Source organism: Chelmon rostratus, chromosome 4, assembly GCF_017976325.1.
Source record: "Chelmon rostratus isolate fCheRos1 chromosome 4, fCheRos1.pri, whole genome shotgun sequence".
Classification (NCBI taxonomy): Eukaryota; Metazoa; Chordata; class Actinopteri; order Chaetodontiformes; family Chaetodontidae; genus Chelmon; species Chelmon rostratus.
Window position 1 is genome coordinate 102,314 of NC_055661.1, and position 113,402 is coordinate 215,715.

The 113,402-nt window shown below is 41.3% G+C and overlaps 4 protein-coding genes across 4 annotated transcripts; 1 reads left to right on the forward strand and 3 right to left on the reverse strand.

Annotated features, from left to right (window-relative positions):
- Positions 1-8,305: 8,305 nt before the first annotated feature.
- ndufa11 (NADH:ubiquinone oxidoreductase subunit A11) lies at positions 8,306-15,871 on the reverse strand. The gene is made up of 4 exons (XM_041935534.1): positions 15,740-15,871; positions 12,517-12,609; positions 11,574-11,696; positions 8,306-8,488 (listed from the first exon to the last, which is right to left on the reverse strand). The coding sequence occupies exons 1-4, from the start codon at positions 15,816-15,818 to the stop codon at positions 8,376-8,378; spliced, it is 408 nt and encodes a 135-aa protein (XP_041791468.1). The 5' UTR covers positions 15,819-15,871; the 3' UTR covers positions 8,306-8,375.
- A 9,635-nt stretch (positions 15,872-25,506) lies between these two features.
- Positions 25,507-27,568, reverse strand: mrpl55 (mitochondrial ribosomal protein L55). Its single transcript, XM_041935927.1, has 3 exons — positions 27,433-27,568; positions 26,881-27,103; positions 25,507-26,396 (listed from the first exon to the last, which is right to left on the reverse strand). The coding sequence occupies exons 1-3, from the start codon at positions 27,474-27,476 to the stop codon at positions 26,247-26,249; spliced, it is 417 nt and encodes a 138-aa protein (XP_041791861.1). The 5' UTR covers positions 27,477-27,568; the 3' UTR covers positions 25,507-26,246.
- Positions 27,569-31,517: 3,949 nt separating this feature from the next.
- Positions 31,518-51,097, forward strand: ctns (cystinosin, lysosomal cystine transporter). The gene is made up of 11 exons (XM_041935560.1): positions 31,518-31,554; positions 33,841-33,943; positions 34,353-34,431; positions 35,905-35,995; positions 36,513-36,616; positions 38,290-38,427; positions 40,101-40,200; positions 45,736-45,855; positions 46,079-46,249; positions 46,604-46,721; positions 49,978-51,097. The coding sequence occupies exons 2-11, from the start codon at positions 33,868-33,870 to the stop codon at positions 50,124-50,126; spliced, it is 1,146 nt and encodes a 381-aa protein (XP_041791494.1). The 5' UTR covers positions 31,518-31,554; positions 33,841-33,867; the 3' UTR covers positions 50,127-51,097.
- A 446-nt stretch (positions 51,098-51,543) lies between these two features.
- On the reverse strand, positions 51,544-94,797 carry trappc8 (trafficking protein particle complex subunit 8). The gene is made up of 29 exons (XM_041935559.1): positions 94,515-94,797; positions 84,628-84,837; positions 81,581-81,670; positions 80,823-80,997; positions 80,245-80,398; positions 78,454-78,550; positions 77,829-78,091; positions 76,559-76,674; positions 76,267-76,417; positions 73,550-73,650; positions 73,295-73,400; positions 72,622-72,753; positions 71,305-71,529; positions 70,584-70,689; positions 69,633-69,827; positions 69,242-69,405; positions 69,046-69,120; positions 68,103-68,208; positions 67,719-67,876; positions 66,881-67,314; positions 61,117-61,273; positions 60,915-61,011; positions 58,503-58,571; positions 58,338-58,396; positions 57,843-58,049; positions 57,540-57,641; positions 57,012-57,151; positions 53,201-53,290; positions 51,544-52,600 (listed from the first exon to the last, which is right to left on the reverse strand). Exons 1-29 carry the CDS (start codon positions 94,669-94,671, stop codon positions 52,366-52,368), a joined length of 4,371 nt encoding a protein of 1,456 aa, XP_041791493.1. The 5' UTR covers positions 94,672-94,797; the 3' UTR covers positions 51,544-52,365.
- Positions 94,798-113,402: the final 18,605 nt, after the last annotated feature.

Here is a 113,402-nt window from a genome sequence, read left to right on the forward strand (position 1 = left end):
ACAACTGCACTGCGAGGCCAGTTCTGATGATGATGAAAGCTCCTACTATGTAATACGATACAACCTGAGAAATGACAACAGACACAATGCTACAGCCACTTGTGAACCTACCTATACTCCCTTGAGAAACTCAGTTCCTACTGGGCTCAGTCAAACAGCTGACCATTGTCGACCTGTGAGGGTAAGAGAATCGATGTACATAAGAGAAACACCTGCAAGAAATCAAAGTTTAAAAGCCTGAATGTGCGGTTATCATATTACAAATAAACATTAGGCAATGAAAGTTAATTGGGTGGTTGAATAAATGATAACATTTACACAACTAGTAATTGTGCCAGCATTCCTCTCTTGCCCTATTTTTTTTTTTTTTCCAAGATGGCGGTGCGTGCAGACGCAGCGGCTCGTAGCTCCCGTGTTTACGTTTTTGTTTGTTTGTTTTTACTAGTTTCCACTTTTACTACTCTTTTGGAAGCTCTGACACAGTACAGCAGGTCTGAACTGGGGAACTTTGGAGTATAGTTCGGACTTCACACACGCCCTAAACTGGACTTTATTCCACCGGAGCTGCTACGGACCCCAGAGCCCACCACCATCCCCCCACTGCTGCCAAGGAGACGGAGGAGGCACCGTAAACAAAAGCATGGCAAGAGAGCCGGCGTGCTTGCTAGGCTACAAGCTAACCCTCACAGACCGGCTCTCCCCAGTCTCTTCCTCACCAACGCCAGGTCTCGCACCAACAAAATCGACGAGGTCCGTCTAAGGATAGTCTCTCACCGGATGGACAGCTGTGTTACCGTTGTCACAGAGACCTGGCTGGACGACAACATCCCGGACGCAGCGGTGGAGATCGCAGGGCGCTCTCTGTTCCGGGCGGACAGGACTGCAGCTTCAGGTAAGAGCAGAGGCGGAGGCTTGGCGCTGTATGTACACAATGCCTGGTGTACAGCCACACGCACCGTCAGCACGTTCTGCTCTCCTGATTTGGAATACCTGGTGGTGAAATGCCGACCGTTCAAGCTGGTTAGAGAACTCTCGTCCATTGTTATTGTGGCCGCTTACATCCCACCGCGGGCTAATGCTAAGTTAGCATTAGAGGAGCTGTACTGCCTAATCAGCGGGCAGATGAACGACAACCCGAAGGCGGCCGTGATTGTGGCGGGGGACTTTAATCACGTTGAACTGAAGGCGGTGTTTCCCAAATTTCACAAGTACATTAAGTTTCCTACCAGAGACAGTAACATTTTAGATCAAGTTTACTGCAACATCCCTGCTGCTTACAAGGCTGTAGCAGCTCCACACCTTGGCATGTCAGACCACATCTCAGTTAAACTCATTCCTGCCTACAAGCCTCTGGCCTGCAGAACAAAGCCAACCACCAGGACAGTACAGATATGGACTGAGGAGGCCTCCTGTGCGCTTCAGGACTGCTTTGAGCTGACAGACTGGACTGTGTTCAGAGAAGAGGCAGACCTTGAGGAGTATACATCATCTGTATTGTCCTATGTTCAGTTCTGCACTGATGCTGTCCTCCAAGTCAAGACCATCACAGTGTTTCCCAACCAGAAACCATGGCTGGACAGCACAGTGCGGTCCCTGCTGAAAGCCCGGGATACTGCCTACAGAGCTGGTGACAGGCTGGCTTATAGCAGGGCTCGAGCAGAGCTGAAGAAGGGAATTAAGCAGGCCAAGCTCCAGTACAAAAACAAAATTGAAGATCACTTCAAGAACAACAACCCCCAGAACATGTGGAGAGGCATCAGGGCCATAACGGACTACAAGCCTAACACTCAGCTCGCCAGCCACGACCCCACCCTGCCTGACACCTTAAACAGCTTCTTTGCCCGCTTCGACACATCAGGCAGCAGAGAAGCTACACACCTACCCCGGCTGGAGGAGCAGAACCAGCCCCTCATCCTGCAGCAGCACCAGGTGACATCCACCCTGAGGAGGATCAACACCCGCAGAGCTGCAGGACCGGATAAGGTGTCAGGCAAGACTTTGAGGACATGCGCTGACCAGCTAGCAGGAGTGTTCCTGGACATTTTCAACCTGTCCCTGCAGCTGTCTACGGTTCCTGAGTGCCTCAAGTCCTCCACCATCATTCCGGTACCGAAGAAGACATCCATCACCTGCCTGAATGACTACCGGCCTGTTGCTCTGACCCCGGTAATCATGAAGTGCTTTGAGTGGATTATTCTCAGGTACATCAGAGACTTCATCCCCTCGGACCTAGACAGCCTTCAGTTCACCTACAGAGGGAATCGGTCCACAGAGGATGCTGTCTCCATCGCCCTGCACACAGCCATGACCCACCTGCAGCAGCCCAACACCTACGTCAGGATGCTATTTGTAGACTTTAGCTCAGCCTTTAACACCGTCATCCCAGACAAGCTGGCGCTGAAGCTACACGCAGTGGGTCTGCCTGCGTCTCTGTGACACTGGATCAGAGACTTTCTCACCAACAGGCCTCAGGTGGTGAGAATAGGGAACACAACATCATCCCCTCTGGTCCTCAGCACGGGCACGCCACAGGGTTGTGTGCTCAGCCCGGCCCTCTTCACCATGTTTACTCACGACTGTGCTGCCATACACCCCACCAACACAGTCGTGAAGTTTGCGGACGACACTACAGTAGTGGGTCTCATCTCAGATAACAACGAGACCCACTACAGAGAGGAGATACGCCAGCTCACCCAGTGGTGTTCAGCCAACAACCTGGTGCTGAACACAGGGAAGACCAAGGAGGTCATTGTGGACTTCAGGAGGTCCAGCAAGACTGATCACGCCCCCCTCCTCATGGACGGAGAAGTGGTGGAGCGTGTGGACAACATCAAGTTCCTGGGCCTCCACATCACATCTGACCTCTCCTGGTCCATGAACACCTCCCCCCTGGTGAAGAAGGCACAACAAAGGCTCTTCTTCCTCAGGAAACTGAAAGGGGCTGGACTCTCCTCTCGGTTGCTCGTCAGTTTCTACAGGGCCACAATTGAAAGCATCCTCTGCCTCAGTGTGACAGTGTGGTATGGCAGCTGCACGGCACAGGAGAGGAAACAACTGGCACGGGTGGTTAAAACTGCACAGGGCATCGTGGGCTGCCCCCTTCCTGACCTAGACTCTATGTATGAAGGCCAGGTCAGGAAGAGGGCGAGATCCATCGCCACGGACCCCAGCCATCCGGGCCACAGACTGTTTGTACCGCTTCCATCAGGAAAGCGGTACAGGAACATCTGCACCACCACTAACAGACTGAGAGACAGCTTCTTCCCCAGAGCTGTTAGAGCCATCACCCCCAGCAGCCCCTCACTGCAGTGAGAGACTGTGAGAACTGTGAACCACTGCACACCGCACTTTACACCTACACCTCCACCTCCACCTGCACCTTCTGTGTACTTAACTTTTAGGTACACAAATTCAGTTAACTAAGTTATATTCTTTTTTTTACTATATTGGCACATTCCATTTTCATTGGTATATTTTATTGTCCACTGGCATATTTTATTCTGTCGGTACATTTCACTGTGTATATTTTATTCTGCTTGTATATTTTATTCTGTTGCACATTTCACTTCCATATTTTATTGTTTAGTATATTTTATTGCCTTAGTATATTTTCATTCTGTTATATTTTAATTGCTTTTTCAAATATTTTTACTGCATGTTTATTTAATTTTATTGTAGCTATCTTAATTTTATTCTTTCTAATCTTCTTATCTTTCTTACTATCTGTTCCTAACATGGGGGTTGCAATGAAAATTTCATTGACATGTTCAATGACAATAAAGACTCTTGAATCTTGAATCTTGAATCTATTTGCAGCAACAGTGTTTTACTGTAATATTTTTTCATAATCATTAGCCGAAGTTAGGTGTCACATGATACAAAGAAAGTTTAAAACCATCATTATGATACCAATGCTGGGGCTTTTTCTCTGGGGTTGAGCCAGCTCAGGAAAGCCTGGCTATGTCAAACTTGCCTCATCGCATACACCCCAGCAGTCTCTGTTAGTTATGTGGGTGCCTCTCCTCTTGGGGTCCCCCAAAGCTCCTATGTCCAACTGTGCACTTGGACAGAATAGCTGCAGTCACCATGAGATGGATTTGGGAGAGCAATAGAGAGAAGGGGGGCAAGAGAGTGATCAGGAACAACACCTTTCACCTCCCCTCAGTCAATCTGGGCCATGCTATTTTATAGTTAGACAAAAATCCAAAATAATTATCAGACTGGAATCCTATTCCGCCCCAAAACAGCAGCACACTGTGACAGAAAACATTCTCATATTCTCACAGAATTTCAAAAAGGTTAAAAAAAAAAAGAAAAGAAAATAAGGTATCCTATGTACAGTAAGTTTAAGAAAAAAATATTGAAAGTAGAAAGTGTCTTTTGCCCAGCAGTAGGGGATTTGGATGTTTGATTTTGAGTTTGCAATCAGAGATGAACAGAGGTTATTGCAAATGATAATTATACATTTGAGTTGTACAGTCTGACAGCTGTGGGAATGAATGACCTGTGGCACTCCTTCCTGCACTGAGGGTGTCTCTGTCGGCCAATGAAGGAGCTGCTTAGCTCCTCTACAGTCTGGTGCAGTGTGTGAGAGCTGTTGTCCATGATGGCTGTGAGCTTGGCCAACAGCCTCCTCTCACCCACCTCCTCCACAGAGTCCAGTGGGCAGCCCAGGACAGAACTGGCCCTCCTGACCAGCTTGTTTAGTCTCTTCCTGTCCCGCTCTGTGCTGCCCAGGGCCTAGCAGACATCAGCGTAGAGAATAGCAGAGGCTACCACAGAGTCATAAAAGTCCTGAGCAGGGGTTTGCACACTCCGAAGGACCTCAGTCTCCTGCAGAGGTGGAGGCGACCACCAGTCTATTGTTGAGGTTAACACCCAGGTACTTGAAACTGTCCACTGTCTAAATGTCCTCCCCCTGAATGTTTACTGGTGAGTGTGGTAGTGTACTCCTCCTGAAATCAACCACCATCTCCTTTTTCTTACTGGTGTTCAAGCACAGGTGGTTGCATTCACACCAGTCCACCAAGTCCATAATGAGTGACCAGTACTCCAGCTTGTTCCCCTCTGACACACAGCCCACGATGGCGTAGTCATCAAAGAACTTCTGAAGATCTCAGCTGTCCGTGTTGTAGGTGAAGTCCCAGGTGTAGACTACCACCTCTGACTCACAGCTATGTATTTGCACGTACTGTGGACGGTCAGTGAGGTAGTCGATCGTCCAGGCAGCCAGATGTCTATCAACTCCAGCCTCCTCCAGCTTCCCCCTCGGCAGTGCCGGTCTGATGGTGTTGAAAGCGCTGGAGAAGTCAAAGAACATAACCCTAAAAGCGCAGCCGATGATCTCCAGATGGATGAGCACCCGTTGCAGCAGGTAGATGATTGCGTCCTCTACCCCGATGTTGGGCCTGTAGGCAAACTGCAGCGGGTCCAGGGTGGAGCTCACGATGGAGCGGAGGTGGCTGGGGAGGAGCCTCTCCATGTTCTTCATGAGGTGGGAGGTCAGGGCGACAGGTCTGTTGTGGGCCAGTTCCTTGGAGTGTGTTGTTTTAGGAACCGGGATCAAACAGGAGGTCTTTCAAAGGACAGGGACCTTTTCCAGGCTGAGGCACAGGTTGTAGAGGATGCAGAGGACCTCATAGAGCTGGTCCGCACAGGTCCTCAGCAGCCTGGGGCTGATGCCGTCTGGTCCTGCAGATTTCCTCTGCTTTAGTCGCCTCAGCTCTCTCCTCACCTGGCCTGATGTGATGGAGAGGGGGGAGTGAGACGGGGGCTGGGGTGTGTTGCAGAGGGAGGGAGGTGGAGGGGGGAGGGTGTAGGGAACAGTCCGTGTGGGTGTGGGGGAGTAGGTGAAGGTGTTCTGGGGAGGGGGGAAGTGCCCTCTGGGATGGAGACGGGGGGGGGGGGGGGGGGGGGGGGGTCCAAGCTCTTTTCTTCTGGTTCAGGAGGGCTTTGAGCTCAGGGGTGACCCACTGGTGGTTGTTGGAGAAGCACCGACCCTCCGAGTTGGCACAGTGCTGTCCGCACAGAAGTTGTAGTCCATGATGCAGTGCGTGAGGCCGTTGATGTCATCTCCAAAAGAGCTGCAGAGCATGCTCCAGTCTGTGGTCTGGAAACAGTCCCTCAGTCTCTCATTAGCCTCCTCAGTCCACACTTTCACAGTCCTCTTCTGTGCAGGTTCCTTTCGCACCCTGGGTGTGTATTGGGGGAGCAGATGAACAAGGTTGTGATCAGACAGCCCAAGGTGGGGGAGGGGGCAAGTGTCTTTCACATTCGCATATAGCAGGTCCAGTGTTTTATTGGTCCTTGTATGACACTTAACATATTGTGTGAATGTTGGGAGAGAGGCGGAGAGAGAAGCATGATTGAAGCCCACTGATCAGCAGCAGGGCTCAGGGGTGGTGCGTCTGAATCTGGCTGACAGCGCTGTGGAGCCGCTCACACATAATTAAAAATACTGATGGTCATGATGTATGATGGTTATACTACAACACTTAAAAAATGCATTTAGCAAAATATTGAGTCCTATTGAATATTGGGACAAATATGCAATAACTTCACTGTTAGACAATGTACCTTTTTTTAAAAATCTAAATGTAGTAAGAACAACAGGAGACCATTCATGTGTGAGGTGATTTTGGGGACACAGGTATTGAATATTTGTTCCAATATTATGCAAAAAGTTTTTGAAAAAAAAAAATGCTGTAAAAAATTGTTGAAATTGTTGTTGTTGAAAAGTGTTCCAAAAAAATTGTTGTAGTGTGACCAGCAAGAGACCAGTGATGCATGAAGTAATTTTGGTGACGCTGCACTGTGTAACAGTGAAGTTATTGAATATTTTCGTAGTATATCTTTTTCGCTTTTGTTCTTTGTAGATGGTCCCTGCACAGTTGTGTCACCCCCACCTGCACACTGAGACCAATTTAATTTGTCATTGTAATTTTCTGTGGTTTATTAAATTATTGATCCAGGAACATCAAATCTGTTAATATATTTCCGCCTTTTAGCGATTTGGTATGGCTTGAATAAGCATTTTAGGCTCTTTTGTTAAGGCAGATGTGGGACAATGGCTCTGGGCATAAATGTAGGATTTATTGGGTCATTTTATACATTTTATGTAAATGATGAAGTCAGTATCTTGCCCAGGGATACTTCAACATGTAGACTGCAGGGGCGAGGGATTGAAGGATTGACCTTTTGATAAGTGGACAACTGCTCTACTTCCTGTACAGCTGCCCACAATGCTCTGATGTCTTTATTGCTTTGACTCTATGGGACACTTGAAATAATGGGGGAGAGGTCAAAGATGGAAAGGTATCAGTCACCTCCCCAGCCACTACATCTCAAACAGAAGGCAGAGATTCTGATCACAAAACTTCAAAACAATTAAAAATTCATCATCAATTTAATGGTTGGTGATAAATTTCTGAAAATGATCATTCTGCTATCTGCCACGTCGAGAGGAGCCAGCTGAAGTTGCATGAAGGTGAGGGGGCTCTCTCACCTGAGGCTGAACAAACTCCGGCTGCTAAGCAGGAGAAAACAGAGTTAACCCTGACTGACATTGTGAGAATGCTGGTGGACAAAATAAACGAAAGGGCTGATGGCATAGAGAAGAAGGCAGACCATTTGGAGACGCTGATCAAATTAAATACTGAAAGCATCAATGCATTAAAAGAAAGCTTCTCGATCATCACAGCTGCAATATGCGCTTTGGGACGGCTGGCAAGATGGTGAACCAGAAGTACTTTTGGTTCGAGCGAGGACACGACAATTTTGAGAAATGAGATGCACCCCATGTCCCTCAGCTGGCCTGGGAACGCCACGGGTTACCCCAGAATAGCTGGAGGAAGTTTCTGGGGAGAGGGAAGTCTGGGCATCCCTGCTAAGACCGCTGCCCCCGCAACCCGGCCCCGGATAAGCAGAAGAAAATAGATGGATGGATGGAATCATTCTGCTTATTTCAGGTGTACTTTGGTGACATTTCCTTAAAAAATAGAGGAAAAACAAGTGCATACAGTACAAATATAGCAAGATAGGCTCACCAACCTGACTACCATTCGAAACACTTGATATCCACTATCTACTATGTCTGTGTCAATTTTTGTTGCATTTGAATGAAGACTTTGTGATATAGATACTGATTTTGCATATTCGGAAAACTATAGAGTGACTGACGACTGAATTGCTCTGAAAATCCTTTTCTTTGACCTCCAATAACTACAATACTGATGGAATTGTGTTATTCATTGTTGTTTTCAACAACAGGATGAAATCAAGTAAACTGACTCGAGTTTATTTTGTCATTTTCAGGAGACCTTTATTACATGACTTCTTTTTACAACATTTAGTTCCGCTTACAGACATCTTCCTCCTCATAGTTTGGGGGGTCCAGCTAACTTCCAGCCCTCCGTCTTGCCGACTTTTGTGAAGAAGGCCAGTGTGCCCAGACCCAGACACGCTGACGTACCCGTCATAGCACTGTGGGCTAGAGAGAGACAGATAGACAGAAAATGGTTTCAGTTAGCTTAGCTTAATTTTTACAATTTCTCGGCATTAAAACCGAAAATAGACAGTACATATAAAAAATAATTGGGCATTGGCTGCAAAGCAGTACTGGCACCCTGTTTCTCAGAGCAGGTTAACAGCAATGCAGTGAATACTGTGGGGAATAAGTATTCAACTTTTTTTTCATTGGGTTTCCAGACCTGTCAACCCTCCTGTTTTTCCCATGATTCTCTTGCGTTTTACCGTTCTGGTGGGAGGCATATCCATATTTGGTGTATTTACCAAATTCCCCTTGAATACAGCAGGTGCCAAAAAGGCTTAAAGTTTGTGGAAGTATCTACCAAATGGGAATACCTGTTGTTAATGAAGAGCAACATTGGTCAAAGTCATGTTCTTTGTATAATATGCCACACAGATTTTCACACAGAGGGAGAATCTGCCAGGGATAAGCTCACCCGAGAGCAGGCATGGGCAAACTACGGCCCAGGGGCCATATGCGGCCTGTTACGTTTTTTAATCCGGCCAGCCGAACTTGAAGAAATAACATTAATAAACCTTGTTAATGCTTTATTCCCCTGCAATTTGGCTTTTTTCCACTCTGAATACACTGAGCTTTGTTGAGCTGCGGCATATTACTCCACGTTTGCGCTTTACTCTTTGACTCTCAGAGAAAAGAAAAGTGGACAGAGAATGAGTTTTTAATAAGGAGTGGACAACTAAATATTTTTTTACCGAACACTGATCAACTGCTGTCTGCCTGATATTCCAAGAGACTGTGGCAAACTCTAACTTTGATGTGCCGGCTAAAAAAGGAGACCAACAACACTGTTCCAACTGAAATTAAAAGTAAGTTTCTCCGTTTTGTTATGTAAAAAATGCATTTGAAAATAATCTGTTCGATAAGCCTTACGTGTTATACATGTATGTCGCTTCTGTTAAGGGGTGCCCATATGTGGTGCGCAGGTGCACATATGTTCTCAAAATAAACAGTGCGCAAATGCATGATCAAATATAATGTGCTCCGCATACTGGCGCTGGTCGTTGTTGAGGAGGAGAGTGATGATAATGATATCCTGAAGGATAACAGAACTTTCAGTGCTTTAAAATAATAACTGTTAGTAATCAACAAACGCTGTATTTCATTCATTTAATTGTCAGTGTTTTGAGAGTAATTTCAATAAATGGCTAAATTCTGTGGGACTTCAAAGACAGATATTTTGTTGTAATGCTTTTGTTCATTTTCAAGTGAAATTAAAGCACATGTTTTCTACATATCACATATTTTATTTTCTCTTATGAGGTGGATTACCAAAACACTCCATCCATCTGCTCCTGGTCCGGCCCCCTGTCATATTTTAATACCCTTTGTGGCCCACAAGTCAAAAAGTTTACCACCCCTGCCCAAGAGGCACAGAGTGACTGTATTTAGGCCATCTTTCCCATCTATTTTCTAAATCACCCTCTCCTACTAATTGTCTCACTTGCCAGTAGCCTCTCTCAAAATCACAATCACTGCCACTCATTAAATGTAGGAACAAGTTAACCCAATTTTTGTTGCTCTGATATTTTAAAGCAAGTGGTAATTTGGGGATTTTCTGTGTGTACCTTAGCCTAAATGTAAGGGGTATGTGGGCAGTGGTAATGGCGGTGGGATATATCAAGGTGGGGCACCAGAAATGTTCCCTTATTTTCATATCCCAATGTTGACAGGTATGTACTGTATTTTATAAGACTTTACTTGTATGAAGAAACTAGTTTCTCACAGTGTTCAGGTAGGATTTAGGCCCATTCTTTTTTCCATTGTTTTCCTTCCTTGTGTTAATTGGCTAAATCCATTGTTAGCGCTATGACGCCACACCCATTTTCATCCATGTGGGAAGAATGAGCTTGACAAGACTAATGTAGTATGCAAGCGCTGCAAAGTGAAGGTGACAAGGTGACATATTTCAGAAGCACCACAAATTTGAGGACTCATGATACGCCATCATCCAGAGATGGATTTGGAACAACAACCCAGCCCAACGGCAAACCAACACACTCTGCAGCAATGTTCTAAACTTCCAACCAACTTAGAAAGGGCAAAGAAAATAGCTTTAAAGCTATTTATAGCTATTTATATTTATTTCATTTCAAAAGACCTGCATTCCTACAGCGTCATTGACAATGAAGGCTTTTAGCACATGATGCACACAAATAAGCCCAGGTATGTTATACCATCTCCTCGCATTTTTACTGAGAAAGCAGTGCCTCAGCTTTACCAAAAAACTAAAGTAAATGTTGTGAAGGCCTTGAAGAAAGCACCTAGAGTGGCACTAACGCTCTAACTAGAATCAGAATAGAATCGTGAGATTTCCTTAATCGTGCACCCCAACTGCTTGGCCTGTTAGAACACCGTTAATAAGCATCTTGCATTCAGTAACATTCTGCCTGGATGGGTCATGATTTTCAATTTTTTTAAGTCATTTAATTATTAAATAAATCGTAGAATCTAACTATCATCTCATCTTTAATCTTTAAGCTGTGTTTATTACTTAAAAACAGAATACATAAGAAGGACGAATTAAATGAGTTCTAAATGTTCTAAATCAAATTTCTAGCCTAATTAGATTGTGAAAGGCTGCAGACACAAAATCTGACGTCCTTTTGAGGCTAAGGGTGATATTATAGGGCTAATGGTAACCACAACAGTCATGTGGAATGGATAATTAACAAAAGGAAAAGAAGCCTTCTCGCTAATGAAGAAAAAGTAAAAGAAAAAACTGCACAAAGTTTTCATCATCATCCAGATTCATACATGTGCCATTTTTGTTTTATGAATTCATAGATATAACTATAGAGCTGCTGTTGGTGCTCTTACTGTACTTACTGGTAGTTTTACTAATCTGTTAACCATTAAATATATAAAAATAAAATATTTTTATTTCTATCATCAATATTAGTCTTCCTTTTCCAACAGCAACCTGCCAGTTTTTTTGAGATCAGATCAGATGACCACACCAACCAATAAACACATTTCAATCAAAAGGTTGTTACCAAGTGCCTCCTCTGCTAAGACTGACACTTACTTTTGGCTCCCAGGAAGATCCCAGAGGCACAGCCCCCAATGAAGTAATTCAGTGGGTCATTTGGAGATTCACGAGCCTGAGCACTGAGACACGTCGCCATTCCGAAGATGGCTCCCATGGTGGCTAGTACAACACAGACATTTACCCATATCAGTATTACAAAATCTGAGGCAAATTGCAGAATCCAAAGAGTAGCACATGAACACATTTAGATAAAAATGTTTCAGTCAAAATTATGCATTATGTATGATGCATCAAAGTACTGTAGCACTTTGGATTTTAAATGAAACAATGAGGTTGAAATGCAAACTTTCAGCTTTACTTTCAGGATAATGCAACAGGAAGACAATAATTCAGATACAGCGAAAGCAACCAAGACCCCAAGTGCAATGTTCAAATACAAATCTTACTCAAGAATCGCTGATCCCACCTTTAAGCTGCCAGTATTTTTAATTCACTGTAATGACCACAGTATACTGACTAATTTTGAACACAATATGCCAGAAGAAAATGGTATGTGTTGCAAATTGATGACATCACATATCTGCTACTTCGGTGGCTGTTAAGATTTTAGGCTTTCTTAAGAAGCAAAAATCCATGCACAATAGAAAAAATGTCACATGAATTGTTTCTGAAGCACAGAACTGTTAAATAGATACCGACTTATTGGGTATAATAGTGATCATAGATGTCCTTTATTTTCGGGTATGACAATGTAATCAAGTGCATTTTAAGCACCACTATAAAAATATGGTCCTTGGAACAATTAGATAAATTTGCAAGGTTGCTGATTTATCCAACATGAGAGATCTTTCACTTTATCCTTGGGATTTGAAGCAGTGGGGCTTGGGACTTAAAACCTTATGATCTGAAGTATGACACAGTAGTCCAGACAACTGTGTACTTGAACAAAATATTTGAGCAAAATATTTGAAATATTTACCCATGGTAACAGTAGTGCTGGTAGCCCTCTGTAGCGCTGCCAATGCAGAATCAGGCTGAAAAACCACTATGTGATAGGCTGAACCAACTAGGCCTGAAAATACATAAAGACACAAACAAACTCGAAATCAACAAGAAAAAGTCAGTTTTCATCAACTCTCAATGGAAAACTCTATTATTTTTCAATGGAAATAGGCAAGGCCTTCCCTGCAAAAGACATCATCTACTTGGCAGCATATGTTACTCCAAAATCTGTATCTATCATTCAGCATTAATGGTGCATTTACAAATGGGCAGGTTACCCATGCCATGTGCACTAATACCATCCCAGACGCCAGGTGGCCTCTCTCCTCTTTAACCCCGAGGACACAGCGTCCATGATTTCCAAAAAGAATTTCAAATATTTGACTCATCACACCACGGGACAAGAGAATGCAGCAGTGTTTCTGGATCTGGTTTATATACGGTTTCCTCTTTGTATGGTAGAGTTTAAACTTGCATTTGTGGATTTAGCGACTGTGTTCACAGACAATGGTTTTTGGAAGTGTTCCTGAGCACACGAGGTGATATCCAGTATAGAATCTTGTCTGTTTTCATTCCAGTGCCGTCTGAAAGCCTGAAGATGGTGGCCATCCAGTGTTGGTTTTCAGCCTTGTCCCTTGCATACATGTTACTAACCTATTGCCAATTAACCTAAATAATTTTGAGATGTTCCACAAGGTGTTTTCTATTAGCATTTCACAACTTTTGCAGTCTTTTGTTGCCTCTGTCCCAACTTTTTGGAAATGTGTTCCTGGTATCACATTCTAAATGACAATATCATTTTGATTCTCTTTCATTCTTCTATGTTTTGTACAGCAACCCAACTTTTTCAAGATTTCAAGATTTCTTTATTGCCATTGAGCATGATATGTCAATGAAATTTGCATTGCAACCCCCATGTTGGAAACAAGATAAGAAAAGAAAGATTATAAAATAAAATTAAGATACTAGAATAAAATAAACCAACATGCAGTAAAAATATTCGTAAATTGTTGTTAAACCACCAGACGATGTGTCATTGTTTAGATTCTACAGTTTTATCTATTTATTTTTAATATATGTCTTGTCACAGAGATTTGAGAGTAACGCAATTTCGATTCTGTTTGTCGTGTACATACTGCAGAATTGACAATAAAGCTGACTTTGACTAAATGCAATTAATAATATACCAGAAATGAAAATATACTAAGACAATAAAAATATACTAAACAATACAATATACCAGTGAAATTTACCAACAGCAGCTGAAATATACAAAGATGTATATAAACAATAAAATATACCAATGAAATGTACCAATATACTAAAATGTATATAGTGAATGCAAATGGATGGCCATTTAGTTAAGTGTGTGCGTACTTAAGTGTTAAATACACAGAAGGTGGAGGTGGAGGTGTCAAAGTGCTGTGTGCAGTGGTTCACAGTTCTCACAGTCTCTCACTCCAGTGAGGGGCTGCTGGGGGTGATAGCTCTAACAGCTCTGGGGAAGAAGCTGTCCCTCAGTCTGTTAGTGGTGGTGTGGATGTTCCTGTACCGCTTTCCTGATGGAAGCGGTACAAACAGTCTGTGTAGGGTTGTAAAATTACCAGCATGGTAAAAGCAAAAACAAAAAAACAACTATCAACATGTATATAGGTTACTTTGCAAATTCAAGGAGGACTTTTAAAATATGGCTTAGAATCAATTTAACAAAGAGATTCGCTATAAAATGGCATTCATAATTACATCATGTCTTAATTGGAACTAAACTGTATGATTTGGCCCATTGATTTCACTGTCCATTATCACTAAGAATGTCATGTATTTTTATTAACCACCTTTTAAAAGCATGTGTCATGCCTAGCAATGGGGTCAACCACTCCTCCTCACTATGATAAAAGTTTTAGTCGAGTAGCTCTGAGAATTTGCCTAAATCACCAAGTTAGGAGCTCTTTGAGAGGACTCTCAGAATGTTTATGAATACAGCCCTCCATATTACTAAATGATTTAATATCAGAATAGAATATGGATTTATTTAATCATCCTGAAACCTGCCTGTGTCAAAAATATGTTAGCCTAAATGATGGTACTTCCCCCGTCATATTAATACTCACATTCCTTGAGACACTGGGCGAGGAGGTGGAGTCACAGTATTTTTTGACTCATGTCTATCGATCAACCCTAAAACTAAACTCAATCAAAACAGATTTTGAAATGTATGACGCTGAAGGCCTAAATCAGCTACTGCAGGCCTTTTATCCATCAGTACCAAAATAATAGCAGCAAACCATACTCTGTCGCTAGCTACGTGTCTCTCAGGTCTGGGATATCCTGTCACTTCTCCAAATTTGACATGATTATGCTAAATAACTGTAGAGAAATGTTATCCTGCCTATATTGATTACATAGCCTGTGTGTGTGTTTTTAAGAATAACAAAATGGATTATCTGTTTCACATTATTGTAAGCGACTGTAAAAAAAATACTATAAAAGTAATTGTTATTTAAGTGTATAAAGTGTACTTTTGTTCCCTTTAATCTAGCTAAACATGCGAAACCATAACCTCCTTGGTGGAAAATAAACCATGCACAGAAATTTGTCCCCGCCCTATTTCACAGCAGGTCGAGGGAGGCGTCTCACAAGTACCACAGACTCCGACTGCCGTGCTACTACTACTTGCCAGCGCCACTGGAAGGATCCCGGCACCGTTGGAGAGTAGACCCACACGCTAAAATAGAGTTGGCAAATACCGACCAGAAACCAAATCGAGACTGAGGTGGTATTTAATAGTCTTAGTGACGACAAGAATATTTAGGTTTTGATAACAATTGCCCTTACATTAGCTCAGGCATACTGATAAAATTCAGCTGCCAAACTGTGCAATAAGGATTTAACGGTACAAGTCACACTCTGTCAGCGACAACCGTGAAGAAAAACTCAGATTCACTGTTTGTTACTTGAGGGAACACTGACTGCAAGACTCCTCCGTAGTCTAATTCGCGCAAATAAAGTAAAACAAACTAAGCTAAGCTAAGCGTTGTGTTGTAACCTAAACAGCGTAATTCATACCAGCCGTGGACTAACCTGTTAGCTAAAAAAACGTTAGCATTAGAAAAATACTACTGTAGGTTAACAGTTACTTAAATTTCTAGGACCAGCGCAACACCCTGCATCTATATGATTTTATCATGGCTGATATTTACCCAAAGCCGTGCCCAGTTTGGTTATGATCCATGTTTTTTCGACACAGTCTGTGCCCTCTGGTTTATCCCAGTACCCCATTTCGAACTTAGCAAGGACGCAAGATAACAAATGGAATTCTCGCGAGAGACGGCTTCTTCTTCTACTACTACTACTTCTTCTTCTTCTTCTGTGAGGTTTATGGCAAACCAACTTATTGTGCATTACCGCCACCAACTGGACTGGAGTGTGGACGAGGTTAGGCAGAAAAAAAGATACTGTTATTCAACTCAGTTTCTTTAATGAACTTAACAATGTAATATTGTATCTTGCCTGCTGATTTCCCCAGAATCCCTGTTAGTGTAAATCGTGGTGTTTTTCCTCCCTAAATGACTGACAAACCTTTTTCCTCTGGATATCATATTTCCTGCAGTTAAGCACTACATGTTCTGCTGTGACCTATGACCTATTCTCAGACATGGTACAATGTTCTTTCTTTCCTATGTTTAAAGCCTACCTTCCTCCCATCACCAACATGTCTTTGTGTTTGTGCCTTCCGGTTTCACTGATGTCCCAATTTTCCTGCCATGTAGACTGTGTATACATCCTGATGAATGTCAAGTTGTTCAAGTTGTTGTCCATACAGTTTTAATGAGAGTGGGGTAATTTTATGTCATCTTGAAAAGCAGATCAATTGTGTTTTTTTCACCAGTAATCTAAACCCCCTTTTACTTGCCCACCCCTCCACCTCTAGTATTGCAGCTTTTATTTTCCCACCCACATGAGCTACATTGCGGCCTCTTGCCCACAAAGCCTACAAGCATACATAAGATTTCCTTACATTTTGTTCTACCTTAGAAAATATATCATTGATCATTATTTTGAATAGCAATACACTACCTTGTGGAGTACCATTCTGTACCTCATATATACTGGAGTATTCTGCTCCTACTCTTATCTGTATTTTCTTATTGATTAAAAAATCCAAAACCCATTTATATGCCCTCCCACCAATTCCAGGCGATTTTAATTTAATGAGAAGACCTTCTTTCCAGAGCATGTCGCATGCTTTTTCAACATCAAAGAAGACAGTTATCACCACTTCCTTATTGGTCTGTGCTTCCCTGATGTCTGACTTTAAACACAGTACTGAGTCCATTGTGTTCCAACCCCAATGGAAACCACTTTGGTCTGGACTCCTCTGTGACATGGATTATAGTAATTATAGATTATAGTAATTAACTATAACTATAGAACCCTTGTCTGTCCATATCCTAACCACAATTGCTTCATGATTTGTGTTTAATTGTATAATTTTCTATCTTATTCCATTCTGTATGAATGTTGCAACTCCTCTCCCTCTACCAGATGCCCTTGTCACATCGTGGTGAGGTTTGTCTCGTCTTGGGTTTTTGTATCGTTATTTCCTGTTTTATTTTGAAAGCCTAACTCGCCTCTCGTTTCAGAGCACTTGCCCATCCTCCTGTGTCATCGGTGTGTCCGTCCTGATTACCCATTGTCTCCACCTGTTCCTGATTACCCTCCATGTGTTAAATAGTATGCATCTCCCTTGTCTTGTGCCAGTGTGTCTTAGTCCGAGAGCCGATTGACCCATGCCTGTCTTTGTCCTGTTCCCATAGCCACAGTATCTCGTCCTTGTGTACTTTAGTCCTCTTTGTGAGTGTTTTTTGTTTGTAACTTAAATAGTTCAGATTTAGTCGTTTTGCTTTTCTCTTTGCTAAGCCGTTTCGTAGTCCTCATTAAGAGTTTTTTGTTTGTTAGACTTTTCTTATTTAGCGATTGTATTCCTCTGTTTTCTTAGAGTGATTTTTATTTTTGAGTAATTTTCCAGTCAGGTTTTGTTTTCTGTAGTCTGTTGTGTTTTTCCTCCCTCAGGAGCGATTTCAGTTTGCAGAAGTTTTTCATAGTGTTTCGGTTATTTTGATATCATCCTCAGTTAGAGCATTTTCTGTTGTTTGTTTTCCTTTCTTAGATATTTTCTGCATTATGGTGAATATAGTTATCACTATATATATATATATATCTTAGACAATTTCATAGCTCTTGATTCCTTTGCTCATTGAAGAGGTCTGGGATTTCGTGCTTAATAAAAGCTGTGTTCGATCAAGTCTCTGCATCTGAGTCCTAATTGTGTGCCAGCCTGACAGCCCTGTCTCTTCTAACTGCAACATATCCCTTCATAATAAAATCCAACTGTGGTTTTAGCCATGTTTCCTGAATACAAACAACATTAGGTCTCTCTCTCAAATTATCAATATATTTAAATTCTTGTCCATTCGCAAATAAACTTCTTGCATTTACTGCAGTAAGATCAAGAGGATCCACTGATCCACTGTCTGTGATGGTTGGGCACCATCATTAAGAGTGTCTTTAACATCTTCACAACTCAGCCCCTTCACATCAAGGTACTTTTCAGCTGATTTGACAATTACTTTGATCCTTTCATTTGATACATTTGTTTGTTTGTTACATTTTTTTTACATTTGTTCAAACATTTACTTTTAGTATTGTCATGAACACCAAGAAACAAACCACTGCTGAGTGGATCTGCCATGGAGGCCTCAGTGGTTGATCCTCTGATCAGCTGCAGCACACTCCTCGTTATGGCATCAGAGTATACTACATATTCCTTTGGGGTAATTGGCAACTTGAATATATCAAGGAATTCACCATACCTCAGTAACTGTCCCTCAGCATTCACAAGTTGTTTGACTAATACACGATATTATCACAGTAGACTTTATTTTCTACACACTGCCATTTGCTGTAGCTATTCTTTTTTGTGCAATACTTTTTCAGTACTACTGTTTACTATTTTATTATTATGTATATAATCTTTTTACTGCTCGCTATTATGATATTTTATAGTTTGGTCTTTATAGTCTTATTTCAGAATTTTTCACTTATTTCACTGTGTGTAATGCTGCTGCTGCACTGCAATTTCCCATCTTGGGATAAATAAAGTATATCTATCTATCTATACAATGCCTTTCTCAACCCAATATTTATAGTACAATGATTTATTTTTATGTTGAATATTCTTGTTATTCCAGATGTGGTACGTAGTTGGCGAGAAATTACCATTTTCCAGGCCAGCAGCGCTTGTTTATGAAATGTGCCAGTTTCACAGGCAATTTTTCAATCTTATAATTGGCAAGCCTGGAGGCACAAGTTTTAGGACTCAGTATGCAGACCACAGACAACTCAGCAAGGTTTCAAAATAAAGGAAAATGTATTAACTCAAAGAGCTCAGGATAAATCACAGAATGCAAACAAGGTAATGTAATCAAAGTACAAATGAAAACGCTAAGGATAACCAGACTAGGCTCAAAAATGGCTCAACAACAAAGTATCAAACAAAAGAGGCAAAGCAGGACTAATCACAAAAGCTAGATAACAAAGTAGCAAACAAACAATTCAATACTGGATTAATCAAAAGGCTAGATAACAAAGTATCAAACAAAAGGTACAACTATGCTAATAACTAGACTTACAGGGACACAGAAGACAAGGATCATGGAACGCTAGATAGCAAGGCAAGCACAGGACAAGGCACAAGACAATCTGGCACAGGACAAAGGGAGACGCGGACTATATATACACAAGGTAATAATGAACAGGTGGAGACAATCAGACAAGGGGAAACACACCGGGAAGTCAAGGGCCTGAAACGAGAGGAGAGTTAGGTTTCACAATAAAACAGGAAGTGCAAGACAAGACATGACGCTCGTGAACAAAACACATTAACACATCTGACGAGACATGACAATAATCACACTTTAACAGGAATTTTAGACCACCAACTGAGTTAAAGGTATGTTTGAGAATAAATTGTCTTTTCTTAGATCAAATTAGTTAACCATTGTACTTTGAAAGTATTATCGAATGTTTCAAAAGTTAGTGCCTCAAGACCACCATCCCTTCTTATGTTACATAGAATATCTTTCCTCAAATAATGAGATCTGTTCTTCCAAAGAAAATTGAATAAAGTATTGTCTATTATTTTTGTATATTGCAGTAGGCATTGCAAGTGATAAGGACACATATACAGCTCAAGATATCCCCTCTGCTTTAGAGAGTAAAACTCTACCATTCAGTTTTTCATTTTTATCAGTGACAGCACATAGTAAGTATGTAACTGTATTCTTCACAGGAACCATTCACTTCAGATTGATCACATTCCTTTAGTGGTAATAACATGGATTTGGGAACCAGCGCCTCTACTTCCTCCGCAAACTGAGGAAAGCTAGAGCCCCGGCCCCCATCATGCACACCTTCTACAGAGGCACCATCGAGAGCGTTCTGACCAGCAGCATCACCGTGTGGTATGGTGCCTGCTCCACATCCTGCAGGAAGAACCTCCAGCGCATCATGAGAGCAGCTGAGAAGATCGTCGGTGCTTCTTTCCCCTCCCTCGACGACCTCTACACCTCCCGCCTCACTCGCAAAGCCCTCTGCATTGCGAGAGACCCCACCTACCCATCACACAGCCTCTTCAGCCTGCTGCCATCAAGGAGGAGACTGCAGAGCCTGCAGGCCAAGACCAGCAGACTGCGGGACAGCTTCATCCACCAGGCTGTCAGGATGCTGAACTCTCCCTGCTCAACCTGAACTATAACTCCCTGTTGCCCCCTGAATTACCGTTTCTCACCACTTTCTTGTGTTACAGAAGGAGAATGCAGTCCAGTCACATTTGAGAAGGTATTGGAGTTCACATCTGGAGCCTCAACAGTTCCTCCACTGGGATTTCCACACAGTCCACAAATTCAAAATTCAAGAGAGATTCAAGAGTCTTTGTCATTGAGCATGCAACCCCCATGTTAGGAACAGATAGTAAGAAAGATAAGAAGATTAGAAAGAATAAAATTAAAGATAACTACAATAAAATAAAATAAACAAACATGCAATAAAAATATTCGTAAAGCAATTAAAATATACCAGAATGAAAATATACTAAGGCAATAAAATATACTAAACAATAAACAATAAAATATGGAAGTGAAATGTGCAAACAGAATAAAATATACAAGCAGAATAAAATATACACAGTGAAATGTACCGACAGAATAAATTATACTAGTGGACAATAAAATATGCCAATGAAAATGAAATGTGCCAATATACTAAAATGTATGTAATTGAGTTAAGTGTGTGTGTGTACTTGAATGTTAAGTACACAGAAGGTGCAGGTGGAGGTGGAGGTGTAGGTGTAAAGTGCGGTGTGCAGTGGTTCACAGTCCTCACAGTCTCTCACTCCAGTGAGGGGCTGCTCTGGGGAAGAAGCTGTCCCTCAGTCTGTTGGTGGTGGTGCAGATGTTCCTGTACCGCTTTCCTGATGGAAGAGGTACAAACAGTCTGTGGCCCGGATGGCTGGGGTCCGTGGCGATGGATCTCGTCCTCTTCCTGACCCGGCCTTCATATATAGAGTCTAGGTCAGGAAGGGGGCAGCCCACGATGCCCTGTGCAGTTTTAACCACCCGTGCCAGTTTTTTCCTCTTCTCTGCCGTGCTGCTGCCATACCACACTGTCACACTAAGGCAGAGGATGCTTTGAATTGTGGCCCAGTAGAAGTTGACGAGCAACCGAGAGGAGAGTTCAGAATTCAGTTCCTTCGTGAGGGCAGCAGAATCTTCCCAGAAGCAAACACCTGTGTTCTTGTACTCCGCCTGCCACTGCACTCTTCCTATGAAGCCTTCAAACAATACATGATGGAGAGAATTTTGCAAACTCCAACCTTTGGACTTGCATGATGTCACTATATGTGTGTAAAACTTACTAATGGAAGACGGGTTTTCACTTGAGCTATATTTATGCTTAAATGGTATTTGATATGATGCACGTGTAACGTTCACCACAGATTAGTATGTTAATAATAATATAATGTTAACCAGTATCAGTGAGATCTAGGAACGGCTACAGAGCCTGAAAGTGGGTATCAGCAGAATAATCAAACACAACACAGCTGAGTGATTTGATTTTTTTGAATATATTGTACAAAGAATAAAACAAGACATATAAGCATAAATTCACAGACCCTGCCTACCTAAGCCGGCTTCCTAATGTGCACATTCGCACAATAAATGGGCCCCAAGAAAATAAAATGAATAAAATTAAATAATAGTGTCCCCTTTGGAGACTTCCTCAAAACAAGAAACAGTTAAGAGCAATGTTCAACGTCCAGTGTGCACTGCTCCTCTATGAGAAAGAGCGAAGATCTCTTGTGCATGTGTGTGTGTTTTCTTTGTGATGTCTATGTTCGAACTACCCGGGTAGATTTCTTCTGATGTGTTCTTATCTGTTCATGAATGGAGAAAGGATTCAATGACGCTGTCTCCTGCAGAGGAATCATGCGGCTGGCCACACCGCGTTGTCGGTTCCCCTACAGTCTGCGTCTTCTCTCTCTGCTGGCTCGCCACTGGATAAGTTCAGGTCCCGAAAAACCCGGTCTGGGCAAAAAACCAATCGGAGTTAAGGATCACTAACAGCAGCGTCTCACTCCAAACTCGACTTTTACACCATGTTTCACCCAGGAGTTCTCAGAGGCTTGTTACGCGTTCCCTAGGCAACGTCCTCACCCGAAGAGGGTGAACAGAGGCTCTCCCTGTAGCGCGTGCACCACCCAGTGGCTGGCGGGAAATTGCACTCCTCCACAAAACAAGCTTATCAACCTCATATGGGTTACACACGTCACTGGTTGAGATGTTAATTTTAGAATGTCATGCACTGTCTTTTTTAGATGCTGTAATTCTGTTCACTTTATATGCGTAACAGTTTCAGTTGATTGGAGGTCATTCAGTATTGAGTTTCTCAGTTAACTCAAATTTATTGTCTAGTTTTTTGCTCTTTTTATTTTTTTATGATTTATAATCTATATTAAATTCTTTTAAATGTTTTATTTATTTGGAAAACATAAAATGTATTTTATTTAGGTTTTACAAGATATTTATTGTGCTTATAATTCAAGGTTACTATAGTGACACTGTTGAGGTTAGTATAATGAAATAGATACCCTTTATGAGACTACTATAAGCATTTATTGCGCTTATAATTCAATGCATTTGATCAAATCACACATAACACCCAATATGTTTGCCTTATGTACATGTTGATGAATGCAAAGAGTGCATACAGACAAGGCAAACAAAAATTCAGGCTGGTTGTAGTTCTGTCAGAGCTGGAAGCTGCAGTCTGACTAGAGGAGAGATATATAGAGGTCTGAGGTGAAGGAGGATGACCAGAGGAGTCTGGACAGACACTGGAGGGACAGGAGTCAGTACAAGCAAATGTGATACCATGCACATAAACTTCAATGATTATACATTCAATACATACAATGATTGCTTAAATAAGCACATGGATACATACAGTAACTTGGGACAGGCTTTTTATTTCTTAGTTACTAGCCTTCCAGTTAGGGAAAATATAGTATATAGTAATATATAGTTTTATCATGACTTTTTAGCCTTTACTTATTTTATTTACTATATTTTTTAGCCTACCATACTTTCATAAGAGTGGAAGGCAACTTGTTTTTTTTTCTGTTGCTTTTTTAGGCATTGCCTTCATTCGAGAGAACAGTGAGGAGAGACAGTAAACGTGGAGAGGAGAGTAGGGGAATGACATGCATTGACAAATGTACAAAATCCCTATCGGGTCACCCATGCAAGTCGTTTTTTTATTTTTATTTTCCCAACCAATCAGATGTGGTCTGAACCATGCACCTGCAAAAATGTCTGGAGGAAACACAGTTATCGCCACTACATGTCCCCATAACTATTCACGACGTTAATGCATATGATAATATATGAATGAACCTGAACTAATGCGCCTGACAGAGAAACATCGGAATTCCCCCGCCTGGAAAAGTAACATAGACAACAGTGAAGACGGTGGAACACTTACATGAAACGAGGCATGGACATGAACAAAGACAACACATGGAAAAACACTCACTAATTGCATGGTACAACGGCAAGATTTCTCAGACAACGACCTGACAAAGACTGGGGGGAAGACACAGACACAAGGGAGGACAGCTAATGAGGGAGGACAGCTAATGACACACAGGTGAAACAGATCAGACAATCATAAAGGCAGGAAAACACAGGAAGTAAAGCCAACGAAGAAACAACATGAACCTTTAAAATAAAACAGGACGTGACAAAAGGACTATGACAACACAAAGGAGAATCAACATAAATCAGACGTGGCAAGATCACGACAGCCCTCATAAAAGGACAGTAGATATGTAATAAAGATGTTCTGCTTGCTCCCCAATCTTGCCCTGACAGACATTGCAGTATATTATTGATATGTTTGCACTTTGTTTTTAATTTTGTCTATATGTTGGCACCAGGTGAGCTTTTCATCAAACACTTAAACCACTTTAAACTGTTCGAGTATTTCACCATTTAATTTAATGGTGTTTAGTGAAGCATACGACTTTAGCAGCTGAAAATTTCAATTCCCATTTGTTTGCCCATTCTTCCACTTTGTCTATTGCTGCTTGCATTTTGTTTTTGAAATAATCTAGATTTTGAGAGTCCCTCTTTCCAGACCATTATATGCTTTTTTAACTTCAAAAAATACAGCAGTCACTATTTCCTTACTGGCTTGAGCTGATTCCAGACATAAGACAGAGTCCATCATCCCTCTCCCTTTAAAAAAATCCACTTTGATGGGTAAAAAATACATCTTTACTCTCTACAGAGTGTGTTAGTCTTTCTGTTACCATCCATCCATGGTCTTGCCTAACTGTGATGTTAATTTGTTTTAGCATTGGCACTATAACTGACTGCGTCATTATTGATGGGATAATACCTGTATCCCATATCGTGTTTGAAAGTCTTAAAACTGCTTCAAGTGCACTGTCTTTATATGCTTTCAGTGCACTGTTGTGACATGCAGAGTGTGGCTTGGCATTGTCTTGCTGGAATAAGTGGGTAAGTCCCTAAAAAAGTCATTGTCTGGATGACAGCATATGTTGCTGCAAAACCTGGATGTACCTTTCAGCAATTATGGTGCCTTCTCAGATAGGTTACCTATACCACACCATGCTGCACTAGTAACAATGAGGGTGTTGTTTTTCCTCTTTAGCTCAGGGGACATAACGTCCAGGATTTCCAAAAACAAATGAAATGTGGACTCATCAGACCACAGCTCACACTTTTCTACTTTGTGTCAGTTATCTCAGACTCCGCTTGGGCTCAGAGAAGTAGCTTGTATTTCTGGATGTGGTTGATATATGGTTAAGATTCTGGTTTTGCATGGTAGAGTCTTAACTTGTATTTGTAAATACAGTGATAAACTGTTAGGCAACAATGATATTCCAATGTAGTTGGTTTTTGACACAGTGCTGCTTGAGGGACTGAAGGTCACAGGCATTCAATTATGTTTTTCATTGTTACCTCTTCAGATCTTTTGATATCCCTGGATTTCTTGTAACTGTGCATACAGAAATGTTCTTAAACTGGTGGACTATTTGCCCCCGCTGTTTTTCACAAAGTGGTGAAAAACAGCGGGAACTTGCCCCATCCTTACGTATGAACAACTGGGCCATTCGAGGATGTCTCTTTTATAGCCAATCATGACACTGCTACCTGTTACCAATTAACCTGTTTACTCCTGAAATGTTTCAGATATTTAAGGTGTTGCTGTTATCAAATTCAGAATGAATGCATATTTACAAAAACAAAAAAGTAATCAGTTTGAACATTAAAGATTTTATATCAGTACTGTGTTCAATTTAATACAGGCTGAAAGGGATTTTCAAATGATTGCTTTCTGTTTTTAAGGCATCAGAACCAGAACAGGCTTATACTTCTGTTACTGGGTGTTTATGAAGTGTGTAACTAAGTGCCTTATGTTCCAACGATTACAATGGCCCACTTCTGCTACCAACATGCTTTTAGTATGTTATAAAGATTCAGTGTACAACATTTTGTAAATGTTAAGTCAATGCTCCAAGGAAGGAATTATCCAAAAAGGTTTTTGAATGGAGGATTTATTTAACATGTCACCTAAGATTAGAGAACTGAAATGCTGCTGCTTGATGCAACATTTCAGTGACAGTATGCTGCCACTGTCTTCTTTAATATCAACCAGGGCATGTGACCATCAAGCCCATCAACATTTTCCAACAGCAGAAATTGGAGAAGAAACAAGTTGGTGTGTTTTATGAAAATTCACCCCATGGACACACAGCCTTAACATTGTTATGGTCTCCAGCTTTAATACGTTATTTACAATTCAAGAAAAGTAACCCTCAAGGCAAAGTACTACTAAGTAACACCTGCTACACATGGTGTTCAGTCAGTCATCCTGCCATACAAATGTCATTAGTCTAGGTTTTCAAATCCCACAATTAAATCTTTTGGATGAATAACTTTTTTGCCATGAAAAAAATCCAAGGCAAACATATTCTATACAAATGGAAACTTGGAGAATGAGTGACAGTCAGATTTTAAGGGATGATGCCCCAGACGTGCTTTACAATCCCATATAAAGACATTATTTTTTCTTCCAGAAGTGGCTGTATTTATCAGCTCTGAAGTCATCTTCATAATGGACTGCGGCCTGTTTTTTCGTCTTCTTCACTTCTCTCTTTTTCTGTCGAGCTCGACGCTCTTCCTCAGACAGAGTGGACAGATTGACTGGCATCTTTTAAAACACACGAAGAAACACCAATAAATTTACAAAACAATAAATACAAATGAACAGACTCATGGACTCTTCTGATATACGAACAGTACATGTTATTATCTTGAATGCAGGTTATGATTTTGGTGCTTTGCATCTGTTAGATGTCAGTATATGGTTGGGTTAAGGTTGCTTAAATGAAAAAAAAAACTGGCACATTTATCTTATGATTCTCTAACACTGTGTGTATTTTGGTGTTGTTCCAGATCCCAATGAAAATCCCAAATATTTTTTTTCTATCAAAAACTGCTGTTTAAAATGCAGTTTGTCAGTCATTACACAATAAGCAAGGAGAACGGACAAAAACATTTTAAAAAATGTTGCCAATTGAATTTTCTTTTAACTCGGATTTTTCCAAATGACACGTTTGAATTTAATTTCTCATAAATTACCGAAAAGCCCTATATAGAAACAGAGCAGAGAGTGAATGAGGTGGTGCACTAACCATGAGAATCCGTCTGGGTTCTTTGTATCTGATGTTGACTGTAGATCCATCAGGCCGGACCAGGATCACGGGGTACTGCCTCTCATATCTCTGCCGACCACAGCGCACCACTGACGTCCTGTTCGAGTTGAGCTGAGGAATTTGAGTGTGGAGCAGTGAAGTCTGAACGAGCCCTGCAGTCTGTGCACGGAGTGGTGACAGCGACAGCCAACCTGATCTGGTCCTGTTCGGCCATTCATTCACACGACCACCATTTCCCACACACAGAAAATCTAATGTAAATGTCGCATGTAGCTAACGGTTACCATTGCCAAAACATGCTGAAGTGAAAAGTATGTTTCCTTTCTGAAAAAATAAAGCACATTTATCGTCGTGTATCATTTGCAAATAACTATCTAGTGTCATTTGACAATAGGAAATTAAACATTAGACTGCCTTCAGCGAAATTTAACGTGACCCTACCTCTCCATTCATTTAAAGAATGTTTGAGAACGAGTCAGAACTCTACTTAATGCAAGCATGCATTTCAAAACATTATTCTGTGAGTCTTACCATGATAACAAACTCTGTGGAGTACAAAGCTTCATTAAAAACATGTTCCCGATAAATAAATCAGTAAATCGAGACGTGACTGTTAATCATCTGCCAACAACCCGGTGGTTGTGCACTCGTTTACCCTGACAGGAAACAGGAAGCACTTAACGACAATGTCAAACACTGGAGTTCACAGAATAAATGTCTGACTGGAACAGTGTGAAGACTCGTTCCGAGCAGTCGGTTTGAGGTTTGAATTTTCATTTTTTGGGTTTTCAATTACGATTTTTGACGTGATGGGGAAAACAGCGCATGACGCACTGAATCACTGTGAATCAATTATTACCGAAAAGGTTTCACTGTTTCGAAGCATGTTATACAGTAAACATGCTACAGTGGCGACATCTACTGCCCAACCCAGAGACCACGATGAGAAAAAAAAACCCGTTCGATACATGACCTGGAGGTGTGTTTTGGTCATTGTCAATGTCATTGTTGAAAAACAAATGATGCACTAAGCACAAACCAGAGCAATACGCTGTATGTACGAATGTACATTGCACACTAAGCATGATGACTAATTAAATATGAAGTGCATTCGAGCTGCATAGCATGTTTATTTTGTGTACACAAGAAATATTTTAGCATTTAGATGTTTTTTATTCGTATGAATTCTCTTCTTATTAAGCTTGTCAATTGTAAGGTAATCAAGAACAATCACATGCAAATATTTATTGATGTTTCCAGGAGGAGAAGGGAAAGAATGTTTCGAAATTCAGGTTAGATTTTCTACCATTTCTTAGAAAATTCTTATGAAATCCATTTTAAATAATTGGAATTAAATGAATCTTTCTGTTTACAATTCTTATGCACCCCTACACTTATTAATATATACACTGATACATAATACTTTATGTTCAAATTTAAAACAACCTTGTTGTTCACTTTTTGGGTGCAAAAGGCAGACATGGATTGCATGTGCAGAAACGTGCAATTAAAAACTAATGAAATTAATTAAAGAATTCCCAATGAATTCATTAAATACATCTCTATTAAACTCAGAAACATGATAGCATGCAATTTTTTGTCTGTGTCCTTTCCTCCATGTTGTCCTTGCATATACAATGGTTTACTGTGCTGCATTGAGATGCTCCAATTGCTTGGAGAGAGGAATACGAATACATGGGTTGTCAAATTCAACAAGAAGGTCATCCTCTCCTGGAGATTTCCCATTCTGTAGGTCCCCAACGGCCTTTTTAACCTTGTTCATTGCAATGTCTGCTCCAGTTTCACTCTGTTTCTCTACTGACAGGGTTGGACATCTTACAATTGCCAAAATTTTATACCCTGACAATCAGGGTTGTCTTGTCGGGTAAAGCTCTAATTTTTCAACATTTACTCATTCATACTTTCAAATGGAAACTCCATTCACCCTTAAAATGTTTCTCATCTTTTGGACATTTTGGGAATGATTCAACTCTCAGTCCCATTTATACTAATTAGACCTTTTCCCACTTTTCCAACTCTTCATATACCGTGAGCTACGTCTTCATACTAAGTTTAGCTAGCTTACAACTTACACAGTTTTTTCACCCATCCCTATTCGTATGCTTTTCAACTCTTATCTACTCATATACTGTATATAGCTTAAGCAAGAAACTTCATTTAAACCACAAAATGTTCAACATCTTTCAGAGACTTTGGGTATTTTTCAACTTTTCAAGTCTTTCAATGCTACCAACAGGGAACCTCAGGGGAACATTGTTATTATTACCACCAAAAAACATTACTTCATGTGGTAACTATAATGTTTTAGGAATGCTGCATTGATTAAACGCACTTGCATAAAGAATTCAAATAATGCAGCACATTTTGGAATTAAGTGAAATGAATTAAGAGTGTATTTAAGCACAGATTGTAGGAAAAGTGGCAGAAAACAGCGGGAGAAAGAGAGAATGGGGCAATGGTTTTGAAGAATAAACAAAATACAGTTGGAGAAATTAGATATAAGGGGAAAAGTAGGAGGATAATATCTCATAAAGTTTAATATAATGACCAGTGATTTTTTTTGTAATTTGGGAAATGGTTTGGGTAGATTACTATTTGCCATGGGATCATATGGAAAAGAGGTTGCAATTTCGACAATATTCATAAGAAACTGCAGTAGGCATTGCAATGGCATGGGCAGAGGAGTGTTTTTTTTTTAATTTCAGTAGCAAAGTCAAAGTGTGTGGTGGTTTTAAAAATAAAGCATCACAGCAGGACCTCGGGCTATATTACAAGCCTATTGAAAGAATTCATCCATTCAAAGTTCTGGGCAGCTGACTTGAGGAGAGAATGACATGGAGGGTACATTTGGAGAAGATATTTGCAAATTGTAACAATTTGTTAATGTCATGTGAAATCTTGCATAAAGATCTACACTGTTGTCTCCAAGAATGAGAACAATGAAAAAGCTGAAATAGGAATAAGCACTCAACAATTACAGATACAACATGAAAAGTGGATATCAAATCATGTGTCAGTCTTTTGTGTGTAGCGCTTGTGGCAAGCTTGTGGGTATGTGAGAGGGTGAGGAAGTTAGACCAGAAAAGATATTTATAGAATCAGATTCCACCGCAGCACTAATGGAACTGAATAATGGAAAAAATGGGGCTAGACCAGATTTAACAACAGAAATTATGACAGGGTTAAATCGATCAAGTATCTAATTTGGGAATACTGTTGGGTTTTTTCTGAGTACCTGTGCATGCTGGAGTACAGGGGAATGAAGAAGTATAAAAGCCTTGTACACCAAAGAATGGCAAAGTTACGGCGAAAAATGGAAGTAAGGAAACAAATGCAGGTTTTATTTTTCAATACAGCTAATACGGAAACACACCTCAAATTCAAGAATGGGCTAGGCTGAGATGGTCACTGTGTACTGAATCAGTGGCTGACAACGGTATGTAAGCATCCGGATGGGAAAAGCATGTGTGGAGATGCATAAACTGTGTATCATGTTTTGATGGAACTCACCAACTATCACTCAGAGAGAAGCATCATGTAAGTAGAGCTGACAAAAATTAAAGTAGGAGGAGCGCTGGCCAGCTGCGCGGTGCTTATTAGATATGCAAATAGCATCACGCAGCGTTGTGCACGCTGCCTTCACCTGAGTGCGCCAGTAACAAAAAAACAACAACACAAAAACAAGTGAATGCCCCCTGCCTTCGAGAACCACAGCAGCAGCAGCGAGGGGTCTGAATGAGGAGGAGAAGAGTCAGTCCGTCGTCGTCGACTAAATGAGCCAATCAAGGAAACGAAGCAGCATTTGGATGCACTTTTCTCTCCTGGCAGACAGTAAGGCTAAATGCAGTATTTGTCAAAATATTTCTTTTAAGTCAGGCTCCACAAATAATTTGCACAGACACCTGAAAACTCAACATCCAACAGCAAAAGTGGCAGAGGTGAGAAGAGAGCCAGATGACTCCACCAGTCTATTGAACAATTTGTTTGTATGTTTTGTTGTTCTGTATTATTAACAATGTTCTTGTGTGGAAGTCTTTGCATTAAAAGCTGTTTTGCACTAAAAGCTGTTTTGCACAGAAATTCATTGTAGCCTGCTTTGTTTTTTAATGTTTATACATGTTCAAGTCATGGTTTAGATACATAGAATTTGTACAAAGGATAATTCACGTCACTGTCAAAGCAGAGTGATATGGCGCCACCCTGTGGAATATTTACAATTAATCCAGATCAGACTTAAAAATCTAATCCACACATGTCAAATAAGGTTATAATCAATATTTCAGAATAATTCAAACTCATTGGTGGGATATCTAAAGTCATTCCTCCCAGTGATTATTACAAGATAAAACGAGTTAAGGCCAGACTGGCTTCTTAAAAATTAATAAACATAGAAATGAGCCAAATTAGTTTTTTTAACGGCTCTTTGAAAGGGACGGCTCACCAAGATCCGGCTCCCTTCAAAGAGCCAAAAATCCCATCTCTAGTTTTTTTCATCGCACTGCATGACTGGAGTATTACAAATGACCCATGGAGGGCAGCGATACGCCTTCACTGCGTCTAGCCTGCCCCTGCAGAAGAAGAAGAAGAAGAAGAAGAAGACCTGCTTATGAGGAAGTGGTCAAAACAGCTGCTGTAAGTCTGGTTGTGTTTATTTGTTCTGTTTAAGCAGATGTAGACTTTCGTTCATTAAACCCCTTTAGTATGCTTTTCACGTTGATAACTAACACTTTAAGATGTGTGTATACCTTTCGCGTTTTCTCCGAGAACAAATTGATTAGCTGAAAGAAGAATCTTCTTGGGTTACTCAGTGCAAGTCGTTACAACACGTGACGTTAAATTGTGTCTGGTTCTCTGGAGAAGCTATAACTATAGACCACATATGACGTTATAACCCCTCTTTTGCTCTTCAGCCGCGCGACTGATCCAACGCACTGATACCATCTGCTAGTTAATAGCGTTAATAATTTCAGTTTCATTTTCAGTGTTATTTATATATCGACAAATCACAACCGAAGTTGTCTCATGACACTTTATATATAGAGCAGGTACAGACCAAACTCTTTATCTACAGAGACCCATCAGTTCCCTCATGAGCAAGCACTTGGCGACAGTGGCGAGGAAAAACTTCCTTTTAGCAGGCAGAAACCTCGAGCAGAACCAGGCTCTGGGTGGGAGGCTATTTGCTTCGACCTGTTGAGTGTTAAAGAGAGAGAGAGACAGGGACTGAGAGAGACAGACAGAGAGAGAGAGAGAGAGGTCGGGGGATGGACAGAAATGCACAGCGTTGACAGCTCTAATAGATTTGTAGTTGTATGAAGTGCATATGGCATAGTATATACATATGTGATATTTATGTATGTGATGTATTTACATATTAATAGCCAATAGTATATGAACATAATACAGCACTACCGATCTAATATTAATGGTAGTATAGCTAATAGTAGTAGAAGTTGCAGTGGATGTCTGGCAGGGCCACGGCAGGAGATGCAGCTGTATTCCATAGTCCAGGTTCAACCACTCTCCATGTGAACCTGAGAGACAAGAAATCACAGACTCTGGGGAAGAAGCCAAGTTAGTAACATGCCTTGGTAGGAAAGGGATGCATACAGATGGAGAGGGAGAGAAGAACAGAGGAGCTCTGTGTGTCATTAGAAGTCCCCCAGCAGTCTAATCCTATGGGAGCATAGGGGCTGGTCAAAGGCAAGTCTGAGCCAGGCCTGTACTGTAAACTTTATCTAAAAGAAAGGCTTTAAGATCTTACATGTAGGGAGGATGTCTGCCTCCCGGACAGAGACTGGAAGATGGTGCCATAGGAGAGGAGCTTGATTGCTAAAGGCTCTGGTTTTCGAGACTTTAGAAACCACCAGTAAGCCTGCATTGTGGGATTGCAGTGTTCTACTGGGGTAATAGGGTACTATGAGCTCTTTAAGATAAGACGGTGCTTTACCATTTACTGCTTTGTAGGTAAGGAGAAAGATTTTAAATTCTATTCTGGATTTTACAGAGAGCCAGTGCAGAGCAGCTAATATCAGCCTGATAGTAAGGAATTGCAATAATCCAGCCTGGAAGTAACAGATAGTGAGTTTTTAAGGTGTTTAGGCCCAAATACTATAACTTTTGTCTGAATTTAGTAACAAAAATTTGCAGGTCATCCAGGTCTTTATTTCCTTAAGACAGGCTTGGAGTTTAGTCAACTCCTTCTCACCCCGATGGGGTGGTATCTGTGTCATCCTCAAGCTCGAGTCCTCCACTAGAGGCCTGGGAGTTTGAGTTTTCTGCGCAGTGTCTTGGCTGTTCCTAGGACTGCGCTCTTCTGAAGTGAGACTTCAGATGTTGTTCCTGGTATTTGCTGGAGCCACTCTCCCAGTTTTCTCCCAGGAGTGCCCCCACTACCACAGGGACCACGCTAGCCTTGACCTTCCACATCCGTTCCAGCTGCTCTTTCAACCTGCTGTACAACTCTTTCAAGTTGCTGTACAATGTATTGACAGTAAATTTGTTATAAAAAGTTGTTATAGTTGTATTTGTCGCTGGGTCACTAGCTTGCAAATACCACAGTATGATGTTATTGATACATTTTCCATTTACTTGCTATGACAGCATCTCTCTTGTGGGGCAGTTTTTAGTTTTCATGGGCAATATCGCACGGCATTGGCTGGTTGGACACAGTGACAATCAAAGTTTCCTCCACCTTGGCTCACTAAGAAAACTACAGGCAATAATAGCCACGTGTGGTCAACCACATCCACTGCCTTGCTGTTGCCTTACTTTGACACAGTTGCTTGGTTTGGAGGTCATGATCAAAAGAACATTTCATCTTAAGTTGCTGTCCAATTGAATCATTTTACTTTATTAATATAAATGACATTGCCATTTCCAGTTGCAAAGAAGCTTTGTTTGCTTTCTGTCCTTTAGGTTGGCAGTGTCTATCACATTGCAGGAATGTCTGGTCTGGACTTGACAAAGAGATGGTTACCTGCTCAGTTGTTGCTCCTGTGGATCCTGACCAACATCTCTGGTGACTGACTGTTATAGCACTTGCATTGAATCCTCCAGTTTAAAAAATGTATTTCAAGGCAACTGCATTGGCACAGTTGGGGGACTGAAAGAGAGGATAAACAAACTGCATGGTCCTCCTTCAAAAAAGTTGAACATGGCTATATTTTGACATGGAACCTGTTGTTTTTTCATCTAGAAAACAACATGTTCAAGATGTACAGGTTCTGAAAATGTCGACACGTTCAGTCAACATTGAAGCAGTAATCTGTTATTATGATAAACGTAAAATTGTGAATAAACATGCTTTGTGATGATGCCAATCTATACTGCCTTTTTATGCCAAACTATCGACTCTTTTTGTCTTTAGGCATCTTGGATTTATTGTCCCTTTTTTAATTAATTTATTTTTTTCTCTGTCTGTCCTCCAGAGTCCAAAGTGTATTTGTTTGCTCCTGATGCTGTCACACTTGAGGAATACTCTAAAGCCAATATCACTATTACTTCCAGGTAACGACAGAAACAAAGTCTGCACAAGAGTTGCAGAAAACACACGCACAGCTTTGCCATGGTCTGCATTTTTTGGGGGAGTCGGGGAGACTGGTAGCTAACCCCTGGAAAATAGCTATGTGCAAATGTGAAGAATTGGCTTCTATTTATTTGCAATTCATGTAACTTGTCTGTCATAGTCACGGTGTCCTGTCTCTGCAATGTTAGCAGGAGTAATTTCATAAAAATGAGTTTTAACATGAGTAGCTCTCACTTGCCAGAACAGTCAAAGTTTTGAGTTGTACCTGCTTGCTGTAGGAACAGGAGGGAAAAGACAAAGGAAATGGGCATTTTCTTGACAGTTGTTGGTCACTGTCCTGTGTGTGTACAACATGTTTGTCTTTGCAGATTCATTTTTCGCTTCACTGACAAAAAAATTGCAAGTAATTGGATAGACAAAATAAGATGGCAGTATTGACAGTGACAGACAGCCGTTCATTGAAGGAGTGCTGATATATGTGGACGTGGAAGGCTGCACGTCTCTGGGGCATATTTGCCATTAGAAATCAATGCAGGAGGACAAGCAAGTTTACTGCCAGTGAAGTACTGCAAAAGACTGAGTAAGAAACCAGAAGAGAAAATTGAACAACTGAATGTTTGAGACAAATACAGCCCATTCATCACCAGTGAATTCATATTCATATGAGAAGAGAGTCAATAATTTCACACCAAGTTTAGAGATAGAGAGCTAGAAAATGAATTTTAGTAATGAAAGACATTGAGAAAACTTGACTAATTAAAAAGTTTGATCATCATCAGCACCTTACTGAGGCTGAGATTGTAAAGGAATACAGTGATGTTTTCTAAGGTACTGGCTGTTTGCCATGACTGTACAGTAATGCTGTACCAGTCGTACTCCCAGCAAGGAAAGTACCAGTAGTCTTAAAAGAAAGACAGAGAATAGAGTTGAAAAATCTCATCAACTAAGGGATTGTGAAAAACGGAGGAACCCACTGAATGGGTTGGTTCCCTGGTAATACTTGATAAGAAAATTGATATTTGATAGATATATGAGAGACACTTTTGTCAACCAGCATAGCCAGATGTCACAAATGCTTTGGCCAGAGCACAGTTTTTCTCCAAACTGTGTGCATCATCAGATTAAGATGGATGAGGAAGCATTGAAGATGTGTACATTCGACACACCATAGCCTCATCTACAGTGTGTGTGTTCCACAGGACAGTGCAATTACTGTTTGATGATGAGGTTCACTACAAGAAATGAACATGATGGCAGACTGAGGAAAGGGCTGGAACACAGATGTACTGAAGCTCTTGGTGTATGTGAATATGAAGGACTGAAAATCTAAAAAAGCAAATATGTTCAGGAAGAAGCAAAATCCAGATCTTGGTATCTCTTAATGCTCCTACAGTTTTTAAAAGCAGCCGTCAGGATCAGTGTTGTTCTGACTAGCATTTTGTGTCTTTCTCTAGTTCCCCTGTCAACCAGTCAGCTGTGATTCAGTTAAATGTAACGTACAGCTCCAAGTGGAACTACTCATCTGTAATCACAGTGCCTGAGCAGGTAACACATGTATCCAATTAAAAAAAAGTTGTGCTGCATATTGCAGCAGTGGAAAATCTGGGCAAGCCTGAATGTAAGCTAATGTTTATGTATCACTGAACGTTGGACCAGTTGAAATGAGTCGTAACCACACCCAGCTGTGATGTTGGGTTTACATGCTTCCAGACAATGACCCTTTCTATGTTTACCCCCTTTAACTATCCTTTGGACAAATCTTTATGCACTAAAGATGATAAAGAGAGAGAAGAGGATGAATTGGTTTGAATCTGAAATATTTTTGGAGACCTTGCTGTCATCAGACTGAAGTATTCTGTTGTGCACATTCATATACTCCTGAGCATGACTCAGATGAAAAGGAAATTTGCAAGAAACAAAAACAAAAAGCCTCATAAATATAGAGACACACTATAGATACAGTTGTTCTTAAAATTCCCCTCAGGAGGAAAGAAGCAAAAATTAATTTGTGAATAAGTTACTGACTAAAACCTCTTGGGTTTATGTTCTTGTTTTTATTTAGGTGTTGCTGCCTATGGAGACAACCTCTGTCACTTTCAGTGTGACAGCTCATGATGTTGGTCAGGTGACCACATACCTACTTAGCAACGACACAGACTTCAATAGGTGGGTAGTGGCACAGCACACACTGACATAACACTCAACTTTCTCCCTCTTTTATTAATTCTGATGTTGGTCCATTATTTCGTTAGTCTAGCATGACAATAAGAATCACTTTATTCACTAAGTACAATAAATTAACTGGGGTTTCGCTTGTTGATAGTGATGCAGTGATGTCGGACAACTTACACTGCAGTGCAGAAAAATAGTAACATATTTTGTAAGATGGCAACTGTCCTGTGAAAGACTCAAAGTCAATTGAGCAAAGATGACTTTCCCTTTCACACTTGCACTTTTTAGTCTGGTTAAATCTGACTGGTTCGTTTTCTCACTTGGTGTAATTAATTTGGGCAGGTGTTAATAGAGCAATCGGTGCGGGCCTAAACAACCACGCCAAGACTCTTGTGAGGTTGTGGTCTCTGCCTTTTTCGGAACAAACTCTGGAGCAGTTCATTTATGGCATGTGATCCAATCTTGATCAGACACAGCCACCAATTGTACTCTGCAAGTGTGAACTAAACACAACTCCCTGGTTCTGCTCAGTCATCTGAAGGCAGCACACCATCTTTGCAAAGTGTGAAGCAGTATGGTATTTTCAAGACATTTCGCCATTCTCCTGGTATAGTTTTGCCTGGTATATTGCCCAGATAATAATGAACAAATGCCTACTGTGCCGTTGCTACATGTTGAATTGCACAGCAATTTTTCTCCTACAGAAATATACTAGTCTCTCTGTGTGAGAAGAAACCAAAATAACAAACTCATCAACTACTACGGACCAGAGCAAGTTAATTTGGTGTGAAAATGCCCTCATTCTCACTCTTCCCAATACTCTGCCTTGCTTCCAGTGTTCGTTTAGAAAAGAAGTTAGCCAAGATAAGGCTAAAGTCATGTCCGCCAAAATGCATGTTGTCCTGGAAAATGTATTGTCTTTGCTCCCCCAACTGACTCTTTTTAAAAAGCGTATTTACTATATTTTTGCGGATTAGCATCACCTGTTTTTTCTTTTTGTCTTTTTCATAAATCTGTCCATCATACATTTTAGATGTCATTTTGCTTTCTGAATAAATCTTGTTAATCTCGGATCTTGATAGCTCGCAACTTCTTTGCTAGATGTGTTGCCTTGGAGTAGACACTCATGTCTTCGTTGTATATATTACAGTGACCTGTTTTCCTCCATTCTCGACCAGTTCTTTTAAACCTTATTAACACTGTTATTGTATAACAGTTATAAACATATAGTATTTGTCAGTTGATCTCCTTTTAATCTTTAGTGAAGCAAAAGTATTTCAAGCAGATGACAAGGAAAAATCTGAACAGCAACAGCAGTGTACCAAAGCTGTCTCCTGTCACTTTTGCTAAGTTGCTTGTGAAGTGTCAAGGAGAATTTGGTGACTTGCAGCCTGTTCGGACAGCTCTAATTCAGAGAGTATCTAATATTTTGAATGCCTCAACCCTGAGCACAGAAGACCCACTCCAACTCTCCAACCATTTTCTGTTCTGTAGTGAGCATTAGTGATGCTTTAGCTGCTTTCACACACAGCTAGCACCCATTGACAGACAAACTGAATTTTATGTGCCATAATAAAGATAGCATAATTTCTTAAACACACCAGCATGTCATGTCATTGCTACTGTCCAGTTTCTTTGTGTCTGTAAGCCCGTTCTCTCTCTTCTAGTTTGTCCGTGAGGATCCGCTTTATGGTCGTCCATAGCAACATCCTGTCAATAATCAATCAGGTGATTGGCTGGATTTACTTTTTGGCCTGGTCAGTCTCCTTCTATCCACAAGTATGGGAAAACTGGAAAAGGAAAAGGTAATTTTCTGTCTGTCCACTACCCTGCTCTTCATTCATCTAGGGTTTGAGATATTTCCCATGTGCAGTTTTGCTTAGGTGAACTAAATAGGATGGTGTTTCGTCCTGTTAGAATCAACATCATGTTCATTGGTTTCATATGATCTAGAGCAGGCATGTCCAAACTATTCCATAAAGGGCCGTGTGGCTGCAGGTTTTCGTTCCAACCAAGGAGGAGCACACCAGGCCAGCCAATCAACATCAAGGGATCACTGAGTTATCAGCTGAAGACTGAGCTCAGCTAATTAAGCTGGTGTGCTCCTCCTTGGTTGGAACGAAAACCTGCAGCCACACGGCCCTTTATGGAATAGTTTGGACATGCCTGATCTAGAGACACAGATATACCATATGAAACCGAATGGATTCACCCAGATATACTCTTGCTAAAACAGACTTCCAACTCAAAGCCCTATCCTTAAATTTTTCGATCTAGGAAAACATGGTGGCTGCACTGGAAATGTGAAAATGACAATGAAATTGGTAACAAGAGTCCGTTTCTGAATCATTTTGAGCCTAAAAATAGGCCACATATATGCCGAGACATGCTTTATGTTAAATCTGCAGCACCTTTCTTGTAGTCCATGAGATATGTCATCAGGTAAATGCTGTCTGTAGTTTGCTAATTGATCTGAGATTAATCCTCAGTGGATGTTTCCCAAATTATTGTCATCGTGAAAAGTAGTTCAGGCTTACAAAGTTTTGCAGTAATCATCACATTTCAGGGATGTGACAACAAAGCTCTCAAACTATTAGTTGTGATCGTTGTGTTATGTCAACAAATAGGGAGAGTTTCCCCAGATCTACCTTGTACTTGTGGTGGGAGTTTTTCTCGAGGAGGATTGACTATGGTTCACAATGATCACTACATACTTGACGAAAAAATGCTCTCAGAGTCAGTCTGCTTATGTTAGCAAAAAACTCCTCTTCAGGATGCTCAGGAAGCAGACAAAAATACTCAGTTTAAGACTCAGTTGACATCAGTCAAATAAGAAGAGCACTGGGTACCAAAAGTGAGTCTAGTTAGATTGAGAGGAGCTGACCGGAGCCATATCATGCCGTGAAAATAAGGCTTAACAGATGACACCATTCTCTAGCCCTTACCAGGAGTACCTTTTAGCTGCCTTTAAATCCTACTTTTACCGAAGCAGAGAGCAGATACTAGGTGGCTTGGCCTGGCCGTATTACCATGTTAATGTTAACATAATGATTTATTAGTATTTTGGGGGCATTTCTTTCTTTGTTTTAGAGACAGTAGATAGCTGACAGTAACAGAGGGGAGTGAGATGGAAGATGACATGCGACACAGGTCCACAGCTGGACTGGATGTTCCAGTGACATGGTCAGCAGCTTAAATCCCTTTGCTGCTAGGATGTTTTATTTTTATTTTTTTTATCAACTAAGTATATGCATGGTTCATACCTGTGTCTAGCCAGACTGGGCAGAGTTTTGTGTAATCTTCAATACAGTATAATAAACTGCAGAACTTAATTGTTTGTTCCAAATCGATTTTTAGTGACATTTCTTTCATCTTTTGCTGCATATTGTCCAATTGGGTCTCATGTGTCATGTTGACTCAGTAAAAGAAAAAATAAGAATTAAATTAGTCAAATAATACTAACAATACTTGTTTTCAGCGTTGTAGGTCTCAACTTTGACTTCCTGGCTCTCAACTTGACAGGCTTCACTGCTTACAGCGTCTTCAATATAGGGCTGTTCTGGGTGCCTTATGTGAAGGTAACTTAACAACACTTCACTGTTAATGCATAGGAAGATCAGTCTACCAGTCATGTTTAGTACAACTAGCTTGGCAAAACCTTTCAGAAGCAAAATTACTGGGGTACCACTTCAATCAGCAGTGTACGTCATCTGTCTACCTGCTCTTTCATAGAGCAGATCATTTTCCTGCTTGCTTTTAACATTCTGTGAAGGAAAACTGTCTTTGAGGTCCTGAAAAAAAGACTCTTGCATGCTACAGGACAAACTGAGCAAGTGTTAGGAACAACATGTGAATGGAATGGTAAATAGACTATTTGTATAGCGCTTTTCTAGTCTTCCGACAACTCAAAGTGCTTTAAGACACAAGCCTCGATCACCCATTCACATGTGGTAGCCACCTGCTCGTTACGAGCGTTAACACATTCACACACCGATGCACAGGGGTTCAGTATCTTGCTCAAGGATACTTAGACATGTAGACTGCCAAGGCCATCGAACCACCAACCTTCGAACGACCGCTCTACCTTCTCAGCTGCAGTTGCCCATGTACTCATGTGTCAGACCTCATTCAAACCTTGGTGAAAGGAATGAAATCTTTGAGCAGACTCCTTTCCCTGAATATGTGGCTTACATTAGCATGCCTCGCCCATGGGATTGAAGTATCTTCAATCCCATTTTGTTATTGTTAAGACCACCTTAAGCCTGATGGGATGCAGTGCATCCGAAAAGTATTCACAGCGCTTCACTTATTCCAAAATGGAATAAACTCCCTTTTCCCTCAAATTTCTAGACACAACACCCCATTATGACAAAGTAAAAAAAAGTGTTTTTGAAATGTTAGCAAATTATTAAAAAGAAAAAAATAGGAAATCACGTGTACATACATATTCACAGCCTTTACTCAATACTTTGTTGATGCACCTTTGGCAGCAATTACAGCTTTAAGTCTTTTTGAATATGATGCCACAAGCTTGGCACACCTATCTTTGGGCAGTTTCGCCCATTCCTCTTTGTAGCACCTCTCAAGCTCCATCAGGTTGGATTGGAAGCTTAGGTGCATGCCGGACTTCAGATCTCTCCAGAGATGTTCAATCGGATTCAAGTCTGGGCTCTGGCTGGGCCACTCAAGGACATTCACAGAGTTTAATGAAGCCACTCCTTTGATATCTTGGCTGTGTGCTTGGTTGGGTTGTTGTCCTGCCGAAAGATGACCCAAGAGCACTCTGGAGCAGTTTTTTAGAACTTTGCACCTGAAGGACTCTCAGACCATTAGAAACATTTTGGCAAGCTCCAGGCAGGCTGCCATTTGCTTTTTACTAAGGAGTGGCTTCAATCCAGCCACTCTATCATACAGGCCTGATTGGTGAATTGCTGCAAAGATGATTGTCCTCTGGAAGGTTCACCTCTCTTCACAGAGAAAGGCTGTAGCTCTGACAGAGTGATCAGGTTCTTGGTCTCCTCCCTGACTCGGGCCCTTCTCCCTCACTCACTCAGTTTAGACGGCCGGCCATCTCTAGGAAGAGTCCTGGTAGTTCCAAACGTCTTCCATTTATGGATGATGGAGGCCATTTTGCTCGTTGGGACCTTCAAAGCAGCACAAATTTTCTGTATCCTTCCCCAGTTTTGTGCCTTGAGACAATCCTGTCTCGGAGGTCTACAGGCAATCCATTTGACTTCATGCTTTGTTTGTGCTCTGACATGAGCTGTCAAGTGTGGGACATGATATAGACAGGTGTGTGCCTTTCCAAATCATGTCCAATCAACTGAATTTACCACAGGTGGACACCAATTAATCTGTAAAAACATCTCTTGGATGATCAATGGAAACAAGATGCACCTGAGCTCAATTTTGAGCTTAATGGCAAAGGCTGTGAATACTTATGTACATGTGAATTTTTAGTTTTTTATTTTGAATGAATTTGCAAAAATCTCAAAACGTTTTTCACATTATTTCATTATGGGGTATTGTGTGTAGCGCTGTGAATACTTTCAGGATGCACTTTGCATTCAAACATTTCTGGTTACAAACTGCTTGCAACCTACATCATGCTCTTGGTTTACCAGAACAAGAAAGCACAGCTATAGAAGAAGGCAAGCACACATAGGCATCCATCTTTTTATCTTTTTCATGCCAGATCATTAGCTAACATTGGTATCAATAGATATGATATATTTATCCTGAATGGAGACCTGAATATTCATATCAACAAAAGAGAATGACTCCAAAGCTATGGAGCTTTTGAATTTCCTTGACAGCCTCAGACTCACCCAACATGTAAATGAAGCATCATTTTCCATACTCATCAGCATGCTAACAAAGACTAGAGACTAAAAGGGTTAAAAGTCATTCCTAGATGACAGTGCTGAAGCAAAGTTCTGTAATATTATGAAATCATTTGAGTCACAAAGCTATGACTGCTCTTTAAATGACATGGTTTAAAATTTTTAGGCAGTACCCTGCTTAAAATGCGGTTACTCCACTAAAACTTTAACAATGATGCAGACTACACAAGTCTAGCCTGATTTTGAGATGATTTTGTCGTGGAAGACCAATTACCAGCTTCATGGCTTATCATGAACAGTAATATATCTATACCCGTGTAGAATGACATGCTAAACGACCTGTTGTACGGCGTGTCAAATTTCGTGTCTTGACACACCTAGTATAACATCTCCCCACAACATGTTCCTGACCGTTTACCAATCAGGTGTTCACTCCAAATTGCAGTCAGGTAACCACGACAAAGAGGAGGAGGAAGAGGGACGCAGAGGTTGGTGCTGTCAGGTGGGACAACGAAAGAAAGGAAAAGTTGGTTGACCTGAGCCCTGCTAATTTGAAGTTTTCTCAAGGGAGTACCATGAACAAGTCCAAAAAGACATATGTTGGCGAGAACTAGCATAGGCACTTCGTCATTCAGGCGAATAGCTGACTACACGGTCATAACTTTATCCCCAGTCTTAATTGTGGGAATATAGACAGAGGAAATCTCTGCTCTCTGTTCACTGTAATATATACAATAAGCCATGTCTATGACAGGGGTGAGGAACAGCGGGGCAATTCATAAATACAATATCACATGATTGCATCATGGAGCCCGTTATCAAAACGTAAGTAGATGTGGAGTGTCAAACTTTCCAACAGAAATGAAGAAAGGATTTTGCTGAAGTAAAAGGCAAGCCAGTGTGCAAAGTTAGTTTGTGGAGACTCAATGATGAAAAAGGTCAATTTCCAGTGTCATAACAGCTTGAAACATGTTTAACTGAATGAGCTGCCAGGACAACTTTGATCAAATTAACACTCTTGGGAGTTTGAGTGCCCAACAAGCAGCTTTCACAAGACCACATTCTGGCAGAGAGTGTTTTGCTGATAAGTTTTGTGGTGAGCAAGTTAAAACCTCATTCAGAAGAATTTGTGAAGGAGTACCCTGTTGCTGCTGCGGAGCTGCCAGCACTGGACAAAGTAAAATTGTTCCAAAGTGTCTATTTGTCTGGAATAATTCAGAAAGATGAAGGAAAAACCTGGCATGGAACCTCAGTGATAGCAAGTGTGGCTGTGTGATTTGGCTTTCATGGTGGAAATTACGATGTACCTCTCAGAGCAAAGCTTCTCAGGTTCAAATGCCAAATCATCTGCTGCGACAAGTGCACTTGCATTTTTCTACTCAACAAAAGAATAAGTACAAAAGCCTGCTATGACATCTGAAAAGATGGTGAGTGTGCAAAACTCGTTTAGTTTTGCACAGTCTCTGCACAGTCCCTGAGTCTGGAGCTGTGCTCATCTGGGCCTATAGCCTTCCTGGCCTTGGTCTCTCTTAGCTCCTTCCTCATCTAATCGGCTTTTATGGAGAGGCTGGAGGGTGGCTCCTGTTGACTGAGGTGGGGGGAGTGGTGCATAGTTTCTCATGTGGAGTGGAGGGGGGTCCTGTCACTAGACAGGGATGCTCTGGGGGAGAAGGAGGGGGTGTGGAGAAGTAATGCCATCAGGTCTGGGTTCTGGTAGGTGGGGGAGGGAACAGGGGTAGAATCAAATCTGTTGAAAAACAGATTCAGTTCATTTGCCCATCCTCAGTCTCTAGATTCTGGGCCCTTCCCACTGGCTTTTGTGTTGCCAGAGATTCTTTTCAGGCCACTCTCAGCAGTTGAAAACCATCCAAGTAATATGTGTGTCCGGGGTGAGTTTATTCAGCCACGTGTCTGTGAAGCACTCACGGTACTCCATCAGCAGCACCATTATCTCTTCCATCTTACTGGGGAGAGATCTCATGTTCCTCATAATAGGAGACAGTGTGGATCCTTTATACCGTCTTTTCTTCTCACAGCACATCGCTCCAGCTCTGCATCCTCTTTTCCTTCTCCTTATTTGCGCTGGGATCTCCAGTCTTTCCACTGGGAGTGCCTTCATGTTGCACAATACTGTTTCCGAGTGCAAGCAATGGAGCCGTGACTGAATGGATCACCTGAAGAAAGGCCAAAAATTAGTAAAAAGCATATTACTAGTCACACCAGTTGTACTGTGCACATGGTCAACCGAGACTAGTGATAAACGAAACACAGAGAAGGCACAGAAACACAGAAAAACAAAGAGAAGAAATCAGAGCTGCAGTAACCATCTGCCACTCTGGTGGCACCATCTCGATACTAGAACACTGTGATCATCTACTGCTGGTTTTTGGAGGTTCCCTGCAACACCTGAACGAAAATTGGGAATGCAGCCTTTGACAGTTACACCCTAGACGTACAGAACACACTACCCTTTATATATCAGGGAAGCTAAAATTGTATCTTTTCACTATAGTATGTAACTAGCTATGACTCTCCTGATACAGACCTGTGCTCTTTGCCTCACACTTATGCCCTGCTGCGCTTCTTTTAAAATACTATTTTTTCATTCTGTGTACTCTATTTTTAACTTTATTTTATGACTAATATTCAGTGGGTTTTATTATCCATTTATTCTATTTTTTCATCCGTGTTTGATCTTAGCAATAATGGATCAGATAATTGAAAGATGTCCAGGATGATATTGTTTGTATTATTCTTGTATTAGTCTATCACTATGTTACTGAAAGTGCTCTGCTGCTGGACCAGGAGGTTGTTGTCAAGATGAATTTCAAATTATTTGTATGTGTCCACCACCACAATCTCCTCTCCCAGAACATTAATGGGGTTAGCAACAGTTTTGTTCTCCGGAAGTCTATGAAAAAAGTAAAATCATATTTTTATTTTCCTATTCTGACTAAATTTCACATTTTTGCTTGATAAATTTTGTCCTCATGTCACTGTTCAAGGTTTGAATCTCAGGGCAGTTCACAGTGGAGTATGTTAACAATTGGGGACAAAAGCTCAGGAACACAACTGTATATTTTAACTAGCGCAACACAGTATAGCCACAAGATATATTGGGTATTTCTTCATATTTACATGAAAAGTTTTGACAGCTCATAAATGGCTAAATTGTTGCACACCTTTCCTTTGTTTAGAGCTACAGTAGGATTTGAGTGAAACATGTCTAGTGTCTGTTGCCTATTAAGCTGCTGTGTGCCTGCCTTCTAGGAAGAGTTTCTGAAGAGGAACCCAAATGGAATTAACCCAGTCAATGCAAATGATGTCTTCTTCAGTCTTCATGCTGTCGTGCTGTGTTTGGTCTACGTTATCCAGGCTGCTATATATGAGGTATGTGTCTATAATGCAGAGAATCTTGTGATAGAGTGGATGCTAAAAATATATCAAGTTTTCAAGTATCAAGTTTTTAGCATTCATATTGTATCTTTGATCCTAAACCAGAAACTATGTCTACTGAAGTTGCATTGTATGGTGCACTCAGATGTATTACAATTTAAAGGGAGACTCTCTCTTCCTGGGTGCAGTCTATGACTATGTTTTCTCTCTCTTCCAGAGGGGGAGTCAAAAGGTCTCCTGGATGGCCTTGTTCTTGTTGTTGATTGGCTGGACATTTGCCATCATCAGCCTCTTTCTTGCTGTAGCCAAACAGATAACCTGGTTGGATTACCTCTACTATTTCTCCTACATTAAACTAGCAGTCACTCTGGTGAAATATGTGCCACAGGTGAGCTGTACACATACACAGTGAGGGACCAGAAAATGGAACCACCCAGACAATACAATGCAATACAATACAGCAGCCCTTTGTTAAAATGTTCAGTTTACATTAGTTTTTTGATACTGGTTCTTCAGAAAATAATTAAACATAAAAACAAACAATAATAAAAACAATGCGATAAAGTTCACACAGCAACAGCACAAACTGCTATATATATGTAATATAATGCAATTTCCTTGATAAACATGCTTATTTAAAAAATGATCAATACCACAAACAATATGATTTGAGAGTCTGTTTCAGTGCTATTGTACAAAATGTTGTCGTTAATGTGTTGGTGGTTTGTCTGGCTGTCTCTAGGCATATATGAACTACAGAAGACAGAGTACTGAGGGGTGGAGTATTGGCAATGTGTTGCTGGACTTCACTGGTGGACTCCTCAGTATGCTACAGATGATCCTACAGTCTTATAATAACGGTAACTACGATGCTGAATACTTTGTGATGTACTTAATTTGGTAACATTTGTTGCATTTAGGACAACCACAAATGTAAATGAAATTGAAGGTTTTACCTCTGACAAAATGCTAATTGAGTTTCTGTGGCCGCATAACTAATATCAGAAACCTTTTGGGGACCTCCATTGGACTTGAAGGTCTAAAGAAAGTTAATAAACAATGTCTGAAAAGACTGATGTAGTGTGGATGTATTCTAAAAAGGGATAACTTTTACAAAGAAAAAAGACATTGATTTATTTTAAAATGAGGCAAAGTATATTCTTATATTTAAGGAAACATGATTTAAAAATTTTCATTTTTTCATATCTGTAAAGCAGCATATGGCTGGTTCTTTTAATAAGATGGAATCACTCAGTAGACCAGTCAGTGAGAAGAACAGCAAAGTGTAGTGTATTCCATCAGCAGTGTTCTCCAACAGCGGCTGAACAGCTATCATTATGCGTAACCATTATGCACAATTGTGGCTTTTGATAGGACTCTTACAATTAGTTTATCACATTTACCTCTAAACCATCATCGGTGGTGATATCTCAGTCATCATTAATAAACGTCAGATGACACGTCTTTGTGTACTCATCATTTGTACATTTGGCCACACAACTGTAATGGTGTTAGAATTATTGTAGATGCAAAAAATACCATAAAGCCTGCAGAAACAAAGTCATGGGACAAAGGTTGCTGTACACAGACATGGTAGCCAATTCCAACTAGAGTTCCAGCAACAGAGCCACTGCGTTGCCTGCTGAATTTAACTGTTGTCAAGTTTGTTTTGTATATAGCTTTTCTGAAATTCATGCTATACCCATTGCTGGGCAAGAGACACTTTTTATTTTTTCTTATGCTTAGGATTCTTATTTGCACCTCTGTTTGCTGTTTGCAAACAGCAAGTGGTGAAATTCTAAGGAAAATATTCTTAGAATGATGACGTTCCCTTTGAGTTAAGACTAGATCCTCGTAAAGATAAAGTTATTTACAAAGCATCTTAGCCGTTAAGTGAGCTCCTAAGGTGAAAAACTGTTAGAAGTAGGGAGGAGGACTTTTAAGAGGCTTAAGACTTTATTAAGCAGAGGAGAAAAAGTTGGAAAGAGAAAGAGGTAGGAGAAATGTTCTCCAAATGCTGAATGACAGTGAGTTAATGAGTTAATGAAACGCTTACAGATTAGATTGTGCAGGAATAATGTTTGTGGTCAGTCTCATTTGAGATGTGCTCACATCTCCCATCCAGCACGGTAATGCTACAACGGCAGAAATTAAAGTGGTCACAACACACATAACAAAAGGTATTTCAAGAGTGGAAAAATGCTGCAGTGAAGAAGTTATGACTTTGATCTGTTGCAACCCTCCATCAACAGTTACAATTACCACACTCTCACAGCCTCATGTTGTGGCACAGTTCATCTTATTTCCACTGGATGTCTTCTACAAGCTTCAAGAGATAAACAGATGGGGATGAGGTGCAGTCTGTTGTATAGAGGAGAGAGAGCAGATGAGAGAGGACCCATCCCTGGTGTGTCCTAGGCTGGGTGCTGGATGTGATTTCCCTCACCCATTGCCTTCTGTCTGTCAGGAAGTTTGTGATCCATGCACACATGAAGGCTGGTTGAGTCAACTGGGGGAGTGGAGGATTTCTGTGACAATTGTGTTGAACGCCCAGCTGAAGCCCACAAACAGGATCCTTGTGTATGTCCCTGGAGACTCAGGGTCTTGCAGGATCACTATTGTGTTGACTTCATCCACTGAAGTGTTTGCCTGGCAGGTAAATTGCAGGGGGTCCAGCACCGTGCCTGTGATGTCTTTCCGGTGGGTGATAGGCCTGTACTCATTTAATTCTGAGATTGAGGGGTTTTTGGTGTCTGGTATTATTCTTGACTAAATTGAAGCAGGAGGGAATTTCCTACAACTATATAGTGACCTATCGAAGATCTGCATGAAGATGGAGGCCACCTGGCCAGCACAGACTTTCAGACAGGAAGGTGACATACCCTCTGGACTTGGTAGCTTCTTAATATTTTGTCTCAAGCAAGCAATATTGCACAGGTCAAAGCATGTATGAGGTAGAAGGATGTTTTACAGTAGAGCAAAGAAAAATCTGTATGTATGTGAACACAGTGTCGCATTATACAATGCTTGAGTTATATAACCTGACGGCTGTTGGAATGAAGGACCTACGGTAGCGTTCCTTCTTACACAGTGGATGCAGCAGTCTGTTGCTGAAGGCGCTGCTGAGGGCCCCCACTGTGTCATGCAGGGGGTGAGAGGGGTTGTCAGTGATAGATAGATAGATAGATAGATATACTTTTTTTTTTCTATCTAGCTTGGTATGGAGGGTGAAGTGGTGTGAGGACGGAACGGCTGGTGTCAGAGATGCACTGGGGGGCGGAAATCAAACCTGTTGAAAAGCAGGTCCAGCTCAGCTGCCCATTCCTGATCTCCAGATTCAGGGTCCCTGCCGTTGTTACTGCTGTGGCCTGAGATTGTTTTCAGGCCTCTCCAAACCTCTCGGGCATGGTTCCCCTGTAGCCTCTCCTGATCTCCTTTTTCAGCTCCCTCTGCTTGCGTACACTAAGTCCAGTGTTTTAATGTCTCTGGTGTGGCATTTGACATACTGGGTAAAGGTGGGAAGAGTTGCCACTGCAGCATCGGCTGTTTTGGGAGTGTTGGGATTCAGTCTAAATTTGGAAATAAAGTCTCTTGTGAATCAACAAAGCGCTGTTTAGCAGATTGTTTAGGCAATGATTGGGGCTCCAAGATTGAAGACTGGAGAAAGGAAATAAAATATATAGGTGTGCGCAGTGTGAATCCCACAGTCGTTGGATTCACAATTCAGATTTAGAAAAATAGTGTTGTCCTTACTGTGTGTGTATAAATCTCAACACAAATCTGATATTAGGGAAGAAATTGTATGGCATGTATACAATTAGATACCAAGATCTTAAAGTAAGATTCCATTCCCTTAGCAAAATCTCATATCATCATGGCACCAGACAGGAGGCAAGTACAGGTGACAGTGTACACACATAACACATTGTGTTACTTGGGAATATCAACCATGAAAATAAATGCAGAGGACAGTGCTTGCATAAAGATTAAAATTAATAGAAAAAAATGAAAATACTTTCACCACCTGCTGGCGATAATGCACATACTGTATATCTGACTCACAGAGCTTGTTGTTTGTACTAATGTTTGTACTAATCAGTGTATGTTTCTCTTCAGACGAGTGGCGGCTGATATTTGGTGATCCCACAAAGTTTGGTCTGGGTCTGTTCTCTGTGGTGTTTGACATCCTCTTCATGACTCAGCACTACTGTCTCTATAGACGTCCACCAGAGTATGAAGCTGTTTCAGAGCAACAAGAAGACTGATGCTGATCAGTGCTGTGTGGATAAAACACACAAGCACAAGGGAGCACTCAACCGATTTCTGTCAGTTTTCACCTGATTAACCAACGTATGATTCAAGCTGCTAAAGGGAGGCCATGGAGGCTGTCATTTTTGACTCCCATCATGATATGTTGTGTTCTTCAGACCAGGTTATATAGAGTGTGCCTTTTTCTTAAATATCTCAGGATCAGCACTTGTCCTTTTTTTAACCACTGTATGAACATTTTGGTTAACAGAAGATAGAAAAAGAAAAAAATGATGTAATGATGTCAATGTAAACACTTTTTATTAAATGCAATGTCACAGCAACAATGTCTAAGATATTTGTAAGACCGTATCTCCATTACAGAGTTTGTCCACCAGAGAACACAAAGAACTTTACTTTTACACTGTGTTTAAAGTTATTTTGGGTGATCTTCTTTTAATTTTGTCCTCATAGATCTCAGCCAACAATGCCATTTTGAGCAAAATGCATTCTGGGATACTTGGCTACACTGCAACTCTTTGTAGACTCTCATCCCCCTTGATTTATTCCATATCTTGTCTCTGTTTGTATTTCGAACTGGATGATAATAATTCTGGGCAAAACTGTTGGTAGCAGCGTCAATCTTTCCCATACGATGAACTGTGTCGAGTCTCATGAAGCTTATCCACTGACAGTGGAATCCCCCGAGTAAGGTCTCCAATCACCACCTTGCTTGTGTTTTCATTATCTTTCTCAGGGAGACCATTTAGTATAGGTTCCATCTTCTTTTGTATCAGGCTTGTTCCAAACATAAGTGCCTTTAAGAGATGCTTTTTATTTTCTTTCCATTTGTTGATTTCTTCTTTGTTTTCCTTAATGGCTTGAGTATTTATGTCCAACTTTCTAGCATTTTTAATTGTTTGTCTTGTACCTCAAATCTCCTAATTAGGGCTTGGTTTGCACCGAATATTATTTCATTGTAACCTCACCTGTTTGCTTTTGTCTTCTGTTTGTTTTGCTTTTTGGGGGATTGGGACTGGGCAATGGTGTGTGCTTATGATGGCTCTTAGCAAAATCTTCCTCCGCAATTCTGATGCCAGAAAAATTACTTCCCATTTCATCTCAATTTTTGTAGTTTCACTGGTTGCTTCTGTGAAAAGGTTGAACCATCGTGAATCTGAATGATGCAGCCACCCTTGCTTTGTCATTTACCTCGGCAACTGCTTGCCATCTCAAAAAACCTGTAGTCCACCAACACACATTTGTTACACTGCTGAGAGTCAGTCTTAAACCAGTAACTACTTTTTATTTAAATTGTTTGTAATTTTGTTTCATGTTTTCTATTTTTCTATACTTTATAGACACAGAGCAGAGAGTTCCAGGTCTTACAAACGTCAGATTGTTCCTGCTCAGAGATCAGTCTCTCACAGTACATACAGTATCATTGTTTCATTTTTATTTTCTATTTACATTCAATTTGTTATATAAATATAATACAGAATTTTCAGAAAAAGCTGTCAAGTCAATGCATAATAAGAGCTCAATCACAATATGGTGAGGTTAAACACAGGTTAGGGGTTATGCTGATTAGATAGGTTGGTCTCTAGAAAATCAACTGCATGCACATGAGGCAATATGGTCAGTTTTTTGTAGTGACAGTGAAATCACACAGATAATGAGCAGTAAGATGGGTTTCATTTGCCAGCCTCTTGACAAGGACATCAGGAAAAGCTGGAGACTCAGTGAAAAGATGGGACGTGGGGTGAGGTGGAGAAAGTTCTTGTTATTTTATTGTTTGTCTCTGACTTTGCTTTAAAGCTTACATCAGAGTCAACATTGTAGTCTAACATTGGCAGGTGCCAAATGACCTAGCTTTTGTTGGGTTCCAAACAGAAATGAGTATTTGAGATACTGGTGGCAGGTGGGTGAAACAGGATGGCTGGAGACAATAGAGGCACAGTGGACTGGAGGGTAGGAGATTAAATCTGTGTGCTGATGAGGGGGCCTTGTACAGAAAAAGCAAGACGATTCGATACTTGGCTGATGGAGGGAAACAGTTCTGAGGTCCACAAACTGTAGCGGCTTGTTTTAAATAAACCTTTTTCTCTTTTACTAATTAGTACAGTATCGCAATCATTTCCTGCTGTTCAGTATTAATCAAGAGGAACACGTATGGTTATGTGTGTTGAGGACTGCTCAGCAGTCTCTGTGTCAACAGAGTTCAGGTCCTCCTGTCTGCAGGCCATGATGCCCTGCTCAGGCATTGTTGATGATTATGAGAGCAGGACAAGCTGTCTGCTGACTCGTCTCACACATGCCACTCTGCTCTGATGGTTTGGCGAAGACTCGCTGTGTGTTAAGGTTGTAGACTCCTGCCTGGAGGAAACAGGCTCGCAGAGTCAGGCACAGTATCTCCTGAGGCTTCAGCTGCAGCTTGTACTGGGTCTGACCCACCCAGGTGAATGAGCTGTGGACCTCCAGAGACTCTGGGCTGGAAATGGCAGGGATGGATGGAGAGCTTAGAAAACATTTTCACTGTATCCAAGACTATTGAAAGTTAAAGTTATATTTAACTGGCCATCAAATACAAGTCTACTGTCCACTGTCAGACAGCAACATGCCTTCTTTGTGTATTATTGGATATACATGTGTATAAAATAGGACTCTTCCCTAAATAGTAATTATTTTATCGTTATTTGAACATCTGTGTACATAAGTTACTTCGTAAGGTTGAGTTATGTGATTGACAGTTATTTCTTTTTGACAGAAATATATATTATTAAAAAAGGAAAATGGGAATGGAAAGAAAGAAATGTAGCAAGTATTCAGAATCAACTGTGATGAATTATACGATACAACTTAATAGGCTTTGATGACAGTTAACTCATCATTTAAAGTACTACTCATGTCATGTGGCTCTGGAAGAATGTTGTCAAGTATGAGAAAATATTCCTGATGATGTCATAGTAATTGCCATTATGTCATTTTAGTCTTAGAGATGACAAATTAATAGCAGAAGACCTTCTGCTATTAATAAGTGTGAAATATAAAGTACAGTAAATATACACACATCATCTATCAAGAAACTTACCTGGTGCTTTTGTGTCGCAAGTCAATGATGACATCCACTTGAGCCAAGGAACAGTTGGACAGAGTCAGAGTAACCGGTACCATACAGAGACTAGAGAAGGAGAGAAAACCAGCTTTACTAACAGTTCCTCTGAGAACCATAAACTAAGGATGCCAAGTTTTTTAGGAGCAATTTTAGGTTTTATTAATAAGTTAAATATTGTTTTAATTTAAAAGTTAAAACCAGGTGACAGCATGAATTTCTGCATGTTTGAGTCACATCTCAGTGGATGTGGGGACAAAACTGAGCTGAAGTGGGTGCAGAGGGAGCTGAAGAAGGAGATTAGGAGAGGTAAGGACAGCTACAGGAGGAAGCTGGAGGAGCGCCTGCAGGGGAAACACCAGAGAGGTTTGGAGGAGCCTGAAAACCATCTCAGGTCACATCAGTGACAGCAGCAGGGGCCCTGAATCTAAATGGGCAAACGAGCTGAACCTGTTTTTCAACAGGTTTGATTCTACCATCTGGCTGCATGGATCATCAAACACCTCACCAACAGATAACAGTATGTGAGGCTTCGCGACTGGTTTTGGATGTGGTAGTTTGCAGCATGGGGGTTCCGCAGGATAACATGCTCTCTCCTCGGACTTCAGACACAACACTGACAGCTGCCACCTCCAGGAGTTCTCCGATGATACAACCATCATTGGATGTGTATCACAGGGGAACAAACTGGAATACAGGGAAGTCATCACCAACTTTGTCGACTGGTGTTGACTGAACCACCTGCACATCAACGCCAGCAAGACCAAGGAGATAATGATACACTTCCACAGGAAATCACCACAGACTACACCGGTGAACACCCAAGATCTGGACATCGAGATCGTAAGGGAATACAATTACCTGTGTGTCCACCTCAACAACAAACTGAACTGGTCCACCAACACAGATGCCTTGTACAGGAAGGGCCAAAGTCGTCTCCATCTGCTGAGAAGACTGAGGTCCTTTGGAGTGTGTAGGACACTGTTAAAAACTTTTTATAACTCTGTGGTTGCATCTGCAATCTTTTATGCAGTGGTCTGCTGGGGCTGTGGAACTCTGAGAGGAACAGAAAGAAACTTAACAGACTGGTCAGGAGAGCTGGCTCTGTCCTGGACTGCCCTCTGGACACCATTGAGAAAGTAGGTGAGAGGAGGATGTTAGCCAAGCTGACATCTATCGTTGACAACCCCTCTCACTCCCTGCATGACACAGTGGGGGCCCTCAGCAGCTCCTTCAGCAAGAGACTGCTGCATCCACTCTGCAAGAAGGAACACTACCACAGCTGTCAGCTGTTCAACTCCAGCATTGCTTAATGTAGCACTGGATTTAGATTTAGACTGTTTATGTACTAATGTGTAGTTTATGTATACTTCAGCCTGCAATCACACGCACGAAATATCTTGTGCAATATTACTTTCATTCTACTGTTTTTGTACTGTTTTTCTACATTTAAATTTACTACTGTGCAAAAGAGTAAACACTGGACTAAACTCATCCATACCCACTATGTGCAATTTAAATCCACGGGCAATTTCTGTTAAAATTGTGAAATTCTCCTCAAAGTTTTGCCAGTATTTTTTAATGGCAATTTTTCATATAGTTCTCCTTCTGCTGCCTGCAATACTCAAATTTCCCCGGGTGGGGATAAATGAAGTCGTATCTTATCTTAAGCCATAATGCACAAGACCTCTTGATTACCACTGAGAACTCTGTGGTGTCCCTGGCTCAGACTGCAAGGAACAAAGGTTTGACACTGGATGACCAGCTATGCTCTGTATGGCAAATGTTGCTGTGACACCATGCTTCTGCAAATTCAAGCTTCACAACATCACAGGGTTAGGGTTAGGACCAGACCACATTGCAGGTTCTGGTCCAGGCTCTTGTAGTCTTGCTACTAAAATACTGCAACTCGCTGCTGGTTGGTGTGCCTGCACTTCCCATCCAACCTCTGCAACTCCTCCACAATGCAGCCTGGCTGGTCTTCAGCTTAAGTTCTCCCACACTACGCTGCTGCTCGGCTACCGGTGGCTGCTCAAAAACAATTCAAGACACTGGCACTTGTCTACCATGCAGCGAATGGCTCAGGCCCATCCTACATTCAATACCATACGCCCCAGCATGTCCACTACTCTCTGCTACGACCAAATAGCTTGCTTCTCTACAGCTTGCTGTCCCCTCAATACGAAGAGGGCCCATCTAAACAAAAGACAGTTTTCTGTCCTGCCTTCACAATGGTGGAACAGGACAGCAGAAACCCAACACATCTTCTGTCGCAGACTGTAAACTCACCCTGGCTCATGAATACTTAAAGCAAAACAAAAAAAAGCTTCAAGCTGTTTGGCTTATTTGATGGAGTTGATGTAAGAAATTTTCAGTTTTTGGGTAGCATCCACATGGTTGAAAGCACTTATTGTAAGTCGCTTCTAGTATGTGTCAGTACTGAACAAGACGTTTGAAAACTTGCACTGCTATCTTTGATATCAAGCTACTCTACTCTCACACACCTCTGCCTTCTGTTCATACACTCGTCTTCCTTGGGCAAACACCGATAACTGGTACAACACTGAATAACTTTTTCACCTCTCCCACTCTCTTCATATACTGAGAGTGACCCACAGGATGTTAGCATGTGTGAAAAGAAGCAGACGAGATTGGATAACATACACAAACCTGTGTCAAGAGAAGCTTTTTAGTTTGTGAAATGCTGTCTACAACCTATGCCTAATTATTATACTATTGCTTTTGTGCCATTTTATTATTACTATTGAGGTTCAAGCCCTGAAGAGGCAGAACCTGTTTGTGTTTATGCCGGATTGTTATGATTATTGTTAATTTTATTATCAGTGGTCTGTGTTCAAATTACTGTGTTCTAGCTGGAATGAGCAAGAAACATGATACTCAGCCCCATGACTGGAAATTATGTTTGTGCTTCCAAAGAAATATGAGCCGAATTGGCCACATGGTGGTGTTGTGATTAAGGCCCGAACTCAATGTCCAACTCAATGTACTCTAAAAACGTTTTGGACCACAAAAGTCTGCCATGATGATTTTCCACCATTTAGAATTCCTTTTTAAGTAATATGAAATTAACGCATTAACGATTTGTCCAATCATTATAAATATCATTATAATCATTATAAAATAAAAATGGGTAAATTTCTTCAGGTCCTGAATGGGAATACCAACCTACTGAAGCATTATGAGCCGAAATACAAATACCAATATAATACCCAAAATGTGGACCTCAAAATCTAGTGGACAGATTTTGATCAATTTAAGTAAGGATGCCCTGGCATCAATTATGTGCCATATTGAAATTATATATTGATTGGTGCAAGTGTGTGTGGCCTATCAAATAACTCTATGCCTTTGAGCAATCCTGATTAAACTCAATTAAGACATCATGTACTTTCTTTCAAATCTGATAAAAGGGGGTCAAATGATGCAACTCTGAGCACAATTATTGAAATGCTACAGCTGTTGCAGTGATGTAACAAGGAGTGTGATCAGTCAGAATTTAACTAGCTCACCTTTGCGAAACCTGAAACCCTAGGCGTAGTGTAGTGTTACTGTAGCAAATACACCCTTGTGAACAAGACATTTCATATGCAGTGCACATGCATAATGTGTGTGTGTGTCTGCCATAAGTCCAGCAATTCCTTGCAAAATCAGGAGTTCCAGAGAGCAATTTCAGGGACAGAACTCTGTTTTTTTTTGGTTTATTATCACATTGTAGAAGGACAAATGTTATTGATGAGCATGATTCTGTGTATATGTGTGTGTGTCCCACCTATCCTGGACAAAAAGATGTGTGTAGGTCTCAGGGTAGTGCAGGTTTGTTTTGATTAGTTGGGACAGTTCTGCAGAGGGGAGGGCGACTGGAGGAGGCAGCTCTGATTTAAACTTTAGCAGCACCATCTCCTGAGCTTCCTGCAACAAACAAACAAACAAACAAACACACACACAGACACAGACACAGACACACAGACACACACACACACACACACACAAAGTTACAGTGTACAACACCTACCCTGACATCACCTCTATTTTATGGCCTCATCACAAACTTTTCAAGATGAAGCCCTTGTGTGATAGGAAGCATTGCATCAGAGTCTAAAGCTGCATATTCTGTATTCAGTATGTACAGTATCTTAAGAATTTTAATTGTGGCAAGATTACTATCATGTCTGGTCATGCAAATCCAGGTGTAAGTGCCAGCAGCAAACTATCAATAAGGGCACATGCATGTTTTTATAGTTAACACCAACAATCTCACATGGCCCAGACACATTCATACTGTGCATGTATACTGTACCTCTCTGGGAGTCAGAGAACTGGCCTCTTTGCCAATGGTCTGCAGTGCCACGTGAAGCTGGCCCTCTAGGATCAGCTGTTTGTTGTCCTCAACCACATAGGCCTGTACAGACACACACCACAAACTGGAAACTCAAGCACTGATTTCAATAAAAAAAGAGAAAAAAAGATGAATAACTGAGTCATACTCAGTGATTATACCCCTAATCCTAACCCTACCTCTTTGTTGTGGTATGTTTGGTTAGATCTAACAAACCTAGCATTTGTCATAGAGTCGGTTGTCATCTGGCTCTGTTATATGTACCTTCCAGATGACAATAATGTTGAGGTCCAGCTCATTACACTTCTTTACAATGTTGCTGATGTCAGAGGCTCTGCCCTCAGTGGGGACATAGCTCTGACTCTTGATGCTGGATGCTGTTCTGGGCGATGCTACATCCACTCGCTGAGACTCTGAGGTTCGGCAGCCACGGAAGAAAAAATCTCCACAGGGTGTGGAGGAACTGATGATCTACACAGAAACAGCAGCAAGAGGTGAAGGTAAAGCAGAGGTGGGTAGACATAGAGGTTAAATGACTACAGAGAAGTAGAGACACAGCAATTTTAGAGTTTTCTGTAGCCAGCTAACAAGTATCAACCACCAGAAGTATCCAAACAAAGTGAAATCAGGCCTACATCTGATCACTGAGCTCCAAAGGATCAGATAACGTCTTTTTTTCATTAAGCTCTTCGAAAGTATCAAAATGAGAATGTGCATTGGTCAAATTAAACTGACAACAACATTCTGTTTTCAATTTACCCGTTCATTTCCCAGATTCAGGTCTGCAAAGGTGTATTTCTGTATGGCGCCCGAAGTAGCTAGAAATAATGGACAAAATGCATCCAAATACAAATCTGTGTTTACTCAAAACTGTAATTATGATTAAAGCAGATTGACAAAGCTTGCTTTTTCTGTATGAGGTACCTTGGTGGGGCTTGCATCGTATGGCCCTGAAACACAGCTTGGCTCTTTCTCTGCTGATGAGTTTGCAGTCTGGTGGGGAAGAGGGCAGAGAGAGAGAATCTGTGATTGATAGTGACATCAAACATCACATGCAAGCACTGTTTTCGATAGAAGTATGGCTGTAATGGATCCTGTGTTTGTGACGAACTGTCATGGTACAGGGTTCACAGTGTGATGCACACAGACTACATAATATGCAGACTGATGTGTGTAACGCTTAACCAAAGTTCACAAGCATGAGTTCCATCCGTAAACGTTTCATTGTATGCCGTAACAACATGTGATAAAAGTTAGAACAGCAAACTGACTCACATCAGCATTACTGACCTTGATGAATATGTCCTGGGTCATAACATATAGCATATATTTATGCATTTGTTTTTTATTTCCTGCTGTACCGAACTTGCACCAAACTGTGGATTTAAACCAGGGTATCAACTGAACCACGACTTGTGTGTGCCGTTACACCCTAGATAGAATGATGTATCATTTTTATCAAATGTTTCAGTAACATGAGAATAGTCAATATCTTAAGCACGCATTATGACATACTACCACTGGCGATGACACCATCAGCAGAGTACCATGATGATATCTGAGCCAGTTCCATTAATTGATGAAGAAATGTGGTTGAAAGTTCTGAAAAAAATGGTAAATAATTGGACATTTGAGTTGAGATTAATTTATCATACATACATTATGAAATGTACTTTGATCATTCTGCAGGATTTCTGTGGACCTAGCTGTTTTAATATCCTGTTTTTTGGTTAAAGATGGCATACATTTACATTATTTTTGCCATAAGGTCATTATTACAGTATAATATCAATATAATAATATAATATCATAAAACATTATCATTAAGTTAAACACTTCACAAACCATTTGTGAATATTATTACTAAATACACTTATTGCTAAAAAGTTGCCAACTTTCTGCAGATTCAATCGCTACAGACCTCCAAACTTCATATGGCCTTCAGATTAGCTCAAGAACAGTGCGTACAGAGCTTCATGGAATGGGTTTCTATGGTCAAGCAGCTGCATCCAAGCCGTACATCACCAAGTGCAATGCAAAGCGTCGGATGCAGTGGTGTAAAGCACGCCGCCACTGGACTCTAGAGCAGTGGAGATGCATTCTCTGGAGTGACAAATCTGCTTCACCATCTGGCGATCTGATTGATGAGTCTGGGTTTGCCGGTTGCCAGGAGAACAGTACTTGTCTGACTGCATTGTGCCAAGTGTAAAGTTTGGTGGAGGGGGGGTTATGGTGTAGGGTTGGCCACTCAGTTCCAGTGAAGGGAACTCTGAATGCATCAGCATACCAAGAGATTTTGGACGATTCCAGGCTCCCAACTTTGTGGGAACAGTTTGGGGATGGCCCCTTCCTGTTCCAACATGACTGTGCACCAGTGCACAAAACAAGGTCCATAAAGACATAAATAAGAGAGTTTGGTGTGGATGAACTTGACTGGCCTGCACAGAGTCCTGACCTCAACCCGATAAAACACCTTTGGGATGAATTAGAGCGGAGACTGAGAGTGAGGCCTTCTCATCCAAAATCAGTGTGTGACCTCACAAATGCACTTCTGGAAGAACGGTCAAACATTCACATAAACACACTCCTAAACCTTGCGGAAAGCCTTCCCAGAAGAGTTGAAGCTGTTATAGCCTCAAAGGGTGGACCGACGTCACATTAAACCCTATGGATTAAGAATGGGATGTCACTTACATTTTGCGAGTCAAGGCGGTGAGCCAATACTTTTGGCAATATAGTGTATATCCCATAATGTTTTTGAACACTAGTAGCACTATGTTTTTAAGAGAGGGTTCCTGCTGTGTTTCTACACTACTAGTCTGGAGCAAGTTTTCTACTACTGCCACGGAACAGCACCACTGGGCTAAAATGCCTTGCTCAAGGGCAGTCCACAGGTGTGAAGTTAAGGAGGGGTGGGTGATAGCCTTTCACACAGGTGGTATCTGGGTGAATGGCAGCAACCTTCAAAAGCTATGCAACAACCAACTGACTTCTCTGAGCTAAATGAACTATGGATTCCATATCAGTGGCTGTTGTTAAGTTCCAGGTGATACTTAAACAGAAAAAACATATCTATAGTAGATCTTCACAAGTTGATGGCTGTATTTTGGAGGTGTTTTTCTTTTTGAAATGGGTTTGAAAAAACTAGTTGTGAAATCAGTGCAGATAGCCGCTCATTTGTCCACCTGTTTTTTGTCTGCTTTTTCAGACACTGGGAAAGGTCTATTAAAATGAAGACCACATCAGTGTTTACCACTCATGCTGTAAACAATAAAGAATAAAATGAAATAGACCACTGAAGAATGAAGCACAGATGACTCAGTGTGCCAGACACACCTTTTTCCTTGGCTGGGTTGATACACCTCTGGAGGCGCCAGTGTTGACTGCTGCTGGAAACCTGGACGATGTGGAACTCACGCACACCAGCTTCACTCTGGGAGCCAAGAGGAGGCAGATTAAAACAAAGTTTGAACAGTGAACTGTGATGCAAGAGCAAAAAACTGCATACTGCATGTATGTGGCATGCTGCGTGTCTCACCGTATTGATGTTCTCGACATCAATAAAGACCAGCGTCCCACTACCCCCTTTGTCATCCAGACTGTGATTTGGAGGAACACTGCTGCGGCAGGCCGATGCTTGCACACTCAGAGACCGACTGGCACAGATAAAGACTGTGTGACGTAACACCCGATGACTTCACATGAAGAGAGAGGACAAAGAGTAACAGATGCTATAATGCAATTGCTATGCAATAATCAGTGTGAGCTACACTCACTGGTCGGTTAGTGTAGTCTCAATAACTAAGTGATTATATCACTAATTAGGAAAACTATTTTTAAATTTGATTAATACTATATGTCCATCCATCATTGATAATCTCCTGAGCCTTATGTCTAAACAGTGGAGGAACGTCTCTCCTTAATGATTAAGAATTGATTAGTTATATTACAACACAGTTTAATTTATACATGAATGGATATAGATACTTAGATCTTGTGCTTAAGCATCATTTCTGAAAAATGACAAAATAACTGAATTAACAGAGTCAATAGCAAAGAATACATAACCCTAACCAATTAAGCAGTGGGAGATACAAGAAATAATTTCCACTTTGAAAAACAACAAAAGCCCAGAAAGTAATGAAAACATTTCTGAATTTATAAAAGCTTTACATCACAATATGTCCCTTTTACTGCAAGCATATCATTATGCTGTGCAATCCAGTGCAATGGCTCATAATGGAGGGAAGCAACCTCCATTGTGGTAATACGCAAAAAAGACTCCTCTGAATGCCAGTCATACTGAATGCCAACCTACGTAGGTCAACGATTTTATCTTAAAGAGTTAATAAGGTTGTAGCTCAAATCATACATCCGGACCAAATTATATTTATTTTGAAAAGAATAAATAAAGGAGCATGGCAAATATCTTTGCAGATTCTCAAGTATAAATCCAAGGGGGGAAAGGCTTTGTTTCTATCCCTTGATGCACACATAGTAGGGGTGTCCAAACAAATTACATTTGGTATCCTAACTACAGTTTCTATTGTCAATGCTAGGTGCCATGAGCACATTTGGTTATCAGTCAGTGAAAGCACTCTGTGCCAGAGCCACCCAGCTGGATGTTGTCATGACTGCCGTCTTGAAAACCATACATTTCTTCCTATCAAGATTTGAACATTTTCATGCACTGCTCTTTTAAGGTCTATCCACAGATGTTTGATGATGTCAGGTTGGGGGACTCTGAGGGCAATGGCAAAACCTTCAGCTTGTGCTTCGTGAGGTAGTACATTGTTGATTTTGAAGTGAGTTTTCGATCACTATCCTGCTGCAGAAGCTATACTGTTTTCATCTTAAGCTCTTATTACACACTGTGTGATGTTTGCTTCCAGAATTTGCTGGTATTAATTAAATCCATTTTTCCCTCTACCAGTGAAATGTTCCTTGTGCCACTGACTACAGCACAAGCCTTAAGCATGATTAATCCACACCCATGCTTAACAGTTCGAGAGATGTTTTTTTATGACCTTTTATGACCCTATTGTGACCAAAAAGTTGTTTTCTGACTTCATCATCAGCCATGTGAGGATGCTCCTTTGCAAATGTCTGATGCTGAATTTTGTGGTGAGGACGCAGGACAGGTTTTCTTTCTCAATATTTCTTTTGCAGTCAAGCTAGGGCTTTGATTTGCCTTTCTAGCAATCCAATGAGCAGTTCTCCCTAAAAACTTTCACCATTTCTGTTAACTGCCGTTTCTTCATTACATTACGAACTGGCTACATGAGTTCTAGGCAGCTGCTCACAGGAGCCCTTGGTTGCTGATTGTTGGGACAGGGTTTGAGGAGTCTTCAGTAATTATAAAGCTTTGAAATTTGCATCACTTGACCTTTCCTAAGGATGACTGTGATGAATTCCCTAACAAGTTGATTATGGTCCTATGGTCTTATCTTGCTGTTGAAAAAAAATGTTGAAAAAAATGTTTCGTCTTTAACTTTTTCTTTACTTTTGAGATTATCTATGGTCTACTCACTTAGCTATACACACCAACATAAATTCTGACAAGAGGTTCCCAAATTTTTACATGTAACTGTATATAGCACATTTCATACAATAAGCTCAATGTGCTTCACATACAACGAATACGTACTAAATAAAACAGAACAAGAATACATATTTAAAGACATATAAAGGGAAATCTGTATACAATGCAGTTGTAATCTTTTCTGGAAGAATGAATAATATTGTAACAGAGATGGTGTTCATCCCAGTTCACAGTGATCCCATGCACTGTAGTGCAAACATTCTTCATGCTATCTGTCTATCTGAAGCCTAAGGTCATTTTCTTTTTTTTTTTACGGGTTTTCCTTCAATTCACCTTTTAATGGTGCTTGCATATAACATGATACCTATGTTTTATATATGAAAATCTGGCACCTATTTGTCCAAGAGCAATGTTTTTACAGATAATTTGGCCCAAAGCTGGCCTGTTGAAGTCCAGTTTTTGAAACTCTTCAAATCTCCTTCAAACATATGTTTATTCATGTGGACGAAATGGACTGAGATAATGTGGGACTGAATAACGACATCACACTTAACATCAAGCTTCATGGCATGTGTGCAAATGAAAAATTACAAGCATTACAAGCATTACAAGTTTTATTTTACAAACCAACTATTTACTGTATATAAATACAGAGGAAACACACTATTTACATTATTTACATAATGTGCATATTTTCTTCACCTGATGGCAGGCAGTGGTGTCTGCTAAAAAGATGTGGTTGTGGTTTACTGGACCTTGGCAGCTGTGACTCTGCTCTGTAAAATAAATAATAAATTTCATTACTTGTACACATGAACATTCATTACTTGTAAGAATTTTTTGAACACTCTGAAAAAAACACATAAACAGCATACAGTGGATGCTGTTTAAGGCAAAGTTATGGCAGAAAACATGATTTCATTTCATGTTCATGTTCATGTTCATGAAACATGCAGGTGGTTGCAATAATTATCAGATGAAGTGAATTCTACTTATTTTATCCACTTTTAACTTTAATATTTGGTATGTCCACCTTGTACAGCAATTACAGCAGCTCATCTCTAGTGTCAATATGAATTTTGAGATGTCTGTCTGAAAGTTTTTTTTTTCTACCCGTCCCCTTTCGGTTCTGGTGTTCTTGAGTGGCATCCTGGTGGTCTAAAGTGTACTTTACAGTGCTTAGACAGCATCTCATGTCCTTGGCTATGCGGCGGTAACTTCAGCCAGCATCAAAAAGGGCCTTCATTCAAACCCGTTGCTCACTCGTTCTTCAACTTAGCCATGTTCAAAAAGCAACATGTGCTTCAAGACTACTTCTAGAGGCTTTGAATTTATACCAATTGGTGGTGTGGCCTTGATGACAAAACCATGATGTTACCAATCACTTAATGAGCAGGACAGGCCTTGCACATTCAAAACACACAGCTGTGTCCTAAGGCTCTTGCATCACCATTAATTTAACCACGATAACACCTGACAATGATTACCCAAGTAATTTTGCTTCTTCTCTGAAGGAACATGATTGTGTAACATTGACAGTGAAATAGGCCTAGCTTGTTTTTTATAAGGAAAATGACCTAAATCTCCTTATGATGGCTCTATTCTATGGTTTACAGAGCACAATGATGACTTTGTAGATATTGCATTTGTTTTAAGGGTATACACACTAATAAATGACTATAATTCTGTGAAAGACAGTCTCATCTGCTCAGTATGATGACAGAATGATAAAACAGTCAATGCCTAAAATGCATCTACACTATTTGTAAGTGAAGCTCACTTTTACACAAAGAAATAACTTTTACACAAAGTAAACCTTTACTAATACACAGTGAATTTTACTACTTTTTACTACTGATATACAAACTGTTTACAGAAGCAGCATTTAGCCAAGGTGGTCAAATTTATGCACAAAATGTACTATTACTGTGATACTGCAAAACAAGTTTTTGAAAATGCACTTACCCATCTTCAAATTGATTATTTTGGTATTCCTCTTCATCTTCAGAATCAGAAGCTCTGCAGCTGTCTTCCTTGTTGCCGCTTTGCAAAACTGCTATGAGGACCTCTGCTGCTGACAACAACAATGTCACGTACAATCTCCCAAAAATAGGGACTCGGAAGCGGAGAGTCTACAGACTCTATCAACATTTGAACCACATTTCTACACTTTATCATCACAAAGACATTATAGAAGCATCGAGAAAATTGGCTGCCAAGTCCATCCACCCCAGAGGGTGTTCAAAGGTTTTCTTCTGCTTTGTAGAAATGTGGTTAATGAAACGTCTTTCCCATTAGTCTTGGATTACGGTGACATTTTACACATGTATGTTTCAGCTGCAAATCCAAAGCCTTTGGACGCTTATCATCACTCTGCATTACTGGTGATAAAACTAATCATTGTGAGATGTATGCTAAGGTTTGGTGTGTCTGTAAAGATTCTCATTCATCCAGGTCATGGTACTTTTAAGTTCCTTTACAAAGGCAAATGGACTTGCCTAAGGTTCTAGAAGACATTGAGTCTCTCATCCAAGAGGCTTCTTCAGTTCTAACTGAGGGGTCCCAGGCATTTATCCTTTTGCAGGATCGTTGACCCACCTGGTCATCACGTGAGTCACCACCTAGGGAGGGGTTTCAGGTCTGCATTGTAAGGGGCTGATAAGTGATGTCGTACACAACCGCCTCTGTTCAGTGATGGTCATTCCAGTTTGACATGGATGGCTTCTTTCACTCCTCTTTCAAACTATCGATCTTCCCTGGCCAAAATATGTACATTATTGTCCTCAAGTAAGTGTTCCTTAAGATGTAGGTGGACTGCTAAGTCTTGACCTGCCGTGTTGGCTCTCCTGTATTGTGCCATACGTTCATGAAGTTGTTGTTTTCTTTCCCCAATATACAAGTCTGTGCATTCCTTGCTACATTGGACAGCAAAGTGTATGCAGTATGCACAAGTGCATGGCACAATACAGCACAGTCACCACTGAACACTAACAGCTCACATGATGGCTGGGTGGATCAATGATCATGCAACAGTATAAATGCCTAGATCAGTCAGATAGTCAGATAGAACTGAAGAAGGCTCTTGGTGGCACTCTCTGTTTAGGGAAACAGACACAGGTGTTTATTTATTTATAAAGTCATATTTGTTTTACCCCCTTGTATTACTTCTTTAATGGATTTTAATGTGTGCCCTTATCAGACACGCTCAAGTGGTTGGATTACATTGCAGGTGCTGGCAGCTTTAACTGAACTTGGAAAATCCATCTTTTCTCAGTGTGCAACTATTACTAATTATAGAGCAATCTAAACCTCACAACCTATCATTGTAAAGTTTTAATTCTGGTTTTATTTCACTTCCAACTGTTCTTGTTTTAATTGATACATCAACTTTAAATTTCAGTTGCTATATTTATTCCTTGGGTTTTATTATTTAGTGAAATGGCTTTTTATTATTTTTACTTTTTAGCACTATTTTTAAGCCTCCTCTTTCTGTTTCTGGGTTTCTAGGATTTTTTTTCTATGCTTTTTACTTAGTTACTGTATATTATGAATGAGATCTCTATTGCAATGTAGAATGAATGAATATATATTTCCTGTAGCTTAAACATGCTTAATATCAGTCATATTTATTCATAATGAGTTTCTCCTTTGTGATATAGGCTGTCAATGCTGATGTTAAAATGAGTGGATTTTACCAATAAATCATATTATGCATCCCCTTAATCCAACTGAAATCCCTTAAGTGAACTAACAGTTTTACCTGATTTTGTTTCCTTTGTCTCTGCTTTCATAGTAGAACAGAAAATTGATTTCATGGACTCCCTCCAGGTCTGGTCCTCTGAGCCAGAGAGGCAGCTGGGTGGACTCCCCAGGTTGCAGTGTGCTGCCATCTATTGGGATCTCCATCACACCTGATGGCTGACTAAAATCTTCAGCTGAAACCAACATCTCAAAGGCTGCTGATCCTGTTTGGGGTTGTGTGGCCAAGGTTTTATAGGCTGAGATGTTTTCAGCTGAGGTTGGGCTGAGGGGTGTGTCTGGTGTTGTGGCCTGGCTGCCAAAGGTGAAAAACTCAGGGTGTGTGGACACCACTCGAAGGCCGCACAAGGCAACACTGCTGACGTTACAGAACTCAACATAGGCCTTTCTGATCTCACCACACAGCAGAGCAGTGGGAAACTGCAAGAAAAAGACCTGACACACCCACACACACACACAGAGTAAACAGTTTGATTGTGTTTTTTTTTTTTTTTTTTTTTTTTTTAAATCAGGGCTTTACTACATTTAGTGTGGTTAGCCTATTCAGCCTGGGGAGAAGTTCGCTACATTTCTACTTTCTACAGCAGCAAATGAATTCTTCAAGCAAATGAAAAGAAAATATGGTAGGTTGGTATTTTAATGTAAGTTAAATGAATAGCTTGACATTATTATGGGAAATAGGCTCATTCCCTTTCTTGCAAAAAAGGAAGATAAGTAGGTGGATACAACTTTCATTGTGAACACTAAATACGAAGCTAGAGCCAAGAGATGATTAGCTATTCAATTTGAGTATTTTGGCTTCTGCAGAAGAGTCTCTGCAGTTGATGAATCAGTGGTACCTCCATTAAGGGCATGGGTGGTGTTATGATGGGATCCAGACGTTGATCAGGACCATGTCGAACCAACATCTTGTCCTCTTTGGTCTGGTTGAGCCGTGGGCCCCGGATCTTCAAGTCCTGTCTGCCACGAACCACCATCAAATCCAATGTCTGCTGGCCTGTACACAGAAGGAAATCCACACTGTGTGTTAGTGTGGCAGCAAAATACAAAACACCCTGCATGATCTGTCACTGGAATTCTCATTTTCTAAAAAATTTGGCAGACAGAAGAAAACAGCGATGCAAATACAGTACAGAATCATTTCATGCGAGTCAGCAGCATGTTCCTAAGTGATACGAAAGTAGCCAACAATAATTACTGCAAATACAGATGTGTGGCATTACCTTCAGTGCTGGGAGCCATCTCTCCAGAGGAGCCTGCAGCTAGGTTGTACACTACACCCACAATGTTCAGCTGGCCTGTTCTGTGTGGCAGCAGCCTGAGTCGAGCCTGAGATCAAAGGTCACACACCGACTGTTAATAGTACAAAATAACAATATTTTTCAGCCTGAAGTATCTCATAAACCAAAAAAGGCACAATCCTTCATTTGAATGCTCTTTCCACATTACATTTTAAAATGCATTCTTAGATTCAAAATTATTACGAGATGTTTTAAGTAAGTCTCAAAGTCTCCCCCAGCCCTAAACAGTAAAAAAAAATAAAAAAATAAAAAAATAAACAGGGGTCAGTACATTGTACCACTAAAATTTAAATTGACAAGCTATGCTCCTAAATAAGGGGTAGAAGTGAAATCTGATTATTTACCTGCTGCTTGTAAATGTAGATTTTACAGAAACATGTTATTATAATGCAAGTAAACATTTTGTCCAGGTTACCCAATGATTGCGCTGAGAAACCAAGTTTCTTGTGTGTATGTAAGTGTAGTGTTTACGTTGTTTGTTTTTTTAATTACCGTGAGTCACTAACATCAGAAATTTTCAAACATAGCCAGACAGTTTTACTGAGCAGCATACCAGCTCATTTGACATGAAGGGTCTAGCTGGCAATTGACTGGATGTTTCTAGCGTTTCCAGCCAAGTGTTGCTTGAACTCTAATACTTCTCTTCACTTAAATCCATAAGACAACTTTTAATAACACAATGCAGATAAATCACTTTGTTGATCTAAACTTTTCATTCTATCAAGCACTTGCATAATTGTCCCTGTTGTCTACTGGTAGATCACAAAATACAAGCAATCACAGCCCAGTCATCAAGACACTGCACCACACCACCAATGGTCAATATTGCACAGTTAACCTTCACAAAGTCTTGTGAGCACCTTACCATTTTGGTCTCCTCTGGACCCATATGAAACTCTAAGATGACCTCAGTGGTGACTACATCATCTTTTTGTGTCACCTGCAAGAATGAAAAGATATTGAAGAGACAATTAAATTCCAAGATTTGTTTTTATTGCATCTATCCACAAAACTGAATAAATATCATATTTTCTACAAGAAAATACGGCCTGGTTGCCCACCCCTAGAGTCAGGGTCTCTTCATTGGTGATGACCATATCTTCAGTTGTTTTCTCCTTGGATGGAGACAAACCATCGGAAGCGAACCTCCACAGGAGTGAGAGGTTGGACAGAGCCAGAGAGACCTTCAGAGGGTTCCTGAATGTCACCTCCACTATGATTGGCTCTGCAGAGACAGAGACAGAGAGAGGGCTGTACACTGCATAGGCACAATTCTGTCCAATTTGATGACAGTGATGGGAAGGGATTATTATTCTTTATACAAAGGCAAGGAGGCTTTAAAACTGTCTGTCAGATCACCTAAATACCTAGTACTTAGTCACAGTCTAGAACTAAGTAATAGTTTAAGTACCATTTTAACAAGAGTTTCACTGTGTACTGAGGACTTCTTACCCTCCATAACTGCCAGTGGGTGGCGCAGGTTGTCTGTCTGGTCGTTCAGGCAGCACTGGGTGGGCTGGAAGTTTACTGGGACAATCCCCCTGTTGGCGGAAGCCACAAGCTGCTCCTCTAGGTGGCACCACATGGCTGCCAAATCCTGGTCATACTCTTGGTCCAGGGACACATGAGTGGCTGCCTGTTTTTCCCCTGAACACAAAATTAGAATCAAAAACTGCCAAAAAAAAAAAAAAGGGTTCCTGCATGATCCACCAGCTTAAATTTAAGACTTTAAAACCATTTAAAAGAATGCAATCTAATACCTGTTACACAAACACACTGGATAATATGGCCTATAATTATTTGGTATCTCATAACATTTTTTCCAATACTTCGAAGCAGTATGAAACAATAACTTCATCTGACGTAATTAATGCACTTAATGCGACCTAGACTAGTGGCATAAAATGGATTGATTAACCCATTTAAGTATTTGCTACAATTGTCACTTGTCCATTAACAATGAGACTGTAGCTAGCAGTAGTGTACATATATAGTGAAGTCAATGAACTGACGTGTGATGCATAAAAAACCCTGAGGATGCACCTAAAGAAAATGGTCGACGAAGGGTGACGACATAGTAATCACCATTCTTTTAGTCAGCTTGGAGGATGGTAAATGGACTGTATTTATATTTTCTAATTTTAATGACCATTCAAACCAGTTTTACTATTTAAGTCGGCATTAACCCATTCACACATTCGTACACTATGAACAGTAACCATTCACGCAAACACTCATACACTAATTACAAAATTTGGGGTTCAGTATCTTCCCTAAAGGTACTTTGACATGTAGACTGCAGGCCAGGGATCAGACCACAGACCCCAGTAAGTGGACGACTGCTATGCCTCATGAGCTGTAGTCGCCCCAGAAGAGATCAGAAATTATTAATTAGTGTGTTACCTTCTGCAAGGCGCCGTTCATGTCCAAAGTAAATCCTTGTGGCTGAGCTGTGGATGCAGGGCAGAGGCAACTGGGGAAGGCTGACCTCATTTCCCCCTATCACACTCTGAAAAACACACACATAGTTATTTGTGTGTCAACTTATTTTTTTATTTTTATTTTTTTAATTTTTATCTGTCTGTCTGTCTGTCTGTCTGTCTGTCCAGAGTACTGTAACGATGTGATACTGTTATCGTGTTTCTTAATTATTTCTTAGGTCATTCTTACAAAATAATGACTTGCATCTACATGCCATCCAAAAGTATGGGAACACTTAGGTCAAATTTTATATTTTTGCTGTATAATGCAAACACTTGGGTAAATATGATACAAGAGATCAGAATCCCAAGCATTTATTTCCTGGTATTCACATGCATTTCACAATATTAGAACATAACATCTTTTGTTTTAGCCCCCTACCCACCAACTCTTAAGTGCGGAATTGTGCTTGCAACCCACATCACCAAACCTTTGGTTTGTTCTTTTGAGATGCTTTTCCAGGTTTTCATTGCAGCTTCTTCCGTTTGGTACTTGGGTTTCTCCCTTCAGTTTCCTCTTCAACTAGTGAAATGCAATCTCAATAGGATTTAAATCTCCAGTGTGTAGGATTTAGAGACATCTAGCAGTGATGTTTCTGTTTGGATCAAGACTCTGACACCCCTTGACTATAAACTGTATTTACCTTGTAAACATAGAGATACTCTCTGAGAAAGGCGCCCTGCTGTGTGGCCGTCTGCCTGCTGTCATTGGTCAGAATCTGTCTGAAAGCTATTACAGCATTCTCTGGTTGCCGAAGTGTGTAGGACTGACGGCCAATTGTGAAGTTGATATGGTCCTCTGCCAATGACCAGCCCCTCTCCTTGTACACCTGCATTGCTTGGCAGTAACATCGCAGAGCATGCCTCCTCTACATGAAAAGACAATTGAAAGGTTGACGGATGGGGAAAAAGAAGAGTTTATGAGTTACTGTATACACCGTTTACTGAAACAGGACAAGTTTCATTAAGATATCCTATCTGCCAGGCCATTAGTCAGGTTTTATAATGGATCACTGAACCCACAATTCATTCCATATTTTGACTTTGTGACCTTTCAGCTAGAAGAAGTCTGACCTGACTGTCCATCGTGTTGGGGTTTCAAAAACCCCCCAAAAAAAGGATTCCTCTCATATATTGCATCTTCTTTAACATTAACAGAAAATCAATCAAAAAGTGTGAGGAAGCCTAACCAGAGTGACTTGGAAGGTGGTAAGAGGTAACAGTGACTTATTTACAAGTGCCACCATGATACATGTGTAACACAAAATGTGAAAAATAAGAAAAAAAACAACAAAAACTTGACTTAACTAAGGAAATTCAAAGCAACAAAACTTAATTTAACATCACATGCACATAAGTATACTCATATTCTGCCTAAATAAGCCCTTTAATCTACAGCAGACTCAGTCTAGGATGAACCTTAATGCTCATAGAGGCATCTCAGATTCTCACCTAAAATAGGTAAAAGATATATCTTCTATATATCTATATACCTTCCCATGACCTCATCATTAATGTCACAGAGCATAAAAGCAGACTGTTTGGATATGTCCCCTTTTAACTCCTGGAAAGCATGGTCAGTACAGTAAACAAGAAAAAATACAAATAATAATTAACTCAAAAACTCAAGATTGATTCAATAAACTATAACTAAACTGAAACAATTCTTGTTCTGATTTAACTAAAAATGTTAATGTACTATAACAAAATAAAATGCTAACCACAAACAAACCCATTAAGCGTTTGCAATGCTGCAGATTAAAGATGTAGCTTTGGCTAAAACAAACATATACGTAACAAGCATGGTTATGAGAATTGTAAGGTACAGATCAGTAGTATCCTCGCATGCTTTGTCACAGACAGGCCCATTACTACATTCACTGACATAAACTTGTTTAGAGCTCCTAGGCACCAATGTTAGGATAGACAACACAGATTAGTATGATGCTTGAAAGGCTCACCTGTCCTGCTTTGCTGAAACGATGACCAGCAAGGATCATATGGAAGGCAAACTTGCGGACCATAGGGTTACGCATATTAATAAAGCAGTGGGCGGCCTGTTCCAACAGCAGAGCACTGCGAAGGTCAGAGTCCTGAACAAAAAAGTGAAATAAAGGTCTATGCAGAATTATCCACTGGAATTTTACTTGATAATTCTACTTATTCACGAGTAGTAACTATTAATTAATCCATCCAATTAAAACATAAAATTGTTAACTGAGTTAATTGGGCCTCACAATTGTAAATTGAAAAACTTGTAGGAACAACAGTTTCCACAGTACTCAGGTCATTACTCTCTGAAAGTTTGCATTTACCATTTTCTGTCTTGTGGCACATGATGGTGAACGATTTTTTATATTGCATAGTGGAAAAAGTTGTGTCCATGATCTAAGAGATATAAAAATTCTCATTTTGACTCTCACTGCAAAACAGTCGAAATAAGTTTAAAAAAGTTAATAGTAAAGAAAAAAAATCACACAAGTAAACACTATTTATTAGTCTTACCTGTGTATATGAGAACTACTGGAGTATATACACGTGTCCCTATTTTTATGAAAGTGGAGCTAAACGTGCAGTGCACCTGGGACATTTCCACATGGACAAAAGGACTGAAAATGATGTGGGTTTTCTCACCTCACTGGTCATCTTAATGAGGAGTGTGGCAGCCTCTGAGTATTTGCCCTGACTCTTAAGTATCTCAGCACTGAGTAAAGCACAGCGCTCAGCCAGCACCATGTTCCTGTAGAGGGCAGAAAAATAATGTTAGCATACTGGGTAAAAGCTACAGACACTGCCAATGCGAACCTGAAATTGAACTGAAACAGCAGACAAAAAAATGATGTGTGCAATAATGTGTAATTAGGTATACTGTAATTAATTAGGTCTTACTTGCAGACATCTCTGTATGTCTGTATTGCGGTGTCCATGTAGTGTGCTGGATACGGTCTGGGAGCTCCAGCCTGCAGAAAGGCTGACACTGCAGCCATTTCCTATAGAAGATGGCAGGATCAATGGATGGAACATGAGGACAGATGGGTTAATCAACAAAAAGAAGGGGGAGATAGACATTCAGGGATTGAGAAAAATAAACCCAGTATTATAAGCATGCAAAGTGAAAATAAGGTTATAGTGACTTTTGCAAAAAAAAAAGCAAAATACCTTTAAATGTAATATTCAATCCAAAGCAACATTTCATACATGAAAGAGGCACAGCCAAATTCTTTTGTGGATCCTTGCAAAACAAATGGTGCTGGAAGCTTGGTGACTTGGTGACAACTGTGCTCTACCACACTGTAACCTGAAGTCAGTGCATGGAATGTATTATACCGTCCACTTATGTCTAATGACTGACTACCGACCACACTGCATCTTGCTTGTGAAACACTTACTTACTTCAGCAGTTTTTAAATTGTTGCATCAGCTGCCAGTGTGGTCTGTCATGAACCCCTCCTCATCTTTACATCAGAAAGACAGAATGCTCTTTTTATACTTAATCATGTTACTAACCTGTTGCCACTTCACCGAATTAGTTGTGACATGTTCCACCAGCTGTTTTCTTTTAGCATTTCACAACTTTTTCAGTCTTTTGTTGTCACAGTCCCAACTTTTTGCAAATATGCTGTTGGCATTAAATTCTAAATGAAGGTATAATTTTTAATAAACTATGACACTTCTCAGGTTCAGCATCTGATGTTTTGTCTTTGTGCTATTTTCAATTAAATATGGGGTTTCAATGTTCACATGCATTACATTGTTGTTTCTATTTACTTTTTACACAATGTCCCAACTTTTTTGTAAACAGGATTGTAAAAGTAGCTTATAAAATGTTTGAAAACACATGCTGACAGCTTTTATATTCAATTGCCATGCTGGTAATTTTAGTACACAATCTATTAGATAAACCTATTAACCATGTACAATCTAATCTGTAGCGTTTCATTAGCTCACTTGCATCTAGACATAACTAAGGAAAAATTCTTTGATAATAATTTTAAGAATTGTCTAAAGATTTTGTCACTAGGACCAATATGCTCACATCACTTGGGAGAGTGATGAGAGTATAAATACATTATTGGCTGAGCACGATTCTGGTTTCTCTCATGTTCTGAGGGTGGGGCAGTGTCACTGATGATAGGTCAGCACCTGAGAGGCTTATTATAAAAATGCATACTAAATAATTTAACAAATATTTATCACACAGGCACATCAGCTGGTTCCAGCAAATGTATTCTGTTCCTTTTGTTTATTTTCATGTCCTGAAACCTCTCACCAAACGCCTGAAGGAGTTTTCACACTTAACAGCATATTCAGATGTCATAGCAGGCTTGTGTTCTTAAAGAGTAGGAAAATACACAGTGTTACCCCTTTTCAATTGCACTTGCCACAGCTTTAATTTTTAATCAAATGATTTGGCATTTGAAAGCAGAGAGTTGAGAATGTGGCTGAAGGTTGAAGCTCAACTCTGAGAGGTACTTGGTAATGTCCACCAAGGCCATGCTCAATCACACAGACACTATCTCTCAGTTTCCACATCAGGTTTTCCCTTCATCTCTATTACTCTTATTACTCCAGAAAAACTGACACTTTGGAAGAATTTTACTTTTTCTGGTGCTAACAACTCCACAGCAGCAACAAGGCACTCCTTCATAAATTCTCCTTCTGAATGAGGTTTCAGCTTCACTGCAACTGCGTCCCCACAAACTTACTTAATTCACCGGCTTGTCAACAACAACAACAACAAAATCATTTGTACATTTCTCTTGGAAAACACAACATTTCCATCTACTTTTGTTTTGTTAACAGACGCCATGGTGCGTCGACAAATCTGTTTGTTGAGGGACGGCTTGGAAGAATGTGCTAGTCTAATAATTTCTGTTATTTTCTGAAAATAGTAATTGCTTTTTTGTATTTATTAATTGCCTCGCCACCCGGATCAAACAGTCTCACCATTTCATGTATACGGCCTGGAGGCCAGAGGTTTCCCACGTCATTGGAGAGTACTATTAATACCATTATTTTAGTTAATTTGAGTACTTGCTGATGCCTTTGTGTTGAAGGTACTGAACAACTTGGGCATGTCCGGTGAATTTATATATATAGTTGAGCAGGCATACGATCAGCAGGCACCAGGAAGGATTTTGGTTTTTTTACCAGGGCAAGAGAGGCCTCACACTATTGTTCTTTGCTTGCTTGTTGAATGGTACAATAAACCGCACTAAACGTGATGCTTGACAGAACCATGGACTAATTTTTCCCTTTGTAAGATTCATTGCCTAGGTGCCGCAGTGGCCATTCGATTTTGATTTAGCTTTTCTTTTTTTATTTGTTGCTTTTTATTATTTTGTTTGAACAAATCACCACTACAAGTAAATTAATCGATTAATTGATTAAAAGAGATCTGACCACCAACTGGACTTTTTCAGTTTGTCTTGTCCAAGACAAACTGAAGAAGTCCAGTTGCGAACAATTGAATGCCCTGAAGTGCCCTTACAATGACTTGGATGAATGAGAATATTCACAGGCATGACCACCAACTAACTTAATAATCAATTAACTGTGTCAGTTGTCAAGAGATTTGTTGTGTATGGGAGTGTATGTGTTCTCACCAGTGCCCCTGCAGCATACAGCATGGCCTGGTCTGACAGGAAGTCTTTCTTGGCAGTGTGGTAACAGTTGTAGGCCAGCTCATAGTGCTGAACCAGGAAGCACAGGTCAGCCATCTTCCTGATCTGCAGCTCAGGGGCTTCTGGGGGATATCTGACGTCATAGGTGATAAAAGATTAAACCAAGCCATGTATAGTGTTTACAGTGTAACATGATGTTAATGTAAAAAATGTTTGGGAGACCTTTTGAAGTCTCATATGAAGTGTGATAGGGGGGTGGTGCTGGTGAGCTTACAGAAGGCCACATGTGCTCTTTGGTTCACTGATCCCCTTCTCTGGAACTTTCCCTCCACCAAACCACTTCTTGGTCGCAGTGAACAGAGATCGGCTCAGACCTTTTCTGGAGACCAGCTGTGGACAGAGAGTAATATCACGTATCTCAATGCTGGGAGGATGCTGGAGGGTATACCGCTAAACAGCACCAATACAACTGAGATGACCGTACAACAAGTTAGTTGAAGTAGTAGTAGCAAGTAGTAACGAAAGTTAGCTAGTGTTGTTGTCATTAGCTTTTGGGCTATTACTGTAGCAATACTATTTGAAAATGTGTGTGCAAATTTGGGAAAAATGTATGTCAGCCTATATGTCAGTCCATCTCTTAATGCGTACACCAATTTGTGAATTTGAGAAGAAATCTGAACATATGTAGTAACAAACAAAATCAATTTAAATAACATTTAATCGCGTGAAAAGTATTTCGCTTCAATAGCTGAAAAAAACAGACAATTCTTTGGCTCCACCTTGAGTACTGGTCTCAGTTGCCTGTCTTTTCACATGTGACTTTTGCTGTGCCTGAGATTAGCAAATGTGTGTGTCAACATGTCTTAAACTTCAGGTTTTCTTCACCTTGAACTGAGGCTTACAGACTTGACTGTCATATTGACCCTTCTCACTAAAGAACTTTCGCTGCCATACCGAAGTGGCAAAAACAATGATGGCTGGGTGCCGTGGAGAAGTAAATGTCACTATGGTGCTCCTAACTGTTTTAACAACAAGTAGAAACAGGCGTACAAACATTTTCAGTGCAACCTGAGGACCTGTAATGTGTTGTGTTCTATTGTTGCTTGCTTGTTTCTGTAACATTGGGGCCTACAAGGAACAAACATGTCATTATTAACAGAGTATACAGGTGCCAGCAGCCTGCATGTTCAACTATATAAACGTTTGCTGACGAGAAATCTGCAGGAATTTTGTTTACAAGTACACAAGGCAGAGGATTCAATATTGGTTGAAACAAATCACAATTTATTAATAAGATCTAAGACTTCCATGACTTTATGATTTAGAAAAGATTGCAACACTAACACAACAAGTTAGCTATAGCTGGATCACCAAATGCATTCAGTTGTTCTATGTCTATCTCTGGATCATGATTTGACATCATGGAAAAGATGGAATTCAATACATTTTTGAGTTTGAGCAGTATGGTGATTCAGTCACAATGCTTATTTATCACAATCAAAATTTGTTCAAACATGTCTAGGGTCAAAACTTAGGAGTTGTACCTGGTCGTTGAGCTGTCTGATGTTCTTCTCTATGTGTGGCAGCAGGCCTCTGAAGGTGAACTCTTGAATGAACTGTCTGATGTGGTCATGGTCATTCAGGCTAAGACATGCCCCGTGGCTCCCTGCTCCCCCTGCCAGACTCTCTGGGTCTCTTGCACCTTTCTTCAGGTCAGTGCTGACAGCACTGAGGGTGTACAGGCTCCCCGAGCTGCTTGGTGTGTCCAGCTGAAGAGGATGGCTTTCGGGACTGTTGGATGCTCCGTCTAATAGGAAACAATGATAAAACTAAGCTCGCTCACAACAAAGTGTCCTTTACTCTTTAGAGCTTTTATTTGTTACAGAAGCCAAACAACCCTGTCAGACAAATAAGAGGACATGATAGATATCTGTTTTCTCTCAACCTGATAGCCAATCAAAAGATCACTCCAAAGATCACCTTTGTTGTCTGACTGCAACTTGCAAAAATATTTTAGGAAATATTTTTTTAGGAAACACATATTCTAATTTTTACTTTTTCTGTCAGTGTGTGTGATACATCCATGCGTGTGTTTGTGTGTGTGTACAGACACACACCCGCACGCGCATGTGCACACAAACACATTGTATTTACCTTTACGTTTTTTACCTTTTTCTGCTGAATGATGGCACTCCGCTTCAGGTGCACTGATATTGTTCTCAACAAAAGCACTGGTCACAGTTGGAGCTACATCATCAAGCATATCCTGTAATAAGGGTCACCATGTTAACACCAGGCACATTTCTGGATGGATTGCAAAACAGACAAGTCTTCTAGCTGATTCTTCTGTTGTGCACTCTCAAGACCCAACAATTACCGTTGTGAGTCATACTGAACAACTTTATTGACAATAACAGCAAAGATGTTTGGGCTGACCACTGTTCAATCACAATCCCTTCCAATTGTTGAAGGTAATTAGTATGTGTCTGGAAGTTTATTTAGTCAAAACACAAGTGTAACTTAAGTTATGACACAAATGGTGGGAAAAAGTATAAATTAATGTGCCAATACACACATACTCTACAACAGGCATCACCAAATGGCGGACCGCAGTCCGGGTCCGGACCGAGTGAGTGGTCTGACTGGACCCACGAACCCTTGATCAATCTATGTACAAAATTTTACATGGATCATTTTTCTGACGGTAGTGGTTGCTGCTACTCCAGTTAATACGGTAATAGCGCCGACACTCAGTTGAGCCAATCAAATCCTTTGTTTACCCTGCACAGCCAGTGCACCCAAAAGCCGAGGAAGACAGAGGGGAGAGCATGGCGTGCCCTAAAATGAGGAAGGTCGACGCGGAAAACCGTAGTTTTAATGATGAATGGACGGAGAAATGTATGTTCATTCTTTCAGCAGACAGCTCAAAACCAGTGTGCCTCATATGCTCCGAAACCGTTGCATTAATTAAAAGCGGCAACGTGAAGCGGCACTATGAAACGAGGCACGCCTCTTTTAAGCAAAGATATCCCCTGAAGTCCGAGCTGAGAGCACGCAAAATATCCGAGCTCCGAGCCCAGTATGAGGTCTACACGACTCATCACGCACATATTTACAGCCCAGCAACGTGCAAATAAGTGTTCGCTAAAGGTAGCGTGTGAAAGAGTGTCTGCATGCAGTTGCAGAGACATTGTTTGAAGGAAAACAAAAAGACGAAGTCTGTGAAAAAAAATCAGTCATCTTTAAAAAAGAGCCATTTTATCGTTTTGAACATGTTGACCCGTTGACCTCTTGAAAAGTTTGCCTTCAGTTCTCTTTAGGCATGGACTTGTTTAATTTAAAAAGAAGGTTGTTTAGTCAATGCTCTGTTTGCACTGTTCCTAAAGCAGACACTTTTTGTGACCTTTTTACTTTAAGTGTGGGCCTTTAGTCCTTTAGGCTGGGACCTCCTTAATTTAAAAGAAAACAGGCTCTTTTTGCACTTAATTTATTCTGAGGTTTCTGTTTCCTTTATTCTGAAATAGAAGCCTTAAATTTATTTGACTATGTAAGTGTACTTAAAACTGATAATACAATATTGAAAACCACAAACACAATAATACAAGTTGGTCTTCGGTTCGGACCTTTTTATGTGGAGGAACTTTAAGTATTGGACCTCAGTGAATTTTAATTGACTACCCCTGCTCTACAACATAGATATCTAAGTTATGTGTTGTACTTAAACTGGCATTAGCTAAAACTGTATTATTATAAATCAACAAACTTGAAACGTCAGATTTCTTACATTCTAATTGCATGAAATAAACAATTTAAAACAACAATTACTGCAGACCAGCAGGGGGAACTACAGGTGGACTTTCTGGACAGGATGACTTTTTTTTCTTCCAAAGTTGAACTTTTCTCTTGCTGCACGCTGGATCATGGCCAGTCATTGCATGGGGAGGAAGCTACAGTGTTTACCTGGTTATGCAGATTATTCTTGTGCAGGTATTGACTCCAAGGGTCTGGAATCTGGTCAACATCTTCAGCTGAGAAGGTACGAGTGTTAATTTTCAACAGATAGCAGCCCTGGGAACCATACCTCTGTTTCATATCCTCATACACCGTATCTGCCCTGGAGAGAAAGGAGGAATACTGATCAAACACAAAACGAAAATCCCACAAATATGACAGCATGATCCATCTTTGCAAATTCATCTGTGCTGACTCTGCAGTGGTTTTAATGATTATTAAAAACATAATCTTCAACACTGCTTCCTTTTCTCTGATCATGCATTTACGCCTTTTAATTTAAGAAGCAGTTCAAAAAGAACAAAAAGAAACAGTAAAAGTCTAGTCATTCATAGTTCTTTAACAGTGAAATTATAAAAAAAAATGAATATTTCAGTAATGTCATGTATTTGCACCAACACTGATACCAAGAAAATAATGTTAATTCAAATGTTTCACAACATTAGATGGTGTAATGGTATCTTGTAACATACTCTGCAGAACCCGCAGAAATCTATGCATGATGATAGCAAAGCTTCTTTCAGTACCTCTGTTCATCCCCCTCGCTCATGTCATGAAGTAAGACATAGTACTTGAGGGTGTTGGGGATAAACCACTTGGGATTAATGTAGTCTCCACTGTGCTGAATCCTGTGTTGCTCCTGAGAAAGCTTGAGGAACTGCTCCACAGGGACTGCCTCAGTGGAAGACACTACCAACAGGCCTGTCAGTTCCAGGACGTCAAGGACACCACTACAAACAATGTGGATTCATCAGAGAAGTACAGATACACTGAACCACAGCAGGGTCTATGAGAGCAGAAGACTACGAATACTACAACAACTACTACTACTACTATTACTACTGCTACTACTCCTACTAATAATAATAATGATAATAATCATAAATAATAATTATATGTCCTGAATAAAAAGGAAAAACATTTACATTATGCAAATAAGTTGTAATTTAATTGGGCTCCTCAGTGGTTTAAAGTGGCTGTGATTCTGTTGAAAAAAGGTGTTGTCGTGTATTTCTGTGCATTAATCACAATTTAGCAACATTTGAATCAAAATCTGATGATATTTGGGATTATTTGCTTATCATTACTTATGATATGTTGTGCTTAAAAGATAACCAGGTTGCTGTTATTAAATAGCACACACTCAGTGTTGTATTTGAACAGAGCCTGTGATACAAATCACACCAGGACACTGCTTAACTGAACTTTTAAGAAATTACCAGATCATAACCTGTTGACGTATTCATGACAAGTGGCCAGATTTTGTGTGCTGTTGTAAGGATACAGGCAAGGTAGTGATTGAGGAACTCGTGGTCAGAGGCAGGCATTGACTGCAGGAAGTTCTCCCTGTAGGTTTCAAACCAGGGTGTGGTCGCTAGAAATACAAAGACAAAATGAGAGAATTTCATCCAACAGACACCAATAAACCATCTACTCATACAATATTTTCCATATTTACCAGATAGTGATTGATAATGATGATTAAAAACAATTGCTTTTGTGTTTACAAACAATTGCTTTCAGTTTATGACTTCAGTGTTACAATGCATATTACTGTTTAAGCAACTGCATCACAATTTTATCAAGTTAACACAACCTGGGCTGCCAATTAAGATGTAGTAATTTTACTCTGAAAGACACTATGTGTAATTGCTTTTTCTAATCATTTCTAAATGTACACATTTTTATTTGGTGAGAAATTAAGCAATCCCATTAAAAATTGGTGCTGTCGATACAGTGTTTTCCGCCCATTCATCAAGTGTCAAAAGGTCAGGTCTATGAGTTATTCTGTGATTCAGCACCAGGATGTTGCTAAAGTAACACATTTCAAAACAAAATGCTTTCATCAAAAAACAAAAATCATGATCAGAAATTCATTAAATGTTTAGATGCTATGTACCAGGAAAGTGGTTTTTCATTATCATTTTCGAAAAAAACCTTTTTCTTCTTTGTTTCTACTTGCACTACTATGCTTATGCTTTTACCATGATGACTGAAAGCAGGCAATTGGCTTTACGATCCAGAAACGCTAATAAGAATTTGATAGATAATATGTTCAGTGGACTTGAAAGATGGTCATGAGTGAGATGGTTTCAATTAAATCTTGAATAGCAATTTCATTAAAAAATGCAAATAATCCAACTGAGGACAAGCTAAGTCAAATAATGAAGTGGGGGGGGGGATCTTGAGTCAAATGGTAATCTTGTTTAGAAAAAAGACTAAAAAACTGTTCACACTCTGCAGGCAATGGGGACATCAGGGGAAACAGGGTTGACCAGACAATCAATGGTCTTAAATAAGAACCCCGGCTTGTGCTGGTTGACGGTGCAACCAATTGCCTTCAGAAGTCATATAATCAATTAAAAAGAGTCCACCTGTTTCGACTTTAATCTCAATATAAATACACTTCTTCCATGAAGACCTTAGAATTTTTTAGAGAACATTACCAAATAAAAAGCATCATGAAGACCAAAGAGCTCACTAACAAGGTCAAGTTGTGAAGCAGTCCAAAGCAGGGTTAGGTTATAAAAAACATATCCCAAGCTTTGAATATCTCTTGGAGGACCATTAAATCCATCATTAAAAAAGCATTTTCATCTAACTGATTGTTTGCATGTTGTGCCAATCAAATGATAAAGAGCCCAAATAAATCCATTTGAATTCCAGATCTAACAATGCAAAGTCCAAGGGGGGTGAATACAACCCTATTTCCGAAAAAGTTGGGACGCTGTGTAAAATGTAAATAGAAACAGAATGTGATGATTTGCAAAACATTGAAACCCCAACCCTGAGCCCATGCAGTGATGTCCACTACAGAATCGCGTCTGTTTTCAATGCAGTGCTGTTTAAAGGCCAAAAGATCACAGCCATCCAATATTGGTTTTCGGCCTTGTTCCTTGAGTACAGAGATTTCTCCACATTCTCTGAATCATTTAAAGACATTATATACTGCAGACAATGAAATCCCCTAATTCTTTACAATTTTACATTAAGAAACATTATTCTTAAATTGTTGCACTATTTGCCATCAGTCTTGGAGGTTCAGACAGACTCAACTTGACAATGCTCTTTTTATACCCAATCATGTTACTAACCTGTTTACCAAGTCACTTAACCTAATTAATTGTGAGGTGTTAGCATTTCACAACTTTTGTATTCTATTGTTGCCATTGTCTCAACTTTTCTGAAACCTGTTGCTGGCATCAAATTCAAACAAGGAAATAATTTTCAGAAAACTATCAGTTTCAACATTTTATTTGTTGTCTTGGTGCTATTTTCAATTAAACATGAGATTTAAATGTTTTGCAATCCATCACATTCTGTCTCTCTTTACATTTTACACAGCACCCCAACTTTTTGGAAATGGGGTTGCACTTAAGCAATGTTATCAATCCCTATGTGTGTTTATTGGTTTGATCAGCCAGTAGTGTATATATATTTCCCTCATGTCTTATTCTATTAAGTCTATTAGCTGAGTTAACATTTTGTTTCATACTTTTCATTAGATGTATGTTGTGTTGGCATCTTTAAGTGGCCCATAGCTCTGTCAAGTTTTTTCAGTTATTTGTTTTTGTAAAAAGAAATGGCAGTGTAAGAGACAAGTGACTGGACTTTTCAGCTTGGCTATCTTATTTTGTAGCTTATTTGCACCACAGTGGTGTGCTCTTTACTTTTTTGGGTTTATCGAATAATGAATATTGGAAGTTTTCCCATACAAAAGAAATTATGACATGATAAAATATGGTGTACTTTTAGAGACTGCACTGCCCAGTATATTAAGTATTCACAGTACACTAAAAACTAAAAAACTAGCTCCAACATAACATATGTACAATGCTGCCTCCATATTAAGGCATCAGCATATAATCCAAGAACCAAATAATAACCAAATAACAGTGTAGCATAAGTACATGAAAAATGCATGACTTTTACTTGTAATTAAGTATTTTCATACTGCAGTGTTGCTACTTTCAGGATCTGAACACTTCCTCCACCAGTAACACCCTGCAGTGGTGCAGCATCTGGTGTAACGTTGTTATTCAACATTATGTCCGTTGCATCATCTCCCTCTGGAGATTGGCCTGCCTCTAGCAATCATCAGTGTAATCGCAGATGGTTCATATTTGTTAACATGTAAGTACAGTGATTTCAATAGTGGACAATCACTAAATGTAAGACATCATCATCATCATCATCATAAATGTTTGTTTGTGTAATGCATTTCTGTTAAAAAAAATATAGGCTGATATATCATCTGGTTATCTAAACCCTCAAATACCAAAATCCATATCAACCTTAAAAAGCCTGTATCATTCAAGATCTAGTCCTTACCACTGAAGTTGAGGTCATAGTCTCCTGCTGTGATCATGTTGGTCACAGTACTCTCTTGTGGCTGGCAGGATAACACCACTTCATTGAGCAGGCGGCACTGGGTGGGGCTGAGGGAAGCAGATGCTGTGTTTGGAGTTGTCACAACATTGTTGACACAGATGCGCAGGTTTTTCACAACCTGCACCTGGTTGTTGGGGTCCCGGATGTGGCCTAGAAAAGCAGAACACAGTCATCCAGGACAGTATCATTGGAGTCACAGTCTCTGAAAACAGTTGCACGTGTGCGTGGACAGACAGACAGACAGACAGACACACACACACACACACACACACGTATATTGCCATTAACTTCCTTGTGGCTAGTTTTTTGTGGGCCTCACTGAAGTAGAGTTTATTTGTATTAAAACAGCAAACATTTTTAGACAATTATTTGTTCTACTTTGTGTAGAGTTCAAAATTACAGTTTATTACTTTCAATAACAGTATCAATAGACAGGACCAGTATGGAGTGCCGAATGATGAAGGTTCCTTGCGTATGTCATGTGATAACTACAGAGCACAGACCTGTCAACCCTCCCGTTTATCCCAAGATTCTCCAGTATTTTACCCTTCGCTACGGCTATCCTCATATTTAAATATTTTTTCATAAATCTCCCGTATTTTTGACCTTTCTAAACAAACAACAACAAACAACATTGGCTGCAATGTTGACAGGAGGCATAACCGCCAAGTCCTCTGGTTAATGTGGGTGGCAGTATGTAGAACATTAGCTGTAACAGTGATGAGAAGTCATGTGCTCAAACGACAACTGCCAATAATACAAGAGGAAGAAGAAAAGCAAGAGGAAGAAGATCACTGTCAATCACAATCAACTCCATTTTTCATCAATTCATTTTAGAATTCATTTCAGAATATGCTCCCATATTAATCTATGCATATGTCTGCTCTGGCTCCGTTCAGGCTTGCTGCCTCTTACCTGTGACCTGAAACATTTATTCACACTTCAGATCTATTTTTTTTCACAATATGCGCGGATGATGCCTAATAAAAAGGCACTGAAAAAACATACTTATTTGCATTATCCAACAGAGTCTGCTAGAGCAGCACACACCGCTCGAGTTTGTAATCCCACAGCCTCTCCCTTTACTTTTACCCAACAGTTTTGAGCAAGACACAGGAACCCTCTGCCACCTGTCTGCTCTAAGTGCAGCCACCAGCTCTGTCTCTCTCTCTCCTCTCTCTCCACCACAAACTCAATATGCACACAGTTGATTAAAAAATAGAGATCATGAATACTCACACATATCAAAGAAAAACTGCACACAGCACATAAACATTTGCTGCACAGTGATTTGAAATTCAAGACAGTTGTTTCAGTGTCACGTGAATGGTGTCATCACATTGCAGTCTAGACACAAGGTAAGAAAGCCCAGCAAAAAACCCTACCAATAATATTTAGTGTTTGTCAAAACTGTTTGAGCGGTGATTCAACTTTATGGTCATTTGGAGGCTGTAGTTTGTGCTGCTGTAGAATTGGATTGCATCTTGGAAAATGAAGGCTAAGAGGTGATCCAGTCAGGCAGGCGCTATAAATCTGTAGACTAAATTAATGAAAGAACTTACTTTTTATCCTGATGTTTTATTCTACTCCACCCTCCCACCACCCCAAAGCCAACTGCTGCTGTAAGTTGCTTGTTTGCGTGGAGCAACGCTCAAATTATGTCATGAATACAAAACAAAACTTGTCCTGAGACAACTTTCAAATCAAATCAAACTTTATTTATATAGCACTTTTCATCCATTTAAAATGCAACACAAAGTGCTTCACAAGATAAAAGAATACAACAACAGAGAGAATAAAAGCATAATATGACGGACAATATCCCACTTCCAGATATACACACATGCGCTCACACAAACACTCACAAAACACACACACACACACACACACACACACACACACACACACACACAGTGCTGAGACATGGCAGGGCACTGCGGAACCATGTGAGGAAACACCTATGGGAGCCATCCACACTGGGAAGCACCACAGCCTGCGGCCACCGGGAGCGCTGCCACAGAGACCACCCAGACGCCGATGGACAGGGGCAGACTCCGCACTTAATGCAGAGCCACCCAAGTCCCTCGGGCCCAGGCGGCCTCCAAGCAACGGCCCCCGTGGGCAGACCGGGCATACACCCCAGTGTGGAGGCCCCCACATGAGGAAACACTGAAGCTAAAAACTAAAAGACTGAAGAAAAAATAAATAAACAGATAAATAACCAAATAAATTAAAGATAGCAAAAGAAAAAAAAAAAGAAAAGCAGGTATAATGCACAAAAATTAAAAGCTTTAAGAAAGTTAAAAATGTACAGGTAAAATGGACAAATAAATAACTAATAAAAAGTAAGTAATAAATAAAAGTAATAAGATTTTAAGATGTAATACTGATAAAGTGCATAACTAAGAACAAGTCATAAGAAATATAAGACGTAAAAATAGCATAATAGAAGAATTAAAAGTTTAAAAGAGATCAGTTAAAGGCCAAACCAAAAAGGTGAGTCTTGAGCCTCCTTTTAAAAACATCAACAGTCTCTGCAGTCCTGATGCTCTCCGGCAGGCTATTCCATAGTCGAGGGCCGTAATGGCTGAATGGAGCCTCCCCGTGGGTTTTTGTATTGACTCTAGGAATAATTAAAAGTCCAGTGCCGGAGGACCTCAGGACCGCGAGGGTTGATATGATAAAAGCATGTCAGATAAATAAGTGGGCCCAAGACCATTAAGACATTTAAAAACTAATAAAAGAACCTTAAAATCGATCCTGAAACACACGGGGAGCCAATGCAGTGATTTTAAAATCGGTGTAATGTGAGCCCGCCCTCTGGTCTTCGTCAGCACGCGTGCGGCTGAGTTCTGTAATAGTTGCAGGTTAGAAATGGTCTTTTTGGGGAGGCCAGAGAGCAGGGCATTACAGTAGTCTAAACGACAGGAGAAAAAGGCATGCATCAGCACCTCCGTGTTAGCTTGAGAGAGAATTGGGCGGACTCTGGCTATATTCTTAAGATGATAAAAACCTATTTTTGTTACATGTTTAATATGTGGAATAAAATTCAGCTCAGAGTCAAAAATGACGCCCAGGTTCTTTACACATTGTATTGGTTTAAAATCTTGTAGTTTTGGTAAAAGTTTCTCTCTCTTGCATTCAGGACCAATGACTAAGACCTCTGTTTTGTCCTGGTTGAGCTGTAGTAAATTCTCTGCCATCCATGAATTTATATCTAAAATACAGTTAAAAAGAGCATCAATTGGCCCTGTGTCTTCAGGAGATACGGCAATGTACAGATGTGTATCATCTGCATAACTGTGGAAGCTGATGCCGTGTCTCCTGATGACGTCCCCAAGGGGAAGCATATATAGATTAAAAAGAATTGGACCTAAAATTGACCCTTGGGGCACCCCACAACTTATTTTATGTGTTCTGGAGGAACATGTATCCAAACTTACCCGGAAATATCGATCTGTGAGATAGGAGCTGAACCAGTTAAAAACAGTACCAGAGAGGCCGACTAGGTATCTCAGTCTGTTTAATAAAATGTGGTGATCTACTGTATCAAAGGCAGCACTTAGATCCAGTAGTACCAAGACTGTGAGTTTATGTGAATCTGCGTTATACCTAATGTCATTTAAAATCTTTAAAAGGGCTGTCTCTGTACTGTGGTTCATCCGAAAACCAGATTGGTATTCTCTAAGATATTGATACTATTTAAAAAATCATTTAATTGATTAAAAACCACCTTTTCTAATATTTTACTTAAAAATGGTAAGTTGGACACAGGTCTGTAGTTATTAAAAATGTTGTAGTCTAGGTTACTCTTCTTCAGAAGGGGCTTCACCACTGATGTTTTAAAGGCGGCGGGGAAGACACCCGTCTGAAGAGAGTAATTTACAATATTTAAAATCTGTTCCTCAAAGAAGCCATAAAATGTTTTTAAAAGTGATGTGGGAATTGGGTCTAAAAGGCAGGTTGTTGGGTTTACTTGGGAGAAAGCTCGACCAAGTGTCCTTGCGTCCACCAGGGCAAAACTCTCCAGTGTTTCCTCAGGTAAAAGTAATGGTACAGGTGTGTTAGAAAATAAATTCTGTTGGGGTAAAAGACTGGATCTGATATTATCGATTTTATTTCTGAAGTGGTCTGCAAAGTCCTCACAGAGGGCATCTGATGGGGGTTTGGAGGGTTTTTTAAAATTGCTCTTAAACTCTAAACGATCGATGGTGGAGAACAGGAATTTGATGTTGTTTTTATGGTCTGTGATGAGTCTTGAAAAATGAGAGATTCGTGCCAGTTTGACTGTGTTATTGTAGATTTTCAGCTGTTCACATAATATTTCATAGTGAATTGTCAGTTTGCTTTTTCTCCACCTCCTCTCTGCACTCCTGCAATTTCTTTTGAGTTTTTTGATTTCGTCGTTATTTCTCCACGGTGGTGTAGGTTTTGTTTTTAGGGTTTTGGTTAAAAGTGGAGCCCAGTGTTATTTTCAGTTTGCATTTAAAATGGTCAACAATAAAATCACAAGAAGCAGGTAAAATTTCTGCAGGAGTGCTCTTTAAAATCTCCATAAAATTTGCAGCCACTTCAGAAGCAATGTAGCGTTTCCTCACCGTTCTCACCGGGGCCTCCTGGTGGTTAAAACTGGTGATGTTAAAATACACACAGGGGTCGGTACTGGTCCGGAGATAAAAGCTCTCACTCTGGATTGCTTCAGGATGTTAAAAAGTCAAGTAAAGTCCTCTTTTAAGATCTCTGACTGTTGCCTTTTAATGTCGTTAGTTCCCACGTGAACCACCACCGTATGCACTGAGGGGTGTGCCTCCAGTACACCGCAGATTTCAGCAGCCACATCGTTGACAGTGGTGCCGGGGAAACACAGAGTGGTGGAGGACTGTGTTTTCACATGCCGGATGATAGAATCCCCGATGATGATGGTAGTGGGATGAGACCGGCTACCAGGACCAGGACCGTGGTCGGGCAGAGGCAGCCGGGAGGCCCGGCCGGGCCACAGGTCCCCGGTGGCGGCAGCCGCAAAACCAGACTGGATGGAGGGCTCGCCGGATGGGTGTCTTCCGTTGGTGGTGGAGGCTGAGGGACCCGACCGAGCAGATGGCCCGCTGGTTGGAGGAGACACCAGGGAGCTGGGTGAGCCGGCTAGTCGAAAATTTGTCCGTGGTGTGAATGAGAGAGCCACAGCCTTACAGAGAGCAGAGGGGACAGCAGCCGGTATGGGGCCCACTGTACCGGCGCTGATGGTTGAGGGCGTGAGCCGCCTGTGTCCGGTGGTGGAGGCTGCAGGCCGCCGGTGTGTAGTGGTGGAGGGTGCAGACCGCCGGTGTCCGGGGTTCCGCTGTGTGGATCCTGATAGTGGTCCTGAAAGTGGAGGGAACTCCTGCTCGTCCAGTACTGTGAATTGTTGGAGAGACAGAGATCCAGGGCTGGAGGTGGGGAAGGTGTTTTCCGCAGATTACCGGCATATTTTCCGCCATGCTGAACCACCGTCCATGGTGCCGGCTGTCCCGGGGTGGAACACAGGAGAGTCTTGGGTCTGGCTCCTGTTCTGGCCCATTGGTCTCCATTCAGGGACTGAGCAGGATCGATCCACGGCACTGTAGCGTCCAGGTCTCCGCTAGCGGCGTCGCCGGTTGTTGCTACAGTGCTCAGACACTGCGCTAGCATAGTGTCGATTAGCCGCTCGTCCTCTCCGATTTGTTGTAGGAGAGAGACTCTTCCCTCCAGTTCAGCGACCTTCTGGTTGAGCCGAAGGCAGCCCTCACAAGAAGCAGATGGGGAGGTGAGTGGTGCCATCCCTCTTTTTTGGAAGTTTAGCAAGTTTTATTTGTTTATGTGTCTTCTCAAACTCCAACGCTCTGCTGCCGTAAACGAGAACTGCCGTAAACGAGAACTGCCGTAAACACGTATTCTTTGGCACTGTATTAATAAAATTTAATGGAATTGAACATGCTTCTTTCTTCTCAAACAAATGCGGTGTGTTTTTGGTAGTTGCTAGCCTCTGAGGAAAACAGACAGTGATCCAGTTGTCTTTGGAAGAGTGGCACCAACAATCATACCACTGGGAAAAGAAAGAGGGGGGTGTTTCCACTTTTAAGCAGACCAATTGACACAGATATAGTTGTCTCCGTGCTCAAAAGTAGCTTTAATTCAGTAACAATCAAGTTTATAGCGAACGCTAAGAGGAACCAGCGTTACACCAGTGCTAATTTTTGCAGTTTTAGGTTTTGAGACTAACAAGCTAACTGCTCTCTCATAACTGTGGCCTGCACCTGCAACAAGCTAATGTTAAGTTAGTAACTTGGTCTGCATACTGGTGGAATAAAAGTTTATCAGTTAGAGGAACCAGCATTACACTAGCATGAAAGAGACAGCGTGCTTTCAGTAGAGCAGCAGTTATCTTCACATGCTATAACACATGCTATAACCAACAACCTCATCATGCACATAATTTCCAAAAAAATAAAATAAGAAGGAAGAGATAACAGCGCTAACCAGACAGCGGGAGTATCGTGAGTGTGGCATCATGTGCTTCACGTAGACATGGCTGAACGAACTCACGGATACGCATGTCGCTTTGGACAATTTTCATGTGCTGAGAGCAGACAGGCAAGCGACGGAGTACGGTAAGAGGAAGGCTGCCACCTCCAGAAATTCTCAGATGATACAGCCATCGTTCGATGCGTATCACAGTGGAACGATTTGAAATACAGGGAAGTCATCACTAAGTTTGTTAACTGGTGTGGACTAAACCACCTGCAGATCATCACCAGACAAAGGAAATTGTGATAGACTTGGACAGGAAAGCACCACAGACTACACCAGTGTGCATCCAGGGTTTGGACATTGAGATCGTGGAGGAGCACAAATACCTGTGTGTCCACCTCAACAATAAACTGGACTGGTCCACCAACACAGATGCCCTGTACAGGAAGGGCCAAAGTCATCTCCATCTGCTGAGAAGACTGAGGTCCTTTGGAGTGTGTAGGACACTGTTAAAAACATTTTAGAACTCTGTGGTTGCATCTGCAGTCTTTTACACAGTGGTCTCCTGGGGCTGTGGAAGCTCTGAGAGGGACAGACAGAGACCCAATAAACTGGTCAGGAGGGCTGGTTCTGTCCTGGACTGCCCTCTGGACACCACTGAGGATGTAGGTGAGAGGAGGATGTTAGCAAAGCTGACATCCATCATTGACAAACCCTCCCACCCCCTGCATGACACAGTGGGGGCCCTTAGCAGCTCCTTTAGTAACAGACTGCTGCATCCACTCTGCAAGAAGGAACACTACCACACGTCCTTCATTCAACTCCAGCATTGCTTAATGTAGCATTGGTTTCCATATTTAAACTGTTGTTTGCACTGATGTGTGATTTGACATACATGTATTACCTTGCAATATTACTTTTTTTTACTCTCATTGAGTACTCTATTTAAAATTATATATTTATTACTGCACAATGGCATGAATGCTGAAGCCACTTTATCCACCATGTGCAATTGCTACCCATGCGCAATTTGTGTAAAATCTGTTCTTGGCAGTAGAATTTTTGGTAATTTTTGTATTGTTCTTTGCGGTAATATATTTTTATATATATAAATATTTTACATATTTTATTCTTTCATATAGTCCGTTATATAAAATGTACATATATAGAGTCAGCTTTTATTGTGCATTTTGAATTTCTCTTTTTCTCTTGCTATTTTTTTCCAACTGCTTTTACCTGCTGCCTGTAATACCCGAATTTCCCCGGCTGGGGATTAATAAAGTCTTATCTTATCTTATGTGATGATGACAAATGACAATAACACACAGACAACATATCTAATGTGGAAATTGAGAAAGTTCTTCTTTTTGTTTATTATTATTATTATATCCTCATTTAGAATTTGGTGCCAGAAACACATTTCGGTTGGGACACCAGCAACAAAAGGAAAAGTTGAAGTAAAGATGGGGAAGTGTTCACCACTCTGACACCAGACTGCGAATAGTGCAACAATTTAAGAATAATGTTTCTCAATGTAAAATTGCAAAGAATTTGGGGATTTTATTGTCTGCAGTACATAATGTCATTAAAAGGTTCAGAGAATCTGAAAAAATCTCTGTACACAAGGGACAAGGCAGAAAACCAATATTGGATGGCCATGATCTTCGGGCCCTGAGATGGTACTACATTGAAAACAGATGTTTGTTTACTATTCTCATCTTAATGTCACTGTGATGTCATTGTTATGTATGACATCTGTCTCAAATTCCCTTGCAGTGTTCTGTTTATTTTTTTCCAATTCAAGCACTGGATTGCACTCCTGCCGATTTACAGAAGCTGAACATTTAAATCCAATAGACTGTCCTGAGTGATTAGTGAGATTACAACAGAGATAACGCAAATGAACAAAACTGATATTGAATGGACACTGGTTAAACACAAGATCAAGCTGGCTCCTGGAGCAAGGACTTTTGTCTATCACAGTCTAAAATTGAGATGTAGCCTTTGAGGATTGGACAGGATTATGTTATGTCTTGGACGTCACAAGTGGTCTTTAATATAGCCTTGTATTGATGATAACACAGAAGCAAATCAGCGGAAAGTATCCATGATTCATAGTGATTTGCTCCCCTGTCATTGGGCGCATTTGAGAGGAGCCAGGCGCCAATGATATTTTACTCTATTACTCTATGAAGGTTAATTCTATTAACAGAAATAATTGTTTGATCGATGGTAACTTAAATCAGTCATTGAGATGAAATACATTCATCTTAAATTGCACACAGCTCTCATACACTGCATACGGTCTGTGACATATTCTACAACATGAAAAACTATTTATGTATCATGAAATGACAAAAATCTTTTGCCAACAAGTGGGGATGTCAGGATTCATGAATATGACATCTATTGTGAAGACCTGACAGTCTTAACATCTGACACATCAATGAAAACTATTGTCTACTTTTTTTTGCTTTCCTGTCTCCATGTATTTTGAATATTGATTCTTCTCTCTTTTTTAGGAGGGACAGAAGTGGCAATCAAGACTGGGCAGCTAATTTATATACAGCAGCAAACTGATATGGCTTACATTAGAATGCTAGCTCAGTCATGTTTCATGTAAAGTAAATAGGTAATAAGGAGGTTGGACACTAACCTATCATGGTGGTCACAGAGAGTGATCTAACATTTTAAGAGGCCACTCAGATGCATAAGATTTTCTGAAAACTGGATCGGATTTAACGGGATTTGAGTGCTAGTGACTTCCTGCACGGACTGTGAAGGCTGATGGAAAAGTCTTCACTCGAGCCTTTTTACACTGCCCCCTGCTGCCGCCGCCTGCTCTCGTCTACTTTTCATGCGAGGTGCAGTTCATATCGAATGAAGCGAATTATTTATGACGCGGCTTGCATCTTGGTCTTACTTGCCTAGCAAATTAACGTTAACCTTCATGAGTGACAGCAACTAAAGCCCATTAGCCAATTGGCTTACTTAACGTTACTACTTCAGCTATTTCTTGTTTGGTCTGATAATCCAACATTAACAAAATTGTTGCCTGATTATCTAAAAGTTATACTTAACAACATCAACATCTCAAAGACTTTATGGTCAGCTGTCACTCGGCCCTGTCGGATGTCAAATCTGGGCTTCATGTCTCCTACTGTTAACACACAGCTACTTGGGTCGCAATCCAGTCTGCTAGCCGGCTATTAACACGGAGCTAATGTAAACTATCATCCATCACAGGCTAAACATGCTAGCAGCCTCGCTTAACTTTGATTCGTGCCAGCAATGAGACTGACAGTCGATGGTCATGGTGAGTTCCAAATTGCTGTTCTCACCTTCGGACGTTAGTCTGCAGAAAGGCCTCAGCAGCTCAGCGAAATTCAGGTTGTTCTTGCGAGTCACTTTCTCCGCTTCTTCACTACATAAGACGGCCACCATCGGGACAAACGAGTCCTGAACGAACTCCTGCACAGACTGAGCACATTGGGCCATGTCGGGCCAGCGTCAAAACCAGTTAACAAACTAAACTGAGTCCAGTGTCCTGCACTTTGTGAGAGACTAATTATTTCATCGTTAAAGACAACTCCTCCTCGATTTGCGGACTGCAGCCATATTGAATTCACGACACCACTTCCTGTGTAGAACTGAGATGGTCAGGTGATGCCTGTTATTTCCGTCCCCTTTCCTGCTGTTTGGGAGCGTCACACCAATGTCATCGGATGCTCATGAAAGGATTAACAGGCAATTTCATAAATTCACAAATGACAAAACAATTCACAAAACAATGTGCCGAGATGATTAGCATTTTGAATTTTGACTTCGATTTCGTTACCAATCATAATTTCAACGTAGAAAAGTAAATTTGAAAAAGCAGACAATACAATACGTCATACTGTGACATTATTTGTATTGATGTTGACAAGCAAGTAAATATCTGCTACAAAACTACGTGTAACGTGTAAGGTTTTCTGTTTGTTTTTTAAATTTTATTGAAAATTTACAAAATAAGCATGGCAAAATTCAGATTCTACAAATAATGAAGTATAAAGAACCGTCAAATGGAACAACAAAATAGTAATTGGTTAAGAACATCTTACAATAGTAGACTGACAGCTGAAAAACAGAGAAAGTATGATTAATGATAAGATCTGAATGGAAATGCAGTATTAAATGGAAAAACTAAAATTAAATAAATTCAACTAAAATAATTAACCAAACACAAGGGGAACTACATTTTTCTCTCACTTCTCTAATTCAGTAGGGAAATCTTTTAAAATATCATACAATTTCTGTACTTTTATTCCTTTTATTAGTTTTAAAGACTTGAAATATAAGGTCATTAAACTCCTGGACTGTAAACAGTGAGACAGACAGAGAGGGTTCCAAGCGGAAACTTTATTATTAGCTCGGCTGATTTGTGGTTTATGGTGCTTAAGACATAGAAAACCCAGAACCAAAGGGGATGAAGGTGAAATCTCAAGTAGTTGAATTTGCTCAGAATGGTTACCAGACAGGAGGAGAGTGACCGTAATGGTGCGGATGGTCAGAAAACCCTCGTCAAGGGCTGTAGCTGTGACAAGAGTTGGAAGGGGCTCCAGCAACAGCTGACATTGTTCCACTACCTTTTGGTCGATGAAACTGTCCTCAGTCGTTGCAGCTGGAGAGAGAAAGACTGGAAACTGAGTCACAGGGAGCTGCAATCTCAACAGGAGCAGGGTTTTAGTCTTGGGTTGATTTACCAATACCCCCACAGCTTTTGGTGATTCCTCTCTTTTGGGCACACTGGACAGGTCATGATTCGGTGTCCCCTGTTTCCGCAATACAAACACACCCCCATTTGTATGCGCCGCTGTCTCTCTTCCCAGGGCCCACTCTCCCCAGCTGCATGGGTCTCACTAGGTCCAGAGGATGTCTCTTTGGACACCGAAAGAGGTGAGGGAAGCTGAATTCACTAGTCAAGAGGAGAAAGCAGGTGAGTTAGAGGGTTCTTCCTTCTCTCTACATGTCTTTTCTGATGCAACTATCAAGCTGAATTGTTAAGTTTACAGGTTTTAACAGGTTTTAAGTCAGGTGGAAAACCCGGCTAGCTAACTCATCCTTTGTCCACAACTCCACAGAGTACTCCACCACACTGTGGGTGCTTTGTTTTAAATTTAACAATCTCCAACATGGTCAACACATTACAGAATTCACAGATACACATTTAATTGGACATTTTTTCCAACCGACCCTGAGAGTAAAGTACACCAGCGCTTCCCTTCTTAATGGCACAGGGCAAAATGTGTCTTGGAAAAAGGTTAGTGGTTTTTGCCAAAAACCCTGGGTGCATTGAAGGAGAAAACCATGACGTTCACCAAAATCCCCTGAAGACGTTCCGGATCAGCAGCATGGGAGTTTCTGACCAGAGATGGCATCGGAGCGACAGCAGCTGCTGGGGCTGGGTAGTGCAGAAGTACCAGCAGAGAGGCTAGGGAAGAAAGGACAGGAGATAACACTGAGACTTGTGAGTTAAGTAGATTGACAGAGTTGAGCACAGTTTGCTGCTGTTCCTGGAGTGGGACTAAGAGTTGTCTGTGTTGCCCGAGCAGTCTTCCCTGGTGTGACAGGACTTACTGCAGGCTTTCATTTTCCCTGTCCGAGTCAGCTGGGTTCATGTTGGTTGAATCATTCTGTTTTGACAAGAATAGGGACCCAAAAGCTGTAACTCAGACACAGGGGTGGGAGTGGTTGACAAGTAGGCCAGAGAGACCAGGTCTGAGAGGGAATCCAGGTTCACGAGACAGACAGACAGGAGTATGAGGTAGGCACCTGATTACAGAGAACAAAAGGAAAAAAAAAAAGGAAAAAATAGCACAGAGGTTCTTGGTTGATTAGGTTACCACTTACAGTACATTCAGAAAGTATTCAGACCCCCTTCATTTTTTTCACTTTTGTTATGTTGCAGCCCAATGCTACAATTGTTAGTCAAAAGTTTTTTCCCTTCATTAATCTGCTCTCAGTACACCATAATAACAGTGAAACAGTGAAAATAGAACTTTTGATTTTTTTTGCAAATTCATTAAAAAGGAAAAACTGAAATATCACATTGACATAAGTATTTAGACCCTTTGCAACAACACTTCAAATTCTGCTCAGGTGGCTCCCATTCCTCTTGATCATTGCTGAGATGTTTCTGCACCTTGATTGGAGTCCAAATTAAATTGATTGGACATGATTTCGAAAGGCACACACCTTTTTAAAAGGCCTCACAGGTGACAATGCATGTCAAAGCAAAAGCCAAGCCATGAGGTCAAAGGAACTGCCTCCAGAGCTCAGAGACAGGATTGTTGCAAGGTACAGATCTAGGGAAGGCTACAAAAAAGGACTCTCAGAGTGTTATAAACAAGATTCTCTGGTCTGATAAAACCAAGATTGAACTGTTTGGCCTCAATTGTTAACGTTATGTCTGGAGGAAAACAGGCACAAGTCATTGCCTGCCTAATACCATTCCAACAGCGAAACATGGTGCATCATGCTGTGTAGGTGTTTTTCAGCTGCATAGACTGGAAGACTGATCAGGGTTGAAGGAAAGTTGAATGGAGCAAAGTACAGAGAGCTCCTCAATGAAAATCTGTTCCACAGCAGTCAGGACATCAGACTGGGCCGAAGGTTCACTGCCTGACATGAAAATGACCCTAAGCACACAGCCTGACTTAAACATCGAACATCTCTGGAGAGACCTGAAAATGGCTGTCCACTAACAGTCTCCATCCAACCTGACTGAGCTTGAGAGGATTTGCAAAGAAGAATGAAAAAAAGATCCCCCAATCCAGGTGTGCAAAGCTTGTTGCGTTGTACCCAAGAAGGCTTGAGGCTGTAATTGCTGCCGAAGGCACTTCAACAAAGTACTGAGTAAAGGGTCTGAATACTTATGTCAGTGTCATATTTCAGTTTTTCCTTTTTACTGAATTTGCAAAACTTTCTAAAATTCTATTTTCACTTTATCATTATGGCGTACTGAGTGTGGATTAATGTTAAAAAAAGAATTTAAACGATTGTAGCATTAGGCTGCAAAATAACAAAAGTAAAAAAAAGTGCAGGGGGTCTGAATGTTTTCTGAATGCACTGTGGGTGAGCAGACAATTCAATAAATACTGGTTGGAAAGCAGGTTCTTTTTGAAAGGCTGTAGTCCTCTCCTACAGCGGCGTATAGCCCTGAGACGCCAGAACATGTAGGCAGGTTGACTGTCGACCATCCGGGTGGGAGTTGGGGGTCTGGCTAAAGGGCAAAACTGACTGGTGGAGACAGACTTGAGTTAGGAGACATGGGACACAGGATGGATTCTCATGGAGGTAGGTAATGGTAATTTGACTACATGAGGTTGATGATAGAGTCCACAGTAACTGGGCCAAAAAAACGAGTTTATTGGATTCAGTTTTTTTTTTTTTTTTGGAACTTCTTTTTATTTTGTTTTCATATCAGTCTTACAGTGCATCAAAACTAATTCTTACATTACCTTAGGTAGAAAAATATGTCAGCATGTTCAAAAAGTCCATGGTTTGAAGATATGGTTTACAAGGATCAATTACCCATTGGATTCAGTTTTTAACGTAATATTTTTTGAGGATAACCAAACTCTCTGACCTGGCACATAGTGGAAGGGTTCTCTGCAATGTCTGTAGGCTACTCGTTTATTCTCCTCTGCTGATCTTAATAAGGTGGCCCACATCTTTTTTCCAAATCCGTCAGCAATGCGGAGGTGGAGCTGCATAGATGGTACATAGATGTCCCCTTCCTGGGCCGGGAGCAGTATGACAAAGCAGCAGTATGACAAAGCAGCAGTACGACAAAGCAGCAATACGAAGACAAAACAGTACAGAGACAAAACAGTACAGAGACAAAACAGCAGCAGCCCCCTTTAGCTCTGGCGATGTGTCCCTTTAAACCCGCTGCACCCGATCAGCTGATGCCGACGTCACTCGCACATGGTTCAGCAAAACGACGCTCATACACTCTTGGGCGGCTGGGATCGTTAGCAGGGTTGGCTGGATATGACACACCAAAGGAAGAGGGAGAGAATCGCGCAGCTACTGGCGTTCACCTTTCCAAAGGTCCGACCTGGAAATGACGTCACCGTCAGGAGCAGCAAGAGAGGGAGAGAAACTCACCGCAGCAGGCCATCTAGGTGACACACACACACAGGAGTCTCTGGAAGCCCCAAGTCATCCGCTCTGCGTGACACACAAATATTAACTCCCTGCCACATGAGCCAAAAGCAGCAGGTGAACAGACAAACCGCGTTACCTGTCTGCGCGCAAAGGTCCGACCCAGAAATGATGTCACCGTCAGGAGCAGCGAGAGAGAACTGGCCGGGAGGGATCGACCCCTTCTATAGAACGGTGCGCCTCTAGTGGTTGGCTGTGATGTTGCCAATTAGGCAGGCTCACCCACGGGTCTCTATCCTGCCACAAGATGTATGGGCCCATTGCAGAACCTGGAAATGGACAGGGTCAGGTACAATAGACAGTTAGGTGGGCCATTACCTGGATCAGGTTGAAGCTGTTGCACTTCCCTTACCACTGCCTTCATCTCCCAGACTGTTGCGGCCACCACACATGATGAGGGAAGGATGGGCTTAAGTTTGCATTGTGTTGCCAGGAAAAGGGCATCTGGCTTCACATTTCTAGAGCCGGGACAGTAGGTGACCACCGTGCCTGGCGGAAGTTGAGTCTCTTGGTGGACTGGATATAGGAGAGATTATTGTGGTTGGTCCAGAGTACAAATGGTTGCTTCTCCAATGCCATCTTCACAGCCAGGAATTCCCGGTCCCTGACATCATAGTTTCATTCAGCAGATGTCAGTTTCCTTGAAAAGAAAGCACGAGGGTGAAGCTTGTGATCAGCACCAGAGCATTGTGACAACACTGTTCCATCACCGGTGTCAGCTGCATCCACTTCCACCACAAACTGAAGGTCTGGGTCAGGCTGGACAAGGACTCGGGCTGAAATGAATAAGCCCTTCAGCCTCAGAGGACCAGGTGAAGGGTGGAAGGTGAAGTCAACCGGTTAAGGGAGCTACAACCCTGCTATAATCGAGGATGAAGCGATTCTCAGGGACCGGCCACTCCTCCACTGCCTTGATCTTTTCTGGGTCTGCCTTCACCTGTCCACTCTCAACTGAAAAACCCAGAAAATTCACATTTTTCCACCTTGAGAAACAGTTATTTTCAAGTAGTCTTTGAAAAACCTGCCTCACATCCCCTGTGTGCTCCTCCTGAATTCCAAAAAAAAAATCAAGATTCAGATATCCAAAAACAAACCGATTCAGGAAGTCCCGTAGGATGTCATTTACCAGATTTTGGAAGACAGCTGGAACATTGGTGAGCTGAAAATGGATTATCAGGAACTTGAAATGCCCCAGCGTCTTCCACTCATCCCCCTCTCTTATCCTCACTAAATGGAATGCATTCCATCCATGCATTTGTAAAGACAGTGGCTCACTAAAGTGGTTCAAAAGCAGACAATTTACAGCAGAGGATACATTTTTTAGATGGTGATGGCACTGATAGTCAATGCAGGTAGAGACTTATCTTTTTTAGCCACAAAGAAAAAACTAGCACAGGTCAGTAAGGGGCCCCCAGGGAGGAGATCGATCTGGCAGTCATAAGGGCATTTTAGAGGTAGCGAGATGGCTGGCTCCTTGCTAAACACCTCATCGAGATCATGATATTCCTGGGGCACCATGGACAGATCAGGTGGTTTCACAGTCTTAGGGGTGGAGCAGACTGTAGGCAATGAGAAAAACAGAACAGACTTAAGACAGGGACCTTGAGTCCATACCATGGATCAAAATGAGTTAAGCACTAAAGATGGTTATCAATAGAGGCATAGACTAACAACTGTATCTGTATGAAAAGGCTCACAGGAGCTATCTGTATATTCTAACCTAATGAAAACATTTTAGGACTTCAGAGACAGAAAATCACGAGTATTACTAGCCAATATATTTCAGACTAAAAGTAATAAATGTGTCCTTTATTTCTATCTACTGTGATGTTTCTGTGCTGCCCTTGTTATATGTCCTAATATAACTTAGCAGTACGCTAAACACCTTCTGTTCATCAAAACTCTGAAGACAATGATGTGTTGGTCCACAGGTTTATTGATTTGAGAAGGTGTGAAACTGAGAACAAATAAAAGAAACATGCTTAGACTTCTTATTCTCTTTTACATGTTTTTAACATTGCATGCAGAAATTAAATTACTGTTTTTTTTATCAGAAATCAAACTATTTCCTTTTAAACATCACATTCACTTAAAACTTAAATAATAAGTTGTAACAGACCACAAGAACACCTGAAAATATAACATACCGACGATGCTTCGTATGGCATGAAATGTGAGCGGATGTTTTAAGATGGAAACAGGCTGCTGGATGAACACTTCTCCTATCACCATGTGCTTACACTTCCCTATTTACTTTTTCTCTTAAAGGGACAGTGTCCTCACACAAAACAACACATTCACAGAACACTACTAAATAAAACCAGTAACAGAACACTCCCCGCCTGGCGGGATTAAACCGCCACTAACAAACTGTCTGTAGAAGCCATCATGGGCTTTTCTCAGGATCTAGCAGCAAGACTGTCTCAGTGACAGGCCGCAGAAACAACTTAGTCCCGTCTTTCCTGGAAACTTTGATCTCCACCTTGCGTACTCTGCCGTCTTTGCTCGGAAAGACTTTGGTAATCAGTCCCAGAGGCCATTCATTCCTCTTTCGTAGGTCGTCCTTTAGAAGCACAATGCTTCCTGGCTGAAGGTCAGGCTGGGACGTTTGCCACTTCCTACGTGGCTGAAGTGATGAGAGGTATTGTTTCTTCCACCTGTCCCAGAAGGTTTGAGCTAAATGTTGGACTTGGCGCCATTGATGCTTGTGAAGGTCTTTAACCCAGTCACCAACTGGAGCAGAAGATGAACTCACTTTCTGAGTGAGCAGGGTTGCTGGTGTCAGTATGAATGGGTTGTCTGGATCAGTCGACACTGGTACTAGAGGTCTGGCATTGATGATGGCAGCCACCTCTGCCATCAGTGTGGAGAGTGCTTCGTGTGTTAGCTTTGATGTTCCAAGCTGCTGCATCATTGAGTCCAAGATCCTTCTTGCCACACCAATCGTTCTCTCCCATGAACCCCCCATGTGAGAGGCATAAGGAGGGTTGAATATCCACTTACAGTCTTGGTCGAGCAGAAATTTCTCCACCGAAGAGTTATCAATATTAGAAGGAATCTTGAGCTCCTTGCATGCACTGACGAAGTTGGTTCCTCGATCAGAACGGATGAGTTTGACTGGGCCCCGGATAGCAAGGAACCGCCGTAAGGCATTTATAAAACTCGACGTATCGAGAGACTCGATGAGTTCTATATGGACGGCCCTTACACTCATACAAGTGAACAACACCGCCCACCGTTTGCTTTGAGCAAGGCCACCTCTGGTTCGGCGTGAAGACACAGTCCATGGGCCAAAAACATCCAAGCCAACATTGGTAAACGGAGGTTCAGTTGAAAGGCGATCCGCTGGAAGATCAGCCATCTTTTGTGTAAGAGGTGTGCCTCGAAGTTTCCGGCACTTGACACAGTTGTAGATCACACTGCTTACTCGCCTTTTTCCTCCGATGATCCAGAAGCCTGCAGTGCGTATGGCACCCTCAGTGAACAGTCGTCCCTGGTGTTGTATTTTCTGGTGGTAGTGCCTGACCAGAAGTGTCGCTATATGGTGCTTGCCAGGGATGATGACAGGGTTTTTCTCTTCTGACTGCAGTTCAGCTTCTCTGATACGACCCCCGACTCTTAAGAGGCCGTTGACGTCAATGAAGGGATCTAAAGCTTTGAGAGAACTGTCTTTAGGAAGTTTTTGCCCCTTTCTTAAACAGGCGTACTCTCGTGCGTATGTCTCCTCTTGAACTGCACGAATGATTGATCCCCTAGCACTTGAGAGTTCCTCAACTGAGACTGCTGTTTGGCAGTGATGCCAGCCTTTGCAGCTACCAACTTGGGTTGCAGGAGTCTTCTGGAAGAGACAAGCAATATGAATGAGGCGAGCAATGGCATGAACTAATGATTTCCAGTTAGAGAACTTGGAGAAGCGCTGAGACCCTAGTTCATTGCTCGATGTGGTCGTTTTCATCGTGGAGATGAGAGGGCGTATCTCTGCATCTGAAGAGGGGTTCACTAGCTCGAAGCTGCACTCCTCCTCGTCGGTTTGCTGACTTTGTTTGAGGAACGGTGGGCCGCAAAGCCAGTTGGTGCTTGAGAGATGAGCAGCGGAGACAGACCTTGTGGCAATGTCAGCAGGATTTATGTCTGTTGCTACGTACTTCCATTGCTCCGGAGAAGAGAAACTCCTTATCCGTAGAACACGATTGCTGACGTAGACGTAGAAGCGTCTGGCATCATTGCTGATGTAGCCTAAGACCACCTTACTGTCGCTATAAAACACAATGTCGTCTACCCTCATGTCGATCTCTGAGGTAATAAGCTCAGCAAGTTCCACCGCTAACACTGCAGCACAAAGCTCAAGTCTTGGAACTGTGTGCTCAGGGATGGGAGTGAGCTTAGCTTTGCCCATGACGAAACCCACATGGACGGTTCCATTTCTTTCTGTGAGCTTGAGGTAGGCGACGGAAGCAATTGCCTTTGTTGATGCGTCACAAAACACAATTAGCTCTCTCCGTGACGCTTCTGCCGGAGAAACTTCTGTGTAAGATCTTGAAACTTGGAAACTACAGAGATCTTTCAATGACAATTGCCATTTGATCCACGTCTCTTCCATCTCTTGAGGAAGGGGAGAATCCCAGTCACCATTATTCTTTGTGAGCTCTCGCAGGATGGCTTTTCCTTGAATGGTGACTGGGGCGGCGAATCCCAGAGGATCGTAAATGGAATTCACTGTCGACAGGACGCCTCGATGTGTGAAAGGTTTCTCTTCATCAGAAATCTTGAAGGTGAAGGCGTCTGACATAAGGTCCCAGTTGAGACCCAGACTACGCTGCATGGGAAGTGTATCAGAGCCTAAGTCCAGGTCTTTGAAGTCGTTAGCGTGGTCTTGTGAAGGGAAAGCTTCCATAACTTCTCTTTTGTTTGAGGCGATTTTGTGGAGACGTAGGTTGGAGCCTGACAACACATCTTGCGTCCTCTTGAGTAGGTCCACCGCTGCTTCAACTGTTGGGAGAGACTTTAAGCCGTCATCCACGTAAAAGTCGCGGTTCACAAACTGCTTGACATCAGGTTCTGCATCGCGCACGGACTGCCTTAAACAGTATATGGCTACTGCTGGTGAGGGACAATTCCCGAAGACATGGACCCTCATGCGGTATTCAATGATGTCTTTCGATGGGTCATTATCTCTGAACCACAAAAACCTCAGAAAATTGCGATCTTCTTCTCTCACAAGGAAGCAGTGATACATCTGTTGGATGTCTGCTGTTATAGCCACGGCTTCCTTGCGGAATCTGATGAGCACCCCGAGCAGAGTATTGTTGAGGTCGGGTCCCGTTAACAGTACATCGTTCAGTGACACTCCGCAGTGCTGAGCACTGGAGTCAAACACTACTCGGATGCTAGCTGGTTTTCTAGGATGATATACACCGAAGGAAGGCAAATACCATCTCTCTTCGTCACTATGAAGTGGAGATGCCACTTCGGCGTGGTTGTTCTGGAACACTTTCTCCATAAAGGTGAAAAAGTGCTCCTTCATTACTGGCTTCCTCTCAAGGCTGCGTCTCAGCGATGACAGCCGATTCAGGGCTTGGACCTTGTTATCTGGGAGCCGAGGCCTAGGTGTTCTGAATGGCAGTGGAGCTATCCAGCTATTGCTCTCATCCTTTTTTAAACCTTGCTCCATTATTCGCAGGAATGAGATATCGTCGATAGATGGAGCCACTTTGTTATCTTCATTGGTCTGCTGAAACACTGTGCAGCCTAACTCCTCAACGCTTTTATTCCACTTGAACCTTTCCGTAGTGTGCACTTTGGTGTGGTCTGGACGTTGGAACTGATTGTGTCTCTCCTTCACACGGAAGACGTTTGGACATGGCTCAAAGATGGAGGGGCGTTTCTGTTCTGTAGTGCTAGTGTAGAGTGTATTCACTGTAGTGGCTTTGTGAACACCTCCGCTGCACACATTTCCAATTATCACCCACCCCAGGTCCAGTTTTTGGGCGTAGGGTGCATCACGTGGGCCATTTACCTGCTTGCGCACTTTGTGGACCGAAATGATGTCTCGCCCTAGGAGAAGCACGATGGGAGCGCTTGGATCGAGCTCTGGGATGAGGTGAGCCACTGATTGAAGGTGAGGGTAATTAGCAGCAGCACTCGGTGTAGGGATCTCCATTCTGTTGTTAGGAATATCATTGCATTCCAAAAGACTTGGTAAGGGGAGATTAACTTTTCCATCCATCGACTCAATGTGGAAGCCTGAAATTCTTCGTCCTGTACTTTCTGTCAGTCCAGAGCAGGTCCGGAGAGAGTATGAAGAGGTAGGGCCTTGAACATTGAAGACATCGAAGAGCTCGGAACGAGCTAGAGATTTGTTACTGTGCTCGTCGATGATTGCATAGACTTTCACCGCTCTATTGCGCTGGCCTGCAGGGTGAACGTTGACAAGGCAAATCTTTGAGCATGATCTGTCCTTCTGATCACCACCACAGACTTTGGTGCAGCTGGTTGTGATTTCTGAAGATGGTGTGGAGTCTTGCTCCCCGCCATGCTCTGCAAAGGAGGGTGGCTCTTTAATCCACGGTGCTGGTCCAGGGTGGAGGGCAGAGATATGCCTTTCACTCTTACACTCAAGGCACGTTGTTGCATATTTACAATCCTTAGCTAAATGTTGTGTGGATGAGCAACATTTAAAGCAAATCCCATTCTCCTTCAGGTATGCTTTACGTTCCTCTAAAGTCTTTTCACGAAAAGCCCGACACTTCCGGAGCAGATGAGGCTTTTTATGGATTGGGCACTGTTTCTCGGAATCATCGAGCCTAACATCAGGCCTGTCTGTGACAAGAGGAGCTGAAGGAAGAACGTCTGTCTTGTGTACGGAGATTTCTCTTTGTCTATTTAGTTTCCATGCAGGCTTGTCTCCTTTTGGAGGGGCATCTGCTTGGCCAGTGAACTTGAAGCTTGGATCGTTGCGTGTTATAGCTTGTTGCCTAATGAAGTCGACAAAGACTCCAAAGGGAGGGAAAGAGACTTGGAACTGAAGTTTATAGTTGGACCCGAGAGAAAGCCACTTTTCCTGCAAGTTGAATGGCAACTTTTGGACTAATGGATTTATTCCCCGTGATGTGTCTAGGTATTGCAGGCCTGGGAGATCTCCATCTGCCTTTGCTGCTTCCAATTCCATAAGGAGATCACTGAACTCGTGGAGTTTCAAATAGTCTCTGTTGGAGATTTTTGGAAAGCTATTGATGCGTTGGAAAAGTGCATCTTCGATCACTTCAGGGGCTCCATAAAACGTATCCAGTCTATCCCATATCATTCTGAGTCCTCTCTCTGGAAAGTTAACATGAACTGACCTGATGCGTTTGGCGTGCTCAGTGGACTCTCTCCCCAGCCACTTGACCAACAAGTCCATTTCCTCACTGGGAGTCAAATCTAGACCTCTGACTGTATTTCCGAAGGACCGTTTCCAAGCTTTGTAGCTATATGGTTGGTCGTTGAATTGGATCAAGCCTGTAGTGACTAGCTCTCGTCGAGCCAAGTATCTGACAAAGTCGTTCATGTTCGCCTGATCCTGATGAACATGGTGAGATGTGTGGCTGGGCGTAGAGGATAGAGGAGGACCGTAACTTGGTCCGAGCGTGCGACTGCCATCTTGCATGCTACTGGAATAGTGATGCGTATCCGGAGAAGGCTGTAGTTGTTGAGCAATTACTTTTTGGTTAGGAGTTGCAGAGAAAGAGTCAGCACCGACTTGGCTATGCTCTGTTTGGCTGTGTGTAGTTATGATTGGGTACGCAGATGCTTGCTCTGCAGGCGGCTGTTCATTCTTATCTTGATAGAGCCGTTGAGGTTCTGGTGCAAACTGTACTCTGTTTTCCTCTTTGGCCTGTTCAGCGACGTATTTCTTGGTACGCTCCATAGGATCGAGAGGAGCGGCAAACAATTGTGTGCAGGGCTTAGAGCTACTTCGGTTGCTACCTTCAGCAGCTGCCTCTAAGACCTCGGCTTCGGCCTCAGCTGCGGCTGATTCTTGCTCTAATGATAGCATGTTCATCGTTGCTTCTAGTTGCGCCTTTTCGACCTGTAAGGCCAACTCCTTCTTAGCAAAAGGTAAACGTGCTTTGGCTGCCTCTGCTTTTGCACGGGCCTTTGCAGCAGCGGCTCCAGTGGAAGAGGCATTTGTCCGTTTTGAAGACCATGAGGCAGATGACCTCGTGTGTAGTGTATTTTCCATTTTCTGTTTCCAGTGTAAACTGCTTTATCTTCTGCGCTGAAGGCGTCGTTTCACTGTGCTGCCCTTGTTATATGTCCTAATATAACTTAGCAGTACGCTAAACACCTTCTGTTCATCAAAACTCTGAAGACAATGATGTGTTGGTCCACAGGTTTATTGATTTGAGAAGGTGTGAAACTGAGAACAAATAAAAGAAACATGCTTAGACTTCTTATTCTCATGTTTTTAACATTGCATGCAGAAATTAAATTACTGTTTTTTTTATCAGAAATCAAACTATTTCCTTTTAAACATCACATTCACTTAAAACTTAAATTTAAACAACAAATAATAAGTTGTAACAGACCACAAGAACACCTGAAAATATAACATACCGACGATGCTTCGTATGGCATGAAATGTGAGCGGATGTTTTAAGATGGAAACAGGCTGCTGGATGAACACTTCTCCTATCACCATGTGCTTACACTTCCCTATTTACTTTTTCTCTTAAAGGGACAGTGTCCTCACACAAAACAACACATTCACAGAACACTACTAAATAAAACCAGTAAAAGAACAGTTTCTTTTTTTCAATATGGTAACCTAAATTCTTCTTGTGGCAGATTGATATCACTGCAAATGTCATATTGTCAGATCATGATCTTGCTAAATACATACCCTGTTATGGTGACATAGTAGCAGTTGTGGCCTTTTGTCATAAACATCAGTCATCAGGTGGAGACGAGATAGACAGAAAGCATCAGTTGTTAGAGAAAGTAAGATCGCAATTCTGCAACCCTTCCGCAAAGAAAAAACTCAGAGAGGACCTTCCAGAGAAGCACAAGGGAAACTCTTTGTGATGTCTTGAAATTATTTTCACACTAACAAACATTTTCGATCATGAGTCCCCAGCTCTGCTGCGCCTAAGACAGGGATGCTGCCGAGTGGTGGACTATGCTATTGATTTCCGCAGGCTAGCTGCCGACAGCGGGTGGAATGGACCAGCCCTAAACTACGTCTTCGTAGTTTAGGGCTGGAAGAATTCCCGGAAACATGGAGCGACAGCATTCTCCGCAGCCACCTGCCCACTCCCACACCGCCATCTTCCGGCCTCGAGTAACCAATGCAGATTGGATTGGAATCACCTCGCTGGTGTATTGTTCTGTAGTCATTGCTTAAGACATTTACATTTTGCTGTAGGGCGACTGCTTGGGTGCGGTTCCGTGTCCTGCACGTGCTTCTACGTTAGCTGTGGTAAGTGTTTCCTGTCTTTGCGGTGCTAACAGATGGCTAATGATAGTGTCGGCGCCGCTGCTCGTCCTCTCAGCGTGGCGTCAGGTGCGCAATGGCGTTCACGAATAAGACGCTTGCTGCTGGCTGCTTGCCTGAATGCAGCAAAAACTTTTATTCAGGGTTTGGTCTCTTTTCTTTTTGAACTGACTCTATGAGTGTGTGATAGTGTGGGTTACACCAACTATTGCTTTATTTGTATAGGTTTATGTTGTGTATTTTTGTCTAATCCTTATTTGGTCTATTTTTGTAAATCATTTAATTTGAGAGATTTTCTATGTTCAATAATTGTTGGGTTTGCCCTTTTTGTTTTGAACCTGTGTGACTTAAAATTGAAAAACTAATTCTCTGGGTGAAAGTCCCAGGGTGGTGTCTGCCGCCCCACCGTGAGGGGCAGTGTGGCCACACAAAGGAACCAAATGACATAAGTCTTACCTCCCTAAGTAAACAAAACAGGAGAGAACGAACGTTTAAACAAAAACTGGCGGTCCACCCCTACCGAGTAAACAAGATTTTTACATGAACAAACTGTATTGTCTTCTTCTGTTCTTCTTAGCGGTTAGCATTAGTATAGTATCTTGTGTTTAAATTAACACTTTTATTTTGTTTGGCACTGTTTTTTTTTCATTTTTTGGATTTGCGTCAGGGACAACTTTTGGATTCAGCCGCAGCTCCGAGCGTCCCACTTACACACGTGAAGAACTAGTCTGCGCGGCCCTTCTTTGCTGTACGCGGACAAGCCCACTGTCCCCGCTGAGATACGGAGGAAAAAGAGAGGCTGCAGAGGTGGATGAAAGAAGCGGAGGACTTCCAACAAGACGGAGGAGCTGGCTGCGCTAACCCGGCAGCAGAGGGAGTACCAAGAGTGCAGCCTGTGTTTCTCGGAGACGTGGCTGAATGGACTGATACCGGACTCTGTGGTCTCCCTGAACGGATTTACACTCGCGCACGCGGACGAGAGTGCTGCACAGAGAGGTAAGAAGAAAAGAGGGGGGCTGGCTGTTTATGTGAATGAGTGCTGGTGCAACCGGCAAACGTACACGTTAAGGAACAGCTGTGCGCATGGGACCTGGCGCTGCTTGTTGTGGCCATGCGGCCGTACTACCTACCGAGGGAGTTTTTGCACGTGATTGTGTTTTGCGTGTACATTCCTCCTTCGGCGGAGGCTTCGGCCGTATGTGAGCGGCTCCACAGCGCTGTCAGCCAGATCCAGACGCGCCATCCCTGAGCCCTGCTGCTGATCAATGGGGACTTCATTCACGCTTCTCTCTCCGCCTCTCTCACAACATTCACACAGTATGTTAAGTGTCATACAAGGGACAATACGACACTGGACCTGCTGTGTGCCAGTGTTAAGGACGCTTACACCTCCGCCCTCCTCCCCCACCTTGGGCGGTCTGATCACGACCTTGTTCATCTGCTCCCCAAATACACACCCAGGGTGCGAAAGGAACCTGCACAGAAGAGGGCTGTGAAAGTGTGGACGAGGAGGCTAATGAGAGACTGAGGGACCGTTTCCAGACCACAGACTGGAGCATGCTCTGCAGCTGGAGATGACATCGACGGCCTCAGCACTGCATCACGGACCACATCAACTTCTGTGTGGATAGCACTGTGCCAACCTGGAGGGTACGGTGCTTCTCAACAACCCTACCCCTGGGTCACCCCTGAGCTCAAAGCCCTCCTGAACCAGAAGAAAAGTTATCTGCACTGTGTTCAAGGTTGAATAAATATGACTTGGAAACTGTAGTAGACACACAAGGATGAAATCTGGAATTTTTCATTGCGCTCCCTGCAGTTCTGTGCAGGACACAATAAAGGTAAATAGCCTAATTTAGAGTATATCCAGGAAAAGATCAGATCACTGCTTTGATACTTTTTATGTCCTGACTATTTAAAAAAAAATCCCAGCTAGGAAATTAGCAGTAAGCAAATATGTTGTTTGTTCTGTTTTGTTGTGAAAAGAATCATCATAGCGATCATAACAGCATATTATTCTCTGACATTAATTCATTAGGCTAATGCTAGGCTTTGTGCAGTGAGCCAAAGTGCAACAAAATAGGCCCCAACAGGCAATACAGAGGTAGAGGTGGAGAAGGCAAAGAAGATGACTAGGGTTGGGAAAGTAAAAGTATCCAGGGTTGTAAGGGTAGGGGAGCAGAAGTTTATTAGTTGCAAGAGGGTCAGCTTCTGGAATATATGTACTCACATTATCCTCATGAACACACAAACAGTAAACTAATGAGGGACAACTAAGGAACAATAGTCTGTTTTCCCTCTGAGCAGTCATTAAAGAGCAGTGCCACTGGCCCATGCAGGGGGTATGGACAGGCCCTCTAACAGTCAGTTGGAATTTTGTGTATCAAATTCCAGCTGCTTGACACCAAATTCCTGGGCTGTTTTTTGTTGCCAGTGTGAAAACAAAATGAAACAAACAGTTACTGGCATTCACCCTACTATCCTGAGGATTAATACTAGGGCTATCAACGAATATTCTAAATTCCAATGTATAGTCAAATTGTAAAAAATTATATTTTAATGAAATTAATATTCAATTGTGGGAAAAAAAACAGTGGAACACCATCGTGCAGCTGCACTGAAGACGTCCAGTAGTCACAGAACGTTGTGCAACAATTACAGTTTGTTGTTTTTTTTTAACTGGGAAAATCTGTTGAAAGCTCAAATATCTAAGTCTCTCCTGTCATAATGTCAAGTGAAAAGAATTTCAACCTAGATGTGAAAATTTTCTGGCTCTACACGCTGTTTCCCCATCTGCATCTCTGATATGATAAATTAAGGGTTTATTTCAATCAAACCAGAGTCGTGATGCTTGTTGGAACAGTGAAAAGACAAACCAAGGTTTTGGTGAGTCTTGTGGCTTTGGGGATAGTGATATAACAGCTGTTCTTTGTTAAACAAAAGGGATTTTACTCTTTAACAAAAAGGTATCTCTGTAGGGCTCATTTCCATAATGGTGTTAGATGCTTAGAATAACAATCTGAGCTTCACAGTGGCTCACAAACAACAACACATTTAGGAGACGCGTGGACCATGTACACAGGATTGAAAATGAAATGAAACAAAACGAAATGATTTGGTGATGTTTTAGGTATGTAGATAGATAGATAGATTATATACATAATAATATATTTACATAAACATAATAATAAGATAGCAAAATAGCAAACAGTAGTAATAAAAAGTATTGCACAAAAAACAGAATATCTACAGCAAATGGCAGTGTGTAGAAAAAATAAAGTGTACCGTGACTGTAAGCGTACACACAGTGAAAAAAGTGAAAATTTGTGAAATAGGACTATAAAGAACAAACTATATATAATAAAATATCAAAATAGCAAGCATTAAAAAATTATATACATAATAATAAAATATCAAAAGTAGCAATCAGCAGTGATAAGAAGTATTGTACAAAAGAGATTTTTTTTTTAGCTGTTATTGTACAGTGTAATGGCATGTGGCAGGAAAGATTTCCTGTATCTGTCCCTTCGACAGCGGAGCTGTAGCAGCCTGTGGGAGAAGGTGCTCCGCTGTCTGTCCACTGTGTGATGGAGAGGGTGCTGATCATTGTCCATGATGGATAACAGTTTATTCAGCGTCCTCCTCTCCACCACAGTCTCAAAAGACTCAAGTCTGAGTCCGAGTACAGAGCCAGCCTTCTTGATGATCTTATCAAGTCTGTTGGTGTCGCTGGCTCTGATGCTGCTGCCCCAACATACAACAGCAGAGAAGATGGCGCTGGCAACCACAGACTGGTTGAAGATCAGAGAGAAGTTGAAGGATCTCAGTTTCCTCAGGAAGTAGAGTCTGCTCATCCCCTTCTTGTACACAGTCTCTGTGTTGGATTTCCAGTCCAGTCTGTTGTCGATCACCACTCCAAGGTATTTGTAGTCCTCCACCACCTCCCCTTTGATCTGTAGTGGCTGTGAAGGCATCTTCTTCCTCCTGAAGTCGATCACCATCTCTCTGGTCTTGCTGATGTTCAGCCTCAACAAAGTTGTATATCAGAGGTTGAATGGTGTTGAAAGCACTGGAGAAATCAAAGAATGTGATCCTCACAGTGCCTCCTCCACCATCCAGATGCATATGGGCTCGCTGCAGCAGGTAAATGACAGCGTCATCGACTCCTAAATGGTTCTGATAGGCAAACTGCAGGGAGTCCAGAAATGTCTTCACCTGTGGACTCAGCCGGGCTAGGACCAATCTCTCCAGGACTTTCATCACATGTGAGGCCGACTGGTCTGTAGTCAGCTGGGTCAGATGGCCTCGGCTTCTTGGGGACTGGAACCAGGCAGGACGTCTTCCACAGCTTCGGGACTTTCTCCTGACTCAGGCTCAGGTTGAACAGATGTTCCAGTACAGGAGACAGCTGGCTAGCACAGGTCTTCAGGATGCTAGGTGTGATGCCATCGGGGCCTTTCGCTGTAGTTTTTTATGTAGGTTTTTTAAAGAGACATTTATGTTGAAATAATATACAAGTAGTATTTTGCATTATGTGCAAAAATAG

Coding starts and splice junctions, on each gene's coding strand:
- ndufa11 (XM_041935534.1), bottom strand. CDS start 15,818: ATGGGGTACTGGGATAAACCAGAGGGCACAGACTGTGTCGAAAAAACA. Junction 12,610..15,739: donor CAAACTGGGCACGGCTTTGG/GTAAATATCAGC, acceptor ATGTATTTTCAG/GCCTAGTTGGTTCAGCCTAT. Junction 11,697..12,516: donor CAGCACTACTGTTACCATGG/GTAAATATTTCA, acceptor GTGTTGTACTAG/CCACCATGGGAGCCATCTTC.
- mrpl55 (XM_041935927.1), bottom strand. CDS start 27,476: ATGTTTTTAATGAAGCTTTGTACTCCACAGAGTTTGTTATCATG. Junction 27,104..27,432: donor CCACAGAGTTTGTTATCATG/GTAAGACTCACA, acceptor ATGGCCGAACAG/GACCAGATCAGGTTGGCTGT. Junction 26,397..26,880: donor AACCCAGACGGATTCTCATG/GTTAGTGCACCA, acceptor GTGTTTTAAAAG/ATGCCAGTCAATCTGTCCAC.
- ctns (XM_041935560.1), top strand. CDS start 33,868: ATGTCTGGTCTGGACTTGACAAAGAGATGGTTACCTGCTCAGTTGTTG. Junction 36,617..38,289: donor AACGACACAGACTTCAATAG/GTGGGTAGTGGC, acceptor TCTCTCTTCTAG/TTTGTCCGTGAGGATCCGCT. Junction 46,722..49,977: donor CCTACAGTCTTATAATAACG/GTAACTACGATG, acceptor GTTTCTCTTCAG/ACGAGTGGCGGCTGATATTT.
- trappc8 (XM_041935559.1), bottom strand. CDS start 94,671: ATGGCCCAATGTGCTCAGTCTGTGCAGGAGTTCGTTCAGGACTCGTTT. Junction 80,399..80,822: donor AGCGAGGGGGATGAACAGAG/GTACTGAAAGAA, acceptor CTTTCTCTCCAG/GGCAGATACGGTGTATGAGG. Junction 73,651..76,266: donor TGTATGCTGCAGGGGCACTG/GTGAGAACACAT, acceptor CATCTTCTATAG/GAAATGGCTGCAGTGTCAGC.